The sequence below is a fragment of the Phascolarctos cinereus genome, unplaced genomic scaffold (assembly GCF_003287225.1).
Source record: "Phascolarctos cinereus isolate Bilbo 61053 unplaced genomic scaffold, phaCin_HiC Scaffold_726;HRSCAF=1367, whole genome shotgun sequence".
NCBI classification, from domain to species: domain Eukaryota; kingdom Metazoa; phylum Chordata; class Mammalia; order Diprotodontia; family Phascolarctidae; genus Phascolarctos; species Phascolarctos cinereus.
The window spans coordinates 94655362-94799540 of NW_027556098.1; the positions used below are offsets into that span (position 1 = coordinate 94655362).

Consider the following 144179-nt stretch of genomic DNA (forward strand, 5'->3'; position numbering starts at 1 on the left):
CATTATCCACTTGATTATTCCTCTATGGATTATTAGCAAATTTTTTATTGGTTATAAAGTGAGAGAAAATGATAATGTACTATTACGTAATAGTTGCTAATATAAGGCTGGAGGAAAAAAAGTATGTAACTTACCAGACAGACAAGGGAAGTCTTCCTAGAGTACCTGCATTTGAGTTGAGCTTTAAAGAATGGGTAGAGATTCAATCAACAGACCAAGAGAAGGAGAAAGTTAATTTATTTGCCCAACCACCATTTACCAAGCACCTGCTGTGTATAAAATATGGTGCCATGCTGGAGAAATACAAAGACAATTAAGACATCATTCCTGCTCCTGAATGAACTTATGGTCGAAAGCAAACCTTTTTGTGTGTCATAGAGCCCTTTGGTAATCTGGTGAAGTCTATGGATCCCTTCTTTGAATATTGTTTTTAAATGCATAGTGGAGGCAAGAAAGACAGGCTATATTCAAAGTGCAAAGAATATTTCAATTTGGCCACAGCATAGAGTATCCAGAGGTGAATAACACTGGATTTGAATTTAGTTATGGTTCCAAGTCTAGCATTCACTCATTCATTCATTTATTGCATCACACTGTATCTCTTTATTGTATGTGCCTCCTTTCCCTCCCTCTTTTTCCTTTCTCTCATTCTCCTTCCTTTTTCCCTTCCTTCCATTTTCTTCTCTTCTTTTCTTCATTCTTTTCCTTTCTTCTTCTTTTTTTCCCCAGTCTCTTTCTTTTTTCCTCTTGCCTTCTTTCTCATCTTGCCTACGTGAACCCCTGTGTCCTCATTGAACTAGAAAATCTTATAGGTCTTTTCCAGCTTAAAATCCTCTGATTCTGTGCCTCAATCTCGTCAGTGGCTGCCCTGGTTGTTATGCTGATCTTGCTGGTAATGAGGTTTTGGAGCTCTGCATCAGAAAATACATGGGATCTGTAGAGACAAAGACATCAATGGAGATAATGAAAAAGCCAAAGGCAGCCACAAATTTTCCATACTTGGAGGTAGTGCTTCTCAGTGGATCATGGCGAGAAATTTCTTACTAAGCCTTTTGAACAAGGGAAAACAAAGTGGATGCATGAAAATAAAAGCTCCTTTTTAGGGGTGAATTCGACAGCAGGAGAGTCTCATTCAATAAGGCTAAAAGGATAGATATGTTGCAAACATGATAATGATAATGCACGTTAGAAAAAAAACCCTTCGTATTCTCAAGAAGAAAGGCCTTATTTAAGTTCAAAATAACAATTATGACCTGAATATTAATGAACCACTCCTAGTCCTAAAACAACAGAATTAAGGGTGAAGCATTTGGACTATAAGCAGTTTTATGTTTCTGAGCTCAGATGATAAGAAAATCCTTATTCATTTAGCAAGAGAAAATTTAATGGATGCTAAGTAGATGTCAGCTTTACCATTTTCCCCACTCAATAAGAAAGCTCTTTCTTGACAAACAGATAGCTCCTGGAAACTTACAAATGCAGCTTAAATAGATTACAAAGTATGAATTCTCCTACCTTCTCTTCCTCTCCCCTTCCCCAAATTAGCCCCTAAGGAAAGGTAATTGCTGCAGCTTCATTTGACTCAATGATAGGTAAAGCTATTGAATTCTCCATTCTTCCTCCTGTTCATGAGTAATTTGAAGTACTTGGATTAAACAAACAAACAAACAACACATCTTGAAACTGGCTTAGGCATCTTGGTTTCTAAAGGAGAGTATGAGTTTAAAGGTGGGAAGAGTGCCTAGTTAGAGCAAAGCAGTAAAATCAGGATCAGTCAGCTTTCATACTTTTCTATTTCTAAGTCAAATCATAGGACTATAGATTTAGATGTGGAATGAATCTTAGTCATCTAGTCCAGTTGGTCCTGAGATTACGGAATCGAGTGAAGAAAAATGAAAGGAGCACCACACAGGGAGTCAAGAGATATTATTTTTTTAGAGCAGACTTTGTTAGCAATTGGCTGGGGGGATGGCTTGAAATTGTCCTCTGACTTCATCTCTCCAGTCCCAAGTTTACTCATCTGACATGACAGTATTTTTACACAGCTTGCCAGTATTTTTATACAACAGTATTTTTGTACAACGTAATGCAAGAGAAATAATTTGGGATTTGGCTTTAGAGGGACCTGGGCTCAAATCCTGCCTCTGCCATTTACAACTTGTATAATCTCAGATAGTCTTCAGTTTCCTCATCCATTTTCTAAAGTCCCTTCCAGCTCTAAATCTCTGATGCTACGATTATGGTTTAGCATCCCCTGGCCAAATGTTGATGGCTTTCTATTAATTTCCATGTATTTATTGTTGTTCAGTTGCTTTAGTTGTGTCTGACTCTTCATGACCCTATTTGGGGTTTTCTTGGCAGAGATACTGGAGTGGTTTGCCATTTCCTTCTCCAGTTCACTTTACAGAGAAGAACTGAGGCAAACAAGGTTAAGTGACTTGCCCAGGGTCACACAGCTAGGAAGTGTCTGAGGCTGGATCTGAACTAAGGAAGATGAGTCTTCCTGATGGCAGGCCCAGCACGCTACCCACTGTACCATCTAGCTGCCCCAATTTGCATTTATACATCTGTAAAACAAGGGCATTGGAATAAATTATCCCTAAGGTCTAAATGATTCTGGGTCTAACACTAATTTTAATTTAAGAGGAAATTCATTATTGCCATATTAATTTCAATAATACAGTTGACTTTGACTTCATTTAGGTATCAGTCTTCAAATCGTCAGGCTTTTTCTTTTTCTTAAGAGCACTTTCAGAAATTGTGTTTGTGTAACTTTTCTGATTATCACCGATTAGGCAGAAACATAATGAACTAGCATTATATTTTGAGGGAACAGATTGATACAACACACACAGATGTCCTTACCGCCTCCCCAACACAATGGGGTAAAATGTTTTACAGATTGGAAGCTTGGCACAAAGTATAATTCTGAAATAAAACTCCTATTGTTTTCTGTTTTTAAAGAGAATCACAACCTTGGTTATTTATTTTCTTCTAAGGGAAGAAAAAAGTGCACATCTGTTTGCAATAGTGGATTGAAATGTCTAAAAATAAATATACTTTAAAGAAAAGAAACAAAACTCAGTTGGCACTCTAAAACCCATCGACAAGAAGGGAATGTTTGTTCTAGAAACTTTAAGCCATCTTTTTTTTTAAAAGCAAATGATATAGAATTATAAAGCTCTAGTCAAGTGGTTCACCACATAAAAAAGCGTTATTTTTACTCATCTGTCTAACTAGTTTTAACAGTGTCATAATGCCTTAACATTTATGTTTTAGTTCCTTGTGGGTCCTACATCAGTTATTTATTCTAACTGGAGGCTGAAGAGTTGTGAAAATGACTCCTGGGTCATTATTTACTATAGTACACAGATTACCAGAATTTCAGAGCTGGAAGGGCTCTGGTCCAATCTATACCTAAGAAACATTCCCTGTATAATATATATATGACATAGTCATCCAGCCTTTACTTACAGACCTCCAGTGATGGGGAACCCGCTACTTTTTGAGGCAGCTCATTCCAAACTCTTCCCTATCAGGCTCCAGATTACCTTTCAGGATTTATTGCACATGACTCCCTTTCATGTACTCTGGGGTCTGGCCAAACTGTCTTTCTGTCTTCTGTTTCCATGACTTGGCATAGGAGGCTTTTATTGATGCTTGGAATGCTTTCCTCATCTTGGCTTCTAAGAATCCCTAGTTTCCTTCAATACTCAAATGCCACCTCTTGAATAAGCAATTTCCTTATTCCCTGTGCCCAGTATTAGTGTTTCCTTGAAAAAATTACCTGGCATTAACCTTGTATGTACTCTGCATTTACTTGTATGTGTATGTCATTTTGCCTGATGCAAGTAAGCTCCCTGAAATTAGAAGATGTTTCATCTTTCCATCTCTGTCAATGGTGCCTAGCTCAGCTCCTGGCACAAGTAGGCATTTAATAAATGCTTGTTGATATCCATTTTGGGATAGTTCCCTTTGAAGTTTGTCCTCAGATCACACACAAAGGTGGGGTTTAGCATTGGAGCTTGAAGACTTAAGTTTCACCTTATACACATCCATCCAAAACATGTACGAAAAAATAATTTTCCTTCTGAAGAGAAAATCTCTCTCCTGAAATATATATTCTGGATAATATTATATATGACACATTTGCTTTCCTATAGATGAAAATGCTAAAATACAAATGTTTGATGATTAAATATGCTTAAATAATAGTTAAATATAAAAGCAGGCTTTAGGAAATACTGTCATAATTGCTTTATGGGGAAGTTATCAATGAGAACAGGTAGCCCATGTAATTACCATCTTCAGAATTTCAGGATACGTGATTTAAGGATGGGATGTGCTAGTAAAAAACAGGAAATAAGAATAAAAGAAAACTTTCAATGGAACAAGAATAGAAAAATAAGTTAGCTCACATTTATGGGGTGCTTTGAGTTTTGCAAAGCATTTTATATGTATTGTCTTATTTAGGAGACAGTTTTAGAGGATGATTATCCATAACCCCAAAGAGAAAAAAATTTCTATTCACTGACCAAGTCAGCTCAGCTGGAAAGTTCTTTAACGTAAGAAGCAACCAGTAAAGGGGAATTTGTAGAAGTAACAAGAAAGTACCCAGGAAACAGAGTGACTATTTCCAATAATAGGATCATAGCATTTAGACCCAGAATGGACCTTACAACTCTGTATTCATTTCAGTTCTCTGGGCTTCAGTTTCTTTATCTCTACATGGAAGAAGTGGATGGCATAATCTTTGAGGTCCCTTCAAGTTCTACATCCTATCACCGTACTTGGCAAGAACTGTAAAAAGGCAGATCATTATTTGTATGAAGCTGTGTCTGGCTGAGTTAGAAAACATGTCGGAACACCTAATATACTTTGTAACCAGAGATTTCCTCATACTTTAGTAGAATGCTTTTTTTTTTCCTCTATGAATGACTGGCAGGACATTTGTTGGGCTAAGGAAGTTTCTGTTGAACAAACATTTGATACATTACACATTTTACTGTGCGCAAGAAATGGTGCTAGGCCTTTGAGCTCTAAAACTGAATGCTCCAGGCAGTAGGCAGTGCAATGGATAAAGTTCTGGACTTGGACCCATAGAAGACCTCAATTCAAACCATCATGCAGATATTTACTGTGTGACCGTGGGTAAGTCACTTGATCTCTCATAAACTCAGTTTCTTCATCCGTAAAATCAGGATAGTAGTAGTATGTGTTTTACAGGGTTGTTGTGAGGATCAAATGAGATGATATAGGTAAAGTGATTTTCAATATATAAATGCAATTTATTATTATTATCATTACTATTAATTATATTATCTATTCTGTGAACTACCATAAGACAGGTTGAAAGTTCAAATATCCAATTTCCCAGCTTCTTTGAGTACCATCACAGTTCTATTGTCACCTTATAGGAGACCACATTTTCTTATGTTTGCTTCTTCTTTTAAGCAAAAAAACCAAAAAACCCAGAAACAAAAACCAGGGTGTCCAGTTTCTCATTTGGTTATTGATCATTAGCTGTCTCAAGGCTTAACTTTTTCCAAGCCTAGAAATTACATGGCAGGAAGAGAAGCTCCACTAGTGTGAGTCTGTACAATTTGTATTTGTTTGAATGTCATTCTAACACACACCATCTGCCACAAGTCAATGAAACCACAGGGTGCATTGCCCTAGAGTGCACTAAATACTCGACTAGAGGCACATAAGGAAACATCCATGAAGGCACATTTGTGCCCCTGAGTAATGAGAGAACAAGAAAAGGAGGCAGAAACACAGAGAGTGGTAAATTTCAGAAGTGGAAACACTTGGCTGAGATGGTAAGGATTTTCAGAGCACTTCTTGGATGAGCTGTATAACGTCACCAGTTTTTAGAATACTTCCTGAAAAATTAAAATGAGAATTTAGCGGGGTGACATAGTTTCAGAGTGGATTGGTGAGCACTCCAGTGGAAAGGGCACTGGTTTTGGAATCCTAGGACCTGTGTGCAAGCCCTTTTTCTTTTATTTAGTATTCATAAGACCTTGCTGTAAGTCATTTAACCTTATTAGGCCTCAGTATACTAATCTGTTAAATGAAAGAGTTAGACTAGATGACCTCTAAGGTTCATTTCATATCTAAATTTATAATCTTATGATCCTACTTCGAAATATGGAAGTATGAAAATTGCCTGACCCAGAACTATGTTGCTTTGCTCTAACCGGGCATTCTTATTTCTTTTCAGGCCCCACAAAAATCGCTCTCCTTTAGTAACCAAGGAGCCTTAGCCAATTCTGAGGGGTTTTTTTTAAGTCCAAACACTTCAAGTTGCACAAGTATAAGAAAAAGCATTTGAAAAATTCAAGCAGGAGAAATGTCTTTTGTTTGCTCCCCAAACTTTGATGACTCAGGCAGAATTTTATACCCAAAAGAAGAGGGAAAAAAAAGACCATGTTTGGGTTTTCTATAAACAAATAATTTTTCTCCCTAATGTCTCAGGTGCTTGTTAATAAAGACTGTAGTAAAAGTTCCTCTTCAGAATTTACTGTAAAAGGGTGGCATTAATTCTGATATGTGGGGTAGAAGTGGTGGTTATGATTTTTTCATGGTTCTTTTTTTTAATTGTTAGGACTTCCAGGAAATGTCAGACATTTAGCCCTCTCTCTTTCAAAATCTTATTAAATAGTCCAAAGAGGGTATTTTCCTCCCCCTCCTTTTTCTAACTAGTCATCTGCTTAAAATGTTGTGAAACTTACTCATAGCTTCCTGGAAAGTTTTTCCTCTTTCCCAGATATGGACAAAAATGCTCAGGAAGTGCTAACTGTGGCCCACCTTGCCCCAACAGTACCATGTTTTTTTCTGTTCCTGTCATACAAACTCAAAAAGACAGATTTAACCATTTCAAATCTAACACTCAAAATCAGACTGGTCAGGTTTATATATAGGGTACATCTATGAAAAATTGCTGCGCAGTATGTAGGGTATTGTTTCTTAAAGGAACACTTTAATTTGGATTTTCTGGGGGAGAAAATGCTTTAATCACTGATAATGAGTAGGAGGACCAGGTTTATCCCAATAATCCTGGATGGTAGTATTGTCTACAAAGAAATAAATTGTGTGACTTATGCAGCTTTACTAGTATGAGAAACTTGCCTCTAATTTAGTATCAATGCACACAGTGGGGGATTATCTAACTCCCAAGTAATTTTTTTTTCTAGAAGAACTAAACTAAGACTTACTTATTCCTACTATAGTACTCTCATTGCCAAGAAAAATATTCAAGTGCTGTAGTATGCTCAGAACTTGGATGGGGGTCACATGGTGATTAGATTGTAAATGTCTTTATGGCAGGGACTAGATCCAAGATGTGATACCAGACGCTTTGGTTCCAAAGGAAAAGGAGCTGAACAAAGGAGAAAAGGAAGCTTGTTTCTCTGTCTGACTTCACCTGACTTGCAATGTGACTGGAACCTCAAAAATATTCTCTGTATTTTTATTAGCTAGCGCGTGGGAGGGGGGGAAACCTAAGAATGTGATGAAGTCAACCCAATCTAATATTTCACAGACAGTGTGGTTAATTACATATCATATGTATAAACAATTCAAGAAGAAAAAAAAATTTTTTAAATAACAAGTGGTCCTTTACAATTTCAAATGTCATATTTTATGATTGGTATTTCAACACATTATTTCAGGCCTTCAAATATTAAAAAAAAACCTTGCCTTTTAAATGAAATTGAAAATTTTTGCATAATTATTATAGTTAAGATTTTATTACTTTTTACAAAATAATTATAACTTTTCAGAAAAGGTTTCTTTTTATATACCTCAAGGACTATATAATAACACAGATGTTTCAGCACTGTTTAAATTTTGAGATGGAAAAAGAAGGCCTGGGAAGGGAAATAAAGAACAATAAAAGGCAATAGCTAAGTGTTTAAAATGTTAGTTTCATCTGTCCAAGGCTTCAAAAGACTTTAAAGCCTATTGGGTGTGTATATGTATGTATGTGTATATCTAGGTATTAAAAAAATGGAAATATCTGCTATGTAAAAGTAATGCCTAAAACATCTTAAACATCAAATTACAGTTTTCTTATGATAAAAACCATTTTTTTTCTCGTCATGAAAAAGAAACATGAAACTTCTGTTTTGCTTTTCTCCCTGAACGTTATAAATGTGGTGATTTTTTTTTACAGTGTTAGTCATCCTTAGGGTCATGCACAACCTTCACATGAGGCACAGCCCAGAAGGAAAACATTAACTAGTTTAGTGTTGTTGGGTTTTTTTTAAACCTAGAGAAAATGGGCCGTATTCTTTATAGTATACATAATAGGAGGCAAGTGAATTTAAAGCAAGTTTTAAAGTATTAAAGTATTTCTTAACCCTTAGGTGATCTAAATGTGAATCCAAGCTTTATAAAACACTTGCTTTAGCTTTTAACAAATATCTCACTTGATGGTATGGGTACCTTCTTCCTCCTCTCTCCCATAATTCTCTGTCACTAAGCAGTGATACGCTACTAAAAATCTTGGCTTGTGAATTCTGCAAGCAGTTTCAATAAGTAAAAGATTTTCCCCCTTCAAGCAATCAACAAATGTTATTAAGAATCTACCAAGGTATCGTTCCAAATGCTGGACATACCAAAGTGAACTAGTCTGCCTCCAAGGAGCTCTTCAAATATAACTGTTAGGAAAGTACAGATGTCATTTGTGTTCTAATGCCCATATTCTGCCACTCAGTAACTGTGAGACCTTTCTGAGTCTCAGTTTCCTCCTCTGTAAAATGAAACCACTTCAGCTATAGAGGTTTTAGCTAAGGTTGTAACTAAGTTACAAAATGTGAAAGGATGTTAGAATCTTGGCATTTTTGAGATGGAAAAGACCTTAGAAATAATCTAATCCAAACCCATTATTTTTAGATGAAGAAACTGAGGCTCAGAGAGGTCTAGGTCATGTGGATAATAAAGTGACAAGATTAGGACTAAATCCCAGTTCTGATTCCAAAGTCAAAATCTTTTCTACAGATATTTATGCATGGTAGGGGTTATCAACAGTATCTGTATGTATGCATATGTATATCTCTGTCTCTAGATAGAGATACACACATATACATATACATATTCATATACATATACATACACATACACATATACATATACATATACATATACATATACATATACACACTATACATAGATGCACACACATATACACATGCACACATATACTAGATGATCCAATGGATAGAGCACCAGGCCTGAAGTCAGGAAGACTCATCTTTCTGAGTTCAAATCTGTCCTCAGACACTTAGCGGCTGTGTGACCCTGGGCAAATTAATTAACCTTATTTGCCTCAGTTTCCTCATCTCTAAAATGTGCTGTAGAAGGAATGGGAAACCACTAGAGTAGCTTTGCCAAGAAAACCCCAAATGAACTCAAAGACTCAGACAAGTGAAATGAATGAAAAACAACACATACATATATGTACATATATATGCTATACATACTACATCTATCTATATACATATAATATATATAAATCTAGATCTAGATATATAGACATATTACTTGCTAGCTTTTGGCTGGGGATCACTGATGTGGGAGGCAGTACCTTGAGCTGGGAGTTGAGAGATCTTGATACCATATTGAATTTATCATGTGGCCCATAGCAGATCAATTAGCCTCCTGGTCAGTTTCGTCATACACAAAACCAAAATTCTAATGCCTGCTAAGAGCCTTACAGCATAAATAAGACAGTTAAAAAACCAAACCAAACCAAAACAAAACTTTGAACACCTCAGCCAGAAAGATGCTCTGTTAGAGAAATCTTGCATGCAGGGAGTTTCGAGATGACTGGGGAGAACTGGAGAATTTCATCAGCCATGTCTCCCAGTGAACAGATTCTATTTTTATTTTCTGGAGAACATGATAAGATTTAACAATAGGCTTGGAACAGACTGTTCCTAGGGAGAAAAATGACTATTTAGCATTCTAAACAGCTTCTTCTGGACCCACTAATGATAAGCAAATGTTATTTTAGGAGAGGACAGCAGAGAACCTAAAAGAGCAAGTGGCAAAATGTTGAACTTTGTAGAATAATCAAGATGTTTCTAGTAGGGGATGCAGAGTACTGAGGCTCAGGCATGAAACTTGAAATTCTTTACTTTTAATTTGCCCCTCTTTCTCTCTCTCTCTCTCTCTCTCTCTCTCTCTCTCTCTCTCTCTCTCTCTCTCTCTCTCTCTCTCTCTCTCTCTCCATGTATATACATACACACACACATATTCCCTCCAGTAGGATATAAGCTTCTTGTGCAAAGTAAGTTTCATTTTCATCATTTAATCAGCATTTATTAAGCACCTACTATGTGGCAAATGCTGAGGACACAAGTACAAAGTTAAATGACTCTTACTGTAGAGAATCTTGTATGCATTTTTGTATCCTCAGCACCTAGCATTGTGCTTTCCTTACAATAGGCACTTAATAAATGCATAGTCAGCTAGGTGGTTCATTGGGTAGAGTTCTAGGCCTGGAATCAGGAAGACCTGAGTTCAAATTCAGCCTCAGGCACTTACTAGCTATATGACCCTGGGCAAGTCATTTAACACTGTTTGCCTCAGTTTCCTCATCTTTAAAATGAACTGGAGAAGAAAATGGTAAACCACTCCAGTATCTTTGCCAAGAAAATCCCAAATGGGTTCATGAAGAGTCAGACACAACTGAACAACAATAACAATAAATACATGCTGAATTGCATAATTTGACGGGGCAAGAGGTATAGCTATATTCAACAGCAGAAGGACAAGTAAAATGGTGTAAGCACTTCCAAGTCAACCTCCTTGAGACTATTTTTTCAGTTTTATAATCAATACATCAATAAACATTTATCAAGCTTCTATTATAAGCACTGGGGATACAAAGAAAGACAAAAGATAGTCCTTACAATCTAATGGGAGAGACAACATGCAAATATATATAAAATAAGCTATATGCAGGATATAATTAAAAGAGAAAAAAGCACTGGAATTAAGAGGGTTAGGGAAGGCTCCTCTATGATATGATAAATACTTAGCAAATTGTGACAACCCTGAAGTGTAGGTGAAATTGTTATCGCCATTTTACAGAGGAGGAAACTGAGGCTGAGGGGTTGCCTGAAATCTATAGCTTGTAAATATCTGAGGTAGGATTTGCATTCAGGTCTTCTTGACTCTAAGTCCAACCCTCTTAACCACCCTGCCACCTAGGTGCCTTAACATACTGATGATGTGACTGTGGGAAGATCACTTTACCACTCAGTAGCTCTCAGCTCAATTTTATTGAGCTGTTCTTCAAAGAAGAAGGAAGTTATTTTCTCACCATGCAGTTCTATATATTTTGGCAGGTAGATGGATTAGGGATATAAAACAAGGAAACATAGGACATTACAGCAATCCAGGCTTGAAATCATGAGAGCCTTGAAAGCTGAACTCACATAGGGGTCTCCAATCTTTGACCTGGGTTACAGATTAAACATATTTTGGACACAGATGCTGCTTTCTAAAGAAATATATGCAACCACTCTTTGCTATAGCTTAAAGTGTCTCTATACTGAGACCAATCTAATGCCTCTTTGTACTTGGGTCTCTTGTATTTTGTTACAATTCAACATAAAAGCACATCACAAAATTGGTTGGGCACCATCTTTCCCTCAGGAGCTAGTTTTACTGGATGGTCATTTGCTTTAGAATACCTCAATGAAGTCATAAATTAAACAATGTTTGTTTATTATTTTCAATACTTTGTTTCTAAAATAGTAATTCCACCAGTGTTTCTTATAATTCCACCCATATTTATTAAGTGCCCACTATTCTCAAGGCACTATTCTAAGTTTTGAAGATGCAGGGATGAAAAATCAGGCAGTCTCTGTCTTTTGTTTTTATGGTAGAGGTGGTGGTGGTGATGGTGGATGATTGAATAAGACATGTAAAGAAATAAATATGAAATTAGACAGAATATTCTGAGTGCAAATTAGAGGCCCAAGTAAAATTTTCAGTCAATCAATAAATATTTCTTAAGTACCTACTATGTGTCAGGCACTGTACTAAGTGCTGGGGATACTAAAAGGAGCAAAAGACAGTGTCTGCCCTCAAGGAACTTCCAGTCTAATGAGGGAGAAAACATGAAAATAGCTAAGCACAAAAAAAGCTATGTATAGGATAAACTGTACATAATCAATAGAAGGAATTTACTAGCATTTGGGGGATCAGGAAAGGCTTCTCATAGAAGATTGGATTTCACCTGGGATTTGAAGGAAGCCAGGAGGCAGAGATGAGTAAGAAGAATATTCCATATATGGGGAACAACCCAGAAAATGCCCAAAGTGTGAAAATGGAGTGTGTTGTTCAAGGAATAAGGAGACCACTGTGATTGAATCACAGAGTAAGGCGGAGTGGAGTAAAGTGCAAGAAGACTAAAAAGGTAGGAAGGGGCCAGGTTGTGAAGGATTTTGAATACCAATCAAAGCATTTTATATTTGATCCTAGAGGTGATAGGGAACCACTGAAGTTTATTGAATAGGTGAGTGACATAATCACTTCTGCACTTTAGGAAGATTAATTTGACAGCTTAATGGAAGGTGGGGAGAATTGAGGGCAGGAAGACCAGCAAGCCAACTATTGCAATATCCAGGTATGAAATGATAAGGGCTTTGCATTGGAATGTTGGCAGTATCAGCAGAAAGAAGGGAGCATATAGGAAAGATGTCACGAAGATTAAAATCAATGGTATTTGACAACAGATTGGGTATAGGATGGGGATAGAGAAGAAGGAGTCAAGGATGACACATAGTTTGCTGATCCTGGGTAACTGGGATGATGGTGGTACCCTCAACAGTAATAGGGAAATTCAGAAGGAAGGATAGTTCAAGAGGAAAGATGCTGAGTTCAGTTTTGGGCATTCTAAGTTGAAGATGTGAATGGAACATTCAGTTGGAGATATCTAATAAGTAGTTGAAGATACAATCTAGAGTTTAGGAGAGAGGTTGGGGCTGGATAAATAGATCTAAGAATTCTCACCACAGAGATGATTGAAATCACGGGACCTGATGAGATCACCAAGTGAAATAGTATAGAGCAGGAAGGGAAGAACCTTCAGGGGATACTAAGTTCGTATGACCTGGATGAAGATCCAGAAAAAATGATTGAGAAAGAGTGGTCAGAAGATAGGAGAACTAGGATACAGTAGTGAAATGGAAACCTAGAGAGAATAGGGTTTCAAGGAAAAGGAAATGTTTGACAGTGTCAAAGGCTGTAGAAAGGTCAAGAAAGAGGCGGATTGAAAAAAGTCCATTGGATTTGGCAATTAAGAGATCACTGGTAACTTTGGAAAGAGTAGTTCCAATTGAGCAATGATGTCAGAAGCCATCTGTAGAATTAAAAATAGAGTGATAGGAAAGAAAATAGAGGCAATTGTAGAAAGCCTTTTCAAGGAGTTTAGCTACAACAGAGAGATGGTTTATATGACAATAGCTTGAGGGGATGGATGGATCAAATAAGGTTTTTTTGATGATAAAAAAGACATGGGCATGTTTGTGGGTGGTAACAATAAAGCCAATAGACAAGGAGAAATTGAAATGAGAGAGTGAAGATTATGGAAGGGGAAATCTGCTGAGAAAGACTGGATAGAATAAAAACACTTGTGCATATAGAGGGGTTTGCCATGAGAAGAGACACTTCTTCAGATGAGACAGGAATAAAGGAGGAGCTAGTGCCAGAAGGCAGCTGAGTGATGTGAGATGTGAAGAAGAAAAGAAGAGAGAGATCTTGGTGATTAGTCACATGTTTATTTGTTGTTGTTGCTGTTTTTGTTTTGTAAAATGTGAGGCAAGGTTCTTAGCAAAGAGAATGGGGGAGGGAGAGCCATGAGAGGGTTAAGGAGGGATGAAAAGGTTTGAAAGAGTCACTGTGGTGAGATGGTAGTTCATTAGGGAGGCATAAAAAGATTACCTACAGTAGTGAGGGCCCAGTTAAGTTAATATAACATAAAGTTTTAGTGGACTCAGTTTGCCTGGTTTTGTGATTTTCTTCAGCTTTGTTTAGTATAATGTGTAGGAGTGAAGGTAGGAGTGAGTGATAGAAGGTTGAGACTTGTCATGATAAAGAGCAAAGGAATCTAAAGAAGGGGACAGTGTAGAGTTGAACTGGTTCATCAATGGTTTGAGAAAGGAAGGGAGGAGACTACAGTTAGTGCAGAGGCAATGGCTTAGGAGGGAATTTAGGATTAAAGGTCAGGTTAAGAACAAAGAACAGAATTTGGGTTTGTAAGGCAGAGAAAAAGGTGGAATGACAATAGATTTTGATCAGATAAGAGAATTTCAGAAATCACGAACAAGGAAGGGGTTCATTTATGGATAATGGTAAGATCAAGGATGTGACCATCTTTGTATGTGGCTGAGGTGAGGTAGAGGGATAGGTTACGTGAAATGAATTAAGTTGAGGAACTCTGAGATTAGATTATTCAAGAGTGTCAATATATATATGTTGAAATCTCCTGTGATGAGCTCAGGAATAGAAGAGGAGAGGACTGTGAGGTGGGCATTGAATTTACTGAGTAAGCAAAGGGAATATCATGGAGCTTGGTAGCAATAACTACTAGAATTTTCATTGGGTGGGAGATATAGATTGTTGTTGTTGTTCAGTCATTTTTTCAGTCATGTACAACTCTTTGCGACCCCATTTAATATATATAATATATATATGTATATACACACATATAATATATGTATGCATGTATATGTATATTTGGCCAAGGTACTGGAGTGGCTTGCCACTTCCTTCTCCAGCTCATTTTACAGATGAGGTTAAGTGGTTTGCCTTAACAGGGTTAAGTGGCTTGCCCAGAGTCCCACAGCCAGAAAGTGTCTGAGGCCAGATTGGAACTCAGGAAGAGTCTTCCTGATGTCAGGCCTGGTACTCTCTCTGCCCCCTAGCTGCCCCTCACATATGGATTGAATGAGATTCAAAAGGAGAGAAGTTATTGAGTAACGGTGACAAACGGAATGCCTAGCAATGCCAAGGGGAGCAAGGGGTATTTTGACTTCCCCTTGACCAGTGAGTCATAGGATAAGGAGAGAAACTATAGCCAGTGTTGGAAAGGGAGGCCAGGAAAGCTGTGTCATCAGGAGGGACCCAAGTCTCAGTGAAAACCAGAATATTGAAGAAGTGAAAAAGGAAAAGATTTAAGATGAAAGTAAGACTGGGTGGCTTTAAAGTGGGAAATTGAGTGGGAGTTGTATTGAGGGGAATGAGAATAAGGGATGGGGCAGTGAGGGACCAAAAATGGGGTTTGAATGGTGACAGCAGGGGATTCCTAATAGCTGGCATGGGGAGGGTATGACCAGAGATGAGTTAATCACTGAGGAGTGAGCTCAAACAGGTTTTCTTTGTCCATAGGGGTTTGGTCTCAGGGGAGGGTCCTTCCAGTGTCTTAAGCAATTTAAGTGAGGCAGCAAGTGCTGGGAACTTAAGCAATGGTCTAATTTCCCTTCCCCTGAAATAGGAGCCCAAGCTGCAGATTTGATTGAATGACCTTTCTCTTCCCTTTCAGGGAAGAGTCTGATCCTTGACATAATGGTTTCTTCTCTTTCAGTAGGAGATGGGAACTTTGTCACAATAGAATATTTTCTCTCCTTGCCCAAAGGCAGGAGACTGGTGTACGACAGAATGACACTTCTCGTCTTCTCTATGAAAAACTTGAGGAAGGAGAGATCACTTTAATTTGGGGAGAAGAGTGCCAGACTCCTTGGGTAGGGAGTGGTGAAGGATGAGGTAGCTCCTGAGTAAGTAGATCCTTGAAGGAAGAGGTTATAGCAGGTAAAGGTGGGAAGGAAAAGAGTACATTCCAAGGAAGGAGACTGATGAGGAAAGAAGATATAGGAGAGGGAGGGAAGGGCAGAAACAGATGCTAGTCTACCCATTTGTTCATTTTCTGATATTTATTCACACACATATATCTTTTGCATCCCCATGTTTGCCAAGATCTATGATTTCATTAGGTATAAGAGCTTTCTGGTGAGAAAATTCCCCCCACTAATGTAGATGGGCAACATTCTTCAACTTAAAACTTAATTGGTTGTCTGGAGGCACTGGCAGATTAAATGACCTGCCCAGGGTCACATGGTCAATATGTCACAGGTAGGATTTGAACCCAGGTCTTCTTGACTCGACCCTCACTACTAGCTCACTACCCACTATGTCATGCTGGCTCTCTTGTTTGAATAGTGATAGGAAATATTATAGCCTCCTGGACTAGAATGAGAGAAAAGTTTAAATCTAGAATTCTCAATAGGCAAAGAGTGAATACTAGAGAGTTTTCAAAAGAATAGAATCAATGCAGAGCAGAGAAGCTGGATATATGAGAACATGGAAATGAAAGTAGGCAGCAAGAATCAATCAAACCTGATGAAGAATGTAGGTATTTTAAACATATTACAAAATCAGTAAATGTACTAGCCTAGAGAGTCTCTCCATTTTGGAAAGAACTTGACTCAATGCTGCATAAATAATACTCATGATATGATAATGCAGATTGGTTTGGGAAGAACATATAGCATCAGAAACGCAAATGAAACATCAGAAGCTAAGACGTAAGGCAATAAAATGATACCAGAAGGTTAGTGGGAGAATCAGGTACTCTACTCTTGTAGCTTGAGGCTGAAGGGATGGGAGCTAGGTTTTGTTTAATATCTTGACAAGTAAGACTCATAAAGGAATATTAAGAAGAATCAGAGGATGGCCTAAAGCTCAAAATCAGAAACAGAGAATTAGAGATGGACATGAAATGAAGAAAGGCAGAGGCTTAGGACGGTGTCTGGCTCATAGTAGGCACTTCATAAACGTTTGTTGGTTGATTGATCACATGTTCACAATGCAGTTTTGCTCATTCATACTTAACATAGCATTTGGATAATTCTGACAGGTACTGGGCTCAAGCTGACCTTTGTTCCATAGACTATAAAAATGGTTATATAACAAGGTAACAAAAGCAAAATAATTGTGTAAAATGTCAAGAGAATAATGATCTCCTTAAAAGAACACACTTTTCTGATATTTTAAAATTATTCTTTGTAGAGGGCCGGTTTTGGGGAGTTGGAGGGCTTAGGCCAGCCTGGGTCTTACCTGTAGTTTGTACTAAGCCTGACAGCTGTGAAACTCAGGATGTTGGCTCACCACCCCCTATTCTGTCTCTTGAGAACAGGATGCAGGAAGGGAGGAAATGGATGGGGTACAGGACAGGACACAGGAAAGAAAGTAACAGACAAGGTACAAGGAAGTAAGGAAATCACTTAATTAGATTTGTACTTTTCATGAATAATAATGTTACTATTGCTTGATCCAGTACTATATAATCCTGAGCCCTCAGATCAATAAACAGAGTTTGTTCTTCACTGCTCTCACCTGGCCCGTGATTCTTTCTCTCTTCACACCTTGTCGGCATCAGACCACAGCTGGGGACACAGGCGCTCCTGGCAATTCTTTATTATATTTTTATTGTAATTATAAAATAAACAGAAAACTGTTTTCTGTTATGATGTGTACATTATAAATCACTCATATTCCTTTGAGTGACTTGCTCAGGGTCACACAGCTAGTAAGTATCTGTGGCTGGATTTGAACTCAAGAAGATCAATCTTTTGCACTACAGGCCCTTTGCCTATCCACTGGGCCACATAACTGTCCTGGACAACATTTAGCTATATAAATTTAGATCGTGACAGGAAAAGGGGTCTAGACTTGTGATTTTATTGGGAGAGGAAAATCCTGGGTAAGGAAACCCCATCTAGCGATGTTGATCATCACCTTTTCTGCAACTGAAAGTCTTAGAGAGTTGGCCAGAGTCCTAAGAGGTTAAGTGACTCACCCAGGGTCACATAGGCCATATGTATCAGAGGTGAGATTTTACCTACTATGCCACACTGCCTCTACGTAGAGATAGCAGGAAACAAAAACATTATCTACTCCAATCTCCACATCTTTTCAAAAAATTTAATTAATTACGAACTTCAGAAAGAAAATAAGCATTTTCATAACATAGTAGAATAGAAAAAAGATAATTATATATGAAATTGCAAGTCTATTACGTACAGCTTGCTATTCCTTTTAAATATATAATGAAATTATCATGTAACTTTCTTTTTTATTTTTCCTTTTTTCTTTTCCCTCTCCACTCCTGTTCTAGAGGTGGCTACATTAGGCACAAATATGTATGTGTGTGAATGTGAATGTGAGTGTGTGTGTGTGTGTGTGTGTGTGTGTGTGTTAAGTGTGTGTGTGTTTGTAAAATCATTCTATACATACTTCTATTTATTAGTTCTTTCTCTGGATGCATATAGCTACTTCATTCTTATATTCTTTGTAGTTAATTAGGGTATTTATAATAGTCAAAATGACATATTCACTCAAAGTTGTTCTTAAAATAATATTGTTGTTACTGTAGACAGTGTTCTCTTGGTTCTGTCCATTTGATTCTTCATTATTTTGTGCAAGTCTATCCATGTCTTCCTAAGATCATTGGGCTCATCATTTCCCATAGCATGATAGCATTCTATCATGAGGAAACTGGGCTCAGAGATGTTAAATGTCTTGGCCAACATCACCAAATGACTCAGTTGGAGAGAGATTAGACTAGAACCTTAGTCTCCTGTCTCTCTATTCAGGATTGCCTTTGCTATATTGCATTGCCTTGAGAATGATAGAACTGTGTTTCTTTAAAGTTCTCCATTTCAAATATTGCTTTGCCATAAAAAGTGACAAGTGTGAAGGATTTAGAGATGCAGGGAAATATCCTGTGAAATGATGAAGAGTGAAGAAAAGAGTTACAAAGAAAAAAAACACACAATGAATACAATGATACAAATGGAACCTACCAGGAGAGGCTACCAAACTTTGATTAATTACAAGGGTCAGGGTGAATACTATGTTGTCAAAATTAAAGGACTGTCTGGTTTTTTTCTGTTTCCTTTCTGTTAATACACAATGGACTTTTTCTGAAATATACCTTGCAAGAGGGTTTATTTGGGTCATAGGCTCATAAACCTAGAAATTGGAAGAGACCTCAAAGATACCTACTCAAACTCAGAAGCCATCTAGGCCAATTCCTTGATTTTACAGATGAGAAAACTGAGTCCCAGAAAGATGGAATAAATTGCTCCAACTCACATCATTAGTAAAAATTAGAGGTAAGATTTGAACCCAGGTCCTTTGTGTTCCAGACTTTACAGCCATTAGTCTTTGTGTTGGTGTTTGATGGGAAGGGTCTGTTGTAGCAAAACCTGCAGTGAGCTGGAGTTAGCTGGGACCAGGCTGATTGCTAAATTTTCAGTGTGAGCATTTACACTTTGAAAATCAGCAACTTCTGCAAATCAGGGCTTGAGTGATTGTTTTGTTGATTGTATAAACTTAAGAAACTGATGGAGAAAATATTAATAATATAGAATAAAGGTAAAAGCATGTCCTTTTCTGAAAGCCAATTGTTAAACATTTGCCAGCACACTCCCTGGAAAATAAATCGATAAATTTAAGGTAAATGGTTTTATGTAATTAAGAATATTGTTAACTAGTGGACTGGAAAAATATTTTATGAGGTCAGTGGGTTGTGAGAACAGAGGAAGCCTGGGTACTAACTTGTGGCAGTGAACTCTAATTTCAATTATTCAGTGAAATGGATATTGTTAGAATTTGCAGTCACTTAACTGTTCTTTCATTGGGAGAAGGAGGAGGAGGAGGAGGAGGAGAAGAAGAGAAGAAGAAGAAGAAGAAGAAGAAGAAGAAGAAGAAGAAGAAGAAGAAGAAGAAGAAGAAGAAGAAGAAGGAGAAGGAGAAGGAGAAGGAGAAGGAGAAGGAGAAGGAGAAGGAGAAGGAGAAGAAGGAGAAGGAGAAGGACAAGGAGAAGGAGAAGGAGAAGGAGGAGGAGAAGAAGGAGGAGGAGGAGGAGGCGGAAGGGGGAGGAGGGAGGAGGAGGAGGAGGAAAGAAGAAAAAGGGAATAGAAAAAAGGAGAGAGAAAAGGAGCGAGAGAGAGAAAGAGAAAAAGGAAGGATAAAAAAGAGAAAAGGAGAGAGATGAGGAGGAGAGAGATGGAGAAAGAGGAGGAGGAAGGGAGGGAGAGCAAAAGGGAAAAGAGGGGAAGGGAGGGCAGGGGAGGGAAAGGAGCAGGAAATAGGGAGAAGGACAGATAGAGTGTGCTAGAGTTGAAATTTGATACATCCATAAGCTTTGAAAATCTAGGTTTATATAATCTGGGAACCATAGGGGCACTGGGCTATGTTCTGAATAATAAATGCCACTAACTAGAAAGTCACTTAACCTCTCTATGCAGCATCTACTTCATGGTTTTTTTTTTGGCTAGGCAATGGGGTTAAGTGACTTGCCCAGGGTCACACAGCTAGTGTTATGTGTCTGAGGCTGGATTTGAACTCAGTCATCCTGACTTCAAGGCCAGTGCTCTATCCACTGCACCACTGAGCTGCCCTTAGCTACTTCATTTGAAGATGGAAATATTAATACCTGCCTTAGCTATCCTCTCAGTGTTATCATAAGGATAAAATGAGATAGTAAATTAAACTGCTTTTGAAAAAAAAATTGATATCTTTTGTTCATTTATATATATATATATATATATACACACATATACATACACACACACACACACACACACATATATATCTCCAAAAGCATTTCTGTTCTATCCCCTGCCGTAGTACCATGCAAAGAATAAAAAGGAGAGGGGGAAAAAACAGTTCAACAACGCTAAGTAACATATCAACCAACACTGACAGTTAATATAATGTTCCATGCCCATAGTACTCTACCCCTGAAAAAAAAAAAGAGAGCAATACCTTTCCTCATTTTCCTTTGGGGTAAAGCTTGGTTATTATAATTATACAGCATTGTTTTGTTACTATTTCCATCTAATTGTAGTTATCCTATGTATTGTTTTCCTGTTTCTGCTTACTTTACTTGGCATCAGTTCGAATGTCTTCCATGTTTTTCCTGTATTCCTCCTATTCCCTGTTCCTCACTGTTATCATTGATGTCCCACAATGTGTTTAGCCACTCCCTAGTTGATAGGCATCACATGTGGTTACAGCTCTTCGCCACTACAAAAAGTGCTACTATCAATATTTTGGGTTTATTTGGAACTTTTCTTTGTACTCTTGACCTTCTTGGGGTATTTGCCTAGCAATGGGTTCTCTAACTTTTTAAATAGATATAACTATAAAGATGTGTTGTGACATAAGCATCTTTGGGTTTTCTTGTATCTTTTGTATTCTACTGTTTTTCAAAACATTATTTCAATTACTTCTTTTCTTTAGACCTATTAGTTAATAATTTTATCTCTTAAATTAATTATTATTCCTCAGAGGCAGAAGATGTATAAGGACTAGAGCTAGGGGGAGGGTGCAGATCACCTACTTCTAACTTTTCCCCACCTTCCCCTACTGAGAACCCTTATATCTGAAGGAATTTAATTGACTCACCCAAAATGACATAAATAGGTAGTTAGGGAGGGGTTCTTACTAGAACCCAGGTTTCCTAATTTATAATTCAATGCTGTTTCTGCTACACCATCCTATTTCTCCCTTCAGGCTGCATATGCCTGAGGCAGGCTGCCCAAATGTACTGTAGTTTCATTCACTGGCATTCAGAAATATTGCATTCAAGACTGGACACCTTATTATCCAAGGGTGGGTGGTGAGGAGCCAACACACAGGACATTCTGGAAGGAGTTCAAAGGAGAGTGACAAGAATAATTAAGGGGCAGAAGGAGATGATTTATGAGGAGAGGGCAAAAGCATTTGATAATGCACAGTGTAGTTTGGTTAAATGATGACTGACCAGGAACGTTGACAAAAAGTTGATAGGTATAAATGCCAACAAGAAAGGAAAATTATTCATCATGGCATGTGTGGAAGTATAGTAGTGCATTTCTAACTTAGAAACACTCCCCAAATACTGGCATCCTTACAAAGGTTTTACAATACAGCAGTTTCCTAATAGGAAATAGGAAATATTGTTGATGAATGTTCCCTAGTCAATTAATTGGCATATTAAGAAATATTGAAATTGAATATTTTCATAGTCAAAATGGCAAAGTGAGGAGAGCCATAATGCATTTTCTGATATCCATACATAAAATAGTATATTAGGAAATACCGAAATTGAATATTTTCATTGCCAGAAAGTACAAAGGAGGGAGGGGAAGAGTGCATTTTCTGATATCCATACATCAAACAGTATTATAAGAAATACTGAAATTGGACATTTTAATTGCCAAAAGGGACAAAGGGGCCAGGTGATGACACACTTTCTGGTATCCATGCATTAATTTCATTGTATTTGTTTCAGGGGCTGCTGTTGTAAATTGTGATAATTCACAGTGAGGGGGCTCATGGATGGGATAGATTTTACAGTATATCTTAGGATAATGGGCTAAAATTAAGAAAAGGAAGAAAACAGTTTTAACAAAAATGTTTTTTCCTGTAGGTAAAATCTACTGAATTGTGAAACCTGCCAAGGGAAGTAATTAAGCTTAAAATTTTTTAAGGTTAAGTGAGAACCTAACAGGGATGAGGCAAACTTCCTGAGTGTAGACAGTTTCTGCAGCTCTGACATTTCTCCAAAGACGCCAGACCAAAGCCTCCTTCAAATTGAAGAATTCCATCAGGATTATTTTTTAGAATTTCTGCCAAGAAACCAGGGTACTATCCCATAGGACGCTAAGTCAAGGGGAAATGAAGAAGTAGGGAATTTGTAGCAAGAAATTGACTTGCCCACATTTTGGAGGGCATTGTGGAAAGACTCATTGATCTTCTGGATGGATAGAGGTTAAGTGAGAAAGTAGTGCTTAGGGGCATGTATTAAAGGGTTTGATCAGCTTTAAAAAAATGAAATGTATGGTTATAGGTTAGTAGAAAGGATTGATCCCTACCTCATAGGGCTGTTGTGAGAAAAGCATTTTGTAAACTATAAGGAAAATAACATTAGATGCAAACACTCTCACTTTGATATTTTATCTATGAACTTACCAATGTGAATACAGTTACCCCTTCCACATCACTGGGGTTAGAGGTGCGTGCTTCAATCCCCCCTACCCCAATGTGATTTTTAAAATCTACATAACTTTTTTGGCCCTTTCTTCGAACCAGAGAAAAAATCTGAATTATTATGGTATTCAAAGACAAAATATTATGCAATATTATAAATATATTTTATGCATTTCTGAGTTTCCAGACCTTTTCTGCGTTGTCTGCAGCTTCTGCAAAACTCACCCCCCCCAAATTCCCATTTAATTTCTTATACTGACTCATGATATGTCATAACTGTGTTGGGGAAAGTCACAATGTGGAAGGGATAACCGTATTCCCTCAATGGTCCACTTTGCAATTCATTCATACTGTCCCATCTTATGTGACCTTTCCATGTTCTACCATAAAAGCTCTGCACGGGGCTCTGTGGGTCTAGGTCTTCCTATAGATCTCTCGACACTGTCTGGTTACCACTGGAGTATGCTCACTATCCTCAGTTTGTCCCTCGATCTCAATGTATAACCAAAGCATCTTTTCAATCACGTATGTCTCTCATAACATCCTTTATGCCACTATTCTCTGAAATTCTCAGTTGGGAATATGTCACTGCTTCCTCATAGCCACCATTTACCTTTATATTACCCTTGTTGTGATCCTCAACTTCTTTGGAGATTGGAACATTCCATTACTTGAAACTACATGACACAACCAGAAGCATATGGTGATATGCCTTTTTTCCAGGAAGAAATTAGGGATGATTAAGATCATAGCACAATTTCACAAAGGCAATCTAGCCCACTTTCCTCCCATTCAATTTTGGATTGTTAATTAGTGATGTACAGTGTCATGTCCAAGATATATATAGTGATGGGCCAACTCTCTGAGTGGTCCTCTTATGATAATCTGGGTACTAGAAATTCTTCCTTTACCTGGTTTTCCCAGTGTGGGTGGTTAGCCTGGATTCTTTTGAGTAACTATTAATCTCCTTTAGGAGGCTTTGCCATTTTCTAAGCCTTGATATAATCAGCATCATGTAAGCACAAATAGGAATATCTGGTGGACCTTACCATTGATAGGGAACATCTCTTCCATTCAGATTCTGTACTGGATAGCCTCTATGATGATGGCAAGTATTCTTGAAGATCCTCAGTGTCCATCACGATTATGCAGAAATGCCACTAGAGGAAACAAACCATAAAGCATCTTGCAAATATGTACTTTTTTTTTTTTACTGCTGATTTTATTTTCTTTCTTAACTTTGTACTCATGGGGAAAGGACACAGAAACTACCAGTATAGATTCTAAAGTCATGGTGCTTGTATCCACAACTATCTCAAAATCATTTGCCATACTTACATTCTGCAGAACTCCCACTTCAGTTTTTGCCAGAAGTACTTTTCTCTCTTAACATCTAGATTTATTCATAGTTTAATCAAAATGGAAATTTTACTGATTCATCTTACCATGCCTATATCAAGATGTTATGGGCTACTTCTCATTCCTAAAACTCAATCATATATTTAAGAATAATCAGCTTGGAAATGCCATATAATAGTGAAGTGCTAACACATTAAAGTTGATTTTTAATAAAGCTTGGTGATAATAGTGATGTGGATTGAGGGCTGGCCTTGCACTTGGGATGACAGGGTCCGGATCTTGCCTGTGACACATTATAACATGATATTGGTTATATCACTTAAATTCTCAGGGACACAGGCAATTCTTTTGGGTGACGTTATAGATGAATGGGCCATACGAATTGGATCAAGGTAGTTTCTACACTAAGATTCCTCAGATTTCTGAAATATCAGATCTGAACCCTTCCCTTTCAAAAAACAAACACACAAACAAACCCCACCATACATGAAGAACTTTGTAATTACGAAGTAGTTTGTATACATTATCTTATCCTCACCACAAATAGATATTGCAGGCATCATGAACTCCATTTTACAGCAAGTACAGAAAGGTTGTGATATGTTCAAGGTCATATAACTATAGTAAGTGCAAGACCCTGGACTCAAGGTCCTGTCTTCAGGACAGTTTAAGTCTTTTTATGATCTACAATAAAGTGAACCCTGGCTTAAAGACTTGAGTATTCGGGAGGGTGCCTGTAAGTTCATGTAGAAACTACCCTGCCTCTAACCCTTTGAAATATGATTTCTTACCACTATAATAAAATATTTACTTATTCTTTTTAGGTTAAGATTGCTAGGAATCTCTACAATGCACTTAAAGAGAAGGTTATATAAGGAAAGCTAGCATTTATTTGTTTTAATTCTTTCACCAAATATTTATTAAGCTAATAGAGAGTGCAGAGCATGGTACTACTGGAAGGGATACAAAGTTTACATAAGACCTTGATTTCATGGGCTTTACATGCATCTTTGAGGGAGCTATAGTTTCCAAGGCATCTGTGATCAGAAAGCAAAGTTTAATGGGATAGTAATTACTGGATTGATAGTTATCATTAATTATAGGAATAGCCTGATCCTTATTGTTTTAGGAGGCAACGTGATATTGTAGAAATAGCATTGGCTAGGAAACCAGGAAAGGAAGTCTGGGTATCAATCTTGTCTCTGTAGCTAATGCTGTATGAACTTGGGCAAAATATATCTTCTCTGAGCTTCAGTTTTCTTATCTGTAGCAGGAAAAGGTACTTTTTGTTGTTATTCAGTCACTTGGTAATGTCTGACTCTTTATGACCCTGTGGTTCATATTGTCCAAGGGGTTTTCTTGGCAAGGATTCTGGAGACGTTTGCCATTTCCTTCTCCAAGTGGATTATGGCAAACAGAGGTTAAGTGTCTTGCCCAGGGTCACAGAGCTAGTAAGCATCTGAGGCCAGATTTCAACTCAGGTCTTCCTGATTCCAGGCCCAGTGCTGTAGCCTCTGAGCCATCTAGCTGCCCCTGGCATGGTTGTCAGGATCTGCAGTAGGACAAGGTTGTACTAGGTAATCTCTAAGGACATCCCAGATCTAAAATTCTTGACTTTATATTGGACTTGGAGTCAGATACCGGAGTGCAATCCCTGGCTCTTTTATTAGTACCCATGTGACCCATAGGTAAGTCATTTCATATCTCTGGATCTCAGCTTCCTTTATCTGTAAGGTGAAGGACTTGGACCAAGTGATATCTAAGGTCTTTTCCAGCTCTAAATTCTGTGATCCTATTAATATAGCTAAAGCACTTTTTCCTTTTGTTTAAAAATATGTGTAGAGAGAGCAAGGAATAGTTTACCTATCAGATTTACAGAGAACAGAAGAATTCATGACCAAACAGGAGATAGAGAACGTTACAAAATGCAAAATGGATAATTTTGATTACGTTGAATTGAAAAGTTTTTGCACAAGCAAAGCCAATGCAACCAAGATTAGAAGAAAATAGAGGGGCAGCTAGGTGGCACAGTGGATAGAGCACCAGCCCTGAAGTCAGGAAGACCTGAGTTCAAATCTAGCCTCAGACCAAATACTTGACACCTACTAGCTGTGTGACCCTGGGCAAGTCACTTAATCCCAATTGCCTAAAATAAAAAGAAGGTAAAAAAAAAGAAGGAAAGTAGAAACTTGGGAAAAAAATTTTATAACCAGTATCTCTGATAAGGGCCTTATTTCTAAAATATATAGAGAATTAAGTCGAATTTATAAGAACACAAGTCATTCCCCAATTGATAAATGGTCAAAGGATATGAACAGGCAGCTCTCAGATGAAGAAATTAAAGCCTTCTATAGTCATATAAAAATGCTCTAAATCATATTCATTAGAGAAATGCAAATCAAAACAACTCTGAGGTACTACATCACACCTATCAGATTGGCCAACATGACAAAACAGGAAAATGATAAATGTTGGAGAAGATGTGGGACAATTGGAACACTAATGCATTGTTGGGGGAGTTGTGAAATGATCTAACCATTTTGGAGAGTAATTTGGAACTAAGCCCAAATGGTTATAAAAATGTGCATTACCCTTTGGCCCAGTAATAGCACTGCTAGGGCTGTATCCCAAAGAGATTATACAAATGGGAAAAGGGCTCACGTGTACAAAAATACTTATAGCAGCTCTTTTTGTGGTGGCAAAGAACTGGAAATTGAAGGAATGCCCATCAATTGGGGAATGGCTGAACAAGTTGTGGTATATGAATGTAATGGAATATTATTTTGCTATAAGAAACGATGAGCAGGGGGACTTCAGAAAAGCCTGGAAAGACTTGTATGGTCTGATGCTGAATAAAGTAAGCAGAATCAGGAGAATGTTGTACACAGTAACAGTCAAGTTGAGTGATGACTAATATTGATAGACTTAGCCCTTCTCAGCAATGCAAGGATCTAAGACATCTCCAAAGGCCTCATGATGGAAAACGCTATCCATATCCAGAGAAAGAATGATGGAGTTTGAATGCAGATCGAAGCATGCTATTTGCTATTTTTTCTTCTGTTTTGTTTTTTTTCCTCTTTCTGATGGTTCTTCCTATTGGTTCTAATTTTTCCTTACAACATCACTAATGTGAAAATATGTTTAATTGGAATGAATAGCCTATATCAGATGGCATGCCATCTTGGGGAGGGAGGGTGGGAGGGAGAGGGAGAAAAATTTAAAACTCAAAAGTTTATGGAAGTGATTGCTGATAAATCAAAATAAATTAATAAAAAAAAACCTGTATACACACAGCAAAACCAAGCATTGGAAAATAAAATAACTGAAATGTCTATTCCTTTTGACCTAGTCACCATATACACCAAAATATTTGTAGCGGCAAGCGGCACTTTTTGTGATGGCAAACAACTGGAAACAAAGTGAACATTCATTGATAGAGGAATGGCTAAATAAATTGTGGTACACGAATATAATGGAATATGATTGTGCTCTAAAAAATGATGAACATGATGAAAAACAGTGATGCATGGAAAGATCTATGTGAACTTATTCCGAGTGAAACAGAGACAACATAACACTATACACAATGACTACAACAATATAAATGGAAAGAAAAACCACAAGCCACAAACAAATTAAAAGTTAATATTGCAAAATTTCAAAAATAAACATGGCTCCAAAGGAGATATAAGAAGATATCTTGCCACCTTCTTTCTATCCCCAGAGGTTGCAGGTTCTTGAATATTAGTATAGTATATTTCACCTCTTTTTAGACTTTTGTGATATATTGACTAGCGTTACTGATTTTTCTATTCTTTTTCTCTTTTTTTTGTCTTTAAAAATGTTATTTATTACCTGGCATGGCTCTCTAAGAGGGGAAAAAGAGGCAAAATTTTGGTGATAAAAAAGTGAATGGCATCAATAAAAAGGTATTTCAAAAAAAATTAGATTTCTAATGAAACTGGATTTGGGGAAGAAAATAAGGGTAATTTTCTTTCATGGCCTAGGTGTGAACCATTTCTCCAAGTTTCTTGTTTCTTAAAATGTTCATCACAAAGTCAATCAATTGTCTTAAGTAAATAATTTAGAACAAAGTATACTTACTGGCTTGAAAAGTTTGTTGAACACCCTAAACAGCTGGGTCATATCCTTACTTTTCTCAAGGCCTTTTGGGCAAATCATTCTTTCTCCCTTTGCCTTATTTTACCATTTTACTAAAAAAAAGTCATCATTGTTCCATCATGTGAACATAATTTAGCTTCTACCACATTCTTATTTCAAGGTAAAGCTGTTACAGAAGGCAAGCACCTGCTTTTTTCATCTTGGGTTTTCATTTTCTCCTATGCTCTGTCATTTCCATACCAAAATTATTTTAGTGGTGATTAGGCAGATTGATGAATAGAAGCAGTTCACACACCCTCCAGTTAAGATCTTGAACTTATAAGCAAGGGAAGAGAATAGCAATTTTCCAGACTTAATTTCATGACCTTTAGGACAAAGTCCAGAGCACTGTTACTTTGCAGTTATCTTCTCCTGAGATATGTGGACTCCTGAGTATTATATTCAGCATTCATTATATGAGGGCTCTGTCAGTTTTATGTACGCTCCCTGAGCCCTGTAAAAATACATACATTAAAAAAAAATAAGCAGACAGGAGATAAAACCTTACCTAGAAGACTCATAAAAACTGTAGCTCATGAATACCTTTTCCTATGCATCAATGATCTCCAATCCATTTCACATAACACAATTAACTCTCAAAAGGAATTGACTTGTTGCTATTCTAGTGGCCACATCTTACAAAAAGAAATTTCTACCTGAAAAACATCTTACTAATTTATTAATAACACAAACATTTCTATAATTGCATAGGTTACCAAGAGCTTCCTTCAGCATGACCTGGTGTTCAAGAATGTAAATAGGATTACACGATCATTGGATCCTCTAATGAGAGGGAGGGACTTCAGAGGTCACCTAATCCAATCCTTACCAGACCTAAAGACCTTCTGCAACACTCCCAGCAAAGGTTTATGCAACTTTCCCTGAAGGCCTTCAGTGAGGGTGGGAGTTAGGGGGAGAAAGGATAACTCCCTACCTCTTGCAGCAGCTCAATCGACTTTCAAAAAGCCCATATTACAACTGTGCCTAGAATAAACACCTCTATCTGAATATAATTATTTGAGATAAAGACATTTTCCAGATTTGGGATGGCTCATTTATGGATTGGCATCACCCTATTTGCTTCATAACCCAAATGTCTCTCTTTAAGCAAATGGCTCTTTAAGAATATGTCTACACGTTCTAAAAATATAGTTACTGGAAACCAGACATGTACCATAAACCAAACATATTTTCTTAGTTTTTATTCTTGATGTTTTCTATTATTACAGGGACTCTGGGATTGCCTCTTGAGTGACAGAACAAATGAGACCAAAGGGAGAAAACTCAGTGGCTTCTCAAATATTGCAGTCTTTCCCAGCTGAAATTGATACATATTTTTTTTATCGTTAAGCCTCTGTAAACAAATTCACCAGGTTAACAGCTCAACTGACATTTACTGAAATTAATCTTTTCATAGGACAAGGATTAAGAATGAGAACAGCTGTATTATTCAAAGCATGAAGTAGATTCCCTGGGTGTTTTAGAAAGACAGACTAAAACAGAACCCCCCCCCCCAAATATTTCTTGATACTATTGGCCTTAAAAAGAGCACAGTTCGGTAACCTTTGAGATATAGAGTGCCCAGTTCCTCTCTCCTGATTTCCTTTATTGGGAGAGACTCAACAGAGGTGGTCTACTACAACAAGTAAGGATTTCCAGGATGAACCCTAAGTTTAAAAAATACCTCCCACATATCTCAACAAATTAGGAACTCATTTGGATGTGTCAATTCCTCTAACTTTGTTTATGAATGCTACCTTCTGTTTGCTGTCTTAGTAGATCTTTGCATATTATAATCCACTCTCTCTTCCTCCAAATTTCTTTGGTCCATTTGGCAATAATTTCCAAAGTATTACCTTGCCTCAAATAATAATACCACAATAGGTGTTGTCATTTAGTCATTTTCAGTTGTGACTCTTTGTTACCCCATTCGGGGTTTTCTTGGCAAAGATACTGGAGTGGTTTGCCATTTCCTTCTCCAGCTCATTTTATGGATGAGAAAACTGAAGCAAACTAGCGTTAAGTGGCTAGGCCCAGGGTCACACAGCTAGTAAGTGTCTGATTGTGGATTTGAACTCAGGTCTTCCTGACTCTAGGCCTGGTACTCTGGAGTGGTTTGCCATTTCCTTCTCCAGCTCATTTTATGGATGAGAAAACTGAAGCAAACTAGCGTTAAGTGGCTAGGCCCAGGGTCACACAGCTAGTAAGTGTCTGATTGTGGATTTGAACTCAGGTCTTCCTGACTCCAGGCCTGGTACTCTATCCAACAGCTGCCCCTACAACAATAGCCACTCCTCAACATTAAATTTATTAGCCATTCAAAATTTAAGAGAATATTATTTTTTAAAAGGTAAGCTTATCATTTAATTTCTTGTGTCTTCTTGAAATCATCTATTCTGGGGGAATAGGAATTTTGAGTTTTAACTAGGGAGGGAAGGAGGGAGGGGAGGTAATTTTGCAAAATGGAACCTCTTTGACAGGGCAGAACAGAGTTGGGTGGCTCAGTCAGGGGAAAACTTTGGACAGACATAAAATAAGGAACACTAGTACACTAGCCAGACTGAAGTGTGGGTGTGGTAAGAGGGATCAGAATAGAAGAAAGGCATCAGAGAATGATGAAGAAAAACGACTTACTTTGTAATTCTGCCTAAGGCTCAGGTATCAGTTTTTGTAGAATTGTAAGAAAGAAGCCCCCTCCAGTTACATGAATATATCAAATGCCTTATATATTTTGAAGAGTGAATAACAGAGGTGACTGAAACAGCAAGGAATAGACAAAATTGCCCACCTGATCAAAGAACATGGAAGCTGGTCCAACTATGAGGACTCTGTTAGAGCACTAAGAAACAAGACTTTCTCCTCATCCATAATTTTAATGTTCTAGATAGGATAGGTGGAAAGAGAGCCATACTTAATTACAGATCGATGAGCCTCATTGAAGTACAATTCTAGACTTTTCACATGTAGAGAGTGCCTTTTCAAATGACACAAGATTTCTTAGCCCTTTAAGTCTTTACTTCCAAAGAACTTCTCTGTTACTTGAGATCTCTATCAAGAATTCTATATATTGAATAATGATTCCCAAATGCCACAATTTCCAGGAACATAGGTACTGTTAAAGCAAGGGTTCTTTTTTAAATTTTAATATTTTTCCCAATTATATATAAAAACAATTTTAATATTTTTTTTTCAAATTTTGAGTTCTAAATTCTCTCCCTCTTACCCTTCCCCACCCTCACCATTGAGAAAGCAAGCAATTTGACATAGGTTGTACTGTGTAGTGATGAAAAACACATTTCCATGTAAGTCATGCTCTGAAAGAAAATACAAGTTAAAAAACCCAAGAAAAATAAAGAAAGTTAAGAAAAAGTATCTTCTATCTGCATTCAGGGTCCCTCAATTCTTTATCTGAGGATGGACAGTACCTTTCATTATAAGTCCTTAAGATTTGTCTTAGATCATTGTACTGCTGAAAATAGTTAAATTATTTACAGTTGATCAACTTATAGTATTGCTATTACTGTGTACAGTGTTCTCTTGCTTCTGCTCATTTCACTTGGCATCAGTTCATATAAGCCTTTCCAGGTTTTTTCTGAAATCATTCTGCTTGTCATTTCTTATGGCACAATAGTATTCCATCACAATCATATATAACAACTTGTTCAGCCATTCCCCAGTTGATGGACATCCCCGCAATTTCCAATTCTTTGCCACCACTCAAAGAGCTGCTATACGTATTTTTGTACAAGTGGGTCGTTTTTTTGTTTGTTTATTTGTTTTTTAACCTCTTTGAGATACAGACCTAGTAGGAATATTAAAGCAAGGGTTCTTAATCGGAGGTCCAAGAACAAGTGGTCCATAGATAGATTTCAGGGAATCTGCGAATGTGAATGGGAAAAAAAATTACATCTTTATTTTTTACTAACCTTTGGTTTCTTTTGTAATCCTATGCATTTAAAAACCTTATTCTAAGAAAGGGTTCATGGGCTTCATCCAACGATCAAAGGTGCTCATGACACCAAAAGGGTTAATGGTCTCTGTCATATAATAGGTAGATTTACATAGCACTTAAGAACTTCACAAAAATTATTTCATTTTATCCTCACAACCACTGGGAGGTAGGTGCCATCATTATTCCTAGTTCACAGATAAGGAAACCAAGGCAAATAGAAATCAAGTACTTTCCCAAGGGGCTGCATGGCTAGTAAAGGTCTTAGAGATTGAATCAGAATTCAGGTCTTCCTAACTCTGGGTCCAGCCCCATCCGCTGCACTGTCTAGCTACTCCAGAGGGAGGTTTGATTCAGATCAGTCTCGATTTTACCTGTTTATTTTATATAAGGATGAAGTGAAAGAAACAAGGGAGATGTGGGAGCTAGGGAAGGGGATGGGAGAAAGGAGGCCGAAAGGACTGGGATGGCCCAAATAAGCACTTGCAATCAGGGTTAAAGTGCCTATTAAAGCAAATTTTCTAGCTAGGGAGGTTTCACAGCTCACACTTAAAAGTCCTTGCTAATGACCTGGTAATTGTTTTAATAGCTTTTTAGTCAAGTGTGAAGTACTCTGCTGACAAATCAACAAAGTGTGAAATACTGTGAGAGCTTTATCCCTGCTTGTCTACAGTATCCTTATCCAGTCCTGTTTACATTTTTGGCTAGCTTAAACATAAAAAATATTTGCTATATTCATCAAAATGGCTTCTGATACAGGGAATCAGTTCAGGATAATTTTGTGAGAAGTCTATGAAAAGGATAATGGTTTGAAGGGCACTGATTTTTCTAGATGTGAAGCTTCCTCCTGTACAGTCTTACCCCTTCCCACTTTTTTAATATTTACTATCTTTTCCATCTGATCTCATCAGCAATATCCCTGGATGGATACTCTTAGTTCTGCTGGAATCCTTCCTGTGACAGGGCTACTTAAAAGGCTAATTATTTTCATTTTGAAGAAATCAAAACCAATTAGCATTTGGTAAGCACATACTATAGGCCAGACACTGCTGAATGCTGAGAATAAAAATATAAGTAGAAAGAAGGGCAGTGTCTGCTTTTCAAGAGCTCGAATTCTTCCATGCCTCGGGTTTTCTCATTCATAATATGAATGTATTAGACTAGATGGTCTCAAAGGTCCTTCCAGTTCCAAATCTACCATCTGGGATAAACAGTGAATTCTCTTATCACATAGCTTCCAAATTCTCTTCTGGATCCCATCGAGTTCATCAGCACTTAAAGGATGTTATTTTGCATATCACATCCGTTATGTCTCTCAATTTTTTGATAATCTAGAGCAGAGATGTCAAACTCCTAATTCCCAGGCCTCATGTTGCCTCAATTGTTCCTAGACCCTTCCTAACCAGATTAAAATATCACTGGGAAATGGTTAACAAAATACATAAAATAATCTTAAAACACAAATATAATGTTAATTTGTAGTTTCTCTAACTTTCCTAGCTAACATTTCTGGAGAGAGATTAATTTTTTCCCTCCTGCTGCCACTGGAAAGTGGGTAAGGATAGAGTCACTGATTCCTGGAGAACACAATCAGTTGTAAACATTTATAAAATGAGGGAGTATATTAGGTTCTTTCTTTCTTTTCTTTTTTTTTTTACTAAGCAATGGGGTTAAGTGACTTGCCCAGGGTCATGCAGCTAGCAGACTAGATTATTTCAAATGTTCCTTCTACTTCTAAATCTTATGATACTGTAACTACTGACATTGGTCACCCAGGCTCAAATCTACCAATCTGTCCAATGTGATGGGGAAGGGGAGAGTTGACTGTATGGAAGGGCTGATTTTTTATGTGCCTGACAACTGCCATGATTCTTAAGGGATGTGAAATTGGGACTGAGTTCAGCTGGCACAGTTCAGATAGAATCCACAGCATCAGGGTGGGTCATCTGTTACTATTTCAATTCTGGTGCATGCTGTGCATGGATTCTGGAGAAACATGAGCCTTGATCCTAGATCTGCATAGACACTAACCAATAATTCTTCTCACCCAATCATGATGGGTCTTTGATGAGACAAAGAATAGCAGCACACATCACTGGCTGAAGAATAGCAGACCTGAGCTGGTCTTTCTCACACTCACTTCCCTCACTTTGATTGTACCCTCAATATCACTCACTTAGAGAAGTCAGCTCTACAATGGTGCTCCTGTGGGAGGGGAAGTCAGAAGGAATTCATCTAGGACAATTCAAGTGCGAAATTTTACTTTCTAGGCATCTCTGTACTATCCTGACTATATTCCTGTTGTCATCCTTATCTCCCCTTGCCTGTAATCTTGCACTCTGATAGGTAAAGTTCATGTTTTGTTTCACAGGGAAACAGGACTCTATAACACTCCCCAGCTGTGTGCACACCATGCTACGAAGACTGTTATCATCTCCTTTCCAGCTCCCCATTATATATTAACCTTCTTAATTAGAATGTAAGCTCCTTGAGGGCAGGTGCTGTCTTACTTGTTTGAATTTGTATACCTAGCACTTAACTTACCTTCTGACCCATGGTAAGTGTTTTTCCACAAAACTCATGGCCTCACATATCTAGATACAAATAAACAAAGAAAGCATAATAGGGTAAAACAGGGAGGCTAAGAGAAGGAAAAAATATTACCTCACAGATATCAATAAATTTGGTAGAACAGGATTCTGGAAAAGTCATAACATGTTCAAAAAGAAAAGGACTGATTAAAGGGTAGGTGGAGTAGCATTCTCTATCAAAAGAAATGATGAGCTCAATGATCTTAGAAAAACATGGGTAAGGGACAGCTAGGTGGCGCAGTGGATAGATCACAGGCCCTGGAGTCAGGAGGACCTAAGTTCAAACCCGCCCTCAGACACATAACACTTACTAGCTGTGTGACTCTGGGCAAGTCACTTAACCCCAATTGCCTCGCCCCCCCAAAAAAAGAAAAAGAAAAAGAAAAACATGGATAGACTTGCATGAACTAATGAAGAGTGAAATGAGCAGAACCAAGAGAACATTGTATACAGTAACAGCAATATTGTTTTAAGAACAACTTTGAATTACTAAGTCCTTTTTACTATTATAAATACCAAAATTAACTACAAAGGACATGTGAAGGAAGAAGCTATCTATATCCAGAGAAAGAAATGATAAATAGAAGCATGTATAGAATGGTTTTATGCACATACACACACACATATATATTCATGTGTGTGTGTGTGTGTGTGTGTGTGTGTGTGTGTGTGTGTCTAATGGTAGCCATGGGGGGGGGAAGAAAAAAATGAAAGAAAAAAGAAATTATAACTTTATTACAGCTTTAGAAGGAGTAGTAAGTTATACACAATAGATTTGGAGTTCCATGCAAAATCACCTTTTTTATTTCCTATTCTACCATGTTTTGGAAACGTTTGTTTTATTTCTTAAGTTCAGAATAAAATTAAAAAAAGAAGCTATACAAAAGTGAGGGAATCCAGTGGTCCAAGGAAGGTAACAGGGAGATCACTTTGTTGGTTAGAAGAAGAAACACAAATCATATTTCAATGGGAGCACACTACAAACCACATGGCTGAAAGGGGGAATTGGATGAGGCATTCAGGAAGCAGACCACAAACCTGGACCAGAGGGATGATACCGTTATGATTAAGGCCTGGAGACAGGATACTCAATTGATTTTCAGACATCTTCTAAACTAGCCTTCTTTCTTCTGCCAAGTCCAGAGCAGCTGTTAAATTCTTAACTTGATTTAATGATAATAATCCTTCAACAGCTGGAGGAAATGACCAGGAGAACTCAGGATTTGATTCTGATTAACATGAAGAAACTATTTTGCTAAAGTAGAAGTGATGGGAGCCTTGGGGAAAAGTGGCCACTCCACCAAAGAATTCATTATAAAAGAGAGGAAAACTAGGCATATACCAGACACCCATGACCTGTGGCCCAGCGTATAAAATTCTGGGCTTATTAGGTCCAATCTTGAGGATGGTCTCCAGATCACTCTTTTTGTGACTTGTGTTATCCTCACAAAAGGTTAACTCTGGGAAAACGCTCTGTATATAACTCATGTCTATGTCTCCTCAGATATAGGTAAAAGTCTCCTGGGCTCCTGAACAAGAACTCAAGGGAACAGTGTGATTCTGTTTTCTTTAAGAGGCTAGCACTGTCCAGGAACTCTATGACTCTTTCTAGAAGGCTAAATTCCAGAATTTTTTTTCTTGAAAGTTGGGATTCAGGAATTTCCACTACTTTGATGCATGATTCCCTTCTTCTGGAGCTACATGGTTGAAAGCATTGTATATTAGTCATCTCCTTTCTAGGCCTGGGTCGAAACATAGTAAGTCAAGGTCCAGGGACTTTCCTTTTGGGCCATATGGATGAGAACACATGGAAGGTCCAGATAGTTTTACCCCAAGTCAGCCATTAGTGAATCCAAGGGGCAGGGAGAAGTTGGGAAAGATGAAGGGGGGAGTACTCCCCAGGGCCCAGGTCAACTTTTAACTCTTTTATTCTCTCCTCTGAGTTTTACTTTCTGGAGGACTTACAGACAAAAATGATGCTTTTTATTACAGGCCAAGCTTACCCATACCGCTTGAGCAAAATTGTTTCCCTTCAATGTTAAAAACTGCCCAGGGCCATGTTCTCCTTCCCAAAGGTGAATTACAGAGCCTTCTCCATTAGATGTTTCCCAGTTCTCTCAATGAGATTGCCAATGACTATGATCACATCCTTTTTAGTGATATAAGATAAAGACTGACCCAAAAGTCTTGTCAGTCTGTAATCTCAAACTGACCAGGGAGCATACTTGAACAGCTCTCTGTGTTCTTCCTCAGTTAAATATTTACAATCCCTATAAAACAAACAGGACTGCCTTTAGGTGCATTGATTTACCTGAGAGTTGTAATTATTTATTACTGAACAAAAGTAGCAGTCCTAAGACTGAACAGAGGGCTCAGCTGAGTCAACATTTGGCATTTTTGGTGCAAACATATGATAATGACAAGAATGATAGGACAGGCTTTACTCATACTTACTGATGTTTGGGTAAGAAATATTCTTATCTAGTGAATTGGGCTTCCAAGTTTCAGATGATGGTGAAGACATCTACTGACTGAGGCACTGGCAGAAGGAAGCCTACCTACCAGCCAAAATTTCACTTCAAAACAACTCCAACAGAAACAAATGAAGGTAAAATATTCAAGCTTTCTTTCAAGGACTTTAGCAAGGTGATAGAATCTTGCTGAGAAAGCTTCACGTGAGACAGCCCAAACAAGCTAATGAGCTGATGGGAAGCTTTTCCATAAACTATGCTCAAAGGGCATACTGTGTATACCCTTTGACCCAGTAATACCACTACTAGGTCTATACCCAAAAGAGATCAAAGGAAAAGGACCTCTACGTACAAAAACATTTATAGCAGATCTTTTTGTGGTGGCCAAGAATTAGAAAGTGAGGGGATGCCTATCAACTGGGGAATGCTGAACAAGTTGAGGTGTATCATTGTGATGGAATACTATTGGGCTATAAAAAATGAAAAGCAGGATGATTTCAGAAAAACCTGGGGAGACATACATGAACTGATGCAAATGATGGAAATGATGAAATGAGCAGAACCAGGAGAACATTGTACACAATAACAGCAATATCATATGATAATCAGTTGTGAATGGCTTAGCTATTCTCAGCAATACAATGATCTAAGAGAACTCTGAAGGACTTATGATGAAAAATGGCATCCAGCTCCAGAGAAAGAACTGATGGCATATGAATACAGATTGAAACGTACTTTTAAAAAATTGCTACAATTATTTATCTCCTTTATTTCTGTAAAAGGAGTTTTATAGTTATTTATTTTTCCACTATATTTTAAATTTATGAAATAAAACAAGCATTTCTCTAACATAGTACAATAAAAAAGATGACTGCACATGAAACTGAAAATCTATTATGCACAACTTGCTATTCCTTTCAAAAGTACAATGAAATTATCATGTAAATTTCTTTTTTTCTTTTTTCTCCCACTGCCCACCCTAGAGATGCCCACCATTAGACATAAATAGGTGTATGTGTGTGTATGCATGTATACACACACACACATATGTAATATGTAAAATTATTCTATACATATTACTATCAGTTCTTTCTCTGGATGCAGATAGTTTCTTTCTTCGTATGTCCTTTATAGTTAATTTGGGTATTTATAATAGACAAAATAACTTAATCTCTGAAAGTCATTTTAAAAACAGTATTCCTGTTATTGTATATGATGTTCTATTGGTTCTGCTCATTTCACTCTTCATTATTTCATTCAAGATTTTCCATATTTTTCTAAAATAATCTAGGTCGTCATTTCTTATAGCACAGTAGTATTCCATCACAATCATATACTACAGTTCATTTAGCCATTCCCCAATTGATGGGCATCCCTGCCACTTTCAGTTCTTTGTCACCACAAAGAGAGCTGCTATAAACCTTCTAGAACAAAGAGGTTCTTTTCTTTTATCCTTAATCATCTTGGGAAATAGACCAAGTAGTAGTATTGCTGGGTCAAAGGGTATAGACAGATTAATAACTCTTTGGATATAATTCCAGATTGCTCTCCAAAATGGTTGAATCATTTCACAGTTCCACCAACAGTGAATTGGGGTCCCAATTTTTCCATAGTCTCTCCAACATTTGTCACTTTTCCATCCAATCATTTTAGCCATTCTAATAGGTATAAAATGATATCTCAAGATTGTTTTAATCTGCATTTCTCTAATCAACAATGATTTAAAACAATTTAATATGACTATAAATTTTAATTTCTTCTTTGGAAAACTGCCTGTTCATATCCTTTGACCATTTATCAATTTATCAACATATTTTTGAAACTTTATTATTCTCATTTTTTTTTCTGTGTTCTCCTTTATAACATGGCTACTATGGAAATGTGTTTTGCATGACTACACATGTATAATTTATATAAAAATGTTTGCCTTTTCCAGGAGGGGGGAGAGGGAGGAAGGAAGAGAATTTAGAACTCAAAATTTTGAAAAAAACATATGGTAAAATTTTTTGTTTACATGTAATTAAGAAAAAAATTAAATAAAAACTAAATTTAAAAAAAGCCATTTGATTTAAAGTATTTGGGAGATTAGACGATTTCTGGTTATACTGGTTGTCCAGTATAATATATGTCCTTGTGTTCCCACTAGAGAGCGGTGGGATCCCTATAAAATGAATCACTGGATGCAATTCAACCATCCATTGCTCATAGGGGAGTTATTTGGACTCCCCGGTGAGCCGGAGCCAAGGAATGATGGCTGACTGGCCAAGTGGACTCTGAGGAGACATACCTCCTCACCAGTGTTGAGACTGTCTGAGCTTGATAACAACTTAGAAGCTACTGTTTAGGTTAAAGAGTATGCTGTGTGCTGTTATGGGCCATAAAATCTATTGACTCTACCTCCACTTAAGGAGGACTGTCATCCACACAGCGGGTGGAGTTGTTGAAAGCTAAACCCAGAGATACATCCTTTCTGCCTAATGTACCCTCTAGTTCAAGGATTATTCATAGTGTCTGAGAATGGTAGATGGCCCAGGTTGACCATTTTGAGACTATTGGCCAGTGGGTCTGAGGAGCTAGAGATGAAACAGATAGTATATTGGTGCAGAAAGATCATTGAGTCATAGAAAGCCAAGAACTATCTAAACAATGACCACATTAACTCACAATCTCCCAGGAGAAGTAGGACACAGGATCATGGATGTAGAACTGGTAGGGATCTTATTCATCTTCAAGTCTACCCTTCTAATTTTACAGATAAGGAAACAGAGGTACCCCATATTTAAGTGCCTTGCTAAGGCCACACAGGCAGCAGGTGTCTGAGGTAGAATTTGAAGTGCAGTGCCCTCTCATCCATGCCATGATGCATGATGCCAATATGAATACAAATGCACTTAAGGTATGTTTTAGATATAATTTCATGTTGGCATGAGTTGATTCATGGGTTCATTCATCATCTGTAGAGAGATGAGGGCTAGAATGTGGTATCATTAAGGAAATGTGGACCTGGTTTAAATACCAGGACCAGGGTCGAAGAATCAAATGGGCTGAAGTCAATTTGGATGGAGGGTTTTAGAATACTCCAGGATTCTCTTCTTGGGCTGATATTTTTTATCAAAGACTTTGATAGAAAGGTGGTTTGTTTTTGACATTTTTAGATCACATGAAGCTGAAAGGGATAGCCAAGACAGAGCATGGCTGTCAAGGTCCAAAAAACAAAATAAAACAAAATTTTGGAGTTCAGAATTAAATCTAACCATATATAATTTAATAGGACTGAATGAAAATTTCAATACCTGGGTAAAAGAGAAGACCCTCAAAAGCTCCATAAGTAAAGGATAGGAAACAGCTAATAATAATAATAATAATAATAATATCTAGCATTTTTTTTAGCACTTTAAGGTTTTCAAAGCAGTTTATATGTTATCTCATTTGACCCTCACAACAACCATGTAAAATAGGTGTTGTTATTATCCCCATACGGACAAGGAAGCTGAAACACAGAAAAGTTAAGTGACCTGCTTACAGACACAAAGCCAATAAATGTCTGAGGCAGAATTCTAAATGATTATGAATACATGAATCTTCACCATACACAGCTTGAATTGTGTGTGTGTATTCAAATTTAACATGGCAATTCTAACACATCCTTGTCTGTGTGCCCTTGTGAACTTGCTTCACCTCTCTCTATTAATAATTTTAATGATTGCTACTTTTCTTCTTCTTTTAGCATCACTAGTCTCCAAATCCACTATCTAGATGAAAAGCAAGGGAAATGGTATGATTCTGAGACCAAAAGAATATTCAGTAAGCTGTTTCTGATTTTCTTTTATCACTGGTCTTTCTGGAGCCTTTTTCATATATTTGCAGGAGTACACGTGCAGAGCTAGACTTCTCTATGACCTTTCATGTTTTTGTCTTAACAAGAAGTCTCTATCATTTATTTTCATAAACAATGAAAAATCAAGTTTCTATAAATAAGTTGAGTAAAAATATATAGCAACAGTTTCTCAAAGTGTCTTGCAATTAACTGTTTTAACACCTCCTTTGAAAGACTCTCTCTCACCTTTACTTACAAAAGCGGGCTGGGTTCCTAATGGACAGTTATCATTGCTAGGCTCTAGAATACCTAGTAGGTGGCTACTCCTAAAACTATATTTCATGAGCCCTCACCAATGTGCTTCCCCTTAATAGTAAGAACAGTCTCTACAAAACATTTTCCCCATCTATTTGGTGCATACCTTTCCATTAATATTCATTATCCACAGGAGTGGTTACAAATTTAGAGTACAATGATTGTGAGACATACACACAAAGAACGTACATATGTAGCCTAGGCAACTCACAGCTCTGAGAATCCGGGGCCTCAGTACCCCTGCTCATCCTAATGGAGTCCTCTTTGTAGCTCAATCATCAATTTTTAGGGCTGATTCTTTCTTGAGTCCACAGCTGACTCTTTGCTAAACTGAGTTATTGCCTGTTTTCTAGAATTCATGTCTTTGTTCCCTCAATTATACTTAACTCTTTTTTGAACTGATTCTCCTGCTATGTCTTCTACTTTTGTGGTGCTATTGCTGGGTGTCATGGTCAATGACAGTGGAGAGGAAAAAATCCTCCCTCTTCCCTAATTTCTGGCTTCTGATTTAACTCACCTAAATTCTAAATTACCACCTGTTTCCATGGTTTTCCTATTTAAATCTTAAGGGCTGTGGCCTTTTAAAAATTCAACTAATCAAGTTTCTCCTTCTGATTCAATGGGGGTGGGGAGGAGGAAGAGAGAGAGAGAGAGAGAGAGAGAGAGAGAGAGAGAGAGAGAGAGAGAGAGAGAGAGGGAGAAGAAGAAGAAGAAGAAGAAAGAGGAGGATGAGGAGGAGAAAGAGGAGGGGAGGAGAAAGAGATTCACAAAGTGTAACAGGCTGTTTTCACCTTGTTAATTTATTAACACATCATCATCTGTGATTATGTCCTAGGACCAAATCAACCATCAACTGAGTTGGGTGGAAGAAATCTCCCTCACTCTATTTCAGGAACTGAAACAAAGGGATAGAATCCACGAGCAGTTGTTTTTGGTTCTGCTTAAAATTGCTGTACTGTAAGTATTGTGTGACTCTTTTTAAAGGCAACGTAGAGAGTAAAAGGAGTAGTTGACTTGAAGTCAAAAGCTGTCTGAGTTTAACACTTGTCTGTAACAATCGACAATTCTGTGAACCTAAGAAAGTTATTTAATCTCACCTTAGTTTCAGTTGGTGGTTGTTGTATATATCCAATGAGAGGATGTAAGGAAGGTGTTTTGCAAACTTTGAAAGTACTCTCCAAGTATCAGCTCTTGGTTCCTTAAAGACTACTTTTGTGTAAAAGATTCTGTACCATAGAAGACCAGAGTTCAGATGATACCTTTGGCATATACTGACTTTGGGCAAGTCACTCAATAGTTTAGGCAACTCTTCAAAACTGCAAGTTGCACAGTCCCCAACCTGCATTGAAATAGCAGGACCGATTCCTATTCCTACACAACAGGTAGACTTTTAAAAACTTATGAATGTATTCTTCACCGCTCCTCATTAGCACTTTTGATGAAAGTGGCCATTAATGCTATGAAAGGCTATGCCCCTCATTAGGAAGAAAGATCGGATTTTATGCAGAAAACCCATGCACTTGAAAGAGAATGAGATTTTCTGGATGTAAGAATCAGTGAACTATTTTTCCTCATGCTTAAAAATAGTCATTTTGTTACTAACATATGGGTAATATATATATTTTTTTTGGTCAGGGCAGTTATGGGTAAGACTGGGAGAGCACAGCATCAACAGTAGAACGCATTAAATGAGTGTCCTGTATACTACAGCCCTTTCCCCATCCTCCTAGCCTTGTTGTAAAAAAGACAATTGGATAGAGGGGCTCATGAAACACTTTACAATAAAGAACTTAAGAAGTGTTTCTTGGTCAAAGACTGTGAAACCCACAAGGTTCTTCCTCCCCAGACTCCCTGACTTGAGCATTACTGTTTAGTTCTATGGGTGGGGAACCTGTGGCCTCAAGGCCTCATGTGGCCTTCTAGGTCCTCAAGTGTGGCTATATGGGGCCTTGAGGCCCAATCTCCTCCACCCTTGGTAAACTATGGGCTCTGCTATTTTGCCCCAGCAGCTGGAGCACATCCATAATTACTTCCTGCCCTTTACCGTGTCAAGCTCAGGCATGGCTTGCTCTCTAAGTGGCCAGTCTGACAAGTAGAACCAGAATGGGTTCTTTCTATCACCCCAGGTTTACCTCAAGTGACCTATCACCAGCTGACTTCTCAGTTACTAACACTCTTGATTCATTAGAGCACCTTTAGGGAGACATAGCAGGGGATGTCATTCTTCTTCCTGGTGTTTGACATTTAACAGTTTAATTAAAATTTCCCTTAAGGGCCAAACAACCAAGACAAGCTTTCCTACTAAATAAAAATGTCACTTTAAATGCAACAAGCCTGTACTTCGATGCTATAAGCATTTCCATTTCCCTGGGATATTGAAAGGGGATATGACTGAACACATGAGGCATAACAATGTCTGTTTTCCAATAAATGACAACTTTCTTTACTGAACTCCTTGCCTTACTGCACCATGGTGCATTTTATCCCTTCATTATTCCAGTAAATTACTAAAACTAGAGATTTAGAGTTGGTCACTCCTAAAAACCTGTTAACTTAATAAAGCAAGACTCCCTTGATATTATTGTCAAGATAATAATAGTTGTTGTTCAGTTGTGACTGATTCTTTGCCACCCCTTTTGGGGTTTTCTTGGCAAAGATACTGGAGTGGTTTGCCATTTCCTTCTCCAGCTCATTTTACAGAATGAGTTGTAGAGGAAACTGAGGCAAACAGGGTTAAGTGATTTGCCCAAGGTCACAGCCAGTAAATATCTGAGGCCAGATTGGAACTCAGGAAGAGTCTTCCTGACTCTAGGTTCAGCACTCTACATCCACTGCACCACCTAGCTTCCCAATACTACAGTAACAGTAGTACTTGAAATGATCTTAAAACACTTTGTAAGATATTATTATCAAGTTGATTGGCAGCTAGAGAGTTGAGAAATTAAAATCTCTTTAATCACCTTACCTCTGTCCTGACTTATTGAATGACCTTGAACAACTCAATTTACTTTCTGAGGTCTCAGTTTTCATATCTGTAAAAAAAGGGGGGGGGGCTGAACTTTATGATCTCAAAGGTGCCTTTCAGCTCTAAAATTCTATGAGAACATAACCTGTCTACCTACAAACATTGACTTCTTGTGCGACCTCTTACACAAGCACCTTGATAACAAAGTCAACAAATATCTTAGATGAAGCAATCAATGATTAGAATCAGGCAGATGCCTAATTCTCTAATGAGACATCTCAGCACTTTTTGAATAGTAAACATTCATTCTTAACGTTTATTGAAGAAATGAGGAATGAATGTAACATCAAGTATCCTGTCTTCAAAAGGTTTCTGATTTAAAGAAGTTATCACAAACTGAACCAATTAAGACAAGAAAGAACACAGTCATTACTTTTGTTTTGTTTTGTTTTGCTTTTTTGTCTCTTTTTTGGTTTTTTTTTTAAAGTCCTCTTTGGGCTGCTCCAGACTATTAAGAATGACATGATGGGAACTAATAATTAGGTTCAAAGAAAAGAAAGCAAAGTTTTCTTAAGTTTTGCTTCATTAATTTAAATATCTTTGGGTAGAAAAAGTCTTTCTTCTTCTTTTCCCCTCCATCTTCAGCTGACATATTAAATATTGTGCTTATTTGCTATATTGGCAAAGGTTTATGTAGAAGGAAGAAAGGAGATGATGAATGGGTAGAAATATGCAGTCTATAGCCACTCTGCCTAACCAAATCAGTTAATGTCATAAAATGCTTTAATAGGTTTTCAAGAATAAATACTTTCTATGGCCATTATTGGCTTTAAGACAATCAATAAATAGTCCCTTGGTGTAATTAAGGGATATGGGCATTGGCAGAGTAAAGGTCTAATGGTTTTTTGAGAACCACAGTTTAGTAGATCTCCCCCTTTTTATTTTTATTTTTTTGCAAGGGCCTCTTTTGGGGGTTAAGTGATCTTTCCAGTGTGGTTAAAAGAAATGCTGAAAAAACTCTTTAATAGACAGCTAATCTATTCTGTTCATACCAATCCCTAAAGAATTCACACATAGTACCACTTTACCACCTCAAAATAAGGCTCAAGTGTTATAAGTGAAGTCCATGTTAAGGGAAAATTCATTCATTCATTTGTTCATTCATTTATTCAATGATTTTTTTTTAGCACCTACTACTTGTATAGTATTATGCTAGGCAATGTGGATAATACAAAGGAAAAGAACACATGCCTTTTGTCCTCAAAGAGGTTATAATCTAATTAGGACAGCAGATTATATGTCCACAAAAAGTTAAAAGCATCATTAAGGATAAATAATGCTACAAAGTAATAATGCTCTAAATATAAAAAAGCAGTGTGGTCTTCAGTGCCAAATAAGTGGCACAGACTGCTTTACATTCTGTTAAAGAGATCATTGTGGGGGGCAGAGCCAAGATGGCAGAGTGAAAGCAGTGACTTGCTTGAGCTCTCCCCCAAACCCCTCCAAATACTCATAAAAAATGGCTCTAAACAAATTCTGAAGCAGCAGAACCCACAAAAAGACAGAGTGAAACAAATTTCCAGCCCAAGACAACCTGGATGATTGATCAGAAAGGTGTATCGCGCCAGGCGTGGGCACGCAGGCCACAGCAAACCTGGAACAGGCCTCAGAGGACTGAATCTCAGGCAGCTGTGGAGGTTTCCAGACTCCTCAATCCACGAATGCCAAAGACAACTTAGAAGGTCAGTGGGAAAAGTCTGTTTCTGTCAGTGGTCAGAGAGGAAGGCGGGGTCTCAGCTCCATTCCCCAAGAGCCTGGCCCTGGGGAGGGGGGGCAGCTGCTTCCCGAGCTTCCAGCCCACAGACTGAGGGGAATCCAGTGGCTGATCAGAGAGGGACTGCAGGGATCTCTTTGCCAGTGCTGAGGCAGGAATCTCTTGCTTTGCCCGTGTGTGGATCTGGGTCACAGTTCTGGGCAGCGGTGCTGGGGTGAGGAGGAGCACTGGCACGGTGGAGCTTGTAGTGACTGTGGAGAGAAACCCCTCCTCACAGTTATGTGACAGAAAGGAATACTTGTGGTCACAGGCCAGGAAAGGAGTAAACACCTCGCCCCTTATCATACCACCTTGGAAGAACTGAAAATTTACAGGTCCCTACAAGTATCTCTGAAAACAGCTATACAAACCCCTGAAGCTTGGGACAGTACACTCCACATTGGAAGCAGACTCTTACCTTAACAAAGAGTTTAAAACTCAAGTAATTGGCTGGGATCATGAGCAAGCAGTGCAAAAAGAGTCAGACTATATTATCTTACTTTGGTGAAAAAGAAGATCAAAATATACAACCAGAAGAAGACAACAAAATCAAAGCTCCTACATCCAAAGCCTCCAAGAAAAATATGAATCAGTCCCAGGCCTTGGAAGAGCTCAAAAGGGATTTTGAGAAGCAAGTAAGGGAAGTAGAGGAAAAACTGGGAAGAGAAATGAGAGTGATGCAAGAAAATCATGAAAAACAAGTCAACAGCTTGCTAAAGGAGACCCAAAAAAATACTGAAGAAAATAACACCTTAAAAAACAGCCTAACCCAAATGGCAAAAGAGGTCCAAAAAGCCAATGAGGAGAAAAATGCCCTAAAAAGAAAAATTGGCCAAATGGAAAAGGAAGTCCAAAAGATTACTGAAGAAAATACTTCCTTAAAAATTAGAATAGAGCAATTGGAAGCAGTGACTTTATGAGAAATCAAGACACTGTAAAACAAATCCAAAAGAATGAAAAATTAGAAACAATGTGAAATATCTCATTGGAAAAACAACTGACCTGGAAAATAGATCCAGGAGAGAGAATTTAAAAATTATTGGACTATCTGAAAGCCATGATCAAAAAAAGAGCCTAGACATCATCTTTCAAGAAATTATCAAGGAAAACTGCCCTGATATATTAGAACCAGAGGGCAAAATAGAAATTGAAAGAATCCACAGATCTCCTCCTGAAAGAGATCCCCAAAGGAAAACTCCTAGGAATATTGTAGCCAAATTCCAGAGTTCCCAGGTCAAGGAGAAAATATTACAAGCTGCCAGAAGGAAACAATTCAAGTACTGTGGAAACACAATCAGATAAACACAAGATTTAGCAGCTTCTACATTAAAGGACCGCAGGGCATGGAATATAATATTCGGAGGGCAAAGGAGATAGGATTACAACCAAGAATCACCTACCCAGCAAAACTGAGTATAATCCTTCAGGGGAAAAAATGGTCATTCAGTGAAATAGAGGACTTTCAAGCATTCCTGATGAAAAGACCAGAGCTAAACAGAAAATTTGACTTTCAAATACAGGACTCCAGTGGAACATGAAGAGGTAAACAGGAAAGAGAAATCATAAGAGACTTATTAAGATTGAACTGTTTACATTCCTGCATGGAAAGATGATATTTGTAACTCATGAGAACTTTGTCAGTATTAGGGTAGTTGAAGGAAAAAAATGTATGTATGTATGTATAGATAGATAGATAGAGGGCACAGGGTGAGTTGAAGATTAAGGGGTCATATCTGGAGAATAAAATTAAGGGATGAGAGAGGATGATACTCAGAGAAGAAAGGGAGAGGTGGCATGGGTAAATTATCTCACAGAAAAAAAAACAGAAAAGAAAAGTCTTTCACAGTGGAGGGGAAACGGGGAAGGTGAGAGGGAATGAGGGAATCTTATTCTCATAGGATTTGGCTTAAGGAGGGAATAACATACACATTCAATTGGGTATGGAAATCTGTCTTACCCTACAGGAAAATAGGGGGAGAAGGGGACAAGAAAGTAGGGGGGTGATAGAGAGGAGGACAGATTGGGAAAGAGGGCAATCAGAAGCAAATACTTCTGAGGAGGGACAGGGTCAAAAGAAAGAATAGAATAAATGGGAAGGCAGGATAGGATTAAGGGAAACAGAGTTAGTTTTTCACAACATGTCTACTAAGGAAGTGTTTTGCATAACTGCACATGTACAACCTATATTGAGTTGCTTGCCTTTTCAATGAGGGTGGGTGGGGAGGGAGGAAGGGAGAAAATTTGGAACTCAAAGTTCTAAAAACACATGTTTTAAAAAAAATTAAAAAAAGAAAATAAAGAAAAAGAAAAAAAAAGAAAGAGATCATTGTGGGTATGGAGAGCCAAGTGACTTTCATAGAAATGAGGCGTGCCTTAAATCAGTGCTTAGGATTGGTTGATTTATCCTGTTGTGAATGGGAAGTCATGGAAAACTGATGAGGTGAAAACTGATTGGGGGAGATGTGGTAGAAGTAATATCAATCAATCAATCAATATTTGTTAAGCACTTACTTACTATATGCCAGGCACTGTGCAAGGCAATGTGGATACAAAAAGAGACAAAAGACAGTCTCTACCTTCAAGGAGCTGGCAATCTAATACGGGATCTGACTATAATAGAGACTTATTTTTCCTAAAAGATGATTAAACCATCCTTTAGATTTAATTGACCCTGGAAACTAAAATTTAAATCATTTACATAGTTTCCTGATTACCTGCAAACAAAAGTGTCTCCTCAGGCTTCTGCCTACTGAATCACCATGGCAAATGCAGAAGCAGGGGAGATGCTCCCAAGTGAATCAGTGCTACCTCCTTGCTAAAAGTCAATTTTCTTATTATAAAGTACACCTCCTTTTGTTAAATGTCAGCTGATCTACAAGTACGTTACTTCTTTCCAGTTTCAGCCCCTGAAATGCCAGAACAGCCCAAGTCAGTTCTGGACTAGAATATTAGATAAATATAGTAATGGTTTGCAGGAGAGATTAGATAGGGATCAGGTGAGAATTAGTAAGTCATTTGGGAGGGCTTTTCAATAGACAAGTATTACTAGGTGACAAGATCCTACATTGGAGTGTTATTGGTGAAACTAGAAACAATAGCTAGCCATGAGAAAAGGTGATGAAGGAAGCATCAAAGGAATTTGGTGATGGCTTTGATATGGAGGAGACAAAGATTACTTTGAGGTTTTGATTCTGTGTGATCAAGAGAATGAAGTACATTAGTAGAAATAGGGAAATCAAGAAGGGAAGCCAATTATTGAGGGGATGGGGGAGATGAAAAATGTACTTTTGGCAGGTTGAGTTTGAGGTGACAGAAAAGATATCTAAATGGAAATATCGGTCAGACAGATGGCTATTCAGTCAGACTATAGGACACATCAGGGCTGAAAATGTGCAGCTTGGGGAATAATTTGAATCCAGGCAGTATTTGAACTGTGTTCTTTTGGGAAGACAGTATAAAAAGAATAGCAGGGGGCCAAGGTCTTTGAAAGACAGCATAATACAAAAGTAACAAAAAGAAAGAGCACTCTAGAAAGTAAAAAGCAGTGAGAGAACACTGCATTTGGAGTCACAGGAAGTGAGTTTGAACCCCACCCCTGCCACTTAGCATCTGTGTAACCTTGGGCAAGTTTCCAAACCTCCCAGTCCTCCATTTCTCCATCTGAAAAATGGGTGAGTTGGACTGGGTGGTGTCTAAAGTCCCTTTCAGCCCTAAGTCTATGATCTTAAGCTCCTGTGACAAAGCCTTGGTGTAGGTATGGCTAAGGTTGTGGGGCTCCATGTAGGAAAGTGGCCAGTGAAGAAGTGATCTCAAAGGAACCAGGATAGTAGAGGATCACTGAGGCCAGTGGCTAAAGAAAAGAGATGCTGACAGCGCTTGTGCTGGAGAGAAGTCAAAGAGAGTGAAGACTGAGAGAAGGCTACCTTGTTCCTAACAGAACTCAGTGGTCCTTCATTATTCTAGTCAGGTAGGGAGAGAGCCCCTCTATGATGTTCTAAAGTCTTCCTCCAAATCAGCCTTAATGCAGAAACTTTGCCTCTTGAAAACAGCCTGAAAAGGGATCAATAATCAATTGTAAATATGAATCCCTTAGCTGAATGATTATTTTAAGTGCACTTGACTGCCCCCCCCCAACCATGGCAGCATAGAATCCTTTACCCCCAAATCTTAGAAACTGACAATCACAACCACTTCAGACTCTATCTGGAGCTGAAAGAGGCTTAGAAATGAATAATTCATAATCTTAAAACTTTCCATTTTCAGGGTAAGGGTAGGTTTTTCCAGATGAGTCTCCATTACCTAAGCCTGTATTATGCAGGCATTAGCCCCCTCCCCCCAACCAAAAAAGGTAATAAACCCATTACTGTTAATTGTGGTGTACAAAGCAATTCACAAGCAGAGATTCCTTTCTTTCCTGAGCTGTTGCAGCTTCTAAGCTTCCTTTCCTTCCATTCATCACTACCAGTAACCTGGGGATTGTGTAGTAGGTCCCTTTGTCTAACTCTGCCCTACCCGCTCTTTCTAAAGGATAGGCCTTCTGACGAGCCAGAGCCCTGGGATGGGGGAGGCAGAGAAGAGGGGGATGCTATAGTTTAATGCAATGATTTTTCAACCATTTTGAGTATTAGAACTCTTTTTCATTTTTGTTTTCATTGATAATGGTAAAGAACTCCTTATGAGGAAATTTCCTTTACCAATGCAGATCAGTAGCTGCCTAGCAATCTATAGTTGTAGCTACCTGGGGCATTTAGAGGTTAAACTATTCTACTCAAAGGAATAAATCCCCAATAGTGGAATTATAAGCATCTGTGGATAGAGGTAATGTTTTTTAGAAGGAAGACTTGCTCAGCTAATTTTCCTTTCTATTTCAAGACAATAAAAGCCCCTAATTTTTAGCAGTGCTTTAAAGACTGCAAAGTGATTAACATGTATCAGCTCATTAGAGATGTTGTGTGTGAATACATAGAACTGAAGTTCAGAGATGTCATAAGTTCATTGATTTAGAGCTAAGAGGGACTTTAGAAGCCATCCAGTCCAGCCCTTTTATTTTTATTGATGGGGAAACTAAGGCACAGAGAGGTTAATGAGTATCTTGGGCAAGTCACATAGCTGGTGTCTGGAGTAGTTTTTGAACCTAGGACTTTCTTACTACAAGTCCAATCAATCCTCTGCCTACTCTTCCAAACTACTTCTAAGGTTAAATGACTTAACACAGCTTTGCACAGCTAGCAAGTATCTCACAGGTAGGATTTGAATCCAGGACTTAAGCATGGCAAGTCTAAAATTCTGTCACTACACCACATTGATTCTACATGCAAAGCTGCCAGTCCTGTCCAGGTATAGGCTGCTGCTGCTGCTGCTGCTACTGCTGTTTGTCCTTCCTTCTTGTAGAAGACCATGATATCAGGGAGGTGGTGCCATGATATGCAAGTGAATTGGATTTAAGTGAGGGAGGGCTGTGCAAAGTCACCAGCCTTACTTTCTCCTCTGGAGCCATTTGGGTCCAGGGGCCAGATATAGATCAGAATGACTGGAGATGGCCCAGGATGCAGTGGGAGATCTCTGCCTTTCCAAACAAAGGGTATACCCTAGCCTAGAGCATAGGAAAAGGCACATTTACAAGTACTTTCTGATACTTGTTGGTACTTTCGGGGAGGGAGGCAAATATCCCTTCTTCCTTTCCCCAGCAATGTTTTGTTCGACCCCCATAGACTAGTAATATAGAAACAAGCATTTCCATGAAATGAAACTTTTACTCATTTTGGATTGTGGGTCTGTGATAGGACCTAACTTGAAGAATTTCATTTTTAGAGATGTTATATATCAACCTCAGCCTGGGAGTCAGTTGGTTGCTTGTGCTAAATGTCAACCATTCAATTCATACTCTGACATGGGTTTTTTCACTTCTTTATTTTATAGCTATCTTCAAAATCCTTTTCTGCTTATGGTCAAATTAAATTTCCTTAGCAATGAAGGGGCTGCTACAATCTGTGCGCAATAAGATGATAGAACCTTAATTGAGAGTAAGCTGAAAGCTAAAGACAATGAAGTGTATGATAGTTGCTCAGTCATTTTTTCAGTTGTATCAGAGTCTTGTTGACCCCATTTGGGGTTTTCTTGGCAAAGATACTGGAGTGATTTGCTATTTCCTTCTCCAGTTCATTTTACAGATAAGGAAACTGAGGCAAACAGGGTTAAGTGACTAGCCCAGGGTCACACAGCTAGTAAATGTCTGAGGCCAGATTTGAACTCATGAAGTGAAGTCTTTCTGACTCCAGGTCTTGGCAGTCTATACACTGAGTCATGTGGCTGCCCCCATGAAGTGTAAAGTATGATAACAACAACAACAAAAACCAAGCAAACAGACAAACAATGATAATACCTTCAAGTTCAAAGTGCAGTTAGTAGAGAGAGTGGTCTAGAAATCACAGTGTCAGAGCTGGAAGGGCCTTCGTGATATTTCCACCCAGACTTCTCATTTCATAGAGGAGGAGACTGAGGCCTGGAGAATCGAACCATCTGTCCAAGGTTACACAATTGATTAATGGGAAAATTGGGACTTCAGTGGAAAAGAGGGAGAAGGAGGGAGGAGGGGACCACCTCATTCCTAAGTGTTCTTTCTAACTTAAATTTTCTTTCTCTGCCACACACCTAAAAGGGGAAAAAAACCACTGCTTTATAATAGGCCAAAAGAGATCAAAGAGGGGTCCCCTTTAGCTCATTGTTGGGAGGTGGTTGGTGATTTCAAAATCGTTCTTTCCACAGAAGTAGAGTGTATGACTCAGAGATTGCCAGAAGAGGACTGGAGCCTCTCAGAAGCTCACTTCAGAAGAGCAAAAGGTGAGGTTAAACTGCTTTGGTACCATTTATCATTTCCTCCAGGCAAACCATTATTTCAGAGAACCCCCCCAAAGGGGAAACAAAGAACAGAAATTACATGCATTTTGTACTGGTTTTGGTCTGACTGTTTCAAGCTGCATGTAAATCCTCCATTTGCCCTTTCTCTAAAATAAATGTACTTGTCAACAGAAGGTCACATAAATTCTTCCCCTCCACTCCACCCTCATTCCTTTGAGGTATGAGGGACAAATGCATGCCTTTACCCTGAGAACCCTTTTAAACAAGCCTGTAGACTTCCATTGCTTACAGAAACTAATTTAATTCAGAATGAGGAAACAAGTGTGAGTTTAGACTTCTCACATTAAATACCAAAGCTCTTGCAAATGCTTGAAGAAAAGATGACCCAAGGCACCAGCAGGAAAAGTTTTGGGTCTCAGTTTCCTGCAGACTCTGCGTATGATAAATGTATGAAAATGATTCCAAGGTTTTATATTCTGCTTAGTGCTGAGTTCTTTGGCTGCAGCAACCCATGAAGCAAAGAAAAAAACAAAATGGCCCTTGGGACAGGGCGGCCCCCTTTTTGCTTTTGTAGTGACATTAGCAGAATGGAGGAAAAGGGGAGCAGAGAGTACTAAGTACTAAGTACTGATTTTTAGAGCAGCTGTGTTCTGATGATAGCTTGGCATCGGTGGGTGACAAATTAGACTGCAAACCTGACAAGTGTATTATTGACCTCTGGTATATGAAAGGAGATTTCCTCCCAGGTATAGTAGCTTCTTTTTCAAGCTTGAAAGATTCAACATATATTTAGGGTCAGATGTTAAATATTGTGTTTCTAATATTATGTGGGTACTTGGAAATACGTTTGGCTGACCTTGGATCCTACACTTTGTATTAGATGTAGAGTCTTGTGAATGTAAATCCATTTGGTGATAGGCCCAGATTCCTTTATTTCTTTTTCTTGGGTGAGAACCACAGCTTACCAGTGGAGGAAAAGTAAAAATAAACAAACAAAAACCACTTGAACAACCACATTAGAGCTGATTATTGGGGGTTTTATATTTATATATATATATATATATACATATATATACACATACATATAGATATATGTATATACATATGTATATATATATGTATATATGTATATATATACATGTTTATATATATGTTTATATGTATATACAAATATGTATTTATATATATATTTAATTGTGAAGGTCAAGGTTCAGGTGTATCCTAATTGGGAAAAGAAGAGTGAGAATTCAGCCTTTTAAGAGACCCGGAGCTCACATATTTCCGAGGTGAGACACTTGCCTTTTTTTTGTTTATTCCAGCCAACTGCACCAATTTGTGTTCCTAAGCCTAAGGCAAGGGTGTGACAATTTTTCCCTTGGTGAATTTGTGTTCTACCAAATGTTGACACACCCATAAGCAGTTTTGGAAAACAGATCTTTATTTAATTGGAATTGATTAACTGTTGCCTTGCACTGCTTTAATACCATGGCCCCATTCTAGTGTTCTCCCACAGAAGTGTTGGAACTCAAGTATCCTTTTTGTTGTTTTTCAGCTGTGTTTGGCTCCTCGTGACCCCATTTGGGGTTTTCTTGGCAAAGATGCTGGAGTGGTTTGCCATTTCCTTCTCCAGATCATTGTGCAGATGAGGAGCTAAGGTAAAGAGGGGTAAGTGACCTGCTCAGAGTCACACGGCCAGTATGTGTCTGAGGCCAGATTGGAACTCATGAAGATGAGTTTTCTTGATGCCAAGCTTAGTGCTCTGTCCACTGTACCACCTAGATGTCCTCCATGTTTCCTACACTGGAACAAAAACATAGAATCTAATAGCTGTCAGGCTATTAGAGTGGAAAAAGTTTAAGAAGCCCTGGTCTAGGCGACCAGGTGTGAATGCTTCTAGCCTACCTACCAATGCTACCGTAAAAATAAGGTATTCATGTTAATGGACTGAAGAAAGCTTGTTATCTTGCTATACTCAGGCACCCTTTCTAGCTGCAGTGGGTGTGAACCATTTCTTTATGGGGACTCTCTACTACCACTGTTGAACAGTGGGGGCTTTGAAAAGCTTTTATTTGCAATCATGTGGAATTATAATAAAGATCCCTCAGGTCAAATATTAACAAGATGTCTTGTTTTTGTCATTGGTAGTTGTGGCACCCATCACAAAACCCCTAAGTAAAATAAACAGGTATAGAATTTCAAAAGCATTATCCCAGGCAAAATATTTTCTTTCTGCTGAATGCATTTCCATGGTACCTCTCAAAGCAGTTAGGTGCTTTTCTTAAAAGCTTTTCTAGGGATTGCCTTGTGCAAATACAAACATTAAAACAGAAGAGATTAAATCTTCCAAAGTCTCAGGCACATGCATACTCACTTCACATCTCAAGAACTGAATGCTGATGTTAAGTCATACTCTTCTTACCAGCCCACACTATTCAACAGTATGAGGCAGGTGGCTTGACAGCCATTCTAGGTTATGCCTTATCTCCGATTCCACTCACAGCAAACTGAAGTCCAAACAAAAGGTAAAAGACAATCACAAGAAAACTTGCAGACAGTCCCATAAATTGAATGGATTCAGGAGACACAGAGCCCACATTTTCTTCTGTTATCTATTTGTTTTGTGCTCTAGTATTAGACTTTTTTCCTCTATACTTTTGAAGCAGCTAATATTGATAGTTTCTTTCTCTTAGGAAGGTTTTGGGATAATAACAAGGACCTATATAGAGAGAGAGCATGAGAGTTACAAAGTGTTCTACATTATCTCATTTAATCCTCCCCAGAATTCCTCTATCTATCGTCAGGATGCTAAGCCCCTCCAATCATGCCTTGCAGTAAAGGGACTGTCTTGGAAAAGAGCTTTCAGGAATGTGGTTTTCACTGATAATGAGGCAGGAATGCTTCACTGAACAACTCTCCAGTGGCTTGGCATGTGCCTGGACCTCAGACATCATGACCTTTTTGGAGGATATTAAGACCTCCTTGGAGATGCACAGGTCCGTATAGATACATCTTGTTCTTTATCATGTGAGGACAGGTAGCATGCCAACCATGTAGACATGCTGACACAAATGAAAGACAGAGATCCATAAGCCTGAGACACAATAATTGAACAAATTGTGGTATATGATTGTGGTGGGATACTACTGTGCCATAAGAAATGATGAGCTTGATGAGCTTTGAAAAACATGGATAGACTTGTACGAAATATTGAAGAGTGAAATGAGCAGAACCAAGAAAAGGTTGTATATAGTAACAGCAATATTGTTTTATAAACAACTTTGAACAAATAAGTCATTTTGACTATTATAAATTAACTACAAAGGACCGCCCTGTGAAGGAAGATGCTATCAGCATCCAGAGAAAGAATTGATAAATAGAAGTATGCATAGAATTATTTTACTTGTGTGTGTGTGTGTGTGTGTGTATGTGTGTGTGTGTATTTGTGTCTCTAAGTTGCCATCTCTAGGAGGGGAGGAGAAGGAAGAAAAAAAAATTGCATGATAACTTTATTATATATTTAAAAGGAATAGCAAGTTGTATATAATAGATTTGCAATTTCATGTGCAATCATCTTTTTTATTATACTATGTTATGGAAATGCTTCTTTTATTCCATAATTTAAAAAAGAAAATGAAATAAAATTGTGCTGCCTCGTTATAATGAAGGTCCAACTACCCCCTCTACCCTAGCCCTTGATTGATTAATTTATTCTTTTGGTTAGGAACTGAGAGAGTCAGCATGGTACATCGGAATCAACAATGGATTAGGAGTCCGTGGATCAGGGTTCAGATCCCACCTCTGTCACTTACTATATGACCTTGTATAAGTCACCATTATCAGAGCCTTAGTTTCCTCATTTGTAAAATGGGGAAGTTAGATGGTCTCTAAGGTTCGTCCAGTTCTACGCTACAGTTCTATGACTTAAAAACAACAATACCATCAATGGCTGCATTGCATTCTTTTACTTAGATGAGCTGATTGAATTTAGCCCCCTGTACAGGTATGATGGCAGCTGGTACTCTCTTCCCTATTGTGTTCCTTGCTGGGTTCATACTCTGGACATAGGCCGTGCAAGTTTGATTATGCCCATTACACATATGAAGTAACAAGGACTAAGAAGTGGTTACTTTCCTGAGGTGGCAAATTGGGTAGCAGAGAATCTAACTCAGGTATTCTGGTGCCATTTTCACTGTACTAAGCTCTCAAGGATGTTGACCTTGTAGCAAATAGCACTTAACAAGCCCATAAAGCATACAAATTTTCTGAAGCAAAAGAACACAGCATAAATAAAATACACACTAAGCCAACACAGCCATATAATACAATGGAAGGAAAGGAAAACAGTGTGAGGAATTTTAATAACCTACATTTTCAGAACACTTACCAATTCCAAAGTGGTTTTGCTTTGGTCTGGTCATTTTAGGAGAAACTTTATGGAGCAACAGTGCTTGGGAGAAGCTGGCATTAGGAAGCTAATTCTATTTGTTGATCTCTTCCCCCCTACACACACACACACACACACACACACACACATACACACACACACACAATTTAACACCTGCTTTTACTGTTCACCAGTTCATCTAGGGGACACCTGAGTGGTCTGATATGACCAAGTACAAACTGCAACATGGCTAGAGTTTAGGATTGAGTGTAAGTAGCTTATTTATTATTAAGCTTATTTCAACTTCTTATATTAGCTTTTCAATTTTTACCATTTTTACCCAAGTACGTATCAAACATTCAAAGCTCTCTGTTTCAATTCCTGCTATTCAGAAAGGTTCTAATATTCTCCTGATACAGCTCACTTTACTCACCATCAGTTCATACAAATCTCCCAAGATTTCTCTGAAACCTTCCCCTTCATCGTTTCTTACAGTATAATGATAGTATTACTTGACACTTCCCTGAAAACATAGGGGTTCATTCAGAATTTCCCAAACTCAAATGTTACATATATGTATATATAGTTTATGTATAATAATAATATAACAGGTGAGGCAGCTAAGTAGTGCAGTGATAGAACAATAAGCCCGGAGTCAGGAAGAGCTGAACTCAAATATGACCCCAGACACTTACTATCTGTATGATCTGGACAAGTCACTTAACCTTGTTTGCCTCAGTTTCCTCAACTATAAAATGGGAATAATAACAGACCCACATCTTAGGGTTTTGAAGATCAAATGAGATAATACTTATAAAGCACTTAGCAAAGGGCCTGGTACATAGTCTCACCATAGCCATGTGTAGCACTCAAAATAAATATGAAATTTATTCAATGTGGGAAACTCCCTATATGGAAACTCATTCCACCAATGAAGATCAGGGGATTTCTGTGACTTCGTTATCTTGTGGAGATGCACAGAGAGGTTATATGACTTGTCCAGGGTCACACAGTTAGGGAGTATCAGAGTTAAGATTTGAGCACAGGTTTTCCTGTTTTTAAGGGAAGCATACTATCCATTATGCCACACTACCTCTATATGTACAATAATATGATCATTAGGTATTATTTCTTAGACCCAGAATGTAGGCACTCCCTAAATCCTCTTCTAGGGTTTAATGATTTCCTCTGATTAAAAGAAATTAACAAAACAATGTGACTTTATCCTACTCGGCACACAGCTTAATTCTACTTTCAGGCAGTCACTTGGAATTTAAAGACAAGAGTTGAAGATCTTCCTGCACCCCTTGAGGTCCTTTAACTTTGGTATAATATGGTTCAAATTATTTTCTTGACCTTCAGGTAGCCCACTCAGAGACTAATGACAGGCTAATTACAGACATCTTCACTTCATAGAACACCAAGCCACTGAGACTTCAACATTAGATGTGAGCTAGGACCATTTGCTGTAGTCTGGATGAGGTTCTCTGACTGCTGGTGGCCTCCATAGGCGATTTGAAAACCAATGAGGGTGCACATGACTTTCTAAGGCTGTGCTCCAGTTGATTAGTGGGTTTCTTAGCACTTATCTGTTGACAAGAGGGGCGGATAGTTGCAATTACAAGTGTAGTTTGAAATAGCTCCAGGTTTTTTCTCCCCACTGGCCCTACAGAATGCAACCTCCATGATGTGCATAACAGAACCATTATTTTCCACTCTGTTTTATAATTTCTTTTAAAACACACAGAGAGACAAACAAACCATTAGCCCATTCAAATGTGGCTTTGGATAGAAATAGCAATGGACGCTTAATCCTTATCAGCCAGCCAGCCAGAAAAGCATCTATTGAAGAGGGCATAGTGATTTATTTTTATTAGATCAGAAAGAGAGAATCAATAGGTGGAAGCAGTCTTGCAAATTAGTATTTGCCTTCAGGCTCACAGCCTAAAAGTTGTAAGGCTTAGTCTAAATGAAGTCATAATTGAATATACTGAATCCTTGATATAATACTACTGTCTCTGAGGTCCGTGCAAGGGGGTCATCTTTATGAGTGTACAGTATTATCATGAGATCCTCTGGGCATATCCTTCAATGATACACTTATTTGGATAGGGTCCTTGGAAGACTGATCTTGTATTGAATTCTGAGTATTATATACAGGATCTGGTGGTGTATTATAGGGATTGGGATAGGGACTGAACCTGTGATTCATAGATAGATAGAGATAGAAAGAAAGCTATAGATATAGATAGATACAGTAGATGTTATATAATATAATATAAATGTAATATGATCTATTATATAATATACAATGGACGTATACATTATTTTAATTATATATTATAATGGTTTACATATTATACATAATATTATATATAACATATATTATACATAATGCATAATATAATGCATATATACCTACTTTATATATACATCTACATATACACATGTATATGCATTTATAATAGAAAAATATATATGTAATATGAATAACATAATATTATATACAAATTTATGTATATACATATGCAACTATATGTATATATAATAAATGTATATATAACGTACATTATGTATTTAATAATATAATATATATATATATACATACACATTAAATACAGATATAGTAGCTCGCTGGATGAGAAAAATCCTGCTTAATAATAATAATAGTTAATATTTCTATAACACTTTAAGGTTTACAAAGTGCCTTAAGTACATTATCTCATTTGATCTTCTCAACAGCTCTGCATAGCAGCAGGTGCTGAGTAAATATTCAGGTGATACTGAAGAAGAAAGAGGTTAAAGATGGCTTGCCTCTGGTCACACAGCTAGAAAGCTACCTCACAACTGAAGCAGTATTCAAACTAAAGTCTTCTTGACTCAGTCAGTCAGTCTCTCTCTCTCTCTCTCTCTCTCTGTGTGTATATATATATATATATATATATTATGTATATATATATGTGTGTGTGTGTGTGTGTGTGTGTGTGTGTGTGTGTGTGTATATATGTATATATATACACAGTATTCACACTAAAGTCTTCTTGACTCAGTCAGTCAGTCTCTCTCTCTCTGTGTATATATATATATATATATATATGTGTGTGTGTGTGTGTATGTATGTGTGTGTATGTATGTGTATATATTTATATATATACACACATGTATATATACATGTATATATGTATATATACGTGTGTGTGTATGTGTGTGTGTGTGTGTGTGTATGGAACAATTTAATTGGCTTTGAAACCCAGAATCTATAAGAAACTTCTGCAAACTTGTAAGGGCAGACAATATTCAGAATTGTAAAAATAAAGCACATTTTACAAAAAAAAAGGAAGAATAAATTTTAAATGTGAACATTCAACATAAATATTGATTGGAATATCACCAAACACCCATTGGGGGTCTCTTCCCAAAGTCCTCCCTTGTTGCTAATTTTTTTCTGCCTTTGCCAAGTCTTTAAGATGTTTCTTAACTGGAAAAAGAAGCGTCCATTTCATAAAGATGGCACTTATAGGAAGTACTAGAGCAGGCATAAATCAGACAAATGAGTTAACAATAACAAAAATTTATTAAACTCCTTTTCTCACTAAGTTCCAAGTGCCATGCTCACCACTGGTGATAACCATTAGAGAAAAACAGTCCATGGTCAAGTTCAGGCTTGGGGGAAGTCGGCACATTAAAGAGTTCAGCTGCCTCGGCAAAGGAAAAGACATAAAAGTGCTAAGTCCTAAAAGCTGTAAGAATGCACCAGATGGGCAGATTGCTTGGCCCAGGCTGACGTCTTTAGGTTATAAGTAGGTCAGATGACAGTGTTGTTATGTATGCAGGGCATACAAGAAAGGCAGGTGGTAAAGCCAGGAAGTCCTTAGAAAGCATTGTCAGGGCAGGTGTTAGGTTTGTTTAGCAGTCCATCTTACCTGAAGGAACATTTGGTAACTCCCTTTAGCCCAAGTCATGTGAGCGAGCAGTCAAGCAGTCTGGATTCATTCTAAGTGGTCTGGGGCAAGAGTTGAGCAAGTCAGAGCTCAGTTGGATCTCACAGAGATGAGGATATTTGCGTTTCTCTTATTATTAACTATTTCTACAATTGTTGATGCTATGCATTTCTTTTTTGTTTGTATTCCTCTAAAAGAAATTTAAAATAACATATGGAAAAATCAAGGAAGCATATGAAATAATGGCCAAAAATAGTAATAGCTCCAAGACAAGGAAAGGGTGGGGGAAGGGAAGGAAGGTAAACAGGAAACTATTTGGAGATTATATTACAGGGTTAACCAGTGACACTGCAAGTTAAATTCAACCTCTGCAAGTATTAATTGAGTTTACTGAGAGACACACAGAGAGAGAGAGAGAGAGAGAGAGAGAGAGAGAGAGAGAGAGAGAGAGAGAGAGATCCCTACACTGATGAAATATTAGAAGACTTGTGCTCTGTTGACAAAGTCTCTGCCAAGTCAGGGTCACTTTTATATCACAAGGAATCATCCAAGAAGGACTACATTTGATGTCAGAAATAACTATGATACATAATGATGCAGGATTAATGGATGGGCACTCTCTCCTCCATTCCCAGTCTTGACTCCTAGCGAATCCATCCAACTCTACATTCTCCTCTACTCTCAAATCCCTCAATCCTGTGCTTTGTTGCACCAGGCCTTGCCAAACTTCAAACTGGGATTATTCCCACCATCTTCCTCTTTTACACTTTCTCAAGAAATGAAAGTGGAGAAAGTCATGAAACTGTGTTCACTGCATCTTCTGCAATTTTATGTTGCCCAATCTCAATTAGGCCCTCATTTGCTGGAGATCCTCCTACTTCTTCCTAATTGATCTTTTATTTCACTGGACACACTGGACACTCCCTAAGCATGGCACAGCTTGACAGAACTTGCTTTCTGCTGTTGAAGTTGAGAACCCAGCCCACCAAACACCTTGTGGAGGTAACAAAGTAGGACTTTGGGGGAATAGAATTTCTGTGGAGAATGCTAAAACTTTAACTGGTAAGTTGTGTTAGCCTGTAACAGGTAAAGATATACTTGGAAAACATAATTGAATGGAACCTCATCCTTCACTCTTTTTTATCCTCCTTCTCTGTGTTGTCCCCTCTCATTAGATTGCAAGCTTCTTGAGGGCAGGGATTGTCTATATATATATATATATATATATATATATATATACATATATATATATATGTATATATATGTATATATATATATATATTTATCCCCAGCACTTAGCTCAGTTCCTAGTATATAGTAGGTGCTTAATAAATATTTATTGATTGATTGCCTCAAACACAATTTTTATTAAAAACCAGAAAATCTTTCATAAAGTTTTCAAAAGTAAGCTAGTAATTCTATTTTTAAAAATTTGAACTTAGACACCAAAAAAAAAAGCCTTTCTATGTACACAATGGAACTCAAAAAGAGAATTCTACATGAATCTGTGAATCTCCATATTATACCACTTGCTTTTTTTAAAAAAGTATATTACAAATTCTACACATTACTCTTGAATCTATCCTTCTTGTTTGTACTTCCTTCTGAACTTCTGCTTTCTTCTTCTAGTTTAAAAAATGTTATACTTAACTCTCTCTGTATCTCTCTCTGTCTTTCTGTCTCTGTTTCTGTCTGTCTCTCCTTTGCATCAGTATTGCTAAGCCCCCACTCATCAACCTCACCCCCCCAACTTTAAACCAAGAAGGGGGGAGCCTTTATATAAGCATAGTCAAACAAAATGAATCCACATGGTGGTGATATCCAAAAATGTATGTTGCTGTACCTTTTGTCCATTACTTCTCTGTCAAGAGGTGGTTAACATGCTTCACCATAAATCACTGAAGACATGATTTGTAACTGCTTTACTGAGAGTTCTTATATCTTTCAAATTTGCATTCCATTACAATGTTGCTGTCTTGTATAAATTGTTCTCCTGGTTCTGTTCACATCACTCACATCAGTTCATACTATCCAGGATTTTCAGAAATTGTCTTTTTTTGGTTATTTTTTGTTATTTCTTATAGCTCAAAAACACTCCATTACATTCATATGCTACAATATGTTTAGCCATACTCCAACTGCAGAAGAGGCAATTGAAGTCACTCCTTTAGATTCTAGAGTTGTTTTTTTTTTCCTTTTTTCTCACCTCCTTTTAATCTCCCTATCAGGATCAGGAAATGTTTGTTTGTGATTCTTCTCTCCCTAGTATTATATTCCTTAAACTTGCCCCCTTCTTATCCCCACTTGTTTCTCTGTTGAGTTTGATGAATTTCTTTACCAAAGTGTTTATGTCTGTGTGTTCAACCATTTTTTGTCCACTTCAGAAAGTGAAGTTTATCTCTACCCTCTCTCTAAACCTTTTACTCCATGTCTTTATCTTTTCATGTACCCCAATTATGAGAAATAACCCGTTCTATCCCACTCCTAATTCTTGTTCATTTCCGTACTAGTGTATTCTTTTTACTCTTTCTTCTATCTCTCCTCTTAAAACCACCAGAACAGATGGTTCTACCTCCAGGTCTTCTGTTTCTCTTATTTGTCTCTCTCAATACCCTTTGGAGACATTAAGATTCTGCATGGTCACTTTTTCCTTCTCTCTCACTAGAATATTAGCACTAGATTATCATGTAGCTTCCTAAAATTGTTCAAAAGAATTTACCTTTCTAGTTTTCTATTGATTCTGTCCTTGTATTTCAAAATTCCTAGTCATCTCTGACCTTTTTATCAGAAATTCTTAAACTCCCTCTATTACTTTAAGGTCCATTGCATTGGGAGGTCAGGTCTTCATGGGGCAACCTTAAAGACCACTGGAGTTCTTTATGCTGTTGCTCATAAGCCCCTACCATTGTACTTTCTTTTGATTATAAGATAGACAACTAGCTAGAGAGATTATTTACTAAGTAGATATAGCAAGGATCTTTTTACAGAAACATCTCCAACTCTGAGGGAGCATTTTTCCTTTCTACACATCAGGTTCCTAGGGAGAATGGGCTTAAATTTAGAGAGCACATGCATCTAATGTATAAATTTATAGCTCCTGATTATTGGAAATCCTTTTCTCCCTTCTGGGAAACCTCATGAAGTTCTCCTTAGGTGTAATACTTCTCTGGTTTCAAAAGCCAGTCCTGTGTAGAATTTTGAAGCTGCCTTTCCTTGGTGTGTTCCTTGTATTCACTTGCCTTTGCCAGTCATTGTGGCTATGGGGACCCTGCTGTAGATGCCAAAGAAAACTTTATATCTTCCAATTTTTTTAAGTTCACAAGTTCATTGAAGAGTGAGGAAGATTAAGTATTCACCCCATGACCCTTAACCAAGTAAAATTCCTTATTAGGAGTCCTTGATTATTAGATTCAATCACTCAACTGAATGCTACTGAAATCCAAATTTCAGCCGGTCACCAGATGTTCCCTACATGATATGACCTACTTTCATTCAATGATTCAAAGCCACTCTTACCCTTCCTTTCAAATTGATAAATAATTTTTTCAGCACTTTACACAGTGACTAGCACATAGCAAACACTTAATAAATGTGTGTTCTTTTCTCTTGTTTCCTGGTTAACATGTTTGATTTTTTGTTTCAATCTAGTTTTCTGAGCCTTCTGTGATTATATTAATTGGGGTTGGTATGGAAATCATGTTCTTTAGAGAAATAACTATTTTTTCGATTTACCTTGAATAACCATGAAGTAGAAGCAGCATGGCATAATAAATAGAGAGCTTGTCTTGGAGTAAAAAAGGTCTGGGTTCAAGTTCTGCCTCTGATATATGATGGCCTCAGAACCTTAGAGCTAGTCATTTAATCCTCTTGAGTCTATGTTTTTTCATATGTAAAAGGAGGGGATTCAAAATATAGACTCTGAGGTCCTTTGAAACTCTAGGTCATCAATCTTGTGATGTCATATAACCTGCCAGTGCCCCAGAGAATTCACTAAAGCTAAGGTTATTGAATAGGTTCTGTTGTGCTGCTGTCCTTTTCATTTGTTGTGTTGTTTCTTCTTTTTTATGGTTCCTCCCATTGGTTCTAATTCTTCTTTACATCATGACTAACGTAAAAATATGTTTAATATGAATGTGTAAGTAAAGCCTGTATCAGATTTCACGCCATCTTGGGGAGAGGGGAAGAGAGGGAGGGGGAAAAATTAAAACTCAAAATCTTGTGAAAGTGAATGTTGAAAAGTAAAAACAAATTAACTAATTTAAAAAAAAAACAACCAAAAAAAAAAGAAGGTTGATTGGGTGGTGGTTCACAAGACTGATTGAAAAGTGGAAATGCTAGCAGTGGGAAGAGTATTTAGGAGGTTGCTGCATTATGACAGGCATAAGGTGATGAGAAAATGGCATATCACTGGGGCGGTGAAAAAGGAGAAGAAATGAGTTTAAAATACACATTAAAGGTAAAATTGAGAGGAAATTGAGACTAGATAAATAGAATTTTGGATTGAATTTCCTATTTAGTTATGTTTACCATGATGCCTGTTTAGAGTTCCCCAGATAGAAATACCAGGAAATCTCTTCCTAGACATGGGAACTTTCATCACAGAGTTTAGCTATATTGTGGAGAGCCTCCAATGATTCCACTGAGGAACTCAGCCATCTCAGAATATTCCTGAGACTCTCAGAGCAAGGAAATGAGTTCTGAGCTGTTAAGCATGGGCATGCCTAGGAGCCCAACTCCAAGTGGAAGAAGTAAATTGCTCCCTGTGCCCCAGTGAATCCTGCCATGGTACATCTTTTATATTGGCTAACTAGATTAAGTTGGAAAGAGAAATGGAATGACTGAATCTTCCCCCAAACCTTCAATAGCTATACAACTCACTGAAGTGTGAGTTTTCTGGGAGAGTTGCATCCATTTATGTATGGGAGGTTGAGAATGGTCTAGTGTTTGATTTATTAGTTTATTTCCCAAACTATCATCTTAGTTAAATACTTTTCTATTTAGTTTAAAACTCCTATCTGTTCTGCTGGGAGAACATATAATGGATGGGAGTTCAAACAGAATATTAGCCCCTGATATCAAATCCAAGATTAAAGATTTGAGGGGGTTAACTGTTTTGAAAAGATTAGAAAAAGACAGATATTACTACAAGTATATGTTATGGAGAGAAGAATGGTATCAGTGACAGAAATCAGAGTGGAAAACTGATTTGGCATAGGATGCGATAAAATCCATAGAGAAAATGAATTTGAAGTGATGGAAACAGAATCACATGGAGAATAAGGATCAGAGTTTATAGTGAAAGCTTAATGGAGCTAGAGTTAGGAACTATAGTTAGCCCCATAGAGTGGGTAGTTGAAATGAGACAGGATAAATTCATGAAAGAAAATGGTTCAGAGAGAGTAGAGAATAGAACAAAGGACAAATTGGTGGTGGTAGTGGGGTGTGTGTGTGTGTGTGTGTGTGTGTGTGTGTGTGTGATATTAATAGTAAGACAGTAAGGGTATAGAAGGAGGAAGAATACATAACAGAAAAGAGAGAAGGATACTCACATTATACCTTCAATTTCTGTCTCCAAATCAACGACTAAAGAGCCTGGAGATGCTTAGTCTACAGAAGAGAAAACTTGGTAGGTGTGTGTTAATTGCCTTCTAGTTCCTGAAGGTATAACAAGAAATAAGGTTTAATTCAATCATTTAACTTCAGTTCTATTCAATCCACCAAACATTAATTGACTACTATGTTTCATATGTAATATCACATTCTTCATATTAGGCAGCTAGGTGTGCAGTAGAGTGCTGGGCCTGCAGTCAGGAAGACTCATCTTTTTGAGTTCAAATTTGAGTTCAGATTTATTCATTTAGTAGCTGTATGGTCTTGAGCAAATCACTTAACCCTGTTTGCCTCAGTTTCCTCATCTTTAAAATGAGTTGGAGAAGGAAGTAGTGAACAATTCTGGTATCTTTTCTAAGAAAAACCAGTATGGGGTCATAAAGAGTTGGATACAACTGAAACAAATGAACAGCAATTACAACAAAAATGTTTCAGATTTTACACAAGAAACTTGTGGCTACCAAGACAAAAACTAAGGGATTGTGTTTGTTGTATTTGACCTCACTGGGCAGACCTAGAAACAACAGGTAGAAGTTGTAGAAAGGCAGATTCCTTCACAATAGAAGGGAAAAACTTTCTAAGGCTTAGAGCTTCCTTAAAATGGAAGGGACTAAAACAACTGGGGAATGATTGTACATCTTGTAGTATATGTGTAGCAATGGTAGTTGCTATTCATAGCTGGTGATCAGGAGGGCAGGACTGGCTCACTCTCTCAGAGTCAGGCTACTACTTCTGTCCCTGAGAATCCTAGAGTATCACAAAAATATGGGTTCTCTCATCTCTACTGCCATTTTCTAGAACCCCTACTAGCTGTGTTCCCCCAATCATTAGTGGCTAGTGGCCAGTGACAAATTCTCCAATTTCATTTAATCGCTTAACATTAACTTTTACAAAGAGATATTTACTTCAAAGATACAACAAGGACAAACATAGAAACCTTTCCACCAATTCCTGGGGGTATACCTTCCCTAGATGACTTTAATCTCTAGGGAGAGTAGGTTCATAATTTAGCTTAGTCCCTACATTGTTTTGGGCCCAATGAGTCCATGTGCCAGATGAATCTTTCTCTCACCTTCTGCTGGCCTGGGGCACTGAAGATCACTTCTGAAGGTCAGTCAGTTCATCAGTCAGTCAAGAAGCATTTGTTAAGCTCTTATTATTTGCCAGGAACTGGGCCAAATACTGGGAACATGAATACAAGCAGAAAGTAAGACAGTACCTGCACTTAAGTAGCATACATTCTAATGGGGAAGACCACATATGAAAGGGTGCTGAAAGGGTAAGGGGTGAAGGAGGAGCCCAGCAGAGAAAATCCTGTGGGTATGAATCAGCAGTGCAGCCTGAAGAGGGATAAAGAGATCTTTGGCCTGGGCCTACTTAAATTGGAGGAGGAACTAGCCTATCAGAAGGCTACCCTCAGGTACAGAACGCACTTCCAATGTGAGTAGTCCAGGGTGAAGAGATTTCTATGTTAAAGTCTTTCCCCTTACAGCATGGCTTCTCACTGGATGCCGTGAACAAAAGTCACCGAGATCCTGTAAGAGCAAAGAAGGCAAGAAGTGGTTGATGCTGACAGACCTTTTTGAATGCCCCCATGGCCACTCAAAGAACTTCTTCTTCAATAAGTGGTTAGCCAACCAGAACCAATTACAGAATGTCCTTCCATACCCCACAGTCTCTACAAGACACTATTATAATGATTCTACCAGAAGTACCCCTCCCTACCATTCTAGGCATTCTGCAGATGGGCTAGAACCCATTACATATGCATCAGTGACAGTGATGTAGAAATAAAAGGTAACCATACAACTTTTTTTTTTACATCAAGTTAAGTCAACAAGCATTTATTAAATACTTACTATGTTCCAGAAACTGTGCTAAAACACAAAAGAAAAGCAAAAACATTTTCTGCTTTCAAGGAACTCACAATCTGTTGAGAGAATTGTTATACAAGCAACTATATATACCAATATAATATATACAGGATAAAATGGAGACAGTCTCAGAGGGAAGGCATTAGCATTAAGGAAAGGCTTCTTGGAGAAGGTAAGATTTGCAGAAGGTGGCTCCACTGGTGGTGGTGGTGGTAGGGCAGCCAGGAACACAAAGGTAGACAATGTCACTGGATCATAGAGGAAGTGGAGAGGGGTAAGTTCTGAGAAGATTAGAGAGTAGAAAGGAACTAGATTGAGAAAGCCTTTAATAGTCAAATAGAGGATTTTATATTTTATCCTAGAAGAATCATCTGAGTATGTTGAATGAAGAGGAAGGAGAGGGACATGACTTGGTCAGATCTTTGCTTTAGGAAGATCACTTTAACAGCTGAGTAGAAGAGAGACTGGAATGGGCCTAGACTTGAGGCAGGGAGACCAGCCAGAAGGCTATTCAAATAGTTCAGTGTTGGGGTGAAAAGGGCTTGCACCATGGTGGTGGTAGTATCAGAGAAGTGAATAAGGCATACAAGAGATGTTTTGAAGATAAGATAAGCAGGTCCTGGCACAGACTGGATTTGGGAGGTGAGAAAGAATGATGGATGAGGTTGTCAATGAGGATGACAACTAGGTGGCTAGCCCAGTTGAAAGGGGATGGTGTTGTCTTTGATAGTAATGGGGAAGTCAGGAAGGGAAGTGTTTTTTTTTTAATGAGGAATGAGTTTCCTTTGAAAGTAATACTTATTTGAATAAGGCTTAGACTTTATAGCCTCTGAGAGCCCTTCCAGCTCTGAGATGTGGTAATTCAGTGATTGCCCTATTTGCAGATGAGTCAGACTTACTCCACATCTTTGAACATTGCATCCTCTTAAATGCCTGGGCCTCCTAGTTTTTAAATGTATTTTTTACTATCTTTTCCTTCTAAATCATTTCCTACATCATGCAATCCAGAATGAGACAGTGCTGCATAATTAAATGCATTGAAATGGGAGCTGTGGCCTCCAGCTGGAAAGACAAATTGTTCTATAGGCTTTTATGTTTCACAGGAAGGTGGATCATAGAGAAAATACATTTAAAAATCATATTGATGAAGCTGAATATCCTGGGGAAGCTGAGAAAAAGCCTTATCTGTTTCATATTAGTCTGCAAGATAACATCAAAGTGTCTTGTAAAGAAATTTCTAGATTACAAACTCCTTGAGTATAGGGGCCATCTTATGTATCTTTGCCTAGCACAGTACAATGATTTAATGAATGACGGATGAATGAATGAAGAGAAACCTTTCCCATCTTAAGCAGTGCTTGACACATAGTAAATACTTAATAAATGTTTATTGATTGATCGCCTTTTTAGATTCCTTTGTTGGAGGCAACATATTATTTTGGTACGATGAGTGTTATGAAGAGATAGACCAATACCTAGCTCTTAGGTACGAAGGCTAAAGTAATTATATCAAATGACTGGAGGTTTGGCTAAACATTGGAATAAAGGAAGATTTGGTTGGGGATTTCTATGGTAAGCAAAGAAAAAGTTAAAAAAGGAGTAGACAAGTAATATCTACATGTCAATTGAAGATATTTTCTAGACCTTGGCTAGACTCATTTCTCTGAGCATCCTAAGAAGTTTCCAAAGGGTATCACTGTAACAGAACAGGCAGAGAAGCAGGGTAAAATTGGATATGTAAAATAGACTTCTTGAAGAGCAGGGAAAGAAAGGCCTGAAGTAGGGATAGGCAGGGATTAGATAGTGGGACAGAAGTACCTGGAAAAAAAGGAATAAAGAAAGGGAAAGAAAGATATCTGTGCCTGATTAAGTGTCCACCTGTTTGCAGTGCATATGTACCTTGATATTTTCTTTTCCTATGACCTCTATTTTCTTGGTTTCCCTCCAAAGTAGTTTTTTTTTCTACAAAATCTTAACTATTCCCTTAACTTTGGGTCTCTTCTCTCTCTGATTTGGTTAGTTTGAGAAGAGATGGCCAGACTAGTTTTCCTAAAGCAGGTTCTGACTGTGTTCCTGACTTGGACAAAGTTTCAGTGGTTCCCTACTATATACTAAGTCCTGTCCCTTAGTTTTTCATTCAAGGTCATCTATAATGTGGTCCTAATGGTCCAGGAGTGAGGCACCTGTAGTCTTTGTTTTTCTTTTTAGGCAACTGGGGTTAAAGATCACACAGCTAGTAAGTGACAAGTGTTTGGTCTGAGGCCGGATTTGAACTCAGGTCCTCCTGACTTCAGGGCCAGTGCTCTATCCACTGCCGCCACCTAGCTGCCCGGGGGAAGCTGCAGTCTTGAGGCCACATGTGGCCCTCTAGGTCCTCAAGTACAGCCCTTGGACTGAATCCACACTTCACAGAACAAATCCCCTTAATGAAAGGATTTGTTTTATAAAACTTGGACTCAGTCAAAAGGCTGTACCCAAAGACCTAGAAGGTCACATGTGGCCTCAAGGCTGCAGGTTCCTTACCCCTGTAACATATCTCACAGTGTTGTGAGAAAAACATTCCATCTCTCAACTTTTAGTTTGAGATGCAGTCACCATACATATAAAAACAGGGGTTCCTAAGTTGGAAGTTCATGAATTATTAAATATATTTTGAGAATTGTATTTTAGTGTAGCTAGTTTCCTTCAAAATCCTCTTCATTTTGTTTTGTGCATTTAAAAACATTATTCTGCCAAAGGGATCCATGATACAATCAAGGTTAAGAACCCCTGATACAGGAAATGCTGACTTATTCAAGCATATCAGGGAAGAAAAATAGTTGGAGTAATGTGGAAATTAATTGCAAATTGTACCTCATTATAAGCTCAGAAGACATTTATGACACTCTTAGCTTCAACGAGTCATCTAGTAGAAAAAGCTAAATTGTTCTCACTCATATTCTCCCACTTATAATGCAATTAAAGGGTAGAATAGGAGGGGGGAAAAAGGAAGAAAAAAGCTTCAGAGTGACCCATTTAAAACAAATCACATGCTAATATGTTAAGTGAGGCTGGATTTGAATAAAATGCTTGGTACTGTACCATTAAGAAACCTCTGATGATTTGTGAGTAGGAATCCTGACCTCTTTGATCTTTTTTTCTCAATTACTGTTGACCTTGGATAAAGTAGGACAGAGAAAGGTTAATTTGGAAGGGAATAATGCCAGCCATCTACCAACTTCTTGGGTTGTTTGAAGATTGTGGAGATGGTAGTAAAGATCAAAGCTGTATAAATCCAAAGAATTAGCATTATAAAAGCCTGAACCTAGTTTCTCTTTCCTTTGTCCAGCCCTTTACTGTGGGCTTCCTTTGTAAACTTTTTTTCTCCACTCAAGGTCTTGATTATTAATCACAAACCTCAGACCATTGGTTAACCATTAGACAAACTCCTCTCAAGCCATTACACAGTTCTCATTACTAAAGATGTCTTTATTTGTTGTTTGCTCAGACACAATAAAACACTTATGCAAAATTCCATACCCTACAGGCATGATTCAGAGTGTACTTAGGAACACAGAGGTATTCTGTCTGCAAATCCTTGAACTAACAGAAGGTAAAGTTATCTTTTTATGAGCTTTGCAAATCCGAGATTTCTCACTTGTAAAACCTCCAGCAGTCTGAATCATGAAGAGCACACACATTTTCAGTCAAATTTAAGGATTAGTTAACTTTAGGAAAGATTTATATATGCAGTACTGACCTAGGCTGGGAGTCAGGGCACCTGAGTTCTATTCTTTGAAGTCTTCCTAACTACATGTGATCTAAGTTATTTCATATGGCTTTCTCCAGGAAGTGATGGCACACCTCAATCAACCAATAAGCATTTATTAACCTTCTGTGTGCCAGGAGGTGGTCTAGGCACTGCTCACAGCAATACAAACATGAAGGTAGTTCTTGCCTTTGGCCTCCTTAATATCTGTTGCAATATTTCGCCAGGACTCTACAAGACAAAGTTAGACTGGATGTGCTAAGGTTTCTTTTTACTATAACCTCTTCTTGTCATAGTGACTTGAGAAAGATAAGACACCAGCACGCTTCTCCATCTCAACTCCTGCATAGACTATGGATAGGCAGATTTCTGCAGTCATTTAAGGAATCAGGGAAGTAGAAATTATAGAGTCATTCAATCAATAAGCATTTATTATTTTCCCACTATGAGCCAAGCACTGTGCTAAGTGTGGAGGATACAAAGAAAGCCAAAAGGGAGTCACTCTTCTCAAGGAGATCAGTCTAATTAGGGAGACAACTTGCAAACAATTATGTGCAAACAAGATGATAACAGAATAATTGGAGATAATAAAATGAGGGAAGGTATTAGCACTAAGGGGGATCAGGAACATATTCCTGTAGGAGAAGGGCATTGGACTAGAGATCATGGATCCTTTCCAGCTCTATATCTACAACATGATCTGCTATCTTCATTTCAAATGGTTGAATCTTTCAATATGGTATTGTTGTTGCTCCTCACACAAAGTACTCTATCTCCACCATTTTTTTTTGCATTTTAATTAATGTTTTTATTTAAAATTTTGAGCTCCAAATTCTATCCCTTCCCCTTTCTTTTCCTTCCTCTTCCATGAGATGGTAAGCAATCAGATATAGGTTGTAAGTGTGCGATTATGTAAAACATTTCCATATTAGTTGTTTCGTAGAAGAAGACTCAAATAAAGGGAAAAAAATGAAAGAAAGAAAGTGAAAAAATATCATGCTTCAGTCTGTATTCAAACAATATCAGTTCTTTCTCTGGAGGCAGATAGTATGCTTCATCATCAGTCCTTCAGGATTGTCTTTGTTGTGTTGCTGAGAATCGTTAAATCATTCACAGCTCTTCATTGAACAATATTGCTCTGACTGTGTGCAACATTTTCCTACTTCTGTTCACTTCACTATGCATCAGTTCCTGTAAGTCTTTCCAGATTTTTCTGAAATCATCCTGCTTGTCATTTCTTTATATTTCATTGTAGCACAATATTCCATTACAATCATATACCACAGTTTGTTTAGCCTTTCCCCGATTGATGGGCATTTCTTTGATTTCCAATTCTTGGCCACCACAAAAAGAGCTGCTATAAATATTTTTGTACAAATAGGTTTCCCCCTCCCCTTTTTCTGGATGCCTTTGGAATATAGATCTAGCAGTGGTATTGCTGGATTAAAGGGTATGCACAGTTTTATAGCTCTTTGGGCATAGTTCCAAATTGCTCTCTAGAATGGTTAGATCAGTTCACAATTCTACCAACAATGCATTAGTATTCCAGTTTCCCCACATCCCCTGCAACATCCAACATTTTCCCTTTTTTTTCATATTAGCCAATCTGATAGGTGTGAGGTGATACTTCAGAATTGTTCTAATATGCATTTCTCTGATCAGTAGTGATTTAGAACATTTTTTATATGACTATAGCTTTGATTTCTTTGTTTGAAGACTACCTGTTTATATCCTTTGATCATTTATCAATTGGGGAATGACTTGTACTTTTTAAACTTGACTCAGTTCTCTATATATCTAAGAAATGAGACCTTTATCAGAGATACTTGTTGCAAATCCCCCCCCCCACCATTTTTTGCTTTCCTTATAATTTTGGTTGTATCGGTTTTGTTTGTGCAAAAACTTTTTAATTTTGTATAATCAAAATGATCTATTTTACACTTTGTAATGCTCTCTATACCTTTTTTGGTCCTAAATTTTTCTCTTATCCATAAATCTGACAGATAAACTATTCCATGTTCTCCTAATTTGCTTATAGTACCCATTTTGACATATATTGGTCTATACCTAGTTTCTGCCCTATTATTTTCCAATTTTCTCAGCAGTTTTTGTCAAATAATGAGTTTTTGTTCCAAAAGCTTAGGTCTTTGGATTTATCATATACTAGATTACCATGGTCATTTACTGTAATCTAATTTGTACCTATTCTATTCCATTGATCCACCCTTCTATTTCTTAGCCAGTGCCAGATTGTTTTGATAATTACTACTTTATAATACAGCTTTGGTACAGCAAGACAACCTTCTTTAGCTTTTTTTTTTTCCATTCATTGATTCCTTTGATATCCTTGAGCTTTTGTTCTTCCAGATGAATTTTGTTACTATTTTTTTTCTAGCTCTATGAAATAATTTTTGATAGTTTGATTGGTAAATAGATTAATTTAGGTGGAATTGCAATTTTTATTATATTGGCTCAGCTTACCCATGAGCAATTAATGTTTTTCCAGTTGTCTAGATCTTACTTTTTTGTGCGTGAAAAGTGTTTTATAGTTATGTTCATATATGTTCATATCCTGGGTTTGTGTTGGCAGGTAGACTTCCAAGTATTTTATATTGTTTACAGTTATTTTAAATGGAATTTCTCTTTCTATCTCTTGCTGATAGACCACCTCTTTTTGAACAATATGTTTTTATTGATGTTTTCGGTTTTTGTCCATCTTCATTGCTCTCCTGGGAAGCAAGTCAACTGAACCTGTTAAGGATCTGGTATTTGTGAGGCCCTGTGCTAGGCATTGAGAATATGAAGAAAAAAGTGAAACAGGGCTCATAGGAACCATCTAGTTCTAAACTGTCCCTTCCCTCAAGGATCTTACATTCTAAACTTTTGATGCAAATTGGGATTCTCCTCTGCTTCCTAACAGCCTTTTTGTTCTTTGTCTTCCACCTAGAAACTCTCCTGTAGGTCACATCTTCTCCCACTATATTATTAGCTCCTTGATATTAAGAAATATTTGTTGAATTAATATAAACTGAAGTAATTTTAGCAAGGTTTGGATACAATAGAATGTTGATATTTCATCAAGATAATTAAAATGAGATTCTTCCTGTAATTATAAACATGTTTGATAAGTTTTATATTAAATAAAGGCTCCAGTGCCTCATTCTGATTTAAAGCAAATTAGAAGATACAGATCATACCTTCTTGGTGGGGCACTTTTCAAGAATTTCAAATCCCAGAACTTAGCTGATATTCTATATGGTTCTTGTACATTTGCTGTAAGTGTAAATTTTCACATCCTTTCCTGGGTTTCAGGGAACCAGGGAATCATTGTGCACATTAGGGACTCTCACTGTCCTTTCTCCCTATTGCTGGTGGGTGAGCAACAATTTAGGAGGCAGTTGGTAGAGAAGAAGGAAGTAGTTCTCTCATCTGGTACTAAAAAATGATTCAAAGATCTTACCTCTTCAACTCCTCTCACTCCCAACATACATACACACACACACACACACACATATATATATATATATATATATATAAAATTATCAAAGCAATATGGTATTGCACCTATTATATATCTATATATCTATATGTATATATGTACATACACACACATATATATACATTACCCAAGTTTAATCATTTATTATTCTTTTCCATTTTAGTGCTCTCTTGATATTAATTTTATATTGATTTCACACTTACTCTTTTGCTGGGGTGGGCATGGAATGGGGAAAGAGGCAATGAAAGAGTTATTAAGTTCCATAATGTTTTGCTCCAGATTCTGATCCTGCTATGAATAACTTTTAGGTCTCCATTATCTCCTATAGAAATCCTTGTAGTTATTAGTCTTTCAAAGAAGTTGATGTCCAGGAGACAGATAGAAGTATTGAAATAATAAGTAGAAAGAGAGTTATTTTTTAGTGTTGGCTGATCCTTATTTGTATTTCAGTATGGAGAGCTCAGCTTGACTCTTGATTTGTTGAAAGTCGTCCTTAGCCAGGGTTCCAAATTTGCATCAATGTATGGATGACAGATACTTCCTTCAAGAAAGCAGCTTGAAATTAAATCCAGTCAACAATCTCTCTCTTAAAAAAGTCTGGTGCGATGAACCACTGACATTCTCTAGACTAATTTCCTTTATGACTTATAGTCTGGCTTCATGGTACCTTGCTCTGATAGAATTGCTTTTAATAAACCCAGGCAACAATTTGATCCAACAAACATAAAATGCCTATTAAGTACCTGCTTTGTGCTAGGCAATGTGTGAGAGACCAGGTTTTCATTTTGCCCTACAAAGAATACAGCTCCCTTTGCGATCAGCAGAAGGAGTTTGTACTGACAATATTCAACATTCATTATTTTGTCACATTTTTCTTTTGTGAAGGGAATGTTACTAAACCACTGTGGGTAACAGATGCTCTCTGAATTATTTTCCCAGCAGTGTTAAGGGAGTGTACTTAACTGTTCATGCAGTGAGAGGTAGTCTAATGCTAGCACCCTTTTAGTTCCAGTTCAATGTTGGGACAAAATAAGGCTCACAAGTTATTGAACATTTAACACAAGAGGTTTACTTTTCTTTAATAGTAGCATGATTATCATCCATCTGGAAATGTGTCAGGTCCGTGAGACATTAGAGTATGGGGATTCATGTGGTAATAGGTACCTACCAGGTCTTAGAGGTGCATACTACACATAGCTGGCATTTTTTATGCTTCCAGACTCAATTAAGGTGACTTCCACAACTATATACTTAGCTCTCATTTCTTTCTTGAATTCCATTTCCTCATCCCCAAATACTTGTTAGACATCTCCACAAGGCATCTTATTGACAACTCAAATTCAACATGTCAAAAATAGAATACATAACCTTCTACCACAGCATCTATCCCTCCTCATTTCCCTATTTCTGTTGAAGATACCACATCTTTCTAGTCATCCAGGTTCATGGTCTCAGAGTCATAATTGAGTCTTCTTCACTACTCCTCCCATTATCCAGTTAATAGCCTTATCCTACTGATTCCATTGGCACACTATCTCTCCTGTCTATCCTCTTCTCTCCACTGATATTTTTGCTGTTCAGTCACCTCTGACTCTTCATGATCCCATCAGGGGTTTTCTTGGCAAAGATATTGGACTGGTTTGCCATTTCCTTCTCCAGTTCATTTTATAAAGGTGAGGAAACTGAGGCCAACAAGGTTGAGCGACTTGCCTAGAGTCACACAGCTAGTAAGTATCTGAGCCAGGTTTGAACTCGGGAAGATGTCTTCCTGACTCTTAGACCCCAGATTCTATCCACTGCACCATCCAGCTGCCCTGCTCCATTACTTTATTGAAGATCTCATCTCCTCTTGCCAGGGCTATTATAAGAGCCTCCTAATTGATCAACCTGCTTTCAATCTTTTCCTTTTCCTCTATAATCTTTATATAGCTGCAAAATTAATATTCCAAATACACAAGTTTAATTGTTTCAGTTCCCAGCTCCAAAATGATCAATGACTCCCTATTGCCTCTAGGATAAAACACACATACAAACCCATCACTCTGGCACTTAAATCTTCCACTTTGTGTTTCCCATTTACTTCTCCCTACTTTTCACATTGCTTCCCACCATGTCCTCTATGTTCCAGATAAAGTGGCTCATTTCCTGCTTTCCTATCTCAACATTATATTTCCCATCTTTATACCTTTGCCTTGTTAGGCCCTTGTGCCAAAAAGCATTTCCACCTTTCTTCTGTCTCTCATAGTCCCTAGTTTACTTCTAGGAAACTGAGGCCCACAGAGAAGTGATTTCCCAAGGTCACACAGGCAGTAAGTGTTGAGCCATTTAAACTCGTGTTGATGTACTCAAGAGCCTGTGCTCTTGTCCTATTATGAAGCCTCAAGTAGAATGCAAACTCCTTGAGGGCAGGAACTTTTCTGTTTTGATCTTTGTTTCTCCAATATCAAGCAGATTGCCTTGCATTTAGTAGCTGTTTGTTAAATTGAATTATAAGCAATCCATTTAAAAGATGGCTCATTGGAAGTGAGGGGAGTGTTCCATGTCTAGGAAACAGTCATTTTCCTTTGTGCAAACAGCTTGCACAGAGATCAAAGAGACAGCATTTGTGGCTTCAACTCGCCAACTGAGAGACCAGTCCAGATGTCTTACTCTATTAATCACATGTTATCAATCTCACAGACTGAAACCTTCCACAAAGCATTCAGTTTAGCTAGATGTATCTATCTTTTTCTTCTTTCCTCTCCCATTCACATCATTAGAGATATTTACATGAAAATAGGGCCTTGTGTCCCTTAAGAACTCCACTCTCCTGCTCCTGGCTGGGTCTCTCTCATGAGAAACAATAACGCTATCACAGTGAGTTGATGGGATGTCAAGGACATTATCTGCAGCTCCAGTTAGACATATGTGGAAATGCTGAATTGGGGCAACGTCCAGGGAATTCAGGATGTTGGATAAATAGTAAATCTGTTTGAACATTCCTAGAAATGTCATGCACGTTTATTTTTTTTCAGTCCAAGCTACTCAGACAAGATTAGGGGCAGCAAAAGTTGAATTATACTAATTAGATGAGGGAATTTCCTTTAATGGAATTTATTTTTGTGGAAAACCCTGTAGAGTAACTCAGAGTAAACAACTAACATAACAATAACAAAAGGAGAACAGTAAAGAAAGCCCAAACACAGCTAACCCCAGACAGGAAGTACTTCTTATCTACTGATGGCTCCTTTTAAGTTTCCAACCAAGTATGCCACTTAGCAAAAAATTGTAGTATGAGTTATATTCTGTTATAATCAGTGTTTTTTAAGGAGGAAAAAAAAATGGGCCTACTAAAAGTCTGCTCCAGTGACTAATGTCTACATTTCTACTGAATTACCACACTTAGGAATGTTTTATTAGAAGCACTCATTCCCCTGCAATTGTAACATGAAAAGTAGAAATTTACCCCTAACGAAAACAGGAAAAAATGATATTTTATTTTATTCATTTTCCCCCACCCCCAGAAGAGGGGTACAATTTCAATGTATTATTGTAAAACATTACTTAGGAGTCAGAAATCAGTAATTGCTCCTGGATTCCAGATGCAGACACTTTACAGCACAAGACGAAGTCACATACTAGCATAATTTGGGAGGAAAGATATTATAAAGACATTAGTCTCTGAGAGGGAAAAGAGTTGAAATTGCCAAATGAAGAGAGAGAGGAGAGGTGATGAGGACAATTGGCACAGGAAGGTAAGAGGTGCTCAATTACCACCTACAGTGGCCCTAATGGAGCCAGATTACAGGCAGTAGTTATGCAAAACAAAGGAAACAAAAACCACATTTACAAAGGGAGTAATAGAAACACATGCAGACATACTCACAAGGAGCCTTGACCTAGATGTGGGCCCTTATGAGGTTTGGGGGTGCCAGGGACTGGCAACATCCTAAATAACCTAATCAGAAAGTTATGGAAAAGCCTCTGTGATAGGATCCTACCAGGATCATATACAAGAATTTTGTGCTAGTGCTTGCCGGCCCCCCCCCCCAATTGTCATAGGGCACATGAATAAATCACATTTATATAATGCTTTACATAATGTGTCAATGGAATCAGTAATAGTATTTCGGTTTGTAAAGTATGAAGTTTATAAAGTAATATTTATAAAGTTCTTTTCCTCCCCACCATTCTAAGAGTTTGAGAATTCAAATATCATGGCTTCCATTTTACAGAAGAGGAAACTGAGATTAAGAAACATTGCCCATAACTATATAGAGAGGAAGTACTATTGTTAGGACTTGAGCCTGAGTTTTTTGATGCCATACTCAGTGCTCTTTTTACTATTCTGCACTGCCTGGAGAGGGGGAATTTTATTTGGTTCTATTGCCTTCAGAATAAAATATGAAATACTCTGGCTCTTAAAACCCTTAACAACCTTACTCCTTCTCATCTTTCCAGTCTTATATATTAGTCCTTTGTGTAGACTCTAAAATCCAGTGACATTGGTCTTCTTGTGGCCCTTTTCACATAAAAAGCTTATTTCCCCAATTCATCATTTTTCATTGGCTTTACCCTTGCCTGGGAAGCTCTTCCTCTTCATCTTCATTCATTCTAACTTCCCTGGCTTTCTTCAAAATTTAGCTCAAATCCCACCTTCTTCAAAAGGCCTTACCTGGACCCCTCCTATACTGACCCATCTCCCCACTTGCTAGTCTCTTCTGAGTTTACCTTCTATTTCACTGTATGTATCTTGTATGTCTAGCACTTAGCACAGTGCCTGGCACATAGTAGGCATTTAATAAATGCTAGTTGACCGACTGTACCTGTTTGCATGTTGTCTTCACCATTTAGAATGGCATCTCCTTGAGGGCAGGGATTATGTATCTTTGCCTTTCCTTGTATCCCCAGTGTTAAGCACTGTGTTCGGTATGTAGTAAGCACTTAATAAATTCTCAGATGACCCTAAGGTGGGTAATATCCTCAAATTATGTCTCTGAGACATATCTACCTAATGATTTTTGCTAGTGCATTATCAAAGACCTCTAATACTTCTAAAAAGATTACATTTATACAGAGGATTCAATTCAGATAATACCTCTAAATATGAACATAAAATCCCCTTAGCTATTCATTTTATTCAATTTTTAATTGCTCACAGAATCTCAGAGATCAAGGACCACTCCTCACATGACTTTTAGCATCTTCTGGGCTCAGAACAGGACCTATGGACATGATGAAATAACAGGAGATTCCTCCTTACCCCTCATGCCCTAAACGGGGGAAGAGGAAGAGATTCTGACTATGGCCTTCGACTTTAGCAATGATGACAAATACCAATAATCATAAGACAGTTTGAGTTGAGGCCTTGATGTTGAGGGCAGGCCTGTCTTGCTCTCAGTCATCTTCCTGAATATTGACATTGCAACTCCATGGAATGGGCACATTGTATAAAATATGGACTTCTTAATCTAAAAGTGGAGGCATTTATTCCATAACCTATTTTAGAACACAAAGCCAAATCCAACCTTTTAATAAATGTGATGTCAGAGGTTTTATTGTCTTGTTTTTTTAAGGCATTATAGAAGTTATCTAGTTCTAAACCCTCCCTGTAGAAGAATTACTTGCATAGTGTCCCTGACAAAAGGTCACATGGGCTTCCCTTGAAGACCTTTTATGAGGAGGCTACTACCTCTTGAGGTAGAGCATTCTACTTTTAAACACTTCTAATTGTCAGGAAGTTTTCCTTATTCAAACGTTCTCTGTAGTCTCTCCTATTTAGGCATGCCTTTCAAGAATGGAGATCCTACATGCGTGACTTTCCATTTTTTGAGACCCATTTTCATGTTTCTCAAATTCTCCATATGGATCTACGAAACATAGTTGGATCCTTCTTCATTTCTTCTTGCTATTGAGTGGCTACCAATGGAACAGATAGTTTGATATATCTGTTCATCCAGGGGTCAGGAACCTGCAGCCTTAAGGCCACGTGTGACTGAATTTATCAGAAGACTACACTGAAGATCTAGAAGGCCACACGTGGCCTCAAGGCCACAAGTTCCCCACCCTTCTGTTAGTCAATACTTGTTTTTGTCATGTGACTGGCTCATCTTTTTCAGCCATATATTTATTTGATAACATCCTTTATTCCAGCTCTTCATCGTGTTTCATATTTTCCTTTTGTTCCGGTCTGCTTACCACTACCATGTACATCTTTATCGTCTTCTGAATAATGCCCATTTTACATTCTTGGCAAGATGTAGTATTCCATGACTCACAGATGTACAATGATATTGGTAGAATATTGGGATAAAAATATGAATCTTTGTTCTGGGTAAAGTTCGGGGTCATTGCAAATGAGGGAGATGAGGCCATAATGGGAGAGGCCTTGGGCCCACCCTATCCAAGGTCCACATATGGATCAATAGTGAATGGCCTGTGAATAGGAGTCTTTATCATTTGTCTCTTTCCTGATTTTAGGTGAAGAAATTGGAAAGAGTAATGATCTTGTGAGCTTCAAAAAGTCAAGAGAGTGAGCCAGCAGAAGGTTGAGATGGTATGGGGTAGAGGTGTCTTTCTTATAATGCTATTGGAGTAAGCCTTCTGTTCTATGGCATTACCCCCATTGTTAACTGATTAGTTTACTAATTACTTTACTGCTAGCTACTGATTAGTGCTCCAGTTCTAGTTAGCCAATGAATAACTATTAGCTTTTATAAAGAGACATTTACTACAAAGATACAGCAAAAGCAAAAGTGCAAACATGTGTCCCTCGATGTATGGGTGATATACTTACCCCCTATATCACATTGGTCACTGGGGAGAATGAATTTGAAACAAGGCAGTTTTATATAGCATTTGCCCCCACCGAATTCACTTCCAGACTTTGCATGCTTGATAGGTGGGTGTGGCTGCATCTCTGCTAATTCTGACTCAGCTAGGCAGTTATCTTGGGACTTCGCTCCTCCTTGTCTGGTTTCCAGCAGATCCTGGCATGGACATTACTTTGAGACTTCTGGTGGCTCTTTTCCCCCTGCTTTTGAAGTTTATAAGTCGTGGCTGCCCTAGCCTCCTTCACCTAAAATCCAGCATGAACATATACAAACAGTTAAGGAGCAGAGGCTTGGGCTCGCAGGCCACATTTGGGCCTCAGATTCAAAGAGCCTGATGTCCCTCCTTCTGGAGCATCTTCTCTTTAACCCAAACAGCTGCTAGGCAAGAAAGAGCTAGGAGCAAGAACAAGGCCTTTGCTGATTACTGCCCTTTGAATGCATTCCATGTCTCGGGATGCAGCCACTCAAAACTGCTTCTAATTAGCAGGTCAGAACCAGTTATAGAATACCTACAGATGATTTAAACTGGCAAGCAGCTCACGTCATTGCACAGTTTGCCTTTCTGAAAGCAGGCTCCCTGGTCTCTTCTATGTGGAGGTTTGCATCACTCTTCTCTTATATTATGTCAAATTTTCATTCTTTCATAAAAAAACTTCTAGTTTATACAGTTTGTCCCTCATTTTGTTCATTTCTGTATAGACATATGAGCCCAGGGGTTTTATGTCTAGCTCCTTTCTTGGATTTTGTCTGCTGTTGGTTTTTAGGCAGCTCTATTGCCTACTACTATCATCTAGAAGGATGACCTTTTCACACATCAATCAGCCAATATGCATTTATTAAGCACATATAGATATTGTCTTAGGCACTGGGGATATAAAAACAAAGAATCAAGGAGTTTACATTTTAACGGGGGAATCAATAAGCACACATATAAACGTATATAGAATATACACACATAAGACAATAAACATGGATTAAGCACCTACTATATGCCATGCATTGTGCTAAATGCTGGGGATACAGATAAAAAAGAAAGACAACTGCTGCCCTTAAGGAACTTACAGACAAAACCCATAAATGGAAGCTGAAAAGTGGACAGGAAGAGGGGAGACCACTACGAGGCATGAAGTTCTTTTGTGGAGTCCAAACCAAACACAGCTGCTGATGGAAAGTAGAGCATTACCTAGAAAGTTCAGATCCCAGCCAACCCGTATGCCTCAAGTTTATATAGAATAAGATATATGGAAAATAAATGCCAATAAATATAAGATGGGGGGGAGGTACTAGCAATTGGGGACTGGGAAAGGATTCACATAGAACATGATGCTTGAGCTGCTTCTTGAAGACAGGGATTCTATGAGTTGGTGGAGAGGAGAGCATTTCAGGCCTAAGGGATGGCCATCACAAAGCCATGGTGTGGTAAGATCAATGTCTTTACTCCTCCCCCCCCTCCAAGTAAGTTAGACTAATTGTTCCTTAAAAAGGTGTTGAGATGATCCTCAAGTTTTGGTTGGCTCAGGGCATGTTCAAGATGTTGACATCGATTTTTGGTCACTCGAACACAAATCAGTCAAACAGAACTTCAGGAATTCTCTGATCAATCACAATGGGCAACTGGGAAAAGGGAGTTTGCCTCGGCTGCGTCAGCTTTAGACAGCCTTTTTTAATCATCATCATCATCATCATCATCATCATCATAAACAACAACAGCAACTTATCTAATAGCTAGCATTTGTGTAGCACCTACTGTGTGCCAGGCACTGTAGTAAATGTTTTACAAATGTTATCACCTGTGATCCTCACAACAATCCTAGGATGTAGGTGCTAGTAACACCCCCATTTTACAGTTGAGGAAACTGAGGTAAACAGAGGTTAGATGATTTTCCCAAGGACACATAGCTACTGATGGGGCTACATTTGAACTCAGGTCTTTCTGACTCCAGGCTCAGTGCTCTATCCACTGTTATCACTTAGCTGCTCTGTAATGTCTGTTGTTGTTCCTGTTCTATAGCCAAGTAAATCTTTTGTTAATTGTTGAATGATCATGGCATGTCTCATTTTATTCTAATATTAAACCTAAATATTATTGATGTGGCAAGGTTACAGAGTACAAAAAAGAGAAGTACCATGCAATGAGGCTATAAAGATAGATTGGGGTCAAATTTTGAAGGACTTTAAGAACTAAAGAGATGAGTTTATATTTTATCTTGAAAGCAATAAGGAATCAGGGAGTGTTTGTTAAATAGAGATGTGACATGGTCAGATTTGTGCTTAAAGAAAATCATTTTAGTAGCTGAGTGGAGTATAGACTATAGTGGGGAGATATTTGAGGCAGGGAGACCAATTAAGAAGCTGTCACAATAATGTAGGTGAAAGGTGACAGGGTGGTGGCTGTATAAGTAGAGCAGATGTGATAAATGTTATGGAAACAGAAACAGGACAGCTTGGCAACTGATTGGATATGTGGAAAGGAGAAGAGTGACAAGTCTAGAATAATACTGAGATTATGAATATGAAAAAGTACAAGAATAGTGGTGACTTGAAAGAGATGTGGATTTTGGTGAAAACATAATAATAAAATTCTGTTTTAGACATGTAGAATCTGAGACACACAGTTTGAAATGTCCAATGGGCATCTGATCTTGTGGGCTGAAGTTCAGGGCAGGATATGAAGATTTGTGAGTTATCTTCAGAGAGATGATAATTAGACTCACACAGACCAAAGAAGTCACCAAGACAGAATGTAGATAGAGAATAGAAAAGGGCTCAGAATAGAGCCTTGAGAAAGATCTATAGTTAGGAGAAATGATGTGGACAATGAGCCAACAAAGGAGATCGAGAAGGACTGGTCAGACAGGTAGATGGAGAACCTGGAGACTGTAATACAGCAAAACCCATAGGGGAGCAATTATCCAAGAAGAAAGAGTGGTCCACAGTGTTAGCAGCAGAGAGCTCAAGAAGGATTGGAAAAGATCGACAGATTTGGCCATTAAGAAATCATTGGTAATTTTAGGGAGAGGAGTTTCAGTTGAGTGATGAGGTCAGAAACCAGATTGCAAAAGGGTGGAGACAATAATTTTTCTATGAGTTTGGCTGAGTAAGGGAGGCGAAATATCAGATGAAAGTTTGAGGTGATGAAGGAATTTTAAGGATAGGTGACAGACTTAGGCATATTTGAGGGCAATAGAGAAGGAAAGACTACTTCTTTGATATGTAGTAAGGTCTTCTTCTTCTTCCACTTTCTCTCACCTCCTCCAAAGAAAACAATTTGGATGCAGGTTTTGAAAGTCTTTAAAAGCCAGATTCAGATTTCTGGATTTTTACTGGCTCCTGGAAGTGAGTTTAATGCCAGTACTTTGTTTGGGTTTGACGTTGGGATGAAATGAGGTACTAGCAAGTCACTAAACAGTTAACAAAATGAGATATACTTTCACCTGACATAGCAAGCCCATGGCAAGCAAGGATACAGTGGCACACTTTCTCTGGAAGTAGTATATGGAAACAATCTGATCAGCAGGGCAAGATATAATGTTTTGCATGGTCTTCAGAAATCTACCAAGTATAAGGGCCCCCAGCTCCATGTAGATGGGACTTTTTATGCCCTTAGGTGATCAGGAAGTACCTGCCTCCCTGTGCCAAAGGAGGCAGGGGCCGATAAAATCCTCAAGACAGATTATCACCTTTTAGGAAAAACTATACTTAAAAGGCTAGGAAAAAGAGAGCAATGGAAGATTTTTTGAGCAATAAGATGATGATTACCCCAAAACCAGTCATAACTACAGATACTATGGAGGACAGGAAAGGATCCTCATGGAGACCATCCTCCATTTTTAAAATGTATTTCTTCTTCACTCCTACCTTCTGGAATACTTCAATCTCTTCCAGACTTAGCTCCAATATCACCTCACCCACCTACCCTATAGATGCTAGGGTATCTCTCTCCCTGCCCTTTCCCTCATTGCCTTGTATTCACTTAGCATATATTCAATAAAAGCTTAATGATTCACATGAGAGGCAGTGTGTCATAGAGGACAGAGATCTGGCCTCAGAAGCAGGAAGTTTCTGGTTCTAGTTCCCCTCTGATAGGGCACTGGTTTTGTGATCTCAGGCAGGTCACTTAAACTCTTAGTTCTCAAGGCAACTCCCTATGACTATAGATTGCAGAGAAGAGCAAATCCTAGAGGTGTCTGAACCCAATTAAAATGTAATTGGGAAAACATTTAACAAAATAAGTGAAAATACAATAGAACACAGGTAATGTTAATATGTGCCTTTCTAAGTCAATATGTGGCTAGTAGGGAACCCAAGTATGGGTTATGTCTAAACAATGCCCCCCCCTTTTCTATTTGAGTCTGATACTACTGCCCTACATTGTTTCCAGACTCTAGCCTATGATTTATATTTCCATAGCCTAGCACAGTGGCTGACACATAGTTAGTTCTCTAATAAACGCTTTTTGATTTATTGTGGTATCAAGGAAGACTTGTTTCTCATCTTTATATGGTTACATATTTTCTGTATCTTCTTACAGTCTCAATTGCTCAATGTCTCTGAATCCCATGATATAACAACATAATTTGGAAATGTAGAGATACTGAAATGGTATACAGCTAAGCCCAGACCTACTATTTTTGATTAGTTTCTTCTCTGCTTTTCTAAACAAGTTGCTAGAAATCATGAATCTGAAGAGAGGCCATGAATTAAGATACCACAGCAGAATAAGCTATTTTGGTGACAAACTAAATTGCAAAATTTACCACCTTAACACCATGCAGTTCTTATAACTTAATGTTAAATGATCTATGCTTCAGGATACAAACAAAGGCACTTTCTTTGGCAGAAAGGAATCCTTAGCATCTTTCCATCTTTTCTGAAATTCACAAATCCCACCAGTCCTTGAACTCTCTCTTGATTGATTTGCTGAGAAGAGTTTGTTGACTGGTTTGTAGTAAGCTTGTCAGCCTTCTCCAAAGGGAGTTCATATGGATTTAGAATTATCCAACCAATGACCTTTGGAGTGGGAGGCTTTTGAATGAGAGTCTGATACATGTAAAATACTAAATCCTTAGCCATTGGCTAAAGTCTTTTTCATTGTCTAAAATGGAACACACACACACACACACACACACACACACACACACACACACACACACACACTCCTCCCCTCCCAAAGTGATTTTTGATCACGTACTTCCAAATGGGAGAATTGACAAGCATGAGAAAAGTATTCAATTCAGACCAGTGTCCCCTGGCTTGCTCTAAACAATCATGTACTTGAACTACCTATTCCAAAAAAGGTTGTTATACAAAAGTAGGATAATGGAGAGGAGTAGAATGCATTCTTCAAATTGATGCTTTGTCATTTAAATTGAATGCCTCTTCATCCCTATCAAGAACATTAGCCCATTTCTTTCTGAAAATGGCTTTGCAAAAACATTGGGCTAAGTACTCACCCCAAGAATCCAAGTCTATTTTAGAACAATACTTCATAGAAATCAACTGAAAAAGCACAACACTGTTTGCTAGATACATTTATCCCAGCAATCTTTCAATTTCTGCTTCATGAGAATAAAAAGAGTATTTATTCATTACAATATAATATACTACTCTAATTAGGCCAATTATCTTTTAATCTGGTATTAGTTCTTTTCACAGTAACTAATATTTTTCTCTTGAGGATATAAACATTTCACAACAACAAGAGGAGAAACAGATGGGACATCAATGGTATTGAATTGCTTCCTGGATCTATTGTTGGACTTTCTGTGTAACCTTGGCAGCCTCAGTTTCTTTAAAATTCTAGACCAGGAGTGTGCTCTGTCAACTCATAACAGATACAAAGTAATTCTGGAAGTGCATAGAATATTTTTGAACAACAAAGGTATCTGAATTCATTTTTTTTGCTGCCAATTACATTCTAACAGCATCACAATTCATTATTACACAGTTTCTCCAGCTATGTTTTGCCACTGTCATGACTGAATCACTTTTCAACAGGAAATTTGAGTAAATGTATAGCTAGATTAAGGCCATCATATTGAATTTCATACAACAAAAATATATATGCATGCAAAAACAAATCCTTGGAAGGCTTGTCCTATACAAGTGAGTTAGCATAGATTTCAGGAATGAAATGGCAGATCTGGATAAAGAGATTACAAATTCTTGATCTTGAGATTATGAAACTTGTTCTTGAACTCTGAAGTTGCCAGTTTGAGATACAACCTTCTTTCCTACCAAAGCTACGGATCCTAAAGCTGCTCTCTTTTCTTTCCCATCTGCTCTCTCTCCTCCCTCCATAATCATGTTATTGAGAAACTGGACCGGGGGAACTAGCACATCCAGCAGTCCAGCAAAGGGAAAAGAAAGAATGCACATGCATGCTTTTATGACTGGGCCCTCATATCTAGCTACCCACTGGAATTCCAAACTCATTCAACTACGATGTACAGGTTTAGTTCTAAAAGAAAGAAAACAGGGTCAAGTAAATCCCCTCCTCTAATAAATTCCTGGATCATCCTTCCTTCCCCCAATCAGTAAAATGCACATTTTTTTGACTGTTGTGTCTTTGTTTTATATTCCTAACCTTTAACACAGAGCCTTGAACGTAGTATACTCAAATGTTGGTTGAATTGAGTTTAATTGAATGACTTCCAGTACTGAAACATCTATGACTAGGGCCCAGTTGTTTTGCTAATTTATTGCTTATTACACTAAATTATAACCACTGAGTTTTTAAAAAAGTATTTTATTTCATATATCCTGAAACAAAATTCCTTAAACTTAATTTCATATGAGAAAAGCTTGGTATAATATGGTTAGCCTATAAGAGGGTAGGGGACCTCTATTCTATTGAGGACCACTGAACCAAGGGGAAGGGGGTAAGTAGCATCTTAAATAATTTTTCTTCTTTAGAGAAATGTAATCATTTGCCTTTTTTTTTATTAAGAATAGGGAAAATGAAGCAACTTAGTTAATCCCTTTTTTAAAGATGAGAACAGGAAAAAAAATAAAATTCTATGTAGGAAATATAGTTAATACCTCAGTTTCTTCATCCAAAAAATAAGGGGTTTGGACTAGAAGATTTCTAAGGTATCTTTCATTGCTAATATTTTATTTTTCTTTGGAATTTCTATTTATATATACAAATGCATATATTTTATATCATAGAAGAGTATGTACAGGCAACATATACTTTTATGAAATATAAAAACAGCATACACATAGTTTTCTCCAAAATTAATATATGTATGCATATATATATATATATATATATATATATATATATATATATATAAAATTCACAGATCATAGATTATTAGAAATAGAAGAAACCTCAGAAATCATCTAGTCCAAATTTCTTATTTTTCGGATGAAGAAACTGTATTTCCTATGTTGTGCTTCATTTTTCTTTTCTTGATATGTTGTGTTTTTGAAGCTAGAGGTACATGAACTCTCTTTCTTTTTCCTGAGGCTAAGAGGAGAGATACTCTCTTCTTCAACTGTCATCTATTTGGTGTAGATGCAGGCAGCTTCTTGATTACGCTATCAGACAGGAGCCTAGTTAACTTAGTCTACAGTTAGTGGCCTCAACCTCTTACAATTTAAGCAGATTACATTAGTTTTTTGGTTCTTTCCTGCCTCCCAGAGACAGGCCAATTACCCTTAATTATTCTTTACTGTTCTCTCAGAAACAAGAAGACAGCACATATTTCACATGTGCCAATTCCTAATAGGCTGACCCAAAGGAGGACACAAACTCTCACAAAGGGTTTGTTGAGGAAAGGATGCCAAAGCCTGTCTAAAGTAAATTCCCTCATTTACATAGTCCTGCCTGTGACATTGTCCTAAGCTCTTGCTTTGCAATAATTCTCTTTACTAAGCTCACACAGACTGTTGATCAGATAATTGCCATCAAAGGAGTCCCTCAAACTCATAGTTATTGGTGTAGGCTAACTGCCTCCAACAGGCATGGCAGCTGATGGGAACAAAGCTCCAGCTGTGCCATCTGTTCAATTGATCTCCCTCTGTCACACATCTGGGCTCTAGCTTTCCCTCTCAGCCTCTGCCACGACATTCTACACTGCTACTTATGATTGCATGGTAACTGTGACTTCCACCAAGGACACCAAGATTTATTTTCTTCTTGCTAGGTGTCTGAATCTTAGACAATCTTGTCTGTGCTGGCAAAGAGAGCCAAAAGAAATTAAGTCAAGGGCTAGATCAGGCCACTTGGTTGGAGTTCCTTCTCTTTATTTAATGAGTTAATCTAATTCTACAGCACTGGCATTATAAAGGGCTTCTGTTGAACTTCAGGTAGATTTGTTTGTAAAAATGAAATCAGATTCACTAATGCTTATATCTTCAACCCATACTCCTTAGATCTCATTACACTTTACCCAAAAGTAATGCAACATGGTAGTAATTTCCTTATAAGTTGCAACAAATTGCATGAAATTATATCTGCTCTCTCTATCAATTTCTAGAATGTTATGAGAAGTTTACTTTTCCCTTGTATACACAGTGCAGTTGGAGTCTGAATTGTGCTCTTCTTATTACTTAAGAAAATGACTCACTTTAAACGTACTTACGTGCAGAACTTTATCATCAGATGGTCAAATATAGCAATTACTATTTGATTTGTCTCCATGACCTTCAACAGTTTAGTTCAGTGAGTATGACTTAATTAGAACTTAGATATTGGGAGTGGTCACTAAATCAGGGCATGCCTAAATAAAAAATTCATATCTACATACATAGCAATTTTATTTTGCTCTCTTCCTGGATTCTGCTATGAAAGCCCAACTCTAATGATTCACCATAGCACAGAGGTGACCCTGGGCCCTAGAAGGTTATGCCAGCAGCATAAATCTTGCTTGACAGGTGCTTCTAAGCTATGTTTATTGTCCAGGGCCCAGACTAAGTTCACATTTTCATTCATAGAAAGTTTGAAACTGTTTTTTTTTTTTGCCCCAATGACTCAAGAAATTAACAAAAATTCCCCAAACTCCTTAGTCCTGTGTAGTCTCTGTTCTTCAGTGATGGTGGCAGAATGACAGAAAAAAGAGGCAGAAGGGTTAAGAATTGCTCTATTATTAGGCCTTCACAAGCTTTATTACTATTATTATTTATTTTTTATTGTAAGTTTTTGGTACAGTATTAGAGGAACCAATCTAAGTGTATAGTGACTATCTTGATATAAATCTAGTCAGAAGACATAAAGAAATAGTCACTTAATAGAAGTGTAACACTAATATTTGGTGGTCTTATTTGCCACTTCATGTGTGGGCTACTAAGAGTACAGGTTTGCACACTTTCCAAGCCCAACTTAACTTTATTTATATTATCCTGCCACAAAAAGAAATGAGGTTAGTCTAGCATTATCTATTCATGATGAAGCCATTCTGGTCTTTAACAATCGTTGCTTCCTTTGTAAGCTTCCATGACCCATCCATTTACAATTTCACCGTGAAGAGAATCAAATTCATGGAAGCTTGCAGACTCCACCCTCTTCTCCTTCTTGATAACTTGATAGTATTTGCCTTTCTCCAGTCCTGCAGCACCTTTCTTGTTCTTTAACATCATTCAAATAACATTGACAGTAGCTTAGCATTCATGTATGCTAATTCCTTTAGTACTCTGGGATGTAGTTCATTTGGGATTGGTGACTTGACTTCATTAAGAACATTTAATACTATCCCACTGTCTCCTCACTTATCCTAACCTACTCTCGGTTGACCATTTTTGTTTTATCATTGTATTTAAATGTAAGAGAAATAAGACAGCAAAAGAGTTGAATAGTTCAACATTCCCCCCCCATCAGTTATTATCTACCTTGAACAGCTGTCATATCCCCCCTTACCATCTTCTTGCCCCAACACAGATTTTTTTTTAATCCTAAATGCCTTTTTTTCTCCTTAGCCTGAGCTTAATCTGGGTTACAATACCGGAATCTTAATGGACCCTGATTCTCTTTTTGTATTTTATCAAACCATGTAACCTACCAAAATCTGAATTTTTCAGTGGGTTACTATTCATTCACAATGGACTTTTTTTGGTAGCTTCCTTATTTTCTTCCTCAATGGAACAGTTTCTGCTTATGTCTTCATTATTTAATTTTTGAAAGTTTCTCATCTTCCTCGGACCAACTTGCCCTTTGGAATATTAGGTGCTGTATAGTGGAAAGAATAATGGATTTGGAGTCAGAGGCCTCAAGTTCTAAATGTACTTTAGAGACTACCTTTGTGACACTGGACAAGTAACTTCACCACTCTTTCCTTAGTTTCCTCGTCTATAAAATAGAGGTGCTGGACTAGATAATCTTTAATGTCCCTTTCAGTTCTAGATGTATGCTCATAAGATTCTGTGAAATATCATATTTTACCTAATCTTTCTCTGTAATATGGACATCTGTTCTCTCCAAATCTGGGGTACATGTCAAACTATGATTAATTTCCCCTTTGTCAGTTGCCCCCAAGTTTCCTGTTAGAAACCATATCCTGCTCGTTGGTAAGAATTGGGTCCCAAACAGCAACTTCTCTTGTTGCTTACTCTACTTTTAAGGATGAAATTATCATTAGGAGGAACCATGGCTTTATCATATGCTCTGGTATTGGCAAGAAGAGAGTGTACAGATAGCCAGATAAGGGGTGGTCCTTTTCCTTGACAGGCTAACTGCTCTACATGCATAAGTGTTCCCATTTCATCCTATCTTCTCCAGCAGATTACTCCATTTATAATCCCTAATATCTCACTAATCTTCAATTTCTCCTTATCTTCTGTCTGCTTCCCTACTGCCTCCAAACACGCACATGTCTCCCTCATCCTCAAAAAAACTACATTTGTTCCATCCATCTCCATTAAATATAGTTCAGTACCTCCCTTTCATGTCTAAAGTCCTTGAGAATGTCATACAACTGGTACCTCTACTTCCTTTCCTCTTAACTCTGTAGTCATTCTGAACTTATCCATCATTCAACTGAAATAGCTTTTTCCAAAGTTAGCAGGGATCTCTTAATGGCCAAATCTAATGATCTTTCCTCATTCCTCATCCTTCATGACCTCTTTGCAGCATTTTTTAATGTCAATCATCCTCTGCCTCTTGATATTTTCTTCAAAGTAGTTTGTCCTTAAACTACCTTCTCCTGATTCTTCTCCTACTTTTTCTGGCTGCTCCTTCTCAGTCTCCTTTGGTGGATCTTCATCCAAGACAGTGAGTGTCCCCCCAAGTTCCTAGAACCTGTACTCCTCTCCCTCTCTAGTATTTCATTTGATGATTTCATTGTCTCTCAATTCAATTCTATTATCATCTCTATGTTGGTAATTCTCAGATCCATTTGTCTAGCCCTAACCTCTCTCCTTGCCTCCAGTCTTGCATTTTCAAATTGCCTGTTAGAAATTTTGAACTGGATATCCCATATCAATCATAAACTCAACCAGTCCAAAATGAACTCATTATCTTTTCCCTCCAGCCCTCTCCACTTTCTCTGTTACTATGGAGCCATCCTCCCAGTCATCCGGGCTTACAATCTAGGTGTTATCCTCAACTCTCTATTCTCTCTCACCCCATGTAGCCAATTAGTGGCAAAATCCTGTTGAGTCTACCTGTCTAGGTTCTCTTATATATTCCTGTTTCTTTACCCCGACACAGCCACCACCCGATTCGGGCGTCATCATTTCAGTCTTGGATGATTGAAATAACCTGCTGTTTGTCCTTCCTGCCTCAATTCTCTTCCCACTCTTGTCCATCCTCCGCTCATCTGTTAAATTATAATCATAATTTATAATCATAAAGTGCAAGTCTGTCCATGTCACCTGGGCCTCTCCTCCTCTCCCATTGAGTAAACTCTAGCAACTCCATAATCTCCTGATTGGCATTTAAAGCCTTTCATAACCTGGGCCATCCCTACCTTTTAAGTGTCCTTTCAACTTATTCCCCTTCCTATGAACTGTGATCCAGTGACATTGACCTCCATACTGTTCCTCACACAAGAGATTATCTCTTGATCCCAGTCATTTTCACCGGCTGACCCCCATGCCTGGAATGCTCATCCTCCTCACATCCACCTCCTAACTTCACTGGTTTCCTTTAAGTCTCAGCTAAAATCCCACCTCATATAAGAAGCTTTTCCCAATCTACCTTAGAGCTCGTTTCTTCTCCTTGTCAATCATATCCAATCTAACCTACATATACTTGTTGCTATATTGTTGTCTGTGTATTGTCTCCTCAATTAAACTTTGAGATCGTAGAGAGTAGATGGGTTTCTTTTCCCCTCATTCTTTGTATCCTTAGTGCTTAGCAGAGTTCTTGGCACATAGTAAATGCTTAACAACTACTTATCAACTTGACTTGACACGACAATTTTTCAAATATTTGAATATAGATATCATACACCGACCTGAGTTTTCTCTTCCTCAGACTAAATATCCTCAGTTCCTTTGACTTATTTTCATTTGGCATATCTTGGGGCTCACTGTCATCCTGGATGTCTCACTCTGATGGTCCCTAGTTTATTAATATACTTGCTAAAATGGGGGGTTAAGAACTGAACAAAATAATCCAGATGTTTTCTGAGTAGTGAGAGAGTTGATTCATTGAGGACCCCTACTCAAATGCTAATCAGTGTTAGTCCATTATGATTCTGTAAGGGGTAATGATTCTTAGCAATTATTTCAATATATTCATCTAGTAGTACATATTTAATCAATCATCTAATAATAGGTATAAGAATAAGCAGTATATTAATCCATATTTTGCATAACCTACATAAAAATATAGATTCTAATAGTAGAGCCCTTTAATAGGCCTCAAACTTTAATGTAATGCTCATTACTTTATACCAACTATGGAACTCACTTGTGCAACCACAAGAATGCTGATAAAGATATTTCCATCTTGTTTTGCTCAAATTCCATGACCAAACCAAACATGGGTAGTGGCATTTTATGGAAAATCCCCCCTGATAAATTCTTAGAGTGTATGTATAGCTAGTACCATCTTCTGCATAACTTAAAGAGGAGCTCATTCATCTTGTGACCACCTAGTCAGTGGAGATGTTCCTTGCTTCATCCAACTTGTGACCCTGTTCACAGATCATTTTTGCTTATCTTAGCTTATGTGTCATATGTCACCAAATGGGATTCTGTATTTTACCATGTCTCTTTTGCGTGTTTGGGTATCAAACTCTATAATAAAAGGTCCTGGAAGAAGGGGGCATCTCAGATGGTGAGGAAGATCTGAGATCCACTTCATTAGAAAGAACCATGAACCCTTTAATAAAGCGTCATTGTCTCATAGCTCTGCCTCAGCCTCTTTTATTGTAGGTTGGACCATTTTAATCCCCACAGTAGTACAAAAGTGGGACCATCATCTCTATGGACCCTGATATTATATATTAATATATATTATATATATAATATATATATATATATATATAAATATATATATATATATATTTAATATAGTCTAAAAATGAACGTGCTATATTGGTTTATCATAGTCCACTATCGTCTCATGTTGAGTTTTAAGTTCACTAAGAATCTGAGATTTTCTTTTAGGGAAAAAAATGTTTTTTAGCGAAACTTACCAGATCCTATTTTGTCAACTTGATTGTTTCCAATCTGACTGTAAGAATTTATGTTTTTCCCTATTAAATGTCTTCTTTTTGGATTTGATCCAATACTTTATCCTGTATACACACATACATACATTGTTCATCCATCGTTTTAGCCTTCCCTACTAACTTTTGCTGTTTTTTTTTTTGTAATTTGCTATGTGTCATGCATGTCTTTATTCAAGGAACTGATAGAAAAAAAATTAAAGCAGAAATTCCTGAGACACATCACCAGGGTCTTGTTATAAGTTGGCATGGAGCTACTCTTTGGGTCCATGAATGTTGTATAGTAGCAAAGTTTAGATCAGAGCACCTGGGCAACAGTCAATAAATATTTATTAAGCACCCATCTACTGTGTGCCAGACACAGTGCTAAGCATATTGTGCTAAGCTCTGGGCTAAGCAGGCATTGGGACAGCTAGGTGGTGCAGTGGATAGAGTGCTGGGCCTGGAGTCAGGAAGACCCGAATTCAAATCCACCCTCACACACTTACTAGCTGTGTGACCCTGGGCAAGTCACTTAACCCTACTTTCCTCAGTTCTTTATCTGTAAAATGATCTGGAGAAGGAAATAACAAACCACTTCAGCATCTTTGAAACTCCAAATGGGGTCATGAGGAGTTGGACAGATCTGAAACTGCTGAACAATAACAACAAGTAGGCATTATGTCCAGCTCCACCAAGGTAAATGAGGTTATTAGTCCATTTTACCTTTTTTTTTTTTAAGGAGATAAGCATGATCATGAGTCACTCTGGTTCCTACAGCATACAAATAACACAAGCACACATTTAAATGCCCTGGGTTTAATTTGAATTATTCAACAGTACCCTCAAGAATACATAAGTCCTGCCTTCAGTACAATGTAATGAAGATATCAGCAAACCAGAGTCAGTGGAGAAAGGAGAGCAACAAATGACATCCGTATTCCAACCAATGACTCCAGTTTCTCTCCTTGGCCACCTCCATGTGGCCCAAGATGCTGCTTGCTGTTTTCTCACAGAGCTACTAATATCTACTGATCTGCTGATGTCATCTAGTGCACTGCAGGTTCTCTTCTGTGATTTTGCCATTACCTGCCAATTCTCTGTTGAATTTTACCCACGAGGGAGTGAGTGGTTAAAGCTCTTTTGTGAAATAACCACAGTCTCAAAGCTATTTCAGTTCTTCTTTGTGCCAGACCCACAGCTTATCCATTGATCACAGAAAGAGTCTCTTCAGATACATCTTTTTGACTATATGGTTTCTTCTCATTTGCCACTCTTCTAGACCCACCTAATATTCCCCTTAGTAATTAGTATCAAGGCCATGCAGTTGATTGTAGAGCTTCACTTGTTAAGACTGGACAGGGTGAAGTAGAGCTGATTACAATTGTTATGCATTCCTATAACTACAACTAAAAATTGCTGCTCTTTCCATAAACCCGTCTATAAACCCATTCCTAATCCTGTGCCATGGTTTTAAAAAAAATTAGAAATTTCTATATTTTAGCAGATGAAAATTTATTAGTTACATATGCAGTAGTGATTTCAAAAATCAGTTGTCTGTAATTAGATTTTTGACTAGTTAGAGTAGAGATCTAAATAACATCCAAGTTAAAATAAAGAATATAAATGAGATACAATTGAAAAACTGTTGGCTTTGGAGTCAAAGGTCCTGAGTTCAGATCATTCCTGAGTTACTACCTAGGTAATGCTGGGAATTCTGATTTACTAATCTATAAAAGAAGGGAGTTAGACAAGATGGCATTTAGCATCTCTTCTAGCTCTCAATCCATGATCCTACAAAAAGAAGACAAATTGGAATTACTTTTGCTTCCAGCAAATGGGAAACTGATGAAAGTAAAGACATTGGCTATTAGCATGAGAAGCAAGACAGTCACAATACTAATGACAAAATAACCCATAAGCTGTGCTATTCAGAATAACTTGATCTCCTTTCCAAATGAAGAGACATGATTGCTGAGGTAATACTGGTTTATATTACTACCTCTTTGGTAAACATTATGAAAGAGTATGATAGAAGATTGAGCAGAATCATCTACACCGAAGTTTTACTTGAATGCCTCCTAATGATGTGGTGATGACCCAGAGCCCTTAAAGATTATGCAGACAAAGTAAAAACTTCAAGAAATCCTATAACAAAAGCTAGCATTTATATAGCACTTTAAGGTTTGTGAAGCAGTTCCATTGGGTTAGCTCTAATTTCCAGCGTTGTGCCATCCTCCAGTGAAATAAGTGTGTCTTCCCTCACTTTATCCAAATCATCTATTGGAAAGTAAAATTATATGTTCTCCACTGGAGAAAGGACATTCAATCTACACAATTGGAGGAAATATTTAGGTTTGTGAAAGCATCTTGATCACTTATTCAAAGTGCTGGCTTTGAATGGAGGAAAACTTTGTTTCAAATCATTCCTCTGATATTTACTAGCTGTGTGACCATAAGGAAGAGCCTTAACCTTTCTGAGCCTCAATTTCTTCATTTATAAAAAGCAGATAATGATACTGACAGTACCTACTCCACAAGGCTGTTGTGAGGCTTAAGTGACATGTGTATATAGATATACATAGACATTTATTTGTCTATCTACATATACATATACATACAAATGATAGATATATACCCATACATATATAAAGTGCTTTTTCCAGAATGAATTTTTTAAATATTTTATTTTTTCCCAATTACATGTAAAATATTTTTAACATTCTTTTTTTTTTTAATTTTGAGTTCCGAATTTTCTCTTTTGTATGCCTTAAAATGATGTATTAGCAATAATTGTTGGGACTGGACCTGTGATTCTATTGGTATAGGGAACTCCCTGGTGAGGAAACTGTTTCTACTGATGCAAGATGGAAACTTCTTTGTAACCTACCATCTTAGAGTGTTGCCTAGAGTACTGAAAGAGTAAATTGGGTCACTTAGCCAAGTATGTGACAGAAGAAGGATTTGAACTCAGTATTTTTCAGCTTTTGGGACAATCCTCTACTACATCATGATATCTTTCCTATACAAAATGCCTTCTAATTTAAAATTTAAAGCTTCAAAATCTGTTTTAATAGCTTAAAACTGCATTAAAATTTTAATATAATATTTCATTGACCTACAAATGAAGCACATGAGTTATACATGGGTTAAAAACTTGTTTTTGATTCTTTCACTACATTCTTTAAGCACAATATGGTTTGTTGACTACTGAGATCACATTTCTGGACCAGATTTCTAGTGATAAGCTGTGACTATCCTACAGTTTACCAGATATATTTTCAAAAGTATCACTGCCTAGAAGGTGGCTTTAACTCATTGTAATTATATGTATATGTGTATACATACACATATATACATACACATACACATACACATACACATACACATACACATACACATACACATATACATATACATATACATATACATATACATATACATATACATATACATATACATATACATATACATATACATATACATATACATATACATATACATATACATATACATATACATACATATATTTGGGCTAGGCAATGGGGTTAAGTGACTTGACCAGGGTCACATAGCTAGTAAGTGCCAATTGTCTGGTCTGAGACCTCATTTGAACTCAGGTCCTTCTGACTCCAGGATCAGTGCTCTATCCACTGTATCACCTAGCTGCCCCAACTAGTCGTATTTTTTCCTCATTTTAAAAAATCAACAGTTGGTTTCAGTAGTCAGTAAAGGTATTTTGTAACCTTAAATTATAAGGGAAATTGGAAATAACTGAGAAACATGTCTTTTAAGCAATACCTACTCCAAGTTGAAAGGATTATAGGAAATATGGTAATAACCCTCAATTAGTCATGAGTAAGCACCCTCCTAATAAAAACCAAGATGGAAGTGAGAAGAATCAAGAATCAGTCATGTTATAAAGTTTGGCAGCCATAGGAAGGACATAGGTTGCCACACAACAGAGTATGACTACTGTGGAGGAGGAGGATGTCTCCAATAATAAAAGAGAAGTTCAGAAAAGGGGGATTTGGATAGTGAATTTGGATTTGGACAAGCTGAATTCAAGCTCCCTATGCAGTATCCAGTATTATTTTATGACTAAAAAGGCAGCTGGTGATGTGGAGATCGGGAGAGAGATTAAGACTGGGTCTATAAGTCTGGGAATTGTCTGCATAAAGATGATCACTGAACTCATGGGAGCTGATGACATCATCCCCAATGAGATGATAGAAGAATTAAAAGGCCCAGGACAGAGCTTTGGGGGATATCCAGAGTTAGATGGGAGAATGACCTGGATTAAGATCAAGCAATGGAGACTGAGAAAGAGTGGTTGGACAGGTAAAGAGGAGATCCAGAGGATAGCAGTGTCATAAGGACCTAGAAAAGACTGAGTATCCAGGAGAAGATAGTTGATGACAGTAGAGAGGCTGAAGAGAGATAGAGAAGGACAAGGATTGGGAAAAGGATTTTAGATTTGACAATTAAGTGAGCATTGGTAACTTTGGAGAGAGTAGTTTCAGTGAATGATGAGTTCAGAAGCCAGCTTGCAGAGGGTCATTGACAAAAAGACAGACTCCAAATAGATAAAAATATTTATAGCAGCACTGTCCAACAACTCCAGCTCTTCCAAAGGGTTGGAGAATTTAAGGCTGTCTTCCATGCATGACCTATTCTTTCCCTGGGTCACTGCTTTTGACAGTTTTAACATTGAACTGACTCTGGTACCTAAAGCTTGCAGAAAATTCCCCCATGGTGCAATAAAACCCCTAGATCTTCCACCCCTCCCCCAACCTTGTGCCTCAGAGGAAAACCTCCCTGACCAAGTCTACTTTGCTTTCTCTTCCTGACAGTGGGTACCCAGAAATGGCACTGTGGCATCTTAAGGCCTCTCTCACCTTCCTATAGAGTGGTGTACTAAGATTTCTAACTTCATGGGGCCTTTTGTCTCAGGTCTGAAGGTCTATTCCCACTCTATCAACTAAATTTATCTTTACCAAAGTTGAATTAAGGGCAAGCTTCCACCTCACCTTGGCGAGTGTTTTGCATTACTGGGTTTATGCTTTGTAATTGCTTGTTAGGGTTCTAGGAATGGAAGCCAACTCATAACTTTAAATGCTTGGCAAGATCCAGCACGTATACAACTGAAGAGAAGGAACTGGTAAAATTGTGTAAGTTATGGCTAGTGAGAGAAATCATGACTAGATAGTACATAGGTAGATGTCTCACTAGATCGCTTCCATTACAACTAATCGCAACAGACATTTACATAGTTTTGTGGAATTACAAACATCACAGTTTGCATACATGAACTCATTTGGTTATGACAACAACTCTGAGGTAGATAGTGTGTTATGTCAATTTTATGTATAAGGAAACTAACTAAGGGTTTAAATGGGTTTAAATGATTGACCAAGGTCACACAGACAGTAAGAGGCAATGTCAAGAGTCAGACTGCCTCCATCAAGGAGTAGGGGTGTAGGCATTAGCTTTCCAAACATTAGGAAAAGTATGATACATCCCCAAGAGGGATGTATCAAAGTGAAGATCTAGAACCTTCATGGAAAGGCCTTCAAAGGATCATCTGATCAATCCAGCCTGATAAGATTTTATTACTGCCATTTTACATATAGATAACTGAGGCCCAGAGGGTTTAAATGACCTCCCCAAGGCTACACAGTAAAGCAGTAGTAGAAAAGACAGTGGAGACAGGTGCCTTATATATGATCTATGTATCCATCCTCAGTTTTTCTTCTGAGGTCTAGCTACTCATCATAAATCTATCTATTGGACATTTCAAATTGGATATCATAGCTGTCTGAAACTCGATATGCCTGTAACCCAACTCATTATCTTTTCCCCCAACCCACTGTTTTTCTGAACTGTGCTATTTTGGTCAAGGACACCGCTATCCTTCCAGGTACCCACATGCTCAACCTCACTACAGCTTTGGCTTCTCACTCTTGCCAAAGCTTGTCATTTTTACTCTCACAATCTCTTACATAGTTTTTTTTTTTCCTCTAGTTACACATCCACCACTCCAGTTCAGGTATTCATCATCTCTTACCTAGATGAGAAGGAGTCAAACTCAAATTGAAAAGGGGCCACTAAACTGTTTCATTGCAGGCTGAATATTGACTTAGAAAGCCACATATTAACAAATCTTTGTTTCATTATTGTTTTAGTTGCTTTGTTCAATATTTCACAATTACATTTTAATCTGGTTCCACAGTACTCTAGAGTTTTGCTGATATACTCTGTATTTGACACCTCTGACCTAGACCATTTCAGCAGCCTACTAATTAGGCTCCATGCTTAAACTATTTTCCTGCTCTGCTCCACAGGCCTTCTTACTACTATTCTTCACACAAAGCATTCCATCTCCTATATTGATGCCTTTGCACTGGCTGTCCCTCAGGACTAGAATGCTGTCCCTTCTGACCTCTGCCTCTTCAAATTCCTGGCTTCCTTTAAGACTCAGCCTAAGAATCATCTACAGGAAGTCTCTTCTGGCCCCTGTAGCTATTAGAGCCTCACCTTCAAACTTAATCATGTATTTATTTTATAGCTATCCATATAAGCACATAGTATCTCTCCACTCAACAATACCAGATTGTAAACAGTTTAAAGGCAGGCTTTATTGTCACTTTTCAGTTTGTATTCTCAGTGCTTAGCACAGTGTTTGGCATGCAGTAGGAGTCTAATAAATGCTTGTTGATTGGTTGATTGATCTTGCTTCCTAGTACAATGGTTATTTCCACTCTATTACCTTACCTTTCTCTGCACCATTTTGTAGTGGTGGTGTTCATAGGGATATTTGTCTTAAGGCATCACCTATAATGATGTTTGAAGTAAAAAGGATGGAATCTTTACAAGTAAGCAGAAGATTCAGAGCAGATCTTTTTTACACTCATAAAGGGCATTGCTTTTGCCAGGTGTCTCACAGTCCTCATTAGTTTCCACTGAACCAATAAATTAACTAGCATTTATTAAGTGCCTATCATGTGTAGGACACTGGTAAGTGCTGGTTGGTAGAAAAATAGTAATGGTAGCTAGCACCTATGTAGTGCTTTAAGGTTTGCAAAGCACTTTTATAAATATCATTTTATCCTTACAACAAGCCTGGAAGGTAGATGCTATCATAACCCCACTTCACAGATCAGGAAACTGAGGAAAACAGAGACCAAGTGACTTGCCAAAGGTCACACAGTTAGTAGAGTATGAGACAAGATTTGAATTCAGGTGTTTCTGACTTTAGGTCCAGAACTCTGTACTTTGTGGTACCTAGCTAAACCTATTCTTAGCAATTTTCTCTCTGCTTCTTCAGGGTTCAACATAGATTAAAATGTCACTGGATGGTGGGTTTCTTGCCCTGGCATTCCAGCATCTTTAAAACCTGTCTAGAAGCTTTTCTTTTATGCAAAAAAATGGCATTCTGTTCTGTTGACTTCTCAAGATGACTGACAAATGTTTGAAATTTTTACCTTACAATAAACAGAAGGTCAAGTAAGCTGTTTTATGGCAGCCCTTTGAAGTGATGAATCTGGAGCTATCAGTGAATGGTTTGTTACAATGGAAGAAGAAACCTCTTGGTCCTATCATTGAATGGCAGAACCAGTAAGAGAAAGCATATTTGCTCAATAATACATCAGAAAGTCATAGGGTTGGTGGACCACAAGGAAACAGCCCATGTCCTTGGCAATTCCTCATCTGGGGACTTAGGTCTCTACAATACCAAGCCAAAGAGGAGTTAGTGTGAACTCTTCAGATTTGGTATGGAGCCCTGCAGAGTAGATTTGAACTCCTGGACTGGCCCATGATTTTGGGGGTCCTCTAGACCAAAGCAGATCACAATGATGTAGATCATTGGATTTAGAGTTAGAAGGAACTGTGTTCCAAATCAAAGATTCGCAGGGTCCTCAGAGACCACATGGTTAAACTTGCACCCAAAAATGAATTCCCTTTGTAACATGTCCAACAACTAGGTGGTCATCCAGTTCTTGCTTGAAGACATCCAGTGAGGGGAAACCCACTATTTCATGAGAGATCTCATCTGTTTTTGGATATCTATAATTGTCAGGAAGTTTGTCCCGACACTAAGCTTAAATTAAACACTTTGTAATTTCTACTCATTGTTCCTACTGGGACTAAGAAGAACAAATTTAAATTCTTTTTTTTCCATATAACTGACCATCAAATACTTAAAGACAATTCTCCTACCTCCTCTTAATCTTCCTTGTCCAACCTAAATATTCCCAGTTCCTTTAACTGTTCTTTATGTGATACGAACTTGAAACTGTTTATCCACTGGTTACATCTTCTGGATGCTTTCTATCTTATCAATATCTTACTTAAAATGTGGCTGAACTGAACACAATACCCCAGATGTGGTTTGACAAGGGCAAGATTATCACCTCTATGATTGCCTTAGTTTTTTTGGCTATCACATCATACTACTGATTCATTTGTGAAGATGTACTATTGTCTATGATATCAACCCTCTCTTGCACTCATGAAGCTGACTTTTTGAACCAAAGTGCATGACTTTACATTGATCTCTGATAAATTTCATCCTATTAAATTTGGCCCAATGTTCTAGCCTATATAAAGCTTTTTGGATCCTTACTATGTTATCCACTGTTTTTAGGTGTCCCTCCCAGCTTTGCTTCATCTGTAAATATGATACTGTATGCTCTCTGTTCCTTTATTCAGTTAAAATGTCAAAGAACACAGAGCCGACCACAGATTCCTGGGCACTCCACATTTTCCTTTTAGGTTAGTTTGAAATTTGTCATGAATGAATTATTCCTTAGGAAAGACCTTTAAACTACTCTGAATCCACCCAGTTGTATCATTATCTAGTCCACATAGCTCTATCATTTTCACAAGAATAATATGGGCTAGGAATGATGGAGCACATCTATGGTCCCTACTACTGGGGAGACTGAGGATTGCTGGAGTTTAGGAGTTTTGAGGTTCTGTGAGCTAAGCTGACTGAGTGTTCAGTACCAATATGATGAGTCTCTGGGGAAAAGGGGGAATGGAACAGGCTGCCTGAGGGGTGAAATGACCAAGTCTGAAACAGAGGAAGTCAAATCCCATCTTGATCACTAGTGAGATTGGGCCCAGGAGTGGCTGCTGGGGAAGGTAGTGAAACCCAGTCTCCAAAAGCAAAAATAAAAAGAAATAATAACATGTAAGCCTTTGCCAAACACTTTATTATTATTGGATTATTTATTATTATTGGATAGGTAATCAGAACATTTATTAAGCACTTATTATTTGCCAGGCATTGTACTAACTGTTGAGTACATGAATACAAATAAATAAATTTAAAAAGGTACTTTTCCCCCAAGAGCTTACATTCTAACAGAGAAAGAAAACATGTAAAGGAAAGGTGGGAAGGGGGCAGAGAGGATGAGGAGAGATTGCATTCACAGGAGCAAGTCTGTTGGTAAGGAGACAGAGAAAAATGATCAAAGTCTAGGCACATCTTGAAATAATGGTCTGGGCCAGAGATTTAACTAAGCAGAAGAGAGGTCTGCAGAACACAGGGATCTCCAGGGTTAGAAGGCTGCTGCAGGGATGGTGGAAAAGACTGGAGAGTGAGGAGTAGAACCTGGAGTCTTAAAAATCTACAGTGTGCCCCTAATCTAATAACTCCATTAAAGAAGGAAATGAGATCAGTTGAAAGATCTTTGTGATTACCTCTTCCTTTTTCATTCTTCCATTAACCTTCCCTGTAATAAAACATTCTATCATTTTGCTAAGAATCAGGGTCAGGCACACTGGCCTATGTTCTATAGGCTCCATTCTCTTGCCCTTTGGAAACTAGCAAAACATCTTTTCTCCTATCGTACCTTTTCCGTTTTCCATCATAAAAATCACTAACAATGGCTTAACAGTCATGTTTGCTAGGAATTTCACCATTCTGAGATATAGTTCAGCAAGAGTGAGGTAAGTACTCTCTTACTCTCACCATGATGACCTTGGGCATTAACTCCTTGTTAGCCATTTGTCATCTACATTTTCCAATTTTAAGGTCATTCTTCTTGTCAGAGGAAATATGAACAAAATAAAGGTGAGTAGCTTTGCATTTGCTGTCATTGGTTATTATTATTCTATCCATACAGGTTAACCCCTTTATTTTTATAAATGAGACAACTGGAGCCTAGAGATATGAAGTAATTTGTCCAAGGTAGCACCAGATACGTGAGTCAAATCCGATTTTTCTGACTGTAAATCCAAAGCACTTTCCACTGCACCACACTATCTGTAACTCAGCTGTATTCCAGATTGCCCCATGGCATTGACCTCAATGACATACTTCCTTTGTTATTTATATCTTTTTGCTCAGCATCTTTACATATCTGCTAAGATATAGGTCACTTTCTGAAGATCTGTTCACTCAACAAAAAGGACTGAGAAGGAAAAAGGCAATTGGGATTCAGCAAAGGATGTACAAAAGAAAAGAAGATGCCAATTATTGGAGACTAAGAAAAAAAAAAAGCACTGTGAGTATCCTGCCTCATTAAGGTCTCTGAAACAGCAATAGCCTCCACATCGCTCTTTCCACCAAAGGATGTGGCTAAAACCAGAACTCATCTCATAACACATGATCAGTCACTAAGTACAAAGCACACAGTTCTCCCATTAAAGAGGAAGAGTTCTGCACAATGCCATTTTGGAGCCGGAAATGCTTGCTTCCTATAGAAACAGCCTGCTGAAACCACTGTTACCAAAGCAGAAAGATCCAATTACAAGTACTTCTTTGTAGGGGAAATTCTTGATAGCTTTTAAGTGTAACTTTACTTTATGGAGCAAAATATTGATTAGGTTGTACCTCTAGGAAAATAGAGAAGGAACCCTCCCCCTTCTCCATCCCATATTTTCCCTTCTCAAATCATTTTCTGAATAAATGGAAAATTTTCTTTTTCTTTTGCTTCCTCTGCTCTGCCCCCAACCCCCCAAAGACTGCAGAAAATGGTCTGCTTCCACAGAAGAGAAAGAGTAATCAGGCTCAAGTTACAAAGGGAGGAAAAAGATGAAAGGTTAGAAAGGCAGAGAACTTTGCTGACTTGCATACAGAAGGCAGAGGAGGGTCTGAAAGGCAGGAAATAATGATTACCATTTGGACTCCATATCAGAGTTTCCACTTTGGTTGAACCATTCAAAAGGAAACTGCAAAGATTAGTTTACTTACTGTTTAGGGCAATGCATAATTTTAGAAAAACCAATCACTTAAAAGTAATAACATCTACATTATTCAATAATATCCACACTAATCTCACTCTTATTCAGAAGGTGCTCCTCTCTCATTAACAGCTGGACATGTTTTGCTTAAAATAAAAGGAGACAGGTGAGTATTATGATTTGCTCAGTGGCACCCTGTGATCTGAGCACGGAATATGGGTAGTGGAGGAGTGGTGATCAGAGAATGCCATTCACATGGCACAAAATGCTATGCTTAGTAATACTCTGTTTCTCCAACTTAATTTCCTGCCATTCCCCATCTCATGTGCTCTGCCTCTGAGTGGGTGGGATTCCTCTTGAACAGAAGTTAAAAATAATTCCAAGTAATATCATATCAGAGGTCACATAACTTCAGAAATTATAGGGGACTCGGTGGTCAGTTCAACCCCTACCTGAGGAAGAATTCCCTCCATGTCAGATCCACAAAATGGTTATCCAGTCTTTGCTTTGAATAACTCTGGTGAAGGGGAGGCTACTTCCTAGAGATATAACCCACTTATTCCACTTTTGGAAAGCTGTAATTGTTAGAATTCCACTCTCCTTCCCCCACTTTAATCTGTGTCTAAATTTCCTTCTTTGCAATTTGTACCCATGCTTCCAATTCTGTTTTTTCAGAATGGACAGAAGAAGTCTCACTCTTCTCCTAGGAGACAGTTTTTAAAATATTCAAATATTCTCAAGTTCTAGCTCTTCCATGAAGCCTTCCCTGACCTCTATCTCCCTTTTCTGAATTCCTATTGTACTTAGAATCTGAACCACACCATCAAACATTTAATTTAATATCAATTTTGAACTTTCTATTTTTCCTTGTTTTTATGTATATTATTAATCTTATCTTCTAAAGAAAATCTTAAGCTCTTAGATAGCCCAGATCATATCTTCTCATCAGTTATTCTTCCTACTTTCATATCTGTACTTTGCTCATGCTGTCACTGATATCAAGAATGGACCTAGCAAACTTTCAATTGTTGAAATTTGTCCCTACTATCAAGGCTCATCTAAGGTGCTACACTTCAAAACCTTTCCTGATTAATTCCCAGGGCTTCACTCTTCCAGCTAGAAGTAATCCCTCTTCCTTCTTTTCTCCTTCCCTTCCTTCCTTTCTCTCCTTTCCTTCCTAAATTCCTGATTATTTTTTAATGGGGAAAAGAGTAACCCAAGCTTTAGATCCAAGACTTGAATCCCTTCCCACCAAATAGCAATTCCACAATGAACATACATAGCAAATGGTAAAGAAAACCATTTATCCAAGGCAATCAATCAATCAACAGAGATTTATTAAGCGTCTATTATGTATCAGGCACTGTGTTAAATGTTGGGGATGCAAAAAGAGGCAAAAGATGGTTTCTACCCTCAAGGAACTAATGGGGAGACAACATGCAAACATATATATGTATGTATGTCTACATGTGTATATATATATATATACACACACACACACACACACACACACACACACATACACAGACACACACACACACACACAAAACAAACTATATACAGGATAAATAGTAAATAAGTAAAAAAGGGAAAGCACTGGAATTAAGAGGAGTTGAGGAAACTTTCCTATAGATGATAGGATTTTAGTTATGACTTAGAGGAAGCCAGGGAGATCAGTGGTCAAAGCAGAGGAGGGAGAGTGTTCCAGGTATGGGGAAAGCCAGAGAAAATGCCTAAAGCCAAGAATGGAATGTCTTATTTGTAGAAAAGCCAGGAGACCAGTGTCACTGGGTCGAAGAATATGCATTGGGACATAAGGTATAAAAAGACAGGAAACATAGTAGGGGACTAGATTATGAAGGATGTTTGAATGCCAAACAGAGCATTTTTATTTTTTGCTCCTGGAGGAATAGGAAGCTACTGGAGTTTATTGAATGGGGATCAGGGGCAGGGGTGTGTGTGTGTGTGTGTGTGTGTGTGTGTGTGATATGATCATCAGACCTAAGTTTTAGGAAAATCTCTTTTGTGGCTGAATGGAGAATGGATTGGAGTGGGGAGAGGCTCAAGGCAAGTAAAGACCCACTAACAGACCATTGCAATAATCCAGACATGAGACGATGAGGGCCTGCAAGCTGAAAGTGAGGATCTGATTAAAGTTCTACATGCTGGCTTCTTTCCAGAGTTTTTCTCCCTTCAAGTCCCTGAAGACAGGTTGGAATCCTACATTCTTCTCACTTGATGCTTAGAGAAGAATGAGACTTCTTCTGTCCATTCTCAAAAAAACAGAATTGGAAGCATGGGTACAAATTGAAAGAAGGAAATTTAGACACAAATTAAAGTGGGGGAAGGAGAGTGGAATTCTAACAATTACAGCTATCCAAAACTGCATCTCTCTTCTCTCCCATTCTCAACAACTATACCCTAGCCTACAAAGGTGTGGGATATTGATCTCTACCAACGAAGAGACTGCTCAATATCAATGGGCTTTGTGGCTGTGGTTACAATTAATTGACTTCTTCTGTAATTCCACTAAAGTGCTGTTTAAATTTCCTATCATGAAATGGTGGAGATCCTGTGTTCTCAAAGGCAAAGGTTATTTCAACTGAGCTTCAGTGATGTCTCATGCTACCAAGATGAATTTGCTTTGAGTGTAACTCATGAAGGACTGTATGAGTATTATGCAAGGACCAACCCGATAAACTCAAGATGCTTATCTCCAGAGGGGATTGGATTTTTCAGTCGCAGCCACTATCAAGATATCTATGGTACTTAAGAGTTTTAGTTTGCTTTGCTGACAAAATCATGGATCCATAAAATATTGAAATGAAGTCCTATATAACCCTTTTAGCACCTAGCACAGTTCTCAGGATGCAGTAGATGTTGATTTCAGACCTTAGGGTTATTACATCATGATCTATTAAGATTGCAGGAAACCCTTCAAGTGTTGTCTGATCAGGGTGCAAAGCAATGGTCAATGGTTGAGAATTTTTAAGTTTGCTGATGATTTAATTTCTCCTCATTAAGATGCACAGGTTGCTGTTATGTTAGTTTTTCCATTTGCTATTTGCCCTTCTTGACAACTTGGAAAGAACAGATAAGATTCCAAAGGAATAAACATCTGTTTCATATTCATAATGCTCTCGTGGAAAAGAAAATATAAATCATAGGATAAAAGATCTAGATCTGAAAGGGATCTTAGAGGTCATCTAATTCAAGCCCTTTATTTTATAGATAAAGAAACTGAGGCACCGAGAAACTAAGTGACTTGGCAATAGCGGCAGGATTTGAGCCCAAGTGTTTTGACTTGACAGCCAGTGTTCTTTCTACTTTACTAAGCTGAAGTATGCCAACCATATAAAAGCAATCCTACGGTAATTTCTTGGGAACCATTGCTCAAATCTGAATAACCATAATGTTTATCTCAGTAAAACTCTTGGGCTTGCTGAAGAACTAAGTAGATTAGTTAACTTGCTAATGTCAAGACCTAAGATCATAGTATTTAGAAATGAAAAAAATTTAGAGGTTTATGCAGTCAGTAATCATTAATTAAGCTTCTACTGTATACCAAAAAGTATGATAAGCAGTGGGCACACAAAGAAAGGGGGAAAAAAAACAGCCCTGGTCCTATAAGAGCCTATGTCACCTAGTAGAATTCTCTTGTTTAACAGATAAAGAACATGAGATCCAGAAAGGGAAAGTCATTTGCCTTAGTGTCTAGTAAGTAGCAGAGCTGCCAAGATAGAAACCCAGGTTTTCTGACTCCAAATCCAGTGTTCTCTCCAAAATTCAGTGTTTAAGGCAACAACAACAAACAATGATCTCTCCAAAATACCAAGTTGCCCCTTTGATCAACTAATTTTCTTTGTTCTGTGTCTTCTTTATATTCAGGGAAATATCTCATCTTCTTGCATCATGCTTTCTTAATATAATCCCCAATTATAATCCCCAATTTTGAGAATGTTTTTCATAGAACATTTTCACCTCTTCTTTGTTCTGGTATTCTTATTGAGCAAGCCTTAACTGGGGCCTCTTTTGCTCACTGCAGCTGATAGAATTAGTTTTGCTTTCACTGAAGTGGGAAAAAAAAGAAGTTGTAATTCAGGCACTTGGAGATAGTTTCAGTGAAGTTGCTTGTTGACCCAATATCCTGATCACCAGTCATGAGGACAACACTGATTGTCATCACTTGGACATCACCATCGTCACTTTCCCAGAAAGTTAATGCAAATCTCTGATAACATTTCTGTCTAAAAAAAATCTTAATTCAGCAATGAAAAGGTGAATTTGAAAGGGATCTTATTGCCAAACAACTAAAGTTTGTCCCAACAACCATTTCTCATAAATCATTTGCGTAGCCGTGTGGGTCATAATCTTCTTTGAGTCTCAACAGCGCCATCTGCTGGGTAGGCCACTGCAGGAGCATTAATATTGCAAGTAGTGCATAACATGAGTTTTAATAGCCAATACCACAATTAAGAAAGAAGTGCTCACTTTTTCCCCCTAAGCTATTCCTTCTAAGCAACCTGCTAAATCTTCCTATCCCTTAAAAGAAATTAGAAGTAGAAGAGAGAGAGAAGATTGTGAAAATGTTTATGTTTGAATTGATTCTGCCATCTGAAGTGTTTTGCAGGAATTCATAGAATGGAGATCTGGAAAGGACCTTACAAGTCATTTAACTCTACCCCTTTGTTTCCTAAATGATCACACTGAGACCCAGAGAGACTCAATGAATTGCCTAGGTCATACAGCTTGTAAGGAACAGAGTTAGGGTTTGAACTGAGGCCCCATGACTCTAAATTCAGTGGTCTTCCCCCCCCCCATCATGGAGTCCTCTTTTCTTCTCTTTGAGGTCAATATTGGATTACAATTTCTGTATTGTATATAGGGAAACAGAGCAGACATGGTAAATGACGCTTCCCCTAAATGCTACATTAAGATGTGGGTACCACTGGAAAGGGAAAAAGTGGTCTGTTCTCTGCTTGTTTTCTCTGACAGCTCATGTTATTGAAAGCATTATTGAAAATGCATAATTTGAGATCACAGGGATTGAAAATTTTTGACCAAAATTATTACTGCCCAAGAAATTAGCATGTGGCCCATATATTAAATAAACATAATTAATCATATTTAAAGTGGCAGCCTATTATTTCCACCATGGTTACATTATGAGAGTAATAAGACTGCTCTGATTTGTGATAAGATTTCTCAGCATTAGGTGTTCTTGGTTCTTTTTCAGTCTGGAACTGTGATTTTATCTGCGAAGGGCACTGTCTGGGTGGAAACCCCTTCCAGTGTGCATGCAGATTGGCAATTTGTAACTAATATTCTTATAAAATGTATTAGGGGCACTGGATGTTTAAAGCTAGTATGTATCAAAGGAGGACTCATAGGCAGGTCTTCTTCACTGCCAGGCTAGCCATCTATCCCACAGTGCCTCTCAGAACTTTAGAAAGCACTAACAGCACAGCTAATATGTTGAAATGGAGAAGCACAGATTCAAGTTTATGAGAAATTAACAGCACAGTCATGTCAAACTGGAGAGTGTCTCATGCAAGGAAAAATAAAATGCTTTTGCTTCTTATTCCCTGAGAATATAATCACTTGCATGAACCCATCAAGATACTGTTGAAAAAGGCAAACGCAAGAGGGTTAAGTTGCCATTTCGTGTATGGTCGACAGGACCATGGGACTCACCAGAGTGTGAAAGAGTCACTCTGCTTTGCTTTTTTCCTTATGCTTTAGGGACAAATAGGAATAAGGTCCGGCAGTGGCTGAGAAATGTCAGTTGGTCAACGGGGGATGAATAGAAAAGGAAAAGTTAAAAACAGGTCAGAGTAATAGAAGCACAGCAGAAGTCTCTGGTGAGGGGGTCATGCATTTTGCAATATGCTGGGAATTTCCAGAGAGCTCATATTTTCCCCTAGCTTTGAACATGTTCTTTTGTAACATCACATCAACAAATATTTCAGTTTTGATGAATAAAAAGAGCCAAAAATAATAGGCGTTGATGAGTGAATGCTATAGGTTTTTGGCTTCACTTGAGAGGATTGATGAGAACTCACTTGTGGCTATACTCCGAGTCCCTGATCTGCTCACTTAGGAAGATAAATTCAACACAGAAAGAAGCTATTATTTACTTTCTTTTTTATAACATACTGTACAACATTGCAAATTGGGATGAAAACTGGTAGGAGAAAAACAATGAGTACTGTAACTTGTGCAAATATAGACTACAGGAGACTCCTCTGACACCCACGATCTTACCTTTGCTCTCATTTCAGCCACCTCACTATTGTCACTCATCACAGAAGAAGAAGGTAGCAGCATGGCGCAGTTTAAAAAATACGAGATTTGAAATCACAGGACCAGGGTTCAAATCTGGGCTCTTATACTTTCCACCTATGTGACCTTGGGCAAGTCACTTAAATTCTATGTGCCTACAAAATAAGGAGCTTAGAGGATCATAACTCCAGAGGTGAAATAGATCTTATTTTTGTTATTCAGTCATGTCTGAGTCTTTGTGACCCCATTTAGGGTTTTCTTGGCAAAGATACTGGAAGGGTTTGCCATTTCCTTCTCCAGATCCTTTTACAGATGAAGCAATTGAAGCAAATAAGATTAAATGACTTGCCCAGAGTCACACAACTAGTAAGTATCTACGTCCAGATTTGAACTTAGGTCTTCTTGACTCCAGTCCATTACTCTATCCACTATGCTACCTAGCTGCCCTGGAAGGGGCTTTAGATGTCACCTAGTCCAATAGCTTTAGTTTACATTGGAGAAATCAAGTTCAAGAAAATTAAGTGACTAACCGAAAGTCACACCGGTAGTGTCAGAGGTAGGTTTTGAATCTGGGTTCTTTCACTCCAGAGCCAGGGCTATTCAGATCATGCTGAATTGGACCATATAATCTCTAAATTCCCTCCTTAATTTATATCTGTGACTCTAAGGGGGCTACCAAAGATGTTTTTGGGGGGTTTGTTTTTTAATGCATTGCTCTGATCCCAAAAGGCTATTGGGCCTGCTGGCCAACCTTTTCTTGATGTGCCTCCACACCATTAGGTAGGCCAGTCCTAGGATTACAGATACAGACTTTTGCTGGTCTCACATCAGAAGCCTTATAGCTTTATGGGATCTTCCAGAGCTTACATACTTCTGCCATAGTCTTCAAGAATACTGGGGTCACCATCATGCCATAATGTATTTTGAGAAAAGAATCTTGTAAATGTTCACAGTCATTGAAGACTAAAAGGACAGAGAGAGAGCCTAAGAGTCAGAAAGACCTGGGTTCAAATTCATCCTCTGTCATCGACTGGCTGGGTTGCGCCATTCAGTTCTCTAAGACGATAAGTAGGTGGATGGGGCATTGGGCAGAGTGGTAACATTGGTAGTTAGGAAGAACCGATTTCAAATTCTATGTCAGACATACTTATTTGCTGTAGGACCATCAATGAGTCACTTAACTTCTGTGACCCTATTTCCTCATTTGTAAAATGGGTATAATACTAGAATATAACTCTCAGGGTTGTTGTCAGGAGCAAAGGGGATAATAATTGTTAAGTATCTTGCAAACCTTAAAGCACTATACAAATGCTAACTTACGATAAGTTGCAGAGTAGGTATAGATCTACATTGGTAAGGGAGTTTCTACATTGTTCTCTGTACCAATGAAGTCACCGGTTTTAAAAGGCCAAGTTTTAAACTTAATTATTGTGATTGGAACTGAGTTTCCAAAGTAGAAAAAAAAAGCTATGCTTCTCATGCATAGATAGCTTTATGTACAATTCTTTTTCCATAAGAAAAATTGTTGGGAAATCAAGGAAATTATAATTCAGTGAGGAAAAAGGATGTGGAGGGAATTGTTTGCTTGTTTATTCTGGCGTTGAATGTAGCTCATTGATAATTTTAAGATCACAGTTTCCCAGAGAATGACTAGCCTACCTGAATAGCACATTTACCCTATATATTTCAAAAGCATATGAAGGTCACAGATGAAGGAAAAGTGACTCACATGAGTCAACAGGTTTATTTAACCTGTTGCAATGTCCTTGAGACTAATAAAATATGTCCTTCTAAAGAGCTGGGTGGAATTTAGGGAACATCTCTACTTCATATGAAAGGATAGAGATTTCAGTCCTATTGTTTAAGTATTTCTTAAGTTTTTCCTTATAAAACCTTATTAATAACTTTTGGTTTTATATCATTTATATTTCCCAACATAACTCTTCTCTTTCCCCCTCAGAGAACCGTCTTTTATGACAAATAATAACAAAATTGTAAAAAGTTCAACACAACTAGCCAACTTATCAAAAAATCTGCCATCATATGTAATGTTCCACATTCACAGTCTGCCCCACACCACTCTCCTTTGCCAAGAAGCATGGGAAGGTGTTTTCTTATATCTCTTCTTTGAGGGTCAAATGTAGTCGTTATAATTTTGCAGGGTTTAGTTTTGATTGTTTTGTTCTTTCTATTTACATTATTTTAGTCATTATGAATATGGTTCTCCTGATTCCACTTTCTTCATTTGGCATCATTCATGTAAAGTCTTCTTATGCTTCTCTGTATTAATTATATTTATTGCATTTTCTAGTGTAATAAATTTCCATTGTATTCCTCTCTCACAACTTTTTTAGTCATGCCCTAATCATGAGCCTATATTTTGTTTTTAGTTTTTTATTATTACAAAAAGGGCTACTTTAAATATTATGGTGTCCATAGGGCCTTTTTGTCATTTACAACTTTGTGGTATATGCCTACCAGTGGAATCTCTAGCCAAATAGTATGGACATCGCAGAAATTTTCTTTATGTTTAACTCAAAAATCTTCTCCAGAGTGGTTGTACTAATTTACAATTTCACTATCAGTGTACATGTGCTCATCTTTCTACAACCCCTCCAACATTTATTTCCATCTTTTGTCATCTTTTCCGATATTCTAGGGAGGTATGAGATGAAAACTCAGAGTTGTTTTGATACGTGTTTCTCTTATTGGTGATCTGGAACATTTTTTTGTATGGTTTTAATAGTTTGAAATTCTTTTGAGAGATATTTGTTCAGATCCTTTACCCTCTCATCTATTAAGGAATGGCTTTTGTTCTTAAATATTTCTGTTACTTTCTTATATATCTTAGATACCAGACTACTATCAAAAATATTTGATAAAAAGATTTTTTCCAGCTAATTGATTTACATTTTTCTGAATTGTGTGAATTTTGTTCATATAAAAGTTTTTCAGTTTCTCATAACTGAAATTCTCTATTACCTTTACCCCTTCTTTGGTTAAGAATTCATCTCCTCATTCTCAGCTATAGCTATGAAAAATACCTGATTTTATTCTCTTCTAATTTTTTGTGACTTAATCTATAACAGTCAGGTCAAGTATCCATTTTGAGTTTATTGTGGTAGATCATATAAGATGTTGGTTGAATGTAATTTCTGCTACATTGTTTTCTAGTTCACCCAGCATTTTTTTTTCCTGTCAAAAAGAGAGTTCTTTCTAGATAATTGAAGTTTTTGCTTTTATTGAACTCCAAGTTGGTAAGTTCATTTATCTCTGATTCTTCCTTGTCTAGCCTGTCCCATTAATCTACTTTTCTATTTTTTGACCTATGCTAAATAGTTTTGATTATTCTTACTTCATAATATAGTTTGATATCTGAAAATGTTCTATTTTAATTCTTACTTTTAAAATTATTTTCTTCAATGCTTTATATCTTTTGTCCCTTCAAATGAATTTTGTTATTATTTTGGCTATCTCTATAAAGAATATCCTGGGTTTTGGTTTGACAGAGTATTAAATATGTAAATTCTACTAATACTGTTATTTTTATTATATCAATGCAATAAACCATGAACACTGAACATCCTGCCACTTACCTAAATCGTTCTTTATTTCTTTAGGGAACATTTTGTAGTTGTATATGTGGAGATAATGAGTGTACTTTGTAAGATAATTACCAGATATTTTATTTATCTTATAATTATTGTGAATGTGATTCTCCTCCCTATCAACTCCTTTTAGATTTTGTTATGTCTATTTCAATGAGCGTTTGGCATATGCTTAGACTACCTTAGATGATGTCTTCCATGTGGAAGAAACTGGAGATCTGCTTTCAAGAAACTGAATGACTAGAGTACCCATGGACATTCTGTCTTGGCCTACCACATGGTTGAGAACATTGTCTTTCCTTTGGGTGCATACATGGAACTGCTAGTGTCTTAAAACCTGCCTGACTAAGCAACAGTGGGACTTTTGCAGCATTTGTAACTGAGTGTAAAGGATTATACTGACACTATATAGATAGGGGAAGAGGGTCTGGGGCCACCTTCTTCTCCTCCCTTTCCTTTTAGGCTATGTGGGCCACAGGACGAGGCCTGGGTCTTTGGTCTTTGGGGTTATTCTTTTCCATTTTAGGTGCAGAAAGCGGAGTCTCTCATATGATTAGGGAACATGAATCATAGGGATCCAGGAGTCCAGAAACCCAGACTTGATATTGTAGCCAGTCTAGCAGCAATGCCCTAAAGAACATGGGTCAAGATCCCAGTCCAACTGAAGCCAGCCTTCCTGGCTTTGGAATGGAACTTGGTGGGACTAATGCTATGTAGGAATTGATCCAGTCCAGTCTTTGAGATGAACTCCCTCACTTCCCTAGAGATTGAAGTGGCATTAGAGGTGTGAGGGAATTATGCTCCTGAGGTTTTGGGGAAATGTTTGTATGTTTGTTTTTGCTATATCTTTGAAGTAAATGTCCCTTTATAAAAGCTAATCTGATATTAAGTGGTTAAATGTAACTAGGGCATTGATATTGAGCCCTTAAAATCATTAAAAATGATCTAAGATCATTGAAGAGAGATTCTCCAACTCCTTCAGGGAACCACAGAACACTGGGCAAGGAGAATGAGGAATGTAACAGGCCTGGCCCTGAAAGAAAGGGGGTCAAAGTCAGATACATTGCACTATATTAGAAATGCTGTTGATTTTTATAGATTTTTAAAATCTTCTAATTTACTAATCCTTTAGGGTTTAGCACAATACCTGGCACATAGTAGGAGTTTAATAAATGTTTACTGACTGACTGTCTTAATTAGTTTCTTTGCTTATTCCATAGGATTTTCGAAATCAACTATCATATTATCTGTAAATGGGGATGCTTTTGTTTCCTCTTTGCCAATATTTTAGCCATTAATTTCTTTTCTTGTGTCTCACAGACACCTCTTGCTATACTTTAGGGTTATCATTTAATCCACGCAAATGTTTTAGTTACATTGACATAACAGAGTGACTGGACCCATTCCTAAATTTCATGCTCATGCTGTACTACCACGTCATTTTGGAAAGCATAGTGTTCTCCAGGGCTGGCCGAAGTTACCATGTACCTCATGAGCAAAATGGACAGCCACATTAAGGTCACAGCAACAAGGCTTGCCACTTTAGTTTTAGAGTAATGATGATCAATCGGAGAGGATGGAGGAACACCTGGTTTTAAGTTCTGCTTCTGACACATGCTAGCTTAGTGACTATAGACCAACCACTAATGAATCAGTGCTCCATGGTAAGTCTCAAAGACTTTAAGTTATAGATGAGTTACTTATCTGAATTAGTGGAGATATTGCCTCTATCCATGTGAAAGAAGGATACCTAAGAAGGAAATAATACTTAGAAGAAAAAGCTAAGAAAAAAATGGGACATAATTACATGTATCTACCACCTTTCCATCAGAGAACATTCTGGATTTCAAAGAAACTGTTCAATTTGTTGAACTAACTCAAAGGAAGTGCTGCTTCTTCTTGTTTTTCATCTTTGGGCCAATTTACCTTAAGTATATCTTATAGCGTCTTGTTAAATCTAAGCATTTAAAAACAGCACGCCTTCCCTTAGGTGGCTGGTTTTCTGAACCATTACTTCTTCAAAAGACTGAATTGGCCTTCAATCTTGGCACTTCTATAAATATGATTTGATTTTTATCAGCTCTAAGTACCCTCCCTACCTAACTTTTTCCCTCAATTTCTTTGTACATGGAGCATTTGCTACCTCCCCTTGTCTTTAAAAAAATGTCAAAACGGTTTTCAAAACTGAGTCACACCCAAATCTTTGCAGGTGGTGATTAAATTTTATTGTGCTATTATCTTACCATGAAAGAGATCTGAATAAGATTTTTTCCCCTCCAGGTTAGTACCTAATATGATTAAGGCTGAGGCAGTCTGATTTAAAAAAAGAAATAAAAGAATTTCTGAAATGGGAGAGTGCTGAGCTATTTAATCGACTTTTTTAGTGTCAAGACATTGCAGTTTCTACCTCCTGTAGTCTCAGGGTCTTACGCAAAGAGTCAGTCATACAACATTGGACAGTTCAGAAGAAACTTATAATTATAGGGAAATTCAAGAAGTAAAGGTAGTCAGACTTTCTTTTTCCAGGTATTGATGCCAATGGAAGAGGAAAAGCAATTCTTCAGTAGGGTGTACTATATCTGCCAGACTATATGTATGTAGGTTTAACATTCCTTAGTGTCCTGGGACCATCTGGGAAAGCAATTTTACAACTCAAGGCAAAAAGTATTGAGATACAAATTAATCCAGGCAATTTTGCAGCAGGCCAAAAAAATCTCTTGGGTGTTAAAATATATGTATAGTATAAGTGTATAATGTTCGTATGTACCTTTATCATAGATTCACAGACTGACAGCCATCTACTCCAATTCCTCTCCACTCCCACTTTACAGTTGAAGAAAACAGAGGCCCAGAAAGGTTAAAGGATTGCCCAAGGCCACACAGGTGGTAAGTGGTAGGAAAAAAAAGGATTCAAACTCATGTTCTCTGATTCCAAACCAGGCACACTTTCACTGCATTATGATGCCTCATTCATGTATTCATATGCATATATTGAAGCCCTCAATAGCTACTTTGTTACTATGAATATTAAAATTCACTTTCAAAAACCAATTTGGCAAATCCACCAACTACTGTATTCAAAAAATGAAGTCTTTGAAATGACATTGTTGTTAATGGAACTTGGCTCTCCTTGAAAAAGACAAATCATTGCTAAGAAGTCAGGATACGTTTTTCTTCTTTATTATTGTTATATTTATCATTAGTAAAAATAAAGACAAAAAACTAGTTTCCTCCCAAAAAACAGCTGAGTAAAACAATACCAAAAAGTGCTTGTAAACAATTGCAAATGCAATTGGGCACCATTTGTTAAAAGAAAGTAGAGGTGTTTCGCTTTGTCTTTAAGATGCTCTCAACAGCATCTGTTGTATACAACCTAAGAATTATTGCTGTTCAATGTTGTCTGATTTACAGAGTTGTAGCCAATGCAAATTGTATTCTTTTGGTACTGCTTTCTTCACTCTCTATCACTTCATACATTTTCCAGACTTCCTTGACTCCTTCATAGTTTCTCATCCAAAGAATATCCATGACAATAACATTCTATCCTATCAAATGACTTATCAATCAACAAACATTTATTAAACATTTACTTTGCCAGGCTTTGTGCTCAGTGCTGGGGATACAAACAAAGAAGAAAGATAGTCCTTGCTTTTATAGTCCAAGGGGGAGACAACATGTATATCAATAGGGACAGTATCTACAAGACATACACAGAATTTATAACTTTAGTGGGGGGAAGACTAGTAGCTTTGGGGAGCAAGTGAGGCCTTCTGCAGATGTCGGTGCTTGAGCTATCGCAGATTTAGAGGTGGAAGAGACCTTACATGCCATCTTGTCCAATTCCTTCATTTTATAGATGAGGAAACTGAGGCCCAGAGAGATTAAGTAACTTGTTCAGTGTCACATGTGCAGTGACAGAGGTAAGATTTGAACCCAAATCCTTCAACTCCAAACCCAACGCTCTTTCCATTGTACCATGTTAGAGTGATTGCAAGGAAGAGGGAGCAAACTTATTCTAATTGCTGTCAGAAGAAAAAAACTAAAGACACAAAGAGGATTTACAGGGAGATACCAATTTTTATCAAAGTAAAGAAAATGCTTCTTCATAATGAGATACTCAGATACATAAATATATGCATGACTTCAATGTCAATACATCTTTCATTTAACTCAATAAACATATGTTTTGTGACTACTATGTGTAAGGTACTATACAAGGTGCTGGGTCTAGAATTCAGTAAAAAATAGTCCCAGCTCTCAAGGAATTTACAATGAGGGAGGGGAGAAGGAAACATGTACACAAATAAGTGGTAACGTAAGGAGACAAGAGATACAATGCAGAGTTTGAGGAATAATTTATAGTACAGTAGAGCTCCCTAACCTCTAGAATGAAATACAAATTATGCTGGCATTTAAAGCCATGCATGACCTAGTGCCTTCACGCCAAATTACCTTGTATTTATTCTGTATGTACTTGCTTTGTCTATTCACACACACGTGTATATATGTATATATACATACATATATACACACAAGTATATGTATATGTGGCATATATGTAATATATGTATACACATACGCATGTTATAATATAATATATACAATTATATATAATATAAGCAATAATATAATTATATAGAATCATATTTATCGTATTTATGTTATATGCTATATTCTATATAATTATGCATCATATTGTATATCACATAACAAATGATATATTATATATAATATATTCTATATGTATACATATATACACACAGACAGATAGGTAATCTCTTACTATAGAGTGTAAACTCCTTGAGGTCTGGGATGGCTTTCTTTTTGTTATTGTGTTCCCATCTTCCAGCACAGTGCCAGCCAGCCAGCACTTATTGAATGTTAGTTGTTTGACTGATTGATTAAATGTAGGAGTCACTCAAGGTTAATGAGCAAGGGAGTTAAATGATAATGATTATTGTTGATTTTTATAAAGCATTTTAAGGTTTTGCTTCATGCATATTATCTAATCTGATCTTCACAACAATCCAGTGAGATAGCTGCTATTAGTGTCCACCTTTTATAAATGAGGATACTAAGGGTAGGTAAGCTTAAGTTCCTTGTCCAGTGTCAGAACTATGATTTAGGATAATTAATTTGTCAGTTTTGTGAAGTATGGATTGGAGGAGGGGTAATGCAAAATAGGGGTAACACTTACTATATTATTACAATAGTACGGACAAGGGTTGTTGAAGGCTTGAATTGGATTGGTGGCCATGTCAGTGGAGAGAGGGGGACGGCTATGAGTAATGGCTTGGAGATAGAATTGCCAGGATTTCACCTTCAGGATCAAATACAAAATCTTCTATTTGGTACTCAAAGTCCTTCATAACCTAACACCTTCTGCCCCCACCACCTTTTTAGTCTTCCTGTGTCTTATCCCCCTCCATATAACAATCAGTCCAGTGATACAGGCCTCCTTGTTCCATAAAAAGAGGACTCTTAACTCTGCACATTTTCTCTGGCTGTCTCCTCTGCCTGGAATGTTCTCTCTCCTCATTTCCACCTCTTGGTTTTCCTGGCAGTGATTCATGATGTTCTGTGGAGTTGAAACCAAGCAGAGCTGCTGATAGAAAGGGAAGAGTTAGTTCAGATCCCAAACCTCTATAAAAGAAGGCTGTGGACTATTATTGTGGTTGTTGTTTTTAATCAAACTGCTGTGTAGAAAACAACAATAACAACAACAACAATCTGGTCATTTGGATTCTGAATAAAAGGGAATAAACTATGAAGAAGCTTTATTTCTTTTTTTTAAGTAGAAAGATTAGTTTTTTAAACTTATTTTTTAAAATAAATTTCTGTTGATATCTTTTATTTTACATCATCTACATTTCACATTATATCCTTCTTCCCACCCTCTTCCAGGGAGCCATACCTTATAATAAAGAAGAAAAAAATTCAGTAAAACTACAAATCATATTGAAAAAAAAAGTCTGATGTTACAACCATTGTTCCATCCTTCCGAACCCTCCTCTTCAAAGAATCTGAGGGATTCTCATAGTGGAGACTCATTTTGAAGTTACAGATTGAAAATCTAGAAGATCCAAATGGCAATCAAGGCCTAAAAAACCGATATTTCCTAGTAATGAATGGTGGTTGTGATGCATCTGGTGAGGACCTGCCAAAGGTGGTTGAGTCATTTGACCACTTGATATACCCCTTATTTACAGAAACTCTTGTTGCCACTATGCATAAGAATAATTTTAAATGAGTCTGGAGGCAGCTAGGTGATGCAGTGCATAGATGTCCAGCCTTAGAGTCAGGAGGACCTGAGTTCAAATCTGCGCTCAGACACTTGACACTTATTATCTGTGTGACCCTGGGCAAGTCACTTAACCCCAATTACCTTACCAAAAAAAAATAAATTAATGAGTTCAGAAGTAGCTTAAATGTGAAGGTCCTTAAATTTCAGATTGAGTAGTATAATTTTTATCACAAAGTCAATAAGAACCATCAAAGATTTTTGAGCAGGGGAGTAAAATTTCCTTGACATGATCAGCTCTGAGTTTTAGTGAGACTATTTTGGCAGCTAGGTAGAAGGTCAATTAGAAAGAATCAAGACTTGAGGCAGAGAGACCAGTTAAAAAGGAGAAAATAAGGACCTAAATTCAGATACTGGCCTTCTGAGTATATATAAAAAGAGATGTTTATGAGAGATGATGTAGAGTTAGAATTCCCAGTATTTAACATTTGACTCTGAGGATATAACCCTGGTGACTGGGAAGAATGAAGGAGGTAGGTCAGGAGTAAGAGCAGGTTTGGGATAAAACTGTTGAATTCTATTTTATAGATATTGAGTTTATGGTGCAGGTGGACTATGTCGGTGGAGATGTCTATTGGTCCCTTCAAAATCCAAGACTGAAGCTCTGGGAGATATGTCAAGGAGGGAAATACATAGAGGTGGAAATAATTGCAGAAATTTATTGTAAGAAACTGAGTTAATTGCTATGGAATGTATGAAAAATAAAATATGATATGGTTCCTGATCTCAATCTATTTGTGAAGAAAAGGCAGAGGCATGTGAAGAGTTGAATAACAATTCAGGAGATAAATAATAGCTAAATACAGCAATGCCATAATTGAAATAAAGCAATAGGTACAGAATTCAGTGCTCCATGAATGATACAGACAGTAAAGACTTCAAATGCCTGTTTTAACACTTTTTAGCCTGTCTAGGCCTCTCTAGGCCTTCTCTATTAAATGAAGGAGTCAACTTTTGAGGTTGTTTCCAGCTATAGATCTAAGACTATGTTCCCGACTCTATGTCTTTTAAGTCTCCTCCCAGCTCTGAATCAATTATTCTTTGATCTCAACACATTCACATAGAAGTCCCACTGGCATCACCAAGAATATTTCAGGGAGGGAATGAGTTACCACGGTGTTGAACGATTTTTTTTTTCTATCAGGGCAAGAACTAGACTTAGATTTGGATTAAGGATCTTGTATCCAGAGCTATATGGATGGAGATGAGGGGGAAGTGTAATAAGATTTCAGGCTCTGTACGTTGGAGGCAGATTCTAAAGGGCTTTAAATGTTCACGTAGAAGCAAGATTAATCACACTCTGTACTCTTTGCCCTTCACCACAACATAATAATATTGTAGAAATCAGGTTAAAATGAATTTCAAGTGAAGGGAAAAAACCTAGCAAAATGACAACTTGAAGAATAAGTCTTTGCATTTGCATGTGCGAACAAGACACATGAAGAAATGAGAAGTGGTTTTGTTACTTTGCCTTGTTAATAATAGATGGATTCATGGGCTAACTGATGGGCACACACACACACACACAAGCCTCAAGTCTTTTTTAGATGCTATCTTATAAAATTCATAGGAAGCACCCTAAGAGTAGGCTTCCTTTACTTTTTATCTCTGTATTCCCAACTGCAAGAGGCAGGGATAAAGACAATGAACAAAAATTTCCTATTTTAACTCTTCTTGCTAACTAGTTCTAGAAGGGCCTTACAAGGCTGGTCTAACAAGAGTCTTCTTTCTTATCCACTCTACCTAGGACACATGCAGCTAGAATTGAAAGTTCTGCAGACCAGAACGGAATTCTTGGCTTGTTTTGACTAAGGAGGGGCTGAGTGTCAGACAGACAGCTGCTAGAGGAGCTATGACAGGAGTGAGCAAACAAGTCATCAACTACATAGCACCTCAGGCAATGGGAGTTCCAAGGAAATTTGCTTTTCTGTTTGACTAGGTGGGGTAGACATGACACAGAATCTGGGCAATGCATAAGGGAGGCAGAAGGAGGCCACAATTACAGCTGCCTCCACTCTTGGATGTGTGTTTCTTTGTCAAAAAAAAAAGCAGGAAAAGTGACTGGCGTATAATATATTTGTATTCACTGCCACACACAAACAAGGCAAACAGAGGTTCAGATCTAAGTAGCTGGGACTCCTGAGCTGAATGAAAGATAATTTTACAGGTTGTAATTGATAAACTTCTCAAAGTAGAGCAAAAACTCAATTTGAGTTTCCACTGGACAAAAGTATTCCTTTTAAGTAAGCAGATTTAAATTGTTCATCCTTCTTTCTCAAAGAGGATCAATGATAAGAGGGTGATGACTTGCTGGAGAACTGGATTTAAGTGAGGCAAAGCTTCCCAAAGTCCTCAGAAAGCTGTCTGATTGATTAAAGAACAGGAGATATTCCCTCAGAGGCTGGGACTTAGGCCAATTCACTCCTCTCATTGTTCTCTGTCTAGTGTCCACTGTGAGGAAGAGAGGAGCCATCTACTGGGCTGGCTGAAGGGGAGGAGTTGGGATTGGGTGATTCCACCCACCTGAAGGTAGGGCCATGCAAAAGGGAGAAGGTAATTTTCCTGTTAAACTAACCATTCCAACAACATACACAATTATAGAGGGGGAACAATGAGGGGCTGAGGGTGAAAGACCTTCTCTATTCACCCACTTCTCCTGTTCCCTTCACTACCACCATTCCTGTCCTCATATAGGCACAGCCCCTGGCACTGATCTCTCCATCTTTGAGCACCTGTTAGGTGAATCCCAGCCTCAGGCAGGGGATGGCTTGCTTTCCATTGAGGATTCAAGAGGCTAAGCAGTGAAGGTAAAGGTAACAGAAATTCACTTCACCCAAAGCAGGGGTAGGGAACCTGCAGCCTTAGGCCATACATGGCCTTCTAGGTCCTTGGGTTCGGCCTTTTGACTGAGTCTAAGTTTTACAGAACAAAACCTTTTATTAAGGAGATTTGTCCTGTGAAGTTTGGATTCAGTCAAAGGGCCGCACTTGAAAATCTAGAGGACCACATGTACCCCACCCTTGACCCAGACTGAGTTGGTGTGGTCTTTTCTCAACGAGAGCCGTTTTCTTCATAAGTTTTTATTAATATTTCCTATTTCTTAAATCTTTACAGTATCTCACGTATTCCTCCCCTCCTCTTGTCCAAGAGCCATCCCATATGACAAACAATATTAATTTTGGAGAGGAAAAACAAAGTCAGCAAAAGCAATAAATACATTGAAAAAGTACAAAATTAAGTGTAATGTATAATACCTATGGACCTCACACTTTCACAAATAGATAGGTTGTGGGTGTCTTCTCATCACTCTTCATTACAGTCCCACTTGACTTTTATAATTTTGTTTCATAATTTAAAAAAAAAAGTTTTTTTCTTTCAGTAAAATTTACATTGTAGTTTTGCATATGTTGTTTTCTTGTCTATGGTTACTTTACTCTGCATCAGTTCATATAAATCTTTCAAGGCTTCTTTGCATTCATCACATGCATCATTAATATTCCATTATATTCATGTATCATAATTTGTTGAGCCATTCACCAGTTCTTAGCTACCACCAAAAAATGCTGCAATAATTATTTTGGAGTATATGGGGACTTTTTTCTTTCCAGTGGCTTCCTTGGGGTCTAAGCCCAGCAATGGAGTCTCTGGTCTAAAGGGTATAGACATTTTAGTCACTTCATTTGCGTAATTCCAAATTACTTTCTAAAATGATTGTACTACTTCCCGGACCCGCCAACAATATATTGGTGTGACTATCTTCTCACAAAACCAAAAACATTGACTGTTGCCATTTTTTGTTATTTTGGCTAATTTGTAGGATGTAAGGTAAAACCTCAGAGTTGTTTTGATTTGAATGTGTCATTATTAGTGATTTAGAGCATTTTTCCATGTTGTGAATAGTTTGCAGTTCTTCTGAAAACTGTTTGCTCATGCTCTTTGAAAATTAATCTATTGGGGAATGGCTATTATACATATATATGTATATACATGTACATACATGCACATATGTGTATATGTACATGCACATATATATTTATTTATTGTTTATATATATTTGGATACCAAACCTTTATCAGAAAAATATGTTACAAAGATTTATTTTTGAAAGGAGATATTTCCATGTGTGCAATTCCCCCAATGTCCTTTTGAGTTGGTGACCTATCCCGATCCTGCTTTTAAGGAGGCTTTATTGCAAGGAGAAAGTCCTGGGACCCTTATGGGGCAGGAGAGGGAGGGGGCTTATGGCTGCTGATGCTGACAGGAGGAGGCTTCCTTTCTCATTCCACTTAATGATATGGCAACCATAAGGTATTCAGCTACTCCCAAGCTCTGAGGGTTTCTAGGTAGTGAGAAGCCTGCCATTCTCATCCCTAATCCACCTTCCAACCTGGATTTGGCCTAGTTTGAGTGGGAGGTGCCAGGTTATTGGAGGCTGAGTGGTTCTAGGGACTGGCTTCTTTGTTACTACTCTTTCCTGGTTCTCCTCTTACATATGTCCACAACTGAAATTTTTCCCAACTAATGAAATCACAGCTCTATGAGAATCGGTATGGTATAGTGGATAGAGAACTGACCTCAGAGTCAAGAATCAATCAGTCTGTTAACAAGCATTTATTAAATGTCTACTCTGTGCCACTCCCTGTATAAGGCACTGTGGGTTGTTGTTGTTAATGACTATTAAATCATGTCCAACTTTTCGTGACCTCATGGACCATAGCACACCAGGCCTTCTGATCTCCCCTATCTCTTGAAGTCTTTCCAGGCTCATGTTCATTGCTTCCATGACACCATCTTATCCTCTACTGTCCCCTTCTCCTTTTGCCTTCAATCATTCCCAGCATCAAAATCTTTTCCAATGAGTACTATCTCCTCATTATATGGTAAAAGTATTTAAACTTCAGCTTTAGTATTTGTCCTTCCAATGAATAGTCAGAGTTAATTTCTTTAAACGTTGGCTGATTTGATATTCTCCAGCACCATAGTTCAAAAGCACTGGTGCTCAGCTTTCCTTATAGTACAGCTCTCACAGCCATACTTTACTACTGGAATGTGAAATCTGACACTGCTTGCATTTCTTCTCCCTCTGTTTGCCAGGAAGAGATTGGACCAGATGCCATGATCTTAGTTTTATTTTATTTTATTTTTTAACTTCAAACTTCAAACCAGCTCTTGCACTCTCCTCTTTCATTTTCATCAAGAGGTTTCTTAATTATTCTTCACTTTCTGCCACCAGTGTGGTATTGTTAACATATATGAGATTGTTTATATTTCTTCTGGAAGCCTTAATTCTTGCTTTTGATTTGTCCAGCCTGGCATTTTGCATGGTGTACTCTGCATATAAGTTAAGATAACAATATATAGCCTTGTCGTACTCCTTTCCCAATCTTGAACCAGTCAGTTGCTCCATGTTTGGTTCTAACTGTTGCTTCTTGGACAAGTAAGATGATTTAGTACTCCCATCTCTTTGAGGACTTGCCACATTTTGTGGCAATTCATATAACCAAAGGCTTTAGTGTAGTCAATGAAATAGAAGTAGGTGCTTTTCCGGAACTCCCCTGCTTTCTCCATAATCTAATGAATGTTGGTAATTTGGTCTCTAGTTCCTCTTTCTTTTGAAAACCTACTCTTCTGATAATTCTTGGTTCACATGTTGCTGAAACCTAGCTTGCAGAATCTTAAGCATGATCTTGCTGATGTGTGAAATGAGTGGAATTGTTAGTAATTTGAATGTTCTTTAGCATTGCCCTTCTTTAAGACTGGAATGTAAATTGAGCTTTTGTAATCCAGTGACAACTATTGAGTTTTCCAAATTTGTTGGCATATTAAGTGCAACACTTTAACAGCATCATCTTTTAGGATTTTAAGCAGTTCAGCTGGAATTCTGTCACTTCCACCAGCACTGGGGGTAGAAAGACCCAAATGAAACAGTATCTACCTTATGTAATGTTAACATAGCAGAACAGACCATAATATTGTTAATGTAATTGACATAATATAATGTAACATAACATGATTTGATATAATACAACATGATATGATATAAAATATAATATGATGTATGATGCTGGCAAAATAATTTAGCCTCTCAATGCTCTAGGCAACTCTTTAAGACTGTGACTTCAAAAGAAAGTCCTGGCCCCCATTGTTGGAGGAAGTTTCCTCATCTAGAAATTCCCTGCATCAGTGAAGTCACAGATTCTGTTCTTATCCCTATCCCTAATATAATAAGGTATCATAACACACACACATACATTTATGTCTATATGAATGTTAGCACTTTCAACATATATACATTCTTATGTACACAAATATATAAAAGTATAAATAGGCAGATATACATAAGTGTGTGTGTGTGTGTGTGTGTGTGTGATGGCTTGTAAAGAAGAAAAAATGTAAACACTTCACTATACATAGTAGGTGCTTAATAATTGTTGGATTATTTCATCTTAGTGATATATGAAGATTCAATACAACATTATTTCTATTGTTTAGGAGTAAGATGGCAAAGGTCTGGGTTTTGGTGGTGGTAGGGGAATGGGAAAGAAAGAACTCATTTGAGAGATGTTATAAAAGATGATTCTTCAACAGAACTCTGTGACTAGCTGGACATAATGGGAAGAGAGAGGGGGAGGAAGTGATAGTATATATTGGCTATTGGAATGGAAAAAGTTCTCTAAGGAAGACTGCCTTTACACTTCTTAGGTCACCCTCATTTCCTTCAACCCTTTATTTTAAGAACTCTACCTAGGAAATCAGTGGGGTCATTGTTTGCCTTTAAGCTTTTGCTCAGTTCTTCCAACGTCTCCCTCAGAATGCTGAGGAGAATGGCATCATGAGGAAAAGCAAAGAAGGCATTCAGAGCACTAACTAATGCCCTGTTGGTAGCAGAGACTCATAGCCAATCCTACTCTCTAGCTCCTGAGGACAGAAGTTTGAGTAAGCCAAGTGTGTCAGTGTTCAGAAACTCCGTTCAGAAGCAGAAGGAAAGTTTAAATATAGTTGTGGGATAAAGCTGAAACATTACGATAAGGGGCAAATGTAAGTGTTAGAAGAAATTAGGAGAAAACATTCCACAGTTTTAAAAAGAGAGAAAAAGCCACATTTTAAAGGTGTGTTTGTGTGTGTGTGTGCGTGCTCGCGCGCATGCATGTGTATCAAGTGGATAAAAGGATCCTTCCTAGACAGTCTTCAATTGGCCCCACTAAAATCCTTAAATAAATGTCTTTGGAAATGGATATTGACTGCTGCCTACAGGATAGAACCAAAGATGTTCATCAAAGCAAGAGATAAAAGATCTGTTTTTACTGTTCTATAAACACATAGAGTCAGGGCAGGAAGGCTTCCTTTCTATGTCCTTACTGTTTGTTCATGTGTTTGGGAACAAGGGAAGTAAGAAAAAAATGTTTTTCTCTCTCCTTGCATATATTTCAAAATGTTTGGAAATCATGAATTTAGCTCTATGCATATGTTTTACAGTTTATTAAGCACTTTATTGTGCATATCTGTTTAGGGGAAGGATAGAGGGAGAGAGAGCTGTAAATAATATTTTGCTATCACTCTGGATCAGGTACTGCCATTTATTTCCTTCCGTAACTGCCCTAATCTTTCTCTTTAGTCCCTCGGCTTAGGTCACTGGTGCCAAAGCTCTGTTTATTACATTTCATGCTAGAATGAGCCAGAATGGGTTAGTAAACCCGTTCTGTCTTCATGTTCTGCCTCTATGAGTCTTTCCCCATCAAGCTGACTGTCTGGCACATTTCCTCTAGTTGATAGGCACAGGGGAGCTATCTGGGCAATTCTAGATCTTGGGTACTAGTATACCTGCTCAACATTTCCTTTTCCAGGCCTCATCTCCATATTTGAACTTTGGACCTTCTGGTGTAGAAATATGGAAAGACATGAAAATGACTCTCTTGGGCTTATATCTTGTGATTAATCCTAAAAAATGCAGAAAACTTGAGCATATTTGCTGGCTGCTAAACTGTTTGCTGAGGCCAGAAAGATATCACATAGATAAAAAAATTCTGGCAAGATAAAACTTAAGCATACCAAGTTTGGAGACATGACGAGATGCTTCTATTGTTCATTGGTGATTTAGGGAGTCTGTTGCAGACGCCTAATCAGTTCTCATTAAATAATCAGCAAGAAGGGGAAAAAAAGGAACAGGTCACAGCAGAGATTCACTGGAGAAGGCCTTACATTAGGAAAAATGTTTCAATCTGAGGGACTTACACATTAGCCATTCGGCCCTTTAAATTCATACTTTCCAAATGTTTTATGATTTCCTTTTCATACTTCATTATCTGAGATAGCCAGGATTATCTTTATCCTCCCTGAGTTGAGTCTTTTATCAAACTCACAATAGTTTCAAAGCTCCTCTCTATACTTGTGTCCCTTTTGATGCTTCAGGGGAGTTGCAGTGTTTAAATGCATAATCATGGCAGCTGGTTATAAACACTAACTTGTGACTGACTCTGCACAAAGAAAAGAAGAGGAATGGGATGGAGGAAAAGGACACGTTTAATTCTGAACATGTTCTAGAGTAGCTGAAATAACACTGGTCCTTAAAATGTACTGATGTTCCATTGATTGTAGGGGGAAGTTGGAAATAACCACTCTAGAGTCCATCACAGCCTCACAAAAGCAACTTCCATGGAAACATACTTAGTCTTGATGATGAAAAGACCTGATTATTAGGATCCCTTGCTGCACATTAATAGAATCATGCTATTGAATTATCTTTTTTGGATCAACTCAATAAACATTTGTCAAATACCTTTTACAAGCAACATATCATACTAGGTGTTGAGGATCAACAGATAGATAGGATATAGGCATTGCTCTGAATGAGCTTAGCATTTAATGGGAAAAAGTCAAGTGCCCAAACAGCTCTGACACAAGGGACAGCGAGATAAATGCAAAGTCATAGTGGATAGAGTGCTGGACGTGGAGTCAGGAAGTCATGAGTTCAAATTCTGACTCAGACACTTACTAATTGCATGACTCTGGGCAAGTGACTTGTTATGTCTGCCTCAGTTTCCTCATTTGTAAAATAGGGAGCATAATAGCACCTTTGAGATAGGTTGTGAGAAGGCTGTTATGAGGATTAAAAGAGGTAATACATATAAAGTGCTTTGCAAACTTTAAGGCAATATATTAATATTAACTAAAAGTTAATCATACTAATTACAATAATTAGTATTAAATATATCTATACTATTAGTTATATATGCATATATTCACATATACATGTGTATACACAGATATAATATGGCTACTAGGGAAGCAGTATGCCACAGTGAATTAGAGAGCTTGCTTCAAAGCTAGGAAGACCTTGGTTCAAGTCCTTCCCTTGACACATAATGGTTGTGTAAGCTCAGACAAGTCTCTTTACCTCTCAGTCCTCTAGGCAAATGGTGTCAAATTCAATTAGAAATGGAGTTCTGCTGCATCACACTGACTTAGAAAATGTCCACATTATCAGTCATATTGTATTTTTTATTTATTTTGTCAAATATTTCCCAATTACATTTTAATCTGGTTCTGCCCAAGGGTCTGTGAGTTTGACTCTTCTGCCCTAGGAAACTCTCTAAGACTATAAGTTGCAGAGAATCTGCCAAGATCCACATACCAAAGAAACCACAGGCCCAGAACCTATCCCTCCCTATCCCTATAATTATTATCTTGCAAAAATGCTTCATAGAGAAAGTGGCACATAAGTAGAACCTTGGAGGAAGAGAGGCATGGCAACAGACTGGGAAATAAGGGAGTAAATTCTAGTCAGTTAAGCTCCATGAGTAAAGTACGGCAAGAGGTGGGGAACAGAAGATGCACAGTAGTTTTGTTTGGTTGGAATGTAGCATATGGGGAGAGTGGAGGAAATCTGTGATCAGGGGAGTCTCTGATCAATCAGAGTCCTCCCTAATCAATGTGATGAGATTGTAGAGTGTGAACCTTTGTTATAAAGGAGCACTTCCCATGAAGCTAGTTATATTTTCCAGATTCTTGCTGAAAGACAGGGGTGCTCCTTCAGTAGAAGGACACAGTGAACTATTTTGACCTGTGGCCAATGCCTGAGGCTGCCTTGAAGATGAGGGTCAGACTCTTATTAGAGGAACTACCCTCCTGTACTCTATAAAAATAAGCACACTTTTTTTTTTCTCCTTGGAATAGTCTTGGTATCCACCAGAGGGAAGGTGTCAGGGACATAGGAAACAGAATTGTTAGAGCTGGGGGTGGTCATATGAGTCTAACACTTGACTCTCCATTGATAATCATTTTTGAGACAGCTCTAGGCACTAGAGATCAAAGACTGGGGTGGAATTCCTTGTGTCATTCTAGCAAGGGATTCAAAAGGGATAAGAATACATGTCTAGCTCCATGAAAAATGCTCCCTTTTAATAGGGGTCCATTCTCTGAAATCTCATCAAGTTAATGGTCAGGCAGGGGAGGAAGAAGGTGAAAAAATTCATTTTGTTCAAGGATTCTCTTCATCAACCCCCAGTACTGTGGAATACATGAAGGGGAGTGGTTTGAGATGAAGTTGGATACATAATTTTGGACATGTTTTTTCCAATATAAAAGCCAGGAGTTTATACTTGACTAGGTAGGCAATAGAGAGCCACTGAAAGGATTTGAGTAGAAGCAACATGATCATTATGGTGCATGTGAAGGCATGTAGGAGGTACTAGAAAGAGAATTAAATGGAGACAAACACCAGAACCATAAGCCCAACATTTTGCTTTTTGTTTTGTTTTAAAGAAGCAAATATAATATTTTTGTAAGGATACATTCTTTGTGAATTGTAAAGCCTGCACAGGATTACTTCTACATTATATAGGCCCCTCATGCACAATTTCAAATATGAATGCTATTGTACCAACCCATGACCTCTTTCCAAGGAATGACTCTTTATATTACCAAGTTGAGAGATTTCCTTAACATAAAAAAATGCAGATTTTATTGGTGCCTTTTGTTTAATATAATAATAATTTTTAGAAATGCTAGAAATTCCCATTTCTAGAAACTCTTCCTTCTTCCTCATCCCCTTTGAAATTGAATCCTCATTCATAACAAAAATATCCACTATAATGACCAAATATTATAGTGTATACATTCTATCCTGGTAGTCTCTTCTTTCTCATCTGAGAAAAAGAATGTTTCCTCAACTGTTTTCTGGGGTCATTACTGGCTTTTCAGAAACTCAGACTCAACCTTGCTTTTAGTGACCTTTTCCCTTACATTGTTGTGTTGTAGTCATTGTAAACGAATGAATGAAAAAATATTTATCAAAGGCCAAGCACTTTGAAAGAGTTGAGACAAATTGAAAATTTTTTACAGTCCCTGCTCTCAAAAAGCTCACACTCTAAACTCAACAGTTATTAAATATAGTCAAACAGTGAGGTGGTTGGCAACACCCAGAGGTCTTTGGTTTTATAAGTAAGTCAGATGACAGTGTCCATAGAACTTCAAAGTATAGAGGCAGAACAATAGTAAGGATTGGAGGACTTTAGAAGACAGGAGCAGGCCAGAAATGGGTAAGGCCTGGTGGTCCTCCATCCCATCAGAAGGAATGGAATTATTGACTCTGATCTTGCCCAAGTTCTGTGACCAGTTAAGCACCCTACACTAAAGGAAAAAGGCAGAGAGGGAGGCACCTTGGCCTGTGGCCAGTTTTCTTGCTTCCAGTAGTCTGCAATAGTTCTGGGATAGTGCTAGGTCAAGGGCTCTCCCCTTGCAAAGAAGGAGTGGAGGTTATATGGTGTGTGGCTTTATTAATGATACCAAATGTCTTACTTTGCAAACTGGCAAAACTTGCAAAACTGGCAAAAAAAAAAGAGTTGGGAGGACATTCAATGTTATGTAGAGTTTGAAAAGACAGGAACAATAATAAGGAAAGACAGAAATTTCGATGGGACAACTTGGGCTGCAGGAGAACATGAGGGAGGAATTCAAGGGAGATAGGAAGACTCCAGCGTTTCTGTTTATTTCATTTCACAACAATTCTTACAAATCTTCCCATCTTTTCCTCATTCCTCATATTTATCATTTCCATTATATAATAATAGAATAATATTCTATTTTATTCACAAATCATAATTTATTCAGTCATTCTCCAACTAAAGGGCACCGAACTTGGTGTAATTATACACGATGGGTGACTTTTTTTCCATTTCTTTGCTGAAACAAAGAGCATAATAATGAATCTTGTGGTATACATTAGACATTTATTTCTATTTCTCACTTCTTCAGCATATTTGCCCTGGTAGGGGATCAAGGCATGAACACTTTAGTTGGTTTTCTTGTATGATGCCAAATTGATATTGAAGGTGATTGGACCAATTCTCAGTTCTATGTGATTGTTCCTATTTTCCCAACTTCATTGAACGTTGTTTGTTCACCTTTTTTGTTATATTTAGTTTGCAAAGTAAGACATTTGGTGTCATCGATGCAGCCACACACCATACACTCTCCACTCTTTCTGGGAATCTCATCTTTTCATCTTGTAAATTTTTATCTTGTAAATTTACCTTCATACATTCTAACAATTTATGTTAACAAGTCCATCTTTTTAATAATTTGTGTTAAAAATTCATATCTCCTTGGAGCAACAAGCTTACTGATCATTTCCACCTCAACATAATTTTAAAAAATTCAATTAATCAGATCATGCCTTTTGGAGAATAGCAAGTCTGAAATAGATGAGTTTCTATTGGTGTTAAAGGATAGGACTGGATGATACAGAAAGCTTCAGACATCATAAACTGTGAGAATATTTGGCAACTAGAAGCAGGTGAGTGGAAGCAGGCAAAGAGTTTAGAAAAGAAGAGAGAGAAAGAGCTATGTGTTCATGTGTTCTCTACTTTCCCCTCCCTTCCTTCTCTCTTTATGATTCATATTGTATTCCCAGATTTCCTTATCCTCAGGGACCTCTAGAGCCCTTCCTGAATGCTGAGGATCAGCTGTCCAAACAAAACAGTCATTTAATAGCCTATCAATTGAATCTTTTGGCTCTGTGACAAGAAGCAAATCTCAACTCATCCCCTTCCAGATGAGGCCCGAGCATGATGTTGAACTAGAATTTTGTTCTTTTTTCCCCTTGATGCCCCTCCCAGACATTTCATTTCTGAGAAAACTCCATTGCAAATCAATGGTAGTTCCAGCCACAGATAAAATTAGTCATTGAAATCTTAGTATTTCCCTCTGTTCAGTAAATATTACCTTGAATCTTTATTACTTTAATGAATCAACAAATTGAGCATCTGTGCACTGAATAGTGCAGATCTTGGGATATAAAATCAGTTAAGATGAGGCTCTTACTCTCAAGTAATTTACCATATCTTTGAGGAAACAATACTACTGCCTAACAACATAAAAATGAAATGAACACTATAAACAGAATACTAATAATAACTGAGATTTTTATAGCATTTTTAAACTTCTAATGCACAGTGGTTTCCAGATCTTTCTGACTTCTACTTCAGCACTCTATCTATTCCACTATGCTATCTGTCTAACCAAACATAATTAAATGTAATACAGTGCGTGGTAGGACTTTGAATGTTTGGGGAATTAGGAGGTAATTATTGAAGAGACCATTGGAAAGTTTGTACATTTTTGTTTATTGTCTCCCTGATTAGATTGTAAGCTCCCTTGAGGGCAGGGACTGTCTTTTGCCTCTTTTTGTATCTCCAGTGTAATATAGTACCTGGTATATAATAAGGCTTAATAAGCATTCATTGACTGCGTGAAGACTGGAGTGGTTAGCCTTCACGGACATGGAAGAGGTAAGACTTAGGTTTTATCTTAAAGGATAAGTAGGATCTGTATGACATTGGGAAGTATTTTAAATTTTGGAGGAAAAAAAAGACAAACCATGATGGAAGAATGAAAATGGGAATGAGTGTGCTATGTTTGTAAAGAGGCTGCCCTGACCAGATCTGGACTACTCAGGCTGCGTGTTGGAGATTCATAGGACATAAGGTTCTCTTGGTAATATTCTAAGATGACTGACAAATTCTAGACTTCTGACCATGGACTTCCTTAATAAATAAGAGGGTATGGGGGGAAAGCTAAATAATAATTACTTAAATCTGTAATCAAAGACTGAGATCATCTAGTTCAGGGGTGGGGGACCTGTGGCCTCAAAGCCACACCTGGCCCTCTAAGTCCTCAAGTGAGGCCCTTTGACTGAATCCAAACTTCGCAGAACAAATCCCCTTAATAAAAGCATTTGTTCTGTAAAACTTGGACTGAATCAAAAGGCAGCACCTAAGGACCTAGAAGACCACATGTGACCTTGAGGTTGCAGGTTCCCCACTCCTGATCTATTTCAACCCTCTAATTTTATAGATGAGCAAGTTAATAGGTGAACTGACTTGCCAAGGTGTTCATCATAGTGAGTGGTAGAACTGAGGTGCTCTCACTCAAAATCCAAGAATCTTTTCACCACACCATCCTGCCAAGTTAACTTTAATTGGAAATGTTTCTCTTTTTTAGCTCCTGTAGAAATGAATCAAAAATACACTGATAAAGTTGTCCCTAGAGAACTTTGGTTGATTTGTTGCATGGGGGAACATAGTCAAAACAAGTTCATCACATTGGATCTCCAAATGATTAATACATAATCTGAGTTCTTATTTTTATTTATTCTTTACTTAGTTCCAATTTTTATCCTAGGTCACTTTTCCTTGAACACAGAAGATGAAAATTAAATGAAGTTCTGAAACAGGAATAGTCTAAGCAAAGCTATAAATAGAAATTCTTATATTTTTGGGGAGGGCTCAAAAACAATTAAGCAAGATTTCAAGACTATTAGTCTTCAGTGGTGGCAGTGTGAAAGATAGTCTGACAACAGGAGTATTTGACTGAGAGAAAGTGACCCATTCCCCACAGAATCCCCCTTGAGGGGGATTGAAGCTGAAATTTGGAAGTTGGAGAAGGACATTTTAGTGATAGGATTCTGGGAGTGACAACTTGAGAATGGGAGAGGAAATGGGGCTGTATCTAGGCTTGTGGAGGAATATAAGGTACAAGGATGACAGACTCTGGACTGCTATGGGAACAGCATATGCTTGCTAGGATGTTGGCATCCCGAGGTAAAGGTGGGACACAATTGTCCCAGCCCAGATGTAGGTCTGGCCATAAGTAAAGACTATGAAGTTTATGTCTTACTCTACTTCTTCTAGGTCAGGCTGGTATCTCTGGATATGCCTAGGAAGTCTTGGTATTATGACATGCACCTCTAGATCTGAGCTTTTCAGGGGAGTTACATTATAGGACTTCTATTCTCAAATTTTAAGACCTTCTGAAAAATACCACTCACCAAAACAATTTTTTTTCTGCAGTTTCTCCGAGAACTAATAAATTTGATAAATCAGTCTGTGCTGATAAGATAATCAGTGATTTAAAAAAGCATTATCCCTCCTAAACAGCATGTTTATATTTTTGATAGGCCTTTTAGAGACAACGTCTTAGCTCCAAAGAATAATTTTAACTGCAAGAATTTCACTTGCTATGCTTTGGGTATGGGATACCTGCTCTACTAAATACACTGGACAACAAGGCAAGTTAACAAGCATTTATTGAGTTTCTACAATGAGCCATGAATTATTCTAAGCTTTGGGGATAAAGAAGAAAGGCAAAAGACAATCCCTGCCCTCAAGGACTTCACAGTCTAAGCAACTATGTACAGACAAGATATATAAAGGACAAATGAGGGGGGTAGTCTGGGGGGGAGGCACTAAGATTAAGGAGGACTGTGTAATAGGACCAATTTCCCTGATATCCCCAACATAGGGAGGGAGGCCAAAAGAAGACAAAGCTGCCTCCACCTCTCAGAGCCTAATTGTCTCTGGTTTTCCTGAAGCGTCTTACTGGTCATCCTAGGACACAGAAAGTCTGAGTCATGTGAAGTCTAGGACTCTCAGACTTGGTAGAATTCTGAAGACCACATGAGTCACCATGTTCTTTACCCTATCCTACCCTGATGACTAGACACGTTTCCATATGGAAATGGGATGAGGGGGCTTCTGGAAAAGTTAAGTGCCATTGTATCCTTGCTGCAGAACCTTACTGTGTTAGGGCAAAATGAACCTCCTTTGGTCAGCTGTTCAAAGATTCCCGAGCGCCTCATTTCATGCCACATCAAAATTTAAACTGAGTGCTAATATGTTAGAGCCACCTCTAAGAACCATGAAAGGTTTCTTTTAGAAGTTAGGATTTTAGCTGGGACTTGAAGAAAGCTAGGAGACTATGATCAAGAAGGAGAGAATTCCAGGCATTGCGGACAGCCTTTGAAAATGCTTGGATTTAGGGGCAGCTAGGTGGCACAGCGGATAGAGCACCAGCCCTGAAGTCAGGAGGACCTGAGTTCAAATCAGACCTCAGACCAAACATTGACACTTACTAGCTGTGTGACCCTGGGCAAGTCACTTAACCCCAACTGACTAAAAAAAAAACAAACCAAAAAATGCTTGGAGTAGGAAGGTGGAATGTCTTGTGTGAAGAACAGCAAGGAGCTCTACTGCCCTTGTAAATGTAAAAGGGGGTGGGGAGAGAGAGGGGAATAACATTCATGAAGACTGGAAAGATAGGAAGGCACCAGGTTATGAAGAACTTTGAATGGCAAACAGAGATTTTATATTTGTTCCTGGAGGTGTTAGGGAGCTCCTGGAATTTATTGAATGGGGGTTGGTGACATTGTGAGATCTGTATTTTACAAAGATCAGATTATTAGCTCAACAAAGGATAGATGAGAGTGCTGAGAGATTTAAGGTGGGGAGACCCACCAACAGGCTATTGCAGTAAAGTTATTGCAATAGTCTAGTTGTGAAGAGATGACAGCCTGCACCTGGATAGTGGCAGTGTAATAAGAGAAAAAGGGGTACGTTGCTTTTTTTTTTTTAATGAAGAGATGCTATGAAAGTAGAATTAACAGAATATGGTAAAGCTTGGATATGAAGGAGGAATAAGCCAGAGAGAGTCAAAGAGTTGAGTCAAGAATGGTACCTAAATTGTGAGCCTGGCTAACTGGAAGGATGATAGTACCCTTTATTGTCATTAGGAGGAAGGGAGGGTTTTGGTGGAAAGATAATAAATTCTGTTTTAGACATGTTGAGTTTAAGATATATATGGGTCATCCAGTAAGAGATGTCCCATAGGCAATTGGAAACGTGAGACTGAAGGTCAGGGGAAAGGTGGAGATAGATAAATAGACTTGAAAATCTTCAGCATAGAGGTGATAATGGAATCCGTATGAACTAATGAGCTCACCAAGAGCAACAGTATGTACCAAAGTTTGGCAAATGAGAACCTGTGGGCTGAATGTAGCCTGGGGTCAACTTTTGTCTGGCCCCCAAGATAAAAATGATTTTTTTACATTTTTAAAGCTTCATTAAAAATGCAGGCAAAACCAAAACAGGTGGGGGCAATGGGCCCTACTTTGCTAAGCCCTGGTAGAGTCTTAGAAGAGAAGAGGGCTCAGGAGAAACCTTTTGAGGATATGGAGTGGGAGTTTGTGGGAGTGACTTAGATGAAGATCTAGCAAAGGAGACAGAGAAGGGTATGATCATTTGTGTGTGTATCGGAAATGGAGTGGAGGAGTAAGTCAGAGGAGCTGAGTAAGTTGAGAAATTGGGACGTTAGGGTGTTTGAGTATTATTATATGTGCTGAAATCTCCAAGTATGGGGGCAGGAGTTGAAGAGGTAAAAAGACTCTGAGCCAGGCATTGAATTCCTTGAGGAAGGAAAGATAGTGTCCAAAAGGTAGATAGGTATTTATTACCATTAATGGTGGTAGAAAGAAAGCCCGTGAATAGCAACAGGGAACAAGGAATATTCTAACTTTGACTAGTGAGTCAGGGAGTATGAGTGAAATTGAAGCTTTGCTACAAAGAGTGGCCAAGGTAGCTTTATCTTTGGCAAAGTCAGGTCTCAGTGAGTACAAGGTGATGGAAGGATTATGGAAAAAAATCGTTTAAGATGAAAACAATTTTTTTAAATCTATGGATCGGGTGATCAGAGAACATGCTGGAAAAGTTGGGTAGATCCTGGGTAGGATTTGGGGGATGGTGGGATGGAAGTGGATGGGAACAAGATAGTGGTCAGTGGAAAACAGAAAACAGAGTTTGAACAATGACAATCAGGTGTTCAGAATGATTGGGATGGGAAAGATTTTATGACACTGGAATATGTTAATCATGAAGATTCAGTTCAGAAAGGTTATTATCATTCCTTTGCCAGCACGATGTTGAAAATGTGAGCTATCAACAGTAGTGCTTGCAATGTTCATACAGGTTTATGATGAGAACCTTTGGTTTTTAAAATGTTTCACATTCTACCTAGGTGTCAACAATTTCCCCTAGAACTCATATCTCTTAAGACCACCCTCAACACTGGGGCCACCTCTAATAGCTTACCTTTAAAGTTCTTCCAGCTCATATATTAATTTTTTTCCTTAAAAAGATACACCTTTTGGGAAATATATTGGCTGATTTCTAGCAGGATCAGATATTTGGAGCTGAAAAAGACCTAAAAAGCTATCTGGTTCAACCCTCATTTTGCAGAAGAGGAAACTGGGACTTGGGGAACCTAAGTGACTTGTACATGGCCGCATAGGTGTCAAGTAGTAGAGCTGGAATTCTAAGACAGGATTATTAGCTCCAAATACTATGCACTTCATGCCATATGCAGGCCATGTACTTTAGTCTTTCTCAAGTTACATTGTAGCATTGTTGTTGTTCAGTAGTACGGTTGTGACCTACTCTTCATGACCCTATGAACCATACTTTCTTGGCAAGAACACTGCCATTTCCTTTTCCAGCGGATTAAGGCAAACAAAGGTTAAATGATTTTGCTCAGGGTTGGTCACACAGCTAGTAAGTACCTGAGACTGGATTTGAACTCAGGTGTTCCTGACTCCAGAATCACAGCTCTATCCCCTGAGCCATCTAGGTGCCTCATGTCATAACTAGAGATGAAAAAGTTAATTAGACAGTGCCTTATAAAACATTTTGTTAAATATAAAATGTGTTTCTTGTATAGAAAACATCCATCACAGACTCACAAAAATCTCAGTTTGAAGAGATCTTCCTTGTACAGATGAACAATCAAATACAGAAAAGTGAAATGATTTACCCAAACACATACACTTCAGAAACTGCATATTTTATGTGAGAGATAAGGATCCCAATAATCCAAGTTTAAAGAATGTTGTAATGTAACCTTTATTGGGAATCAACTGAAGTTTTCAGGAAGGTCAAGTTCAGCCCAGCATATAATTATCCAAGATCCTTAACCTTAGGTTATGCTTCCTCATGACATGGCAAGTGGCCTTCACTAGATTGGCTCAAGCAGTGTCTGGATGACACCTATTGGGAGGGATTCCTACATGAGAAAGAGATTTGAAAGATCACCTCTCTGATGTCTCTTTCAACTCTAAGTTCTTTGATTCTCACAGAGCTAGAGCTAGGAAGTTTGGTACTAAGAGAAAGCTTCAAAAAACACACCCAGGACAATAAGCATCAAAAGTGCTCTAAAATCAATGGACTTTACAAGACATTTATTAGTATTGGTAGGGGGAAGAAACCCCAGAAAAATTCCTAGTAGATGGTGGTGAGGTATGAGCCAGAGACCCTTGGCTTTTTGAAGTCTGCTGCTGGAGTGGCTTTCATGAGAGGTAGAATAGGCCAGGAAGGAGGGTGTGGCTGATGGGGGAACCTTGCCCTTCCAATAAATTAAGCTTAACTAAGGGCTAAACTCCGTTGTTTCTGTGCTGCTGAAAGAGAGTAAGTGCTATCGGTAGCCTTCATATTTTCTTGCCCTGGAATAAAACCCAGGTTTCCCTTCCCTAATTAATCTTTTAGATCCTATGATATATGTATCTATGTATCTATATTTGGATATATATATATATATATATATATATATATATGTGTGTGTGTGTGTGTGTGTGTGTGTGTGTGTGCATGCA

At 37.9% G+C, this 144179-nt stretch overlaps 1 long non-coding RNA gene across 3 annotated transcripts; it reads right to left on the minus strand.

Annotated features, from left to right (window-relative positions):
* Positions 1–220: 220 nt before the first annotated feature.
* LOC110217536 (uncharacterized) lies at positions 221–112259 on the minus strand. Of its 3 annotated transcripts, none has more exons than XR_013482934.1 (6): positions 111723–112259; positions 68365–68474; positions 67232–67337; positions 52882–53018; positions 24108–24218; positions 221–934 (listed from the first exon to the last, which is right to left on the minus strand). It is a non-coding gene; the product is annotated as an uncharacterized LOC110217536 (long non-coding RNA). The 3 variants fall into 3 exon arrangements; XR_013482933.1 differs by lacking the exon at positions 52882–53018 and adding an exon at positions 61665–61744 and having other exon boundaries at positions 111723–112252; XR_002327060.2 differs by lacking the exon at positions 52882–53018 and having other exon boundaries at positions 111723–112245.
* Between the last annotated feature and the right edge of the window lie 31920 nt (positions 112260–144179).